Source organism: Rhinolophus sinicus, linkage group LG03 (genome assembly GCF_036562045.2).
Source record: "Rhinolophus sinicus isolate RSC01 linkage group LG03, ASM3656204v1, whole genome shotgun sequence".
Taxonomy (NCBI): domain Eukaryota; kingdom Metazoa; phylum Chordata; class Mammalia; order Chiroptera; family Rhinolophidae; genus Rhinolophus; species Rhinolophus sinicus.
In genome coordinates this window covers 97,658,210-97,780,105 of record NC_133753.1, presented here as the reverse complement: position 1 = coordinate 97,780,105, position 121,896 = coordinate 97,658,210, and the positions used below count along the sequence as shown (strand labels likewise).

General features: G+C 54.5%; 2 protein-coding genes and 1 long non-coding RNA gene across 4 annotated transcripts; 2 read left to right on the top strand and 1 right to left on the bottom strand.

Annotated features, from left to right (window-relative positions):
- Window positions 1-1,319: 1,319 nt before the first annotated feature.
- Window positions 1,320-15,040, top strand: CYP11A1 (cytochrome P450 family 11 subfamily A member 1). Its single transcript, XM_019735917.2, has 9 exons — window positions 1,320-1,643; window positions 6,091-6,246; window positions 8,144-8,343; window positions 9,348-9,551; window positions 10,301-10,458; window positions 13,104-13,270; window positions 13,566-13,644; window positions 14,146-14,343; window positions 14,729-15,040. Exons 1-9 carry the CDS (start codon window positions 1,375-1,377, stop codon window positions 14,858-14,860), a joined length of 1,563 nt encoding a protein of 520 aa, XP_019591476.2. The 5' UTR covers window positions 1,320-1,374; the 3' UTR covers window positions 14,861-15,040.
- Window positions 15,041-16,610: 1,570 nt separating this feature from the next.
- Window positions 16,611-67,565, bottom strand: CCDC33 (coiled-coil domain containing 33). 2 transcript variants are annotated; one of them, XM_074328270.1, is made up of 11 exons: window positions 67,457-67,565; window positions 55,317-55,511; window positions 21,640-21,805; window positions 21,299-21,387; window positions 20,948-21,079; window positions 20,763-20,853; window positions 19,608-19,774; window positions 19,136-19,234; window positions 18,491-18,577; window positions 17,594-17,707; window positions 16,611-16,799 (listed from the first exon to the last, which is right to left on the bottom strand). In XM_074328270.1, the coding sequence occupies exons 1-11, from the start codon at window positions 67,508-67,510 to the stop codon at window positions 16,692-16,694; spliced, it is 1,302 nt and encodes a 433-aa protein (XP_074184371.1). In that variant the 5' UTR covers window positions 67,511-67,565; the 3' UTR covers window positions 16,611-16,691. The 2 variants fall into 2 exon arrangements, with proteins under 2 accessions (XP_074184371.1, XP_074184372.1); XM_074328271.1 differs by lacking the exons at window positions 55,317-55,511; window positions 67,457-67,565 and adding an exon at window positions 36,051-36,195.
- LOC141570380 (uncharacterized) lies at window positions 40,531-42,942 on the top strand. The gene is made up of 2 exons (XR_012494384.1): window positions 40,531-40,709; window positions 42,469-42,942. It is a non-coding gene; the product is annotated as an uncharacterized LOC141570380 (long non-coding RNA).
- Window positions 67,566-121,896: the final 54,331 nt, after the last annotated feature.

Below are 121,896 nucleotides of genomic sequence, written 5' to 3'. Positions count from 1 at the left end.
GCAGCTTCTTTTATGCATTTGGAATTAAGGAAGGAAATAAGGAAGACCGTGTTTTCCCGAAAATAAAACCTAGCCGGACAATCAGCTCAATGCATCTTTTGGAGCAAAAATTAATATAAGACTCGGTATTGTATTATATTATATTATTATATTATAAAGACCGGGTATTATATTATATTATACCCGGTAATATATATATTACATTATATTATATTATATTATATTATATTATATTATATTATATTATACCTGGTCTTATATTATAGTAAAATAACACTGGATCTTATATTAATTTTTGCTCCAAAAGACGCATTAGAGCTGATGGTCCGGCTTGGTCCTATTTTCAGGGAAACCCAGGATTACATGGAGGTGGGAGAAAGGAAGGTGGGATTGGATTACAGGATAATTAACAACATTACGTGCTCTCTTCTGAAGAGGCATTTCAAAGGTATGTTAACCTATGAGATGCACAGAAACAATGCACAGGGCTTGCTTAAGGCAAAGATAAACCTTTTACTAAAGAAGTTATATGCCTGGGCCGTGACTACCTGCACGACCTGCCCAGCTAGGAAGTACAATCAGATCACCCTCCAGGTGACTGTCTGTAGAACCCCTTTTCTGCCACAATTTTGTATCTGGCTTCTTTCATTCGGCATTAAAGATTCAGGAGATTATAATTTTTCTTATTTGTCCTTTTCCTCAGCGCTCTACAATGAGTAAAATTAGTTTATTTTTATAATTAGTAGTATCTTTAAAAATAGTAATAGCAATACCTGCCAATTACAACATTTTCAGAAAATGGTATTTTTTTGACAAGCAGAAATCATTTATATATAATATATTATATCCTATATTACAAATATATATAATATGGTGCCTGCTTCCTCACCAGGGATGCTGGGAAAGCATATATCTGTATATATATGATATATATACGTATATAATGGAGTTGCAATGAAGATGTTTGCTGCCCCAAAGCTGAGTTGTCTCTAACCTTCTCTCAGGCTCCCCCATTATTACCCCCAACTCCAGGCTGTTGGAACACCCTGGTAGACGTCAGCAGGGGCCCCCAGCCGAGGAAAGGCACAAACCTGTATGATTTCTGTACCATTTCAAGGGCCTGTTGGGGCTGGCCCTGAGGACAGAGACAGAGGGATCTCCTTGTGTTTCTGCGAGCCTTGTGTTGCAGACTGAGCCTTGGTACCCCCTTCTGGGAGGGGCTGCGTGCAAGCAGGAGCCAACAGGAAGAGGAGGGCAGATGACTGCGTTGTCAGCTTCTCCCTTAACCTTGAGCTGGAGGTTATAAGCTGGGCCCCAGGGGACCAGGGCCAGAGTCCCAGCAGGTCCCGCTGCAGTGGGAGTTGTGGGGACAACATGCTGGCCAGGCCACTTCCTCTGCGCTCAGTCCTGGTCAAAGGCTGCCAACCCCTCTTGAGTGCCCCACAGGACAGCCCGGGGCATTCCAGGGTGCCCACTGGAAAGGGAGCCCGCATCTCCACTCGTGTGCCTCGCCCTATCAGTGAGATCCCCTCCCCTGGTGACAATGGCTGGCTAAATCTGTACCATTTCTGGAGGGAGAAGGGCTCACAGAATTTCCACTATCACCAAGTCCAGAACTTCCAGAAATATGGCCCTATTTACAGGTAAGCCTGGCGGAGGGTGGGGGTTGGTGGGATAGGGAGGTTGAGGGGCCTAGGCAGCCTTGCTGTGCTCTCCCCTCCCCAAATGGTCTGCTTGCCCATCGCAGGCTCTTGTCTGCCTTTTGACTTTATTTCTTCCATGCCTGGGGATGGTGGCAGGAGAAGGATGAGGCTTCCCAGACAGCGGGTTCAGTCCCCAGCTCCAAGGCCTCAACCCTTCCCAGGTCCTACACCCTTTGAAACTTTATGGGGGGGGGGGGAGCAACGGGGGGATGGTAAAGAACAAGCCCTGTTAACTGTCTCCCTATATCCATTACCCTTAGGACCCCTCGGGAGGTAAATTTTATCATCCCCATTGTCAAAAGGGACTGAAGCTCAGAGAGGTTAGGATTCTTGCCCTGGTCACCCAGCTAGATCCTTGTCCTGCTGGGATGCTGGCCTCGTCCCTCAGCCTTGTGCGGCTCTGGAGCAGCTGAGTTTGTCCCTTCCACTTGGCCTGGCTGGAGCCCCTCTTCTCCAAGCATCTGCCTTGCGTTCCTGCCAGGAGAAAGGGACTTTGGTCTTTAGGCCTCTGAGCTCTGCCACTCCTGGGGTGGGGGTGTTGGTGGCGGGGCACGGGTACAAGTATCTGAGGGCTGCCCCTGGTGGCAGGCTTTGTGTGTTCTGGTTTAGCAGTTTCCAAGGAAGGTCGCCTTCAGGCCACACCTGGGTTCTTTTCTGAGAGGTCAGCGGAGGGTGATGGGAGGTGGTGGAGGTGGTAGTTGCACATCAGGATGGACAGTGCATTTTCCTTTGAGTAAAATGGTAAGATGGGGAAAGGGCATCATAGGACATGTTGGGGCTGGCTGGCTGGGTTGGGGGCGGGCAGGAGGGCAGGTTTGGTTGTGTAAGGGTCAGGGGTCCAGTTGCTCATTTAATAGGGTCATGTCCTCCCTCTCCCACCACTCCTTTGGAAGTCTAAAGGGCCCTTTCCCCAGCTGGTTTGGAGGCAGGGAGGCCCCAGTCTGTGTCAGGCTTAGGAGAAGGTAGCTCCTGAGACTCTCTTCTCTCTTCTGTCCCGTAGGCCTGCCAGTGTCTCTCCCCATCCTCACTTCACGGTGATCTCCCGCTGTTCCCTACTTCCTATCCTCCAGCAGGAGCTCTTTATTTTATCAAACCCCTTTCTGGTTTCTGAATCACTTTCACCTGAGCCTTGCAGCATGCCCTTGAAGTTGGTGTTATAATCCCCATTTTACAGATGAGAAAACTGAGGCCCAGGGAGGACAACAGTCTTGCCAAAGGTCTCACAGCTCATCGGGGCAAAGCCAGGACTGGAACTCCAATTGTCTGACTTCCAGTTCAGCAAGGCGCCATTATATTTTAACGTACAGCCTGGAAATGATAAACTTCTGAATAAACATGAGGAATTTAGACTATAACTTTCATAGGTTTTTCTTAATACAAAGGCTGTTCCTGTTCATATTTATTGAAGAATTTGGAAAATATTGACAAACACAAATAATTGAAATCAGAATCTCAATTTTGATAATTTTTATGTACCATTAGGAAATATTATATATGCTGTTTGGTGTTGTCCCATAGAATATATCGAGGACTCTTTTCCTCTTTAATATGATTTTAAAAGGCAGCATCATAGGCATCGTATGAATAAGCCATATTAGCCAGTTTTTAAAGTGGGCACTTAGCCCACTCTGGGTTTTTCTGCTACTAGACATGATGACATGATAAATAAACCTCCTCATCCATCAGGCATCATTGCCCCACATCAGGCCATTGTCTGGGCTCGATTCCCAGAAGTGGAATTGATAATAACAGCAGTTCAAGGACTTTGCTGAACCAGGGTGGGGGTATGGAGCTAGTGCTGTGAGGACATGTGGTAGCTGGAAAAACACTGAGGGGATTTTCTGAGACTTGGGAAGGCAGGCTCAGGGTTCATAGATCAGCGGTTAAAGCGGTGCTCTCTTTCTCCCCCGTCTCCCCCGTCTCCCCGCCCTCCTCCCAGTTCTTTCCTCAGAGAGGGAAGCAGGGGAGGGAGGAAAGGGGAAGGGGGAAGGAGGAGGAAGAGGGAGGGAAGGAGGGAGGGAGAGAGAACTCAGCTCGTACTTGTATGTATTTCTAATATTTTGCCTTAAAGTGTATATTGAATTAACTTTCTTATGCAAAAGACATACATACATAAGTGAGAAGTGGGATTTCTGTGGTTTCCCAATTATTGTATTTTATTATTATTATTTTTTAAGATTTTTATTAAAAATATAGCAAACATACAATATTATATTAGTGTCAGATGTGCACCATAGTTATTCAACATTTACACACCTAAAGAAGTGATCACCAAGACAAGCCCAGCCACCATCTGACACCGTACCAGCTATCACAGTATTATTGACTATATTCTATGCTGTACTTTACATCCCCATGACTTATTTGTTTTATACCTGGAAATTTGGACCACTATTGCCCTTCACCTTCCCCCCCTTTTTAATTTTTCAATTACAGTTAACATTCAATATGATTTTATATTAACTTTAGGTGTACAGCATATGGTTAGACATTATATAATGCAAGAAGTGATCCCCCTGACTAGTCTAGTATCATAGTTATTACCACATTATTGACTATATTCCCTATGCTGTACTTTACATCCCCATGGCTATCCAACATTTGTATTTTAAAAGAGGCTGTTTGCAAAGTGTTTTGTGAGGTTTATCTTTGGACTGAAAAAGAGTCTATGGAAAGTAACCTCGCAGGGTGATCTGATTATAAATTCCTAACTGGGCAGGTCATGGCGGATAGCCCTGCTGCAGGCATATAACTTCTCGAATGAAAGGTTTTCGTTTTGTTTTGTTTTTTAAAGGAGGGCGCAGCTCACAGTGGCCCATGCGGGGATCAAACCGTCAAGCTTGGTGTTATTAGCACCACGCTCTAACCAACTGAGCTGACCGGCTGCCCTGAGTGAAAGGTTTTTGGGCAAACCCTGCCCAGTGTTTCTGTGCGTCTAGGGCAGCATACCTTGAAATGCCTCTTTCAGAGCCCACCTTCTAATGTGTGACCACCCTCAAGGGAGCACAATCTTAACAATCTTTAATACAACCCTCACCATGTAATCTTTCTTTCATTCCCTCCTTAATTTCAGATGCATAAAAGAAACTGCAAAACTGTCATCCTCTGGAATCATTTTAGATCTTGATTCCTGGTGATTGTCCTCAGTTTTAGCTAAAATAAACTCTTATAAAAATTTTCCACAAAACAAAAAAGGAAAGAAAAAAAAGATTGAAAAAAACTTTGGGCCAGCCTGGTGGCTCAGATGGAGTACCGTGCTCCTTATGCCTAGGTCGCCGGTTCGATTCCCATATGGGCCGGTGAGCTGCGCCTTCTACAGCTAAGATTGTGAACAACAGCTCTCCCTAGAGCTGGTCTGCCGTGAGCAGCTGGAAGTTGGCATGAGCTGCCATGAGCTGCTGTGTGCTGCTGTGGGCTACCGTGTGCGGGATGCTGTGTGCTGCCATGGGCTACCCTGTGCTGTCATGAGTGGTGAGTGGCCAGTGTGAGTGATCGGCAGCCAGTGTGAGTGGCCGGCAGCCGGCGAGAGGTGCCGTGAGCTGCTAACCGACCGACTACCTCAGCAGGGGGAGCGCAAGGCTCATAATACCAGCATGGGCTAGGGGAGCTGTGTCCTACACAACTAGGCTGAGAACAACGGCTTGAACCGGGGGGGGGGAGGGGGGTTGGAAGAAGGGGAAAAAAATTCTCTATAGGTTTGGATGTTTCTTACATTGACAATCTGTACCTGGGGCAATGTTGTTCTAATAGAGACAAAGTGCTTTGTTAGGCCTATGACTCTTGGAGGCAGGTTGGCCGTGCCCAGAATTTGAATTCTAGAGCCTGGACGGGATTGACTGGCCCGGTGTATGACCTGCCGAGCAAGCAGTCCAGGGTCACTCCAACAACGACATGAAGGAGCCATGTTTCTGAGCCATACGGTGGGTGAGAGAGTGCTGAGGGTGTGAACGCACAGGAAGAATGTGTATAGGACGAGCATGGGATGGAGGCCTTGATGGCCAGCGAGGCCGGGCTGGGAGCAGGCCAGGTCCTGGGGGACGTGCTGGGGGACAGCGGCAGCCAACGATAATATGAGGGGCATATAGCTGTCATGTATAGAATGCTTAACAGGAGCCATAGACATAGACGCCATATCATCCTATCCTCTGGCAACCCTGTGAGACAGGCACTGTATTTTTCTCCATTTTATAAAAGAGGAAACTGAGACTCAGAGGGGTGAGAACCAGCGAGAAGGTTATGGAAACGATCCACTTCCAGGGCAGTCGGCTCTGCATTCTCAGCCCTGAGGTGATTTACAAAGAAGCGGAGACCCCTGTCCTGATAGCACAAGATCTGTACTGCTCTCCTTGAATCCTTATGTCATAACCCTTTTCCTCCTCCCCTCCAGGGAGAAGCTTGGCAACATGGAATCAGTTTTTATCATTGACCCTGAAGATGTGGCCCTTCTCTTTAAGTTCGAGGGTTCCACACCAGAACGATATTGCATCCCACCCTGGGTCGCCTATCACCAGCATTACCAGAAACCCATTGGGGTCCTGTTCAAGTGAGTCCTCGGTCATTTCCCAGGGGCTGGAGGGAGATGATGGGCAGCTGTGGCAAGGGCAGAGGCTGGGTGAGCGGCTGGGGCATGCTTGCTCTGCCCTTTCTGGCTGGGGCTCTAGGCAAATCCCTGTCATCTTCCTGCCTCTATAAAAGAGAGAATGGTGATGGTTAACTATTATGGCAACCATCAGGGAAATGATCAGGCTGAAAGCTCAATGAGTAATTAAAGACCTTGAAAAGTTTTCATTGGTTCATTCATTAAGTCCCGTCTTATTGAGCACCTACTATGTGCCAGGCCTTCTGCCAGGCTCTGGGGGTTCAGTGACAAGTAGGGTAGGGCCTCGCTACTCTGAGTCCCTCATAGTCTGAAGGGGCAGTGAAACACATGACAAATCGGTATATTTAAGTGTAGTGGATATTGTTTTCCACCAAATTACTCATCACAAATTTAAAATGTGACCATATCAAATGTTGGTTAGGATGTGGAGCAACTAGAACTCTCATAGGTTGCTAGTGGGAGTGAAAACTGGGGCCACCACTTCGTAAAATGGTGGGATGTGACCTCCTGCAATTGGATACTCACATACCTATGATACAGCAGTTCTGCTCTCAGGGATATACTCCAGAGAACATTCCCCTGAGGAGGAAGTTACTAGAATGTTGGCAGCAGTGCCATTCATAAGCGCAAACCCCAGGAAAACACCTAAATGCCCAACAGGGGCGTGAATGCGTGAGTGGTGGCATATGTCACTCAGAATGAACAAATGCAGTGACCCCCAACAATACAGATGATACGTAGATAAAATTGAGTGAAAAAAGCAAACCCCCCAAGTCATGACAGCTTTTTTGTATGAAGTTGAAAATAAGCACACATTTTAAGAAAGTGCATTTTAGAAATAATATGTCAATCAGATGAAACTGTACACAAAAGCAAGCAAGAGAGTCAGGCTGGTGGTCCTTTCAGCCGGGGATAGGGATTCCAGGCAGGAATTCCTGCCCGTTCTCAGGAATGTTTTTCACTTTCTTGTTCCCGAATCCCGAGATATAAACTGTTTTCTGTTCTCCACAATGAATTGTTTCCACAAAGTGATGGCCGATACTACCAGCCACCTGGGTTCAAGGAGCCGATTTTCCTGATTTCTCGAACAACTTTTTTCAGGATTCGGGTATAGGAAAGCAAAAAAAATTCCTGAGAATGGGCAGGAAATTCCCGCCTGGCAACCCTAGCTGGGGAGGCCCACTTGGGCACACGTAAGTGACTGTCAAGGTCCTGGGTTTCCTGTTGGGCGGTGAGTTTATAATGTCATTCTTATAAGCAAACAAAGCCCCCAAAGCACAGAGGGTTTTGCAGGGATCTAGCTGTCAGATGTTTCCAGAGTGGGCCATACGCTGAAGTTTATCATGACTCCAATCCTGGGCACCTGAGATTCCTCACCACTGTGAATAATGGGACATTCTAGGGGTGCAATGGAGAGATTGGTCAATTGTGTCAGAGGAAGTGACATACTGGGGCCCTTGAATGGCAGAAGGTTTGTGTCCTGCAGGAGGAAGGAGAAGTGGCAGGGACGGCATGCCTGCAGCTGAGGTGAAGACTAGAGGGCTTGAAAGAGTCTTAAAGTCTCTAAGACTGAGTTCTGGGCTCGCAGCGGTGGGGGGTGATGGTGGCCAGGTTTTGTTCTCCTTCACCCGCTTTCTTCCTGTCTCCTCCCTCAGGCCCCGCAGAAGCAGGGCGCTGGTGCGAGGCAGAGGGTGTTGGGAGGAGGTGAGGGCAGGTGCTGGATGTGGGTGCTGGACTCTGAGCTGTGGCTCAGCCTCTGGGAGAAGCCCATCAGCCCCCTCTGTGTTTGTGAAGCCTGGGGTTTGTGACCGTGAGGGCCCAAGGGCCTGTGTTTCCTCAGGAAGTCGGAAGCCTGGAAGAAAGACCGACTGGCCCTGAACCAGGAGGTGATGGCTCCAGAAGCCATGAAGAACTTCATTCCCCTGCTGAACGTGGTGTCCCAGGACTTTGTCAGCCTCCTGCGCAGGCGCATCCAGCAGCAGGGCTCTGGAAAGTTCTCAGGGGACATCAGTGATGACCTGTTTCGCTTTGCCTTCGAGTGTAAGGGGCTTGCACCTCCCTGGCAGCAGTCTTTGGGGTGGGAAAACACAGTGTCCACTTTGAGACCCGGCATGGACTCTGAGGATGTGTTGGGATTGGCTTTGGGATGCGCTGCTGAACACACCCTCTGTCACAGCTAAGCAGGGGAGCTGCACACTCTTATCTGGCATTCACGCTATGGGGGCAAGGGTCTCCACAGTGTAGGTCCCCGTTGCCACTACCTTCCAAAGCCAGACCGTGGCTCAGCCCTCCATTCTGCAAATTGCTCCTGGGACATAGACCTTGGAGGTCTGGGAGGGGAAGGGAGGATTGGGTCATTGATCTGAATTCGGTGTTCAAGGGTGCAAAGGAGTCATTCGATGGGATATGGAGGTTGGGAGGTCCAGGCAGAGGGAACAGCACATGCAAAGGACCTATGTCTGCGTGGGGATCACATGACATCTGCAGGAGGTTTGGGATGCTCAGAGCTCAGTATGAAATCAACGTTCAAATTCCTGAGCCCAGAGGCAGAAATAACTTGGGGTTGTTATAACTTCTTAGGTCCGCCAGAGTGGGTCCCTTATGGCCAATTGACGGGGCTTTATGTCTCCCATTCTCCCATCTGGCCTGTTTCAGGGAGTATTTGGCCAATTCGCTCAATTATAGATGAGAAATCTCTCTTCCCAGAGGCTGCTTGGGGTGTTGTTGGAAGGGTGGGTGGGGAAATTTCATCCCAGCCTGGGCCTCTTCCAGCTCTGCTATAGACTGCTTCCCACCTAAGTGATGCCTTTCCAGGGCCTTCCACTTGCCCCTCTGAAGGACCTGAGTGGTTATCAGAAAGGCACTTTTTCTCTGCCCTGTAGTTGCAGCCCCATGGGCCTCAGGCCGCAGTTTCTTCCCTGAAGGAGGCTGAGGCCGGGTGCTGGAGCTCCCACGTCCTGGCAAGGGCGGTGCTGGGGCTCCTGGGACCTGCGGCTGCAGACGGCAGGCTTGGAAAGGGCTCCTCACACTGCTTATCCCTGCAGCCATCACGAACGTCATATTTGGGGAGCGCTTAGGGATGCTGGAGGAGGTAGTGGACCCTGAGGCCCAGCGGTTCATCGACGCTGTCTACCAGATGTTCCATACGAGCGTCCCCATGCTCATGCTGCCCCCAGACCTGTTCCGTCTGTTCAGGACCAAGATATGGCGGGAACATGCGGCTGCATGGGATGTGATTTTCAATAAAGGTGAGGATTCCTCTGGCTGTTCCTTGGGCAGCCCAGTCTGGGGGCCGGGAAAGCCCTGTCTGCCTCAGGGGGTGGGAAACCCAGGCGGGGGGCGAAGGGGGAGAGACAGAGAGCTGGAAGCCCCAGGCCTCGGCCTGCCTTTGTCTCCACATTATGTCAATGGGCAGTGAGTTGTCTTATAAGAAACCCACCCTATGGTGGGCAAGGATGGGCATCAGGAAGGCCCTGGAAGCCCTGGAAATGGTGGCTTGAGGCCAGCTGTTGGGGATGATTAGATTTTTATGGAGAAGAAGATTGAAGATGTCACCATTTTCTTCCAAGGAGCCCATGACCCCATCATGGGTTAAGGACTAGTGTTTCAGATCCGGCTCTGGTGACAGGTTGGGATTTGGGTGAGAGACATTAACCAAGTAAGGGAGAGAAGACTGACTGCAGTGTGGCAATGATGCCAGCCCCGGGGTCAGATCCTGCCTCTGCCCCTGACGCCCCCTGGCCTTAGGCAGGTCACTACCCTCTGTGGGCTTTTGTTTCCTTACCTGTAAAATGGAGATGCTATCGCTCACCCCACAGAGTCGTGGTCAAGAATTAAATGAAGAAACAGATAGGAAAGGCTTAGCAGGTAATACATGCTCAGTAAAATGGCAGCCTAGAAAGTGTAGGGCTTCAGAATCCCCAAGCTCTTGGTACTACCTCTTACCAAGTCTCCGGTCCTTCACTAATTTTTTTCTTTCCTCCTGCCTGCCCCACAGCTGAAAAATATACCCAGAACTTCTACTTGGACCTGAGGCAGAAAAGAGACTTCGACACATACCCGGGCATCCTCTACCGCCTCCTGGGAAATAACAAGCTGCTCTTCGAGGACGTCAAGGCCAATGTTACAGAGATGTTGGCAGGGGGCGTGGACACGGTGAGGTGGCCTCAGGGTGAGGTGGCACCCCGTCCCTTCCCGTGGCCCGGGCCCCTGCCGCACCAGCCAGGCTCATTGGAAGCCCTGCCCATGTGGGGTAGAGCTCCCTTTCTTGACCCCATTTCCTAAATACTCATCTCCTAGGCAGGTAGGGTCAAGTCAGTCGCCCGTGGAGCATGCTTGCGGTTGACCCATCATTTTTTCTTTGCCTACAAGAAGGGAGTGATGAGGCATAGGTGGCAAGCCCATGCAGTCTGTAGAGGACAAGTTCTCCAGTCACAGGTGGGGGACACAGCTCACTGGATTCAGGAGGGCAGGCAAAACCTCAGAAAAGCTGGGAGCCGGTGGAATCGCCCTGGGCTCTGCCTTGCACGGTCTTTTCTGCCTCTCCACAGGCAGCACGATACCACAGAGAATTCTTTCCTTGAACATCAAAACCTGTCTTCCTGTGTACCATCCCCTTCTCCAATATCTTAAACTTTCTCGGCTAATGTGGTAGGGAGCATTAATTATTTAGTGTTTATTGATGATTAGTTATGATTCAGGCACTGAGACCATAAAGATGAACACAATAGACTCCAAATGTTTCCAATGGCTCGGGGAGGTGGAGTATATTAGTTTGCTGAGGCTGCCAGAACAAAGCACCGCACATGAGGAGGCTTAAACAACAGGCATTTATTTTCTCACTGTTCTGGAGCTAGAAGTCCAAGATCAAGGTGTCAGCAGGGTTGGTTTCTTCTGAGGCCCCTCTCCTTGGCATGTAGATGCCATCTTCTCCCTGTGTCTTCACGTGGTCCTTCCTCCAAGTATGTGTGCATCCTAGTTTCCTCTTCTTATAAGGACACCAGTCCTATTAGATTAGGGCCACCTCATTTTACCTTCTTACCTCTTTAAACACGCTGTCTCCAAATAAAGTCACATTGTTAGGACTTCCACATATGAATTTGGGGGTGGGGACACAGGCCAGCCCTGACAAGGAGACAGTAGTGCACAGACGACACCACACCACGTGATGGGCTGGATGGGCAGGCCTATAACCCATGTAGCGGGTACTGATAATGCTGGCAAGAGGGGCGCGACCCCCATGGCCTGGGAGGTCAGGGAAAGTGCTCCATGGAAGAGCTCAAATTCAGCTCATGTCTTGAAGGCTGTGACCAGGAGGCGAGAGGAGGAAGAGCATTTCAGGACTAGGGAGAAGCCTGCGTCAGTACCTGGGGCGGACAACTATTTCCTAGGTACCTTAGTGTTGGGGTGCTGTAATGGAGGACTTTCAGTCCCTGTGACAGGCGGCAGGTGGAGCCTTTGAGAGTATTTTAAGACGAGATCTCAAAAAAAAAGAACAAAAGCAAAAGAAAACCCTCACCCACACCAAAACAGCTATTATTGTTAGGTAATATTTATTCAGCCTGTATTACTCATACGGCAGGCAGAGTCCTAAGCTTTGGACATGTATTAACTCATTTAGTATTCACAAACAAAACTCTGAGGCATGTTGCTATGATCCCCCTTTTTCAGACGAGAAAACTGGGGCACATAGTGGTTACATAACTTAGTTAAGGTCACACAGCTAGAAACTTCGTTGACTACCTTTGCACACAAGTATTTCCTGAGTAGCCACTCTGTGGGGCTTGGAGAAGTAGTATAGACTGGCTTCTTAGGTTGGGAAGGGAGTTCTAGGAAGAAGAAACAGCATGAGAAAGATTTCCGGGCTTCAGGAGCTGGTAGCTCAGTGCACCTAACGTATTAGGTGCATGGAGAGAGGCTGGGGGAGGGGCTCCGAGCGGCAAGCAGGAATTGGTCAGGCCAGAGCCGCTGGACTTGATCTGGGGGGTCCAGGGAGACAGGCAAGGATTTCAAACTAGGAAATGACTGGGTGGCACTTTTTCCATGATTGCTCCTTCTGGGAGGAGGAAGGAGGGTGTCCAAACCTCTTGGACAGAAATATGATCCCGGGTAAGATAACGCTCAACCTGCGTCCTAGCCCTGGGAGAGGGGGCTGCGCCAGCTGGGGGTCCCGCCCTGGGGGGACCTGGGACTGTGGGCTTGATGGGGTCACTTATACCCCAGGGAAGCGCTAACGGTCACAACCTCCAGCTAACACTGGGATTGACCGGTTCATCGCAGTCTATACCACAAGCTAAGTGTTACAGGGACAGGAGCCAGGTCTGGTTGTCCTGGTTTCAGTATCTGTGAGCTTTCCTTCCGCTTTGCTGCAATAGGTAAATGTGAAGGTTTGGGCAAGTTCTGTTGGGGCGAGGCCTGCCTGGTCAACTGGTATTTCAAAAGGAACGGCAGTCAGTCGGGACAGCTGTTAGACCTGGGCTTTGGCCTGTGCAGGCCCTGTAGTCCTCTGGAGGAAGGCATTGGCTGTGTGGGCGCCCTCTACTGGCTGGGGCCATGGTGGGATCTGGCGACAGGAGGGCCAAGTACAGAGAAAAGCGCTGCCCCAAACATTCCTGCCTGGGCGGGAGGAAGACTTCGTGGACATTTGCCTTTTGAGCTGGGCTTTGCTTTTGCGGATGATGGTCTCTGGACACTGGGACAGGGTGGGGAGAGGTTCTTGGAAATGAAAATTTAGCATTGGTCTGGGTGCCCCAGGAGTGACAGGCCCTCCTGGTCTTCTGTACCCCCACACTCCCTGCCAGACATCCATGACCCTGCAGTGGCACTTGTACGAGATGGCACGCAGCCTGAGGGTGCAGGAGATGCTGCGGGAGGAGGTCCTGGCTGCCCGGCGCCAGGCTGGGGAAGACATGGGCACGATGCTGCAGCTGGTACCACTACTGAAAGCTAGCATCAAGGAGACACTGAGGCAAGCCCACCCCCACCCACCCCCCAAATCCTGGGCAGGGCCCGTGTGGTACCTGGGCTGGTGGAGGAGACTAGCTGCAGGAAGTGAGAAGTCTGAGGGAGACAGGTGGGAGTGGGGAGGAAGAAATAGAGCCCAGGTCCTCCCTCCAGATATCCCCATCCTATCCCATCCACCTCCCCCACCCCCACCCCCACGCCCACCTGTGCTGCAGGGGGGGGGGCTGATATGCCATGCTGGGTGGGGGCTTTGTCCCCGACTCTGTGGGCATTAGATTCTGAATGCCTTCCTCTGGCAGACTCCACCCTATCTCCGTGACCCTGCAGAGATATGTGGCAAACAATTTGATTCTTCGAGATTACATGATTCCCGCCAAGGTAGGTACAGCAAGAGGGCTGCAGTTCCTGTCAGTCAGACAGAGGCGTGGGCAGGCCTGCAACTGCACGCAGAGGCCTCCGGACGGTGGCAATACGGGCTTCGTCCTGCCTCTTCCTGGAGCTGGTGGGTGGGCCCCTGGCAGCCGCAAAGTTTGAATGAAGGGCAGAGTGGTAGCACAGTGGGTGATTATCTCTGGACTGCTGCTCGAGCCCAGGGCTAGGAGGGACATCCCCCAGGCTGCTTGGGTCTCGGGGACTCTCGGGTGCTGAGGGAAGGGTAGGACAATCCCTTGGACCCTCCTTGGCCTAGTAGCTTCCGTCCTGCCAGTTGGAAGGGGATGCTCAGGGAGGGGTGGGGTCTTGTTCAAAGTCACACAGTGGGCAGCGTCCGTGCTGGACAGCTGGGCAGGCAGGCTGGGGAGCAGAAGTGGAGAAGCTGGGTTGTGTTCCCGGCTCTGAGGAGGTGAGGCCTCCTCAACTCTCTGTTCACCTTGTCTCCAGACATTGGTGCAGGTGTCTGTCTACGCCATGGGCCAGGACCCCACCTTCTTCCTCAATCCGGGTAAATTTGACCCTACCCGATGGCTGGGTAAAAACAAGGACCTCATCCACTTCCGGAACCTGGGCTTTGGCTGGGGTGTTAGGCAGTGCGTGGGCCGCCGGATCGCTGAGCTCGAGATGACCCTCTTCCTCATCCATGTGAGTCTGGCCCTGGTCTTAATAAAGGACCAGTCCTCCTACTCCCATCTCTGTCCAGAGCCCTCTCCCACAATTCCCTGCTGCTTCCCATTTTAGGCTAGTCCACTTGTAACCCATTGGTGCCCCGCCATCTGTTCCCCCACAGTGGTGATGAGATGGGGGTGGGGTGGGATAAGGTTTTGTGGAAGGTAAAGTGAAAGCCTGAATCAAGGAGGCAGCGGTAGTGGTGCTTCCAGCCACTGTGAGGGGTTAACTGGGAGCTGGCGTGGACACTTGGAGTTTCTCAAATCACATTCAACAGGCACTGCCTATAGGTGAATGAGCCTGGCCCGAGGAGATGGACCCTCCCCACCTCTCCCCTAAGCCCACCACCCCTCTTTTGCAGATTCTGGAGAATTTCAGAGTTGAAATCCAACATCTCAGTGACGTGGGCACAGCATTCAACCTCATTCTGATGCCCAACAAGCCCATCTTCTTCACCTTCCGGCCCTTCACCCAGGACCAGCCCCCAGTGTGATCAGAGAGGGTGGTGTGGGAGGATGGCCTGAGGGGTGTGGCCCATGGAGGTCCCTGCGTCCTCAGCCCTTGGTTCCCTACTCCTGTCCTTTCTGCCCCAGCTCAGCGGAAGCTCTCCTCTTTCACCTAACTCTTCCCCCTCTTCGCCTACCCCATAAAGGCAATAAAGGGCTGAACTATGTGAAGTGTTTCATTTCCACCTGGCCCCTAAGGTATCCATCGCTCCTGTGGAGATGCTCCCTGACTGGGTCAACAGCTGGATCTGAGCATGAATGGGGGACCTGAAGCAGCCACGCCTGAAGCCATTTCTGCTGAGATCCATACACCTACAGCAGCTCAGGAGCCAGCAGGATCAAAGCCCTCTGCTGCCTGGGGTTGGGGGTGAGGTAGAGCTGATGGAGGACTATTGCTGCTGTGCTGGAGACAGCAGACAGAGGGGCAGAGAGCCTGGTGGAGCTCTGCTGAGAGAACAGGGCAGCCTGAGAGGTGTGGGTCAATTATGGCTTCCGGCACATGCCCCCCTCTCAGGAATGAGGCTCGTGCAGGGTTCTGCTTAGCTGAACCCTGGGTGGGAGTTCCCAGTGGGGTCATGACTTCCTGCCAAGGTCCAGCCAGAGTCTTAGCATGGCCAGGGTTGAGGCCTGTGGGTGAGGGGCTGTTGTGAGGTGACTGACCCTGGGGACGAAAGGCCAGTATGCTTCTTCTACCTCACCTGACCCTTCTCTGGGCTTCCCTGGGCCTCAACTTCCTGTAGGGGGACATGCCAACTTGTCCAAGTTCTGGGCGGAAGGCAGCGTTTTTGGTCCATTATTTGAACTGCCCAACATTGGTCTCCATTTCGGTCCCTTCACCTGCTCTGAGTCCTGTGACTCCTGACCTGAGCAGGTGCCTGATCCTTCCTGGCCCTGGATGTCTGAGTCAGTCCCGCAGGCAGACAGCAGAGCTAGTCCCGCTCGGGACAGCAGCCCCGCTGGCCTGAAGTTTTCTACCAGGATGTGCAGGTCCTGAGTCCACTCTTGCAGCTTTCTGTTTTTCCCCATCACAATCCTCTTCCTCGTCTCTCTCCTTCCAGCTTCCTTTCTCTTCTGGCCTGAGTCATATTTTACTCAGAAATGTTAAAGCTGGAAAGGGACTTCCCATCAAAGACGGCAAGCTCTACGTGGGATAGATGGGGAAACAGAAGCCTAGAAAAGTTGCTGAGTCATCCGAGGTCACGCAGCTCGTAGCTAGAAGGCAGGGCTCCTGACTCAGTGGAGGACCCCTTACCCTAGTCCCATCTGCTTTCCTGCCACTGGCTCCACTGGGTACAGTGTGGCAGGCTCAGCCTAGCCCTGATTATTGGGGTATTTCATATTTAACATGCAACCAATCGCCACAGGCAGGCTTCAAGTCTTCTCCTTCCCAAGAAACAGATTAAACCAAACTTAAAAGAAGGGATTTCAGTTATGATAGATGTTTGGGGGCAGGTGGAAAGTCCCATCCTCCCTCCCATCTCCCAACAGAGTTGCCTTTGGTGATCTCACTTCTTCCAGAGGTCTGGAAGGAGCTTGTCACCCTGACTCCTGCTTTGGAAGGACTCTTCTCCCTAGCCTGCCAGGTCCACTATGGCTTTTGGCTCTCCAGAGATGGTAGATAGCTCCTAGAACAGGCTGTAGAGCTGCCGCAGAGGGCCAGGCCCAGAATGGGGTCTCAGAGGAGGAAGCTGGGCCCCCAGGGTGCCCTGCTCCAGGAAAGAGGCGAATGCTCGGTGATTTACAGCATTTCATGAAGTCATTTTTTAGGGGGTGGGGATGAGATGCCCCAGCACACAGAGGGGGAGGCTGCTCCAGTACTCAGGTCTGCTGGGAGTCTGAGGGCTTGTTGATCTTAGTCTCCGAGCTGGGCATCAGGGCGTCCAGCTTTGAGGGTCGCCCGTAGTCCTTGGAGTGGGTTGAGGGGTTCTGCATTGTGCAAAGCAAAATAAGGTGAGTCTACTCTTGCCCCCCAAGTTCAAATGCATGCTGCCTCGCAAGCCACGTCTCAGAGGGCCATGACTTCTCAAAGATTTCCAAACCCATTTAACCGCAGCAAATCATATCCAATTTCTCCCAAAGTCCCCAGGGTTTAGCAGGTGAGTTTGCAAAGGTAGCCCTGTGTTCCCTGTCAGCGCCCCCCTCTTTTTTGCCTGGAAGTGAGCTGAGTACTGATGGCTCTGGAGTAGGAGCAATCAGGGCTTTTGCTTTGGGGGCTGGGTGGCCTGGGCTGAGCTTGCGGGCAGTTGCAAGTAGGTCTATTTGTTTGTGGGAAGCTGGCAGTATTTCTCTCTGACAACATGCTCCCATCCCTGGCAGGTCTGCAGTGTTGCAGTTTCCCAAGAAAGGTATGCTCATGGGACAATCTTGGGCACTGTGGAGTTGGGTGGCGGCCACGCTACTCTGCCTCTCAGCAAATTCATTCCTAAAGTACAGCCAGTGCCAGAGCATTCAGGAAGTGCCTGCATGGGCAACACTTCATCCATAGCTGTGTGGGAGGGGGGAGTTGGGCAGGGTTTTCTATGCCCTTTAGACAAGTGGGGCACTGAGACAAGGCAAGGGCTTCTGTTGGTAACAGAGTAGAAGCTGAGCCCAGGTCCTCTGACTTCCAGCAGGGAAGAAGGTCTCCTTGGACAGTTTTTCTCAAGGCCCAGGGACTTGGGGTGGGGGCTGCCAGCTCTACCACCCAAACCCCAGGGAACTTGTCCAGAGAGATCACGCACAGGCAGGTTTGTGATGATGGAGTTTGAGGGGGGCTCCAACCCGTACTCTTGCTCCTGCAGCCGTGTGGCCATGTCCTGCTTCTCTCGTCCCCAGCGTCGAGCCGAGTCCTCCAACTGCCAACATGGAGAGGGACAGATGGGGAGACACCAGACAGCAGGGCCCATCCCTGAGCTCTGGGACAACCAAAGCTTCATCCTGCTCTCTGGGCAAAAAGCAAAACCCTGGACAATGAGAGCTGGCTGCCTTCCCAAGAGACCTCAGGGGAGGTAGAGGTGGGTAGAGACGGGCCAAGTGACAGCTCACTGAGACACAGATGGACCTTCTCTTAATTCCAACAACACACTGAGCCCTGACCCTGAGTCCACAGCGATCCTTGACTGTGGTCATAGACTGAGCCCCGATCCTGCTCACACTGAACCCCGACCCTGCTCACACACTGAGCCCCGATCCTGCTCACACTGAGCCCCGACCCTGCTCACACACTGAGCGCCGATCCTGCTCACACTGAGCGCCGATCCTGCTCACATTGAGCCCCGACCCTGCTCACACTGAGCCCCGACCCTGCTCACACTGAACCCCGATCCTGCTCACACTGAGCCCTGACCCTGCTCACACTGAGCCCCGACCCTGCTCACACTGAGCCCCGACCCTGCTCACACACTGAGCCCCGACCCTGCTCACACTGAACCCCGATCCTGCTCACACACTGAGCCCCGACCCTGCTCACACTGAGCCCCGACCCTGCTCACACACTGAGCCCCGACCCTGCTCACATGCTGAGCCCCGATCCTGCTCACATACTGAGCCCCGACCCTGCTCACACACTGAAACTCGACTTTGGTCATGGGCTGAGCCATGAACCTGCCCAGTCTGACCACTTCCTGTGCCTCACCTACCTGGCTTTCCAGGGACAGGATCCGGCTCTGAGCTCGTTCCAGCTTAGCCAGGAGGTTAAACTTGTCTGAAGTATTGGCAAGGAGATCCTGTGGGCAAAGCAGAAACTCACATATGGCTCCAGTTGTGTGCTGTGTCCTAGTGAACTCAGAAGGCCAGGAGCTGCTGAGGGAGGAAAAAGCCAGGTCTGAGTTCCAAACTCTGCTCCCAGTGCAGAGCCTGAGACCCAGGGCTGAACCCTCTTCCTGAAGTTCAGACCTGACATGGAATGTGCTTTTTTCCACAGTTGTTCTCCACAGATATGGGGTATATGAAGTTTTTGCACATGAATTTTAAATGTAAAATGCACAAGCAAGTGCCTGTTAGTACACAGAAAGGAGTCTTGAACTGGGAGACTTTTTGTAAAGTGAAGCAAGGGCTACCACGGTCCCGGCACTTTACCTGGATGTCCATGCATTAGGTGTGCTTTTAAACAGAACTCACCTCCGTTAAGTCCTTAGATGAACAGAAAAACTCTCCTGTGCCCTGGGCCACACCTCTTCTGTAATTCCAAACGTCCAGTCTTTGGGTTTGCATAAACCAGGGGCACCTGTGGCAGCCTCAGAAGTGGAGCAGGGCCAAGGCATGCCTGGGCCTGGGGTACCCACCTGTACAGGCGGGGTTTCTGTGCACCTGGAATGGCCTGGGCCATCTGTTTTTCGCAGCCTCTCTGCCAGCTCTCCTGCTCCCAACTCCCCGGGGTCCACCTGGGATGGGGGAAAAGGGCTCTCCAAGGCTGTACTAATCCCAGGAAATGCTCCAGACCAGAGTTCCTGAGAGGCTTGTGTGGAGTCCAAGTGTAGGCCAGCTAGGGGTCAGGGGTCAAGGACAAGTTAGGGGCTTGCTTTCTCCCAGGACACTAGATAAGGGTCAAGGTGAAGCTTTTAGACCCATGTGTGTTTCCCAGAAGAAAGAGCAAGGCCTGAGAGCTGGCACTCCAGCAGATGCCAGGCACGGTGGAGATGCTGAGAAGCCTGGCTCCTGGTCTTGGTCTTCAACTTGGATCGTGCTGAATAATGGCTGCGCACCTGGGGGCCTGTGTGGGCAGGGCCAGGCCACGCCTGTGCCAGCGGCTCTTACCGGCAGGGCCTGTTGCTGCAGAATGATGGGGGCCGACTGGTGGCGGCTCTTATCCAGCTCTGCCCGCAGCCTCGAGTTCTCTGTCAGCAGCACTGAGTAAAGGTCCATAGACTGGTTCTCTCCTGTAGGACCCGGAGGAAGGCCAGAGGCTGAGAGCACGGGGAAGGCTGCAGAATGGCCACAGATGTTTGTGAGATGGGCTCTCCTGCCTGCACATCCCTGGCCTGAGCTGCCCCAGCATTTTACTCCATTCCACCCCCACTCTGCTCCCAAACCTTCACTGGCCCCCCCACTGCCAGCGGGATCAGGGCCGCACAACTCAGGCCATCGTCCATGCTCTTTAGAATCTGACCTCAGTGCTCTCCTAACCGTCCCCTAGCCATTTGTCCTGGGTGTTGCAGCATCTCATCTCTCTCTTCCCTCCCTTCTCTGCTCTTGGCACGGTCACTCTGTGGGCTTTTGCCCTGGCTGGTTCTCCCCCCATCTTCAGGTTGCCTTCTTGTCTCTCAGCCTGCTCCTGGATGATCTCAGGGTTTCTGAAAGGTGGTCCCTACTTTCATTGTTTTCTAAAGGCCTTCAGAAACGCCCCGCCCACTCCCAGCCCACGCAGTGAAGGCTGAGTGCAGGTGGGCACGCAGGGGTCCCTGGTGAGGCTGCACAGATGGGCTCGGCGAAATCCTATGCCTGGGCCGGCCTGACGTGGTGTGACCTGGTTCTCTCCTGCTCGTGGCAGCCACCTCTGAATGGCAGCTCTAATATCAGTGGAGAAAACAAACCATTGATTTAACCAAAGTATTTTGTGTGTGTTTGTTTTGTAGAAGCCGACTCTTAAAGGTATAGGAGATGAGGAAATAATCTGAAGGGCCCTAGAGTTTAGAAGTTGGGAATTTCCCGGTAGCCCTTTCTGCTTGCTCTAGTCTGCAGGGCCTCTCCCATTATGGTCCTACCTCTTTCTAGTGTGGCTCATACACTGTCCTGTGTCCTGCGGGGGCCCCCTGGGAGGAGAAGGGAGCGCACAGGACCTCTGGAAGAGCTCAGAGCCTGAATGATAGAGGAGTACCACCCTCTGCCCCGACTGGAAGATGCTCCGGGAACTGGGAAGCTCCAGGAAGGCAGGACCTCGTGGAGGGGAAAAAAGCAGGGGAGCAACCTCACCCACACAGGGCTTTCCCTGCAGCCTGTTTAGCAGGGGCTCGTTCCTCTCCCGAAGCTTGTCCTCCAGCACCTGCTCCAGCTTCTCGATCACCTGGAGGGCAGAGCACAGAAGCTGGGCTGGGCTGGGGGCGCCACACCTCCCCTCTGTGGCTCGAGCCTGGCGGCCTGGCCCCTCTGGCCCCTGCCTTCTCCTGGTGCTGTACGGTCTCCTCCAGAGCCTTCATCTTCTGCAGCTTTTCCTGGTACTGCTTCAGCAGTGCAGCCCGTGGCTGCTGAGCCTGGTACAGGAGAAGCAGCTCCTTCTCTCGATCATTCTTCTGGTATGTGGGAGGGGGGAGGACAGGAGAGAGAGGGGGTACCGGGTGTTACTCTTGGCCTAGAGGGTCCTAGTTCTGCTGGGCTCCTCTGCTGAGTCCTGTGCAGCCCGCCCGTCCCCTCGAGGCCCCCTCCCTTCTGCTCCCTGACACTTCACACACCCGCCCCCTGGCTCCCTTCCCTCGGCTCCTGTGCCCACTGCCCCCCAAGCCCCAGCTCACTCGAATCAGCTCATTCTGCAGACGCTGCACCTTGTTCCTCAGTTGCTTCATGTCCAGCTCGCTCAGCAGCAGTTTCTGCTTCACGGACACTGGTGGGGAGCAGGGAGAGTGGGCTCAGGCAGGAGGCACCTCCCAGCTCACATCATACAGCTGGGGGATAGGGCAGGTGTGTCTCAGCCCTGGGACTTGAGACAGGACTGGATTCTCCGTTTCCCACTCTGGAGAGGCCCCGCCAGCTCCTACCAGGCTCTGTCCAGTAGCATGCCCATCTGGGAAAAGCTCCCTGCCACCCTGTGCCAAAACCCAGCGCCAGGGCTCCGGTGGCGCCTGTGCGCCCTCACCCGGCTTCTGCATGTCGTTGGCGGCGTCCTGCTCCTCGTCCAGCCCCTCCTGGGTCAGGTGGCTCATCAGCATGCGGTTCTCTGCCTCCAGGACGCTGGCCTGTTTCCGCAGCGACAGGATATCCTTGGCCATCTTCTGCATGGCTCGCCGGTAGTTGTTCATCTCCTGTGGATCCCAGCACTCAGAGTTGAGCCCCCAGGTCATAGCTGCACTCACACTGAGAAATCCATGGGACACCCCCAAAGGCCAGCGAACAGAATGAACCCTAAGCCATGCCCTCAAGTCTTAGCAGTTCCTCAGAAGGGTGGCTATGACTTAGTCTGCACCCCTCCTGGCCATGTGAGAGATGGCACACTAAGGTTCTCTGCCAGGGCCATGTTTTTTCCTCTCAAGCCAACTGGGGGGCTCAGGGCTCAGATACCAGCTGAGGAAGCCCGTGAGAGACAGAGACTTGAAAGGACCTGGAGCCAGGTTTCTAGGGCCACCTTTCTGCCTTTTCCTGCTCCTTCTGTACTTTTCTAATCCCTCTTCTTCCTCATGTCACTGAGAACCCGGGGAAGAACCTCTCAGAAACCCCACTGAATGGCACTTGGGAGCAAACCCCAGGGACCAGGTGCCCCCTTTCCCAACCAGCCCAGAGGGCAGGAAGGGACACAAAGTAGGCTGGAGAGAGCCAAATAAGGACCCAGGGTTGGGATCCAGCTACAAGATCTGGGGTGTGAGGTGGGCCAGGATGCCAGGCTCTGTCACTAGGTCAAGAGTAACAATAATCCTAGTACTTGGGGTTCACTGAGCATTTACTATGTTCCAGGTCAGGAGGGGGGCTTCCCTCATTTAGTCCTTATAACAAGCCTGTGAAGGCCGGTACTATTATCATCCTCATGTTACCAACAAGGAACCAAGGTGCAGAGAGGTGAGGAACTTGCTCAGTCACACAACGGAGTGGCAGAGCCAGGGTCTGAAAGCCAGGCCTGCTGGCGCTCGAGTCTGTTCCCAGGCACTGTGCCTTCCTGCCACGATGCCCCCGTATCTGGAAACATCACAATATGTTGAGACGTGATAAAACAGGCTACTAAAAAGAATTATCAATGGGATCTGAATCTGGGGGAAAAGTTCATGCTGTCCTCAGGTATGCATAGGGGCATTAACAGGCCACACGAGTATTTACATGCATTTGTTTCATAATCAGAAATTCCCTCCTGTTATTTAGGAAAAGTTTCGTAAAGGGAGTTTCTTAAATCTAAACAGCGCAAGCTATAAGAGGGGTCCAAAATGTGAAGGCAGAATAGTCCCTAGAGGGGGAGGAGGTGGGCGCTGGCTCGGGGAGGAGGGCAGTGAGGCCAGTGGGAGTGTGCTAAGCCCTGGTGCCTCGGCCTTCCTGAGGCTGTGGGGGCTTGCACGCGGGGTGGGGACTCCTAGGACAGCCAGGCTCCCAAGTCTCTGGAAGTAGAGCTCTGCCCCCAACTCCCACCTAGGCCTTATGCCGACTGGGGATGTGGCCTGGCTCCCAGCCACTGCCACCAACCTGCTGCAGGGTGGCCATTGGCTTTTGGGGGAGGGGCTCCCAGACAGCAGGAGTTCATCAGACCCCACTTGTCACCTGCTGCTGTCCAGCCTTCTGGCTGGACTCCCTGTAACCCGTCTGTCTCCCCAGCACCTGCCCTCGTCGAGTTCCAGGTCTTGGCTCCCCCAGATCTGCCCATCTGGTGTCCCCAGACAGCCCTGTTAACTAGGGGCCAGCCCAGACCACACACGCGCGCGCGCGCACACACACACACACACACACACAGAGCGTTTTGTGCTCAGGCCCCGGTCACAGCCCAGCTTGGCCACTGCCTTGCTGAGTGTGTGCAGACAGGCCCTTCCCTGTTCGGAGCCTCAGATTCCTCACATGGGATAAGCATGGGTTGTTGCGGGGCTCAGAGTCAGTGCGTGTGGTGGCTGGCTCAGGGCCCTGCCAGGGCAGCCATGGCCTGGAGGTAGCTGTTCTCATCCCACCCCATTTCTGTTCAGAGGCGGCTTTATCAGCAGGTCAGACCCCTTCCTCTTTCTCCTGGCTGCCATCACTCATCACTTAGGAGAACAGCTTGGATACTGGCTACTATTAAAGTTGAATGTCTGCAGAGCCTGAGTACATGCCCCATAAACACACAAGTGTGACTGCATCAAGAAGCAGAGGTTAGGACATTGCTATCAGCCTTATCTGTAAAAGTCCCAAGCTGGACACGACGCAAATGCCCATCACAGTAGAATGGTGAGGGTCTTACAATGGAATATGACACAGCAGCAAAAACAAGCCAACGCCAGCTCCATGGAGCCACAGGGGGAAGTTCTCCAACAGTTGGACACAAAATACCCACTCCACGATTCCATACAGATTTGGTTCAAAAATAGGCAAACTCAAGCAGTGAAGTTAGAAGTCATGTGGGGAGGGGGTGGGGGGAGGACCGAGAGGCACCAGCGAGCCGCAGGGGTGCTGGCTATGCCACGCCTTTGACCTTCCCTGAGCACTTACTGTGTGCTTTGTAATGACTCATCACAGGGAATACACTTAGGTTTTGTGCAATTGTCTGCATGTGCGCTGTACTTCACACGAACAAGTGAAAAACACAGAACGAATACAAAGTAAATGAAAGCTTGGCTCTAGTTTGGTTAAGTACACGGAGGCTTCACATTGCTCCCCTCCTGTGGGGACCCTCCCAGCTCCAGCAATAGTGGGTTCTTCCTGGCCCAGCTGTGGGTGATCCCGTGGGTCCTGCTCCTAGGCCCTCAGTGCACCCCTGCCTCCTGTGAGGCCTGGAGGGTCAGGCAGGTTCAGCTGGGCCTCACTGTAGGGCCCTCTGATCCTGGTCACGAGCTGACACGATGCCTCAGAACATCCTGTGAGATTCAGAGTGATTCAGTGAAGTAAGGTCACGCTGCCTGCAAACGGGGAGCTAACACTGGAACCCAGACTCGGCTCCCCAACTGCTCTGTGCACCTACTCGATTGAGGAAGGTTGGGGATCTTACCCAGATGGAAGAATGGCTTCACTTTGAGCTTAATCTGTCCACAGAAATGAAGGGGCTCTGATGGGGTGAGGCCAAAAAGGAACACCCACGGAGCCATAGATAGGGGAGTCACACCACTATATTCTCGCTGGCAGCTGGGTTGGAGACACAGGAAGCAGGAGCCACACTATCCACAACCTGCTGTCCACTTTGCCAACCAACCTCACTTGTTAGCTGCAATCCACCATGCTAATTGCAATCCGCTCTTGCTAGCTCAGTGTCGTGTGGGGCGGCCTGCGGGGTCTCTGCTCCCGCTCCCCACATAAGAACATAGGATATGGTAAGGCCAAAAAGGAACACCCACGGAGCCATAGGTAGGGGAGTCATACCACTATATTCTTGCTGGCGGCTGGGTTGGAGACACAGGAAGCAGTGGCCACACTGTTCGCAACCCTCAATGCACTGCTTGCAGGCTCAGCCGCTATCTTCTTGTTAACCCCCATTTTCTGCTAGTGTAGCCACGGCAGTTATATTAGTGGCCAATGGCTCACTGGTTACAGCTGACGGCCAACAAGCCACAGCTGATGGCCATCCAATCACAGCTGATGGCCGTCTACTACCTGAGCCAGCACCTTTCCACATGAGGCCGAGAGCCTGGAAACTGCACTCCTGGCTCTGTCCCCACAGTCCCTCTGATGTCCTGAGGCTTTATTCTGCCCTTTGTCCTTGAGGGCAAGGCTGCCTTGGGGTAGAGGTGGAAGGAGGGGCTCCCCTGTCTGCTCCTCAAGGAGCTAGACTTGCCCAGGCCTCCCTGTGTCAGGAGAGGTGAGTGTGTCGCCTCCTTTCACTGGTCCCGCTGCACCTGGCCCAGCACGATGAGAAAACAGCAGATTCCGATTTGAATAAACCAGCCTGATCCCATGGCTGGCTCACCAGCTTCTCCTTCAGGTGGGGCCTGTCCAAGGTAGGGGTGGGAGGAGAGGGGCCCTGGGCAAGGAAGAACACTGCGGTATGCTGGAGCTCATGTGTGTGTGGCTGGAAGGCTGAGATCTTCACGGCTATTGTTCAGAGTGAGCTCCTGAGGTTTGGACCAGATGCAAACTGAGTCCTGGGATGCAAGGCCTCTCACAAGCTGCCCCCCGCCCCATGCACACTAGCCCAGCCCTTCTCCTCCAGCACATACTCTTATTCCTCCCTTCACACCTCCACTCGTACTGAACTATCTGCAAAGAACCCTCCTCCCCCATTGCTACCGTCTAGCCTGTCATTTTATAGTCCACTGTAGGGACAGAGCCCCAGAAAGCAGTTTCCAGTCTCTCGGCCTCACATAGAAAGGTGCTGGCTCAGGTAGTAAATGGCCATCAACTGTGATTGCATGGCCATCAGCTGTGGCTAGTTGGCCGTCAGCTGTAACCAGTGAGCCATTGGCCACTAATATAACTGCTGTGGCTACGCTAGCAGAAAATGGGGGCTAGCAAGAGGATGGTGGCTGAGCTGGCAAGAGCGGATTGCAGTTAGGGTGGTTGGTTGCGGACAGTGTGGATTCAGCCTCCAGTGAGAATATAGTGGTATGACTCCCCTACCTATGGCTCCGTGGGTGTTCCTTTTTGGCCTCACCATGTGCTGCATTCTTACGTGGGGAGCGGGAGCAGAGACCCTGTAGGCCGCCTCGCACGACACCCACCCAGCAAGTTTTACTCCTATGAGGACTGATAGTGTGCGTGTGTCATGCGGGAGACCCTGCTCGCTGCGCCATTTGTCGTGCGGGGTGGCCTGCAGGGTCTCTGGTCCCGCTCCCCATACAAGAACGCAGGATATGGTGAGGCCAAAAAGGAACACCCACGGAGCCATAGGTAGGGGAGTCATACCACTATATTCTCTCTGGCGGCACTATACTCTCACTGGAGGCTGGATCCACACTTGCCAGCCCAGCCACCATCTTCTTGCTAGCCCCCATCTTCCTTCCCTCTCTCCCCCTGCTAGCATAGCCACAGCAGTTATATTGTGGCCAATGGCTCACTGGTTACAGCTGACGGCCAACTAGCCACAGCTGATGGCCATGCAATCACAGTTGGCCATTTACTACCTGAGCCAGCACCTGTCTATGTGAGGCCGAGAGCCTGGAAACTACTCTCTGGGGCTCCGCCCCCACAGCGTGTGTGTCTGTGTGCACATGTGCGCACACACACGGGCAAGGACGGGGTCCCTGGGAGAGAGGCTGTCAGCCCCCCAGCCTACCCCATGGGTCTGATCACCCCTTCTTCTCATTCAGGGCTCATCCTTTCTAGGATTCCATTGTTCTTCATCTCAGCAGTCCCAGGAGTGTGCAAAGCTCTGTTTTTAACACCCCCCTTTGACAGACAAAGAAAGCTGTGCCCAGATGAAGTGGTGCCTGCCTCAGCCTGATGGTCCCTGCTGGAGGAAGGATCATGGCTTCTTTCCCTCCGGGAGAGGACTCCACCCCTCGGAGATGAGGCCTACAGCCCTTCCCCGGGCCCCTAGCCACCCCCAGCCTGGCTGCTCTCTGAGCATGAGGTCTGCCCAGGGTCTGCCCAGAATGGAGAAAGACCCTTGCCCTGGCTTACCCCTCTCATTCTCTTCCCTGGCCACTGCCCTCTGTCCATGGGATTCAGAGAGGTGGCACCCTGGTGGGCCTGCCCTCCCTCCTCAGTTTTGCCCACCCCCACAGCTAAGTGGCAACCTTGGGCAGCACAGCTGGGCTGGGAGGCTGCAGCCTGACCTATCCCTGCAGCCTGGGCTGGGCCCCTGCTCAGGGACAGGGTCTGCGTCACAGCCCAGCCTTGAGAACACATAGGTCACCATGTGTCAGATTCCTGCTGTGATCCTGCTCCTCTGCCTGCTCTCTCCCTTCCCAGTTCCCAGCCTGTTTGGGCTAGCACATCCTCTTGCACACCTGTGCCTGACCCGGGGTGCCCACTGCACCCCCTCACCCCCTGACAGCCCACTAGAACCCCAGCTCTCAGGTGAGAAGCATCAGGGTCCCCAAGTTCAAATCAACCCCTGCCACTGAGTGTTGGCAGCTTTTGCTGCACCAACGCTTCCTCTCTGGCTCTGGAAGAGTGCCAGCTGTGCTTTGAGCCTCAGTATCCTCACCTGTGGGAGGGGAAGTCGTCCCACCTCAGGGCTGACTGTGGAGTGAGGGCATGTGAGGAGAGGCAGCTGGACCCTGGCGCACAGGGTGTCTGTAGACGAACTCAATGGTGAAAAGCTGAAAGCTTTTGCTCTGCGATCAGGAACAAGACAAGGATGTCGACTTTCACCACTTTTGTTCAACATGGTATTGGGAGGCCTGGCCCCCGCAGTCAGGCAAGGAAAAGAAATAAAAGGCATGAAGATTAGGAAGAAAGAAGTAAAACTGTCATTATTTGCAGATGGCGTGATACTCCGTAGAGAGAACCCTAAAGATTCCACCAAAAAAACTATGAGAACTAATAAATGAATTCAGTAAAGTAGCAAAATACAAAATTAATAGTCAGAAATAGGTTGCATTTTTATATACCAATAACAAACTATCAGAAAGAGAAATTAAGAAAACACTCCCATTTATAATTGCATCAAAAATAATAAAATGCCAGGAGGTAAAAAATCTGTACTTGGAAAACTATGACATTGAAGAAAGAAACTGAAGAAGATACAAATAAATGGAAGCATATACCGTGCTCATGGATAGGAATAATTAATATCATGAAAATGTCCATACTACCCAAAGCAATCTACAAATTTAATGCAACCCTTATCAAAATACAATGGCATTTTTCACAGAACTATAATAGAACAAATAGTCCTAAAATGTATATGGAACCACAGACCCAGAATAACCAAAACAGTCTTGAGAAAGAAAACAAAGTTGGAGGCATCACACTACCTGATATCCAACTATACTACAAGGCTATAGTAATCAAAACAGCATGATACTGGCATAAAAACAGACACAGAGGTCAGTGGAACACAATAGAGAGCCCAGAAACAATCCCATGCCTATGTGGTCAATTAATCTATGACAAAGGAGGAAAGAATATGCAATGGGGTAAAGACAGTCTCTTCAATAAATAATGCTGGGAAAACTGCACAGATATGTGCACAATAATGAAACTGAAACACTTTCTTACACCATATACAACAATAAACTCAAAATGGATTAAAGACCTGAAACCATAAAACTCCTAGAAGAAAACAAAGGCAGTAAACTTTGACATCTCTTTGAGTTTGTTTCTTTTGGATACATCTCCTCAGGCAAGGGAAACGAAAGAAAAATAAACAAGTGGGACATTAAATTAAAAATTTTCGCACAGCAAAGAAACCATCAATAAAACGAAAAGACAACCTACAGAACACAAGAAGATATTCTCTATTAATACATCCAATAAGGGGTTAATATCCAAAATACATAAGGAACTCATACAACAACAGCAGAAAAACAAACAATCTGGTTAAAAAATGGGCAGAGGACCTGAACAGATATTTCCCCAAAGAGGACATACAATGGCCAATAGACATATGAAAAGATGCTCAATGTCACTAATTATCAGGGAAATGCAAATCAAAACCACAATGAGATCACTTCACTCCCGTCAGAATGGCTATCATCAATAAATCAACAAATAAGGTTTGGCAGGATGTGGAGAAAAGGAAACCCTTGTGCACTATTGGTGGGATTGCAGATTGGTGCAGCCACTATGGAAAACAGTATGGAGATTCCTCAAAAACTTAAAAATGGTACTACCATGTGACCCAACAACTCCACTGCTGGGTATTTACCCCAAGAAATCCAAAATACTAATTTAAAAAGATATATGCACCCCTATGTTCACTGCAGCACTATTTACAATAGCCAAGATATGGAAGCAACCTAAGCGCCCATCGATGGATGAATGGATAAAGATGTAGTACTGATAATTAAGTTCTGACAATTAAGTTCGCGAACTCATCTTAGAAAAAGTGCTACATACCTCATTGCTGAATATCACCATGGTCACCTGCGAAGTACTGCCCTTGGGAAGCTATGCACTGACGCAACTGCCTAGTCCACCCTTCAAAGCCGTTTTGGAACTCTTTCTGGAATGGCCATCAGAGCTGTCATCGTATTACCCTTGATGTCCTGAATGTCATCAATGTCTTCCTTTGAATATTTCCTTTATCTTCAGGGAAAGAAAGAAGTCATTGGGGGCCAGATCAGGTGAGTAGGGAGGGTGTCCCTATACAGGTATGAGGTGTGTGAGCTGGTGCATTGTCGTGATGCAAGAGCCATAAATTGTTGGCGAAAAGTTCAGGTTGTCTAACTTTTTCATGCAGCCTTTTCAGCATTCCAAATAGTAAACTTGGTTAACTGTGTGTCCAGTTGGTGCAAATTCATAAAGAATAATCCCTCTGATATCAAAAAAGGTTAGCAACATCATTGCAACAAGTTGGTGAACTTAATTTTGTGTGTGTGTGTGTGTGTGTGTGTGTGTGTCTGTGTGATGGAATATTACTCAGCGATAAAGAATGAAATATTGCCATTTGTGACAACATGGCTAAACCTAGAGAGTATTGTGCTAAGTGAAATAAGTCAGACAGAAAAGGACAAATACCATATGACTTCACTCATATGTGAAATCTAAAAATAAACAAACAAAACAGAAACAAATTCATAGATACAGAGAATAAATTGATGGTTGCCAGATGGGAGGGGGTTGGGGGCCGGTGAAAAAAGTGAAGGGATTAAGAAGTATGAATTGCCAGTTACAAAAACAGTCACAGGAATATAAAGTACAGCACAGGGAATATAGTCAATAATATTATAATAACTATGTAGGTGTCAGATGGGTACTAGACTTATTGTGGTGATCACTTCGTAAGTTATAGACATGTCTAATCACTATATTGTACACTTATACAACATAATATCGGATGTCAACTGTAATTGAAAAACTGAAAAAAAAATTAAGACAAAAGGAGAGAAGGCTTAATAGCATTCAAATCTTGGGAGAGAGCCTCTGGGTGTGAGGAGGTGGCCCTGGTGACTTTGGCCAGTGCTCTGGATGCCAGGGTGCAGGAGAGAAAGGACTGAGGGGGACAGTGAGGTTGTGAAGGGGTAGAGGCAGCTGGGGACACAGGGTGGAGGAGAGGCGTGGGGGTGGGAGAGAGGATTTTCCAGGAGACTGGTGGGGAGGGGTGTATAGGGAGGGTGGGGCTGGAGCAGGGGGTGGGATGGGTGGGGAGGGGCTTCACTCTCCTAGAGAAAGGAAGGATGCCCTGGGCAGGTCTGGTCAGAGGCCGCGTGGGTGGTAGGGCTCCAGCGGGTGGAGTGGGTGGGAAGCGAGGCTGAGCCAGGGCAGCCGGTTTATTGGGCCTGATGCATGCCCTTCTGTCCTTTGCTGGGTCCCCAGGTTCCCAGTATAGGTTGCTGGTAGGCCCAGTCTACCTGCCATGTGGTTTGCCTTTATAGCCAGCAGAGGGCAGCTCCCTCCCACAGACGCTCCACCTTCAGCCTGTAGCAGGAATGAGACCGGACTTGGGAGCCTCACTGTTCTTGACAAGAGAGGGGGCATGAACAGGGGACTTGCTGTCCAGCCCTGGGCAAACGTATCTCCCCTCCAGATGGTCCAGCCTGCCTTCCTATACCTCCTGACCCCAAACTCCCAGCTCTGAGGTTCTGATGGGTCCCTTCTGTTGAGAACCACCTATGGAGTCCAGGGAGGTGCAGTGACTTGTCCGAGGTCACACAGCAAATCCTGAACCTCAACTAGGGCCTCTGCCATGAGCCGCTTGGTTGAACAGCCATCTCAAGGCACCGAAGTGATCTCATCTGAAGTGACACCTGCACAGCTTCAGACACTTGAGGCCTACCTTTGTGCACAAGGACAGTTGAGAGGGACTTGGATACAGTTTAGAGAATAACACACACACACACACACACACACACACACACACACACACACCAACACCTAAATCTTTGCAAATCAGACAAAATTCTTTGACCCACTTGGGAAGACATAGTGTGGACACCCAGCCCGGGTAGGGCTTGTAGGGTCCCTAATGACAGCAGGGGTCCCTTCCTTTACTGAATGCCCACTATTGGCCAGGCCCTTTGTCCACTTTGTCTCTAACCTGAGCGATGAGTCTGCAGGGAGGTCTTTTCATTCCCACGTCCCCAAGGAGGGAGCTGAGGCCCAGAGCGGAAGTGTTGGGTGATGTGTTTAAAGTCGCCCCACTGCCAGGGGCAGAGCTGTTGCACTTGGGTCTCTCAGGGCGTTGGTGAGGATATGTGCTGCTATCAGCCCACACACACAAGCCTGGGGGGTCTCGGAGCTACTGTCTCCAAGGAGACAGGGTGAGATGCTACCCTGCCCTCAACCATCTCCTTGCACCAGGGACTGGTGCCATTTCTGTGGGGGGAGAGGAGGTACTCACATCACACAGGTCCATCCCATACCCTTCAGGCAGGGAGGTGCTCTTAAGGCGCAGAGGGGCTGCCTTTCTGATCAGGAGTAGAAAGATCCCTGTCTCCCTGGGCCTGGCTAGGCCTGTTTCCTGGACCCCTACCCAAGGCAAAGAGGGGCCAGTTCTATTCAGGACACCCCTCTGCCCCTGAGAAGACTTCTAATAATGTAATGTATCCACCCTCCCCCAGGGATTTCTTCCACTCAGGGGGCATCTCCTGATTGCAGGAAGTGCCCAGGCCCCTCCCAGGGCGGGCAGGCCCCTCCCACTGTTCCTGGCTAACAGCTGAGATCTGTATAGCCTCCTCCTTTAAGCAGGCTTCCTGGCTCTCGGCCTCTCATATGGAGGGATTTCTTTGTGCTGCCTCAAAACACAGCCTTCCTCTCTGGGAGATAAGAAAAGATGACTGAAAAGCTCCACTGGGGTGGCCGGATGCTCAGTTGGTTAGAGCGCGAGCTTTGAACAACAGGGTTGCTGGTTCAATTCCCGCATGGGCCAGTGAGCTGCGCCCTCCACAGCTAGATTGAAGACAAAGAGCTGCCGCTGAGCCCCCAGAGGGGCGGCCGGATGGCTCAGTTGGTAAGACCACAGAGCTTTCAGCAACAAGGTTATCAGTTCAATTCCCACATGGGATGGTGGGCTGCGCCCCCTGCAACTAGATTGAAAATGGCAACTGGACTTGGAGCTGAGCTGCGCCCTCTACAACTAGATTGAAGGACAATGACTTGGAGCTGATGGACCCTGGAAAAACACACTGTCCTCTAATATTCCCCAATAAAATTTATAAAAAAAAAAAAAAAAAAAAAAAAGCCGCACTACTCTCTCACTGAGAGGTGACTGAGGGGTGGGAAGTGGGGTCTAATTCCCCTCGAGACTTCCAGAACGCAGTGTTGCCGTGTTTGGGGACTTCTGGGCCAGGTCATCAGAAGCCTTGCAGCTGCCGCCTTTCCTCCGGGAACACTTGCTGTTCCCCTGATACAAGTGCCCTACCCTGAGACTGCCATGCTGCGAGGAAGCCCAAAGCGACAGTGTGGGGGGCAGTCGTGTCCGCTGAGCCCCAGCGGCTCCAGCCCCCGCCAGGTGGGCCAGCCCAGCTGAAGACCCAGGCTCCAGCTGCGATGGAGACCAGACCTGCCTGCTGTGCCTCGGCTGAGCTCCTGATCCACAGAACTGCGAGCTAGAATAATCAATGAAAACACGATTACCAAGTCACACAGTTTCGGGGTGATTTGTTATGCTGCAGTAGACAACTGGAAGAGCCTCTCTGGCCTCCCAGAGCCCTTCAGTGGCTCCCACATGCCCTCATGATAAACTTGCAACTCTGAATTTCAAGGCAGTCCATCCCAGCAATAGACCCCCTTTCAGAAGTTAGCTCTGGTCACTCTGCTCAGGGGTCAGCCTGGGCCTCCTTCTATCTTCAGAGCCTCACCTATCTCTGCCAAGAAGCCATCCCTGACCTAGCCCAGCCCGGCACCCCCGTGCCAGCAGGGACACCTGCACACTTTCTTTCCCTCCAGCTCCCAGGACATCCTGACAGGAAGGAAGGGCTGCCCCTCCTCTCTGCAGCTTCTGGTTGCCTCCTGAGTTGAGGAAGTAGGGCCAACCACACTATTCCAGCAATGATCTTTCTCGTGCCAGATTTGCCATCATTTGAGTACAGGTCCCTCAGAATGTTCCAGAGACCCCTCGTGGCTAATCTAAGTTATCTAATACTGTTAACAGGAATTAACCACATTTCTTGAAAACAGAAATATTCAGTTTATGCAAAGTGGTGTGGCCTCCCCCAGTTCCCCAGATCTGATCTGAGCTCTGAGTAGGGGGCTGTGTCAAGGAGGGGAAGCCTGGGAGGGGAAGGAGGTTGTGCTAAAGATCTGGTGAAAGAGAACGGGTACTTCCTGGGGGGAGGGCTCACGATAGCTAATAGCCCTTTGCTCCCAGGTACACCCAGCCTGACAGCTCTGCATCCATGGCCCCTCTGCCCTTGGCCATTGCCCACCCAGCCCAGCTCCCTTCCAGCCTGCCTGGGACAGTGTGACAACAGAACCTCTCGGTCGTGAGAACAACCCTTGTCCTTTTCCTCACACATGTTTCTCTCTCTCTCTCTCTCTCTCTCTCTCTCTCTCTCTCTCTCTCTCTCGTTCTCTCTCATTCGCTCTTGCTCTCTCTCTCTTTCTCCCTCCCTCCCTCTCTGTCTCAGTCTTTCTCTTCCTCATCACCACCAGAGGGCAGGCCAGGGAGGCCTGTGAGCACCACTGCCAGGGGGTGTGTGAGGCCCGGGGCTGGCCGTCCAGAGGTCAGGTAATAAGGACAGGGCATGTCGGAGCAAGAGAGGTTACACTGCAGGACACACTGCAGGCCTGGGCACGGCAGAGGACGGGCAGAGGACGGGCGGTCTCTGTGGTGGGAGCCTGGAGGAACTGTGATGCTGGAGGGTCACTTTATCACCAGCCATGGCTCTGAAGCCAGGCCCAAGAGCCCTGCTTCTGCCCTGAAGGCAGTCCAGAGCCACAGAGGTCCTAGAGCCAGGGCCCGGCTCACCCCACCCCTGCTCCAGGGTCCCCCTGGATGTCATTTGAGCCTACCAACCACAAGCAAATCTGTGCAAATTGCTATTTAAAGCAGTCTTCCTGAGGGGGAGGCAGTTGCTTTGGTTCAGCCCAAGGTTATAGCAAAGAAACAAAAGGAGTGAATTTCCCTTTCTTCTGTTCTTTCTTTCCTTTCCTGCTGCAGCAGAAAAGGTGCCTAGCAAGCTTTTGTACTTAGCCTGGTGAACATGAATGTAAAGCGCCAAGGGGTAGTGAGACCTTGGCCACTGACCCCAGTGCCGGCCTTAATTGGACCCTGCAGGAGCCAGGACTGCTAATTAGGCTATGCCTGGACAATGGGGCTGGGGGTGGGGCTGGCTTGGGGGAGGCGCTTCCCGGAAGATATTCTGTCTTGCCATTCCGTTCTCCTTCCAGAACCCTGCTGGACCTTCAAGGCTCCACTCTGGGCCCTCCTCCTCCAGGAAGACCCCCTGGGCCACCCCAAGCCCAGCCATCAGTCCCTCCTCCTCGGGTTTGTGGCTCAGTGTCCTGCCTCTCCTGGATTCAACTTGGAACTGGCCCTTGCCCCAGCTCAAGGAAGTATAGGCCAGTCACTCGGGACTGGTGAGGGGACAGACCCCAGCCCTGCTTACTCTCCCATAAAGAACATTTCCCCCACTGGTCACTTCCTGCCAGAGCTGCCCGGTTAGAGCTTTGCTGCTCTGAATGTCCCTGTGAGGTGTCCAGCCCTGGTTGGAGTCCAGAACCTTGGTTCTAATCCAGCCTCTGCTGACATGGGCTGTGAGACCCTAAGCAAGGCCCTTGCCCACTCTTTGCTTCTTCATCTGCAAGCTGGGGTGCTGATCTCTGTTGGGGTGTCCTCTGGGGTTCTTGCCACAGTGGAAAAGCAAATACTTTGGCAATTGGGGTTTGAATGAGAAGGTTGTTGTCACTAAGCCAGGCACTGCCAGCCCTCTGGCCTGGGTGTGATGTACCTGCCCTAGGATGCCGCCATCTGCCTCATCCCCCCTCCCTCCAGTTCTGTGTGAGCCTGCACTGCCATCAAGCCCTTCCAGCCTGAGTCCCCAGGCTAGCCCAGGCACAGCCCCTTTCTGGAATATAGAGCTGGACCTCTAAGAGGTTAGAGCCGGGCCTGGGTTATCAGGAGACAAGGGCCACTTTCAGGGATTTTCCCAGAAGCCCTTCTCTCTTCCCTTCTGGGTGCCCGGGTGTGGGCTTGGGGGGTCCGGGCAGGGGCTGCAAGTGCCACAGAAGGTTCCTGTGACCATGGGCACCTGGGGCCAATGGCCACAGGCCTGATCTTCTTGTCCTTCTCTCCACCTTGCTCTGGGAACACCTCTACTGGTTGCCAGGCAACACACCCGCACACACCTGCCTGCTAGGTGAGCAAACCCATCATTCCAGAACCGGTGGGTGTGGGGGCAGACTTACGGAGCAGCTGTCAAGGGAGCCTGGGGCAGCACTGGGGGCTGGAGGGGTTGGGGCATCTGGCTCCCCCATTCTTTCTGTTAGCAGTCCTGTTCCCCAGGATGGCTCTCCAGAGACTGTTGCTACAACAAGTACCTGCCTGGTGACGGAGCCCAGCCCTGAGCTCGAAGCAGGCAGGCCCATGGGAACACTTCCTCTTTGTAGGGGGGGAGGGGGGTTGGGGGGGATGTATGGGCGGGGGTGGCTGAAATCAGGCTGCACTCATTTCTTGGCCAGGGAACTCTAAGGAGATGCAGGGCCTGAGAGGGCTATGCCCTGCGGGGCTGTGGCCTTCTGTCCCCTCCCACACCCGCCTCAGTCAGCACCCTTCCTCTCTTGCCCTGCCCTCTAGCTGCACGTCAGGCTCCCCTCAGTCCCCTTCCATCTCCACTTTCTGTGCCCCTTGTCACCCCTCCTCCCCCTCTGCCTTGCCCTTCCCCCTCCCCCTCAGTTACCCCTTATTTCTGCCCCTCACTGTCCCCTTCCTCTTCTCCTCCATCACCCCTTGCCCCTCAGCAATGCCCCTTCAGCAGCCTGGCTCCTCCCACCCCTGCCCCGGGTGGATGCTTTCCTGATGGTCTGAATGAATTCCTTTCCCTTTAGTTCAGTGCAGACATGGGTGGATGTTTTTCAAAGGAACTCACTGGGAAGCAAAGGGAAAACAAACCCAAACAAGGCAGCCCACCACCTAGAAACGGCCCTGGTCACTAAGGCGGGTCCATCTGCTTTAACTGTTGTCATGCAGGGAGTCACACAGGGTCTCAGTTCCCGCTCCCCACATAAGAATGCAGGATATGGTGAGGCCAAAAAGGAACACCCACAGAGCCTTAAGTAGGGAGTCATATCACTATAGTCTCCCTGGCGGCTGGGTTGGAGACACAGGAGGCAGGAGCCACAGAATCCGCAGTCCACACTCTGCCACACTCCGCTGTGCTAACTGCAATCCGCTCTTGCTAGCTCAGCCACCATCTTCTTGCTAGCCCCCATTTTCTGCTAGCGTAGCCACAGCGGTTATATTAGTGGCCAATGGCTCACTGGTTACAGCTGACGGCCATCCAATCACAGTTGATGGCCATTTACTACCCGAGTGAGCACCTTTCCACATGAATGGCGAGAGCCTGGAAACTGTACTCCTGGCTCTGTCCCCACAACTGTCCTGGGCCTGGTACACAGAGACCGCCTCCTAGGGCATGGAGGGGTCTGTCTGTCTTTTTCTCAACTAAGTCTGTCCCAGGCAAGCTTGGCCCCAAAGCCTTTCCTGATGGGCACCCCCATCGGCACTGAGAAAGGTGCCTGCACAGAGCTGGGACTCTATAAATAGTTGTTCACCTGTTTAATGAACAGGTGGATGAATGTTGGGGGTCTCTAATGGCAAAATAATAATAATCCCTGATTGACTGGTCAGTTCCAGGACAGACAGCTTGACCTGTTTCAAAAGCTCCACCCCTAAGGCACGCCTTGCTCTGTCTGGTGGACGCTAGCTCAGGACTCTGCATGGGGGGGGGGGCTCTGGCCTCTGTCAGTGTTGCAGGGGAGCCCTTACTCTTCTCATTTGCAGCTCTAATATTTCACTGAATTCACTTTGAGACCTAGGAGAGCTCACTTTTTCTGACTGGGGTTTCTTCCTCTGTGTAATAAGGATGGGGCAGGGGAGCTGGACAGGACTAACCCCACATTGCTCCCTGGCTCACATTTGAGCTGGCCAGGAGCTGGGGACAGGCAGTGGGCCGGGAGTTTGCTCAGTGTTGGCTGTGAGTCCTTGCTCTCCTGCTAACTGTCTGTGTGACCGTGGACAGAGCAGTCACTGGTCTCTCTGGGCCTCAGTGTCCTGGCCTGTAAGATGGAGAGCATGACCACGCTCATATCCCAGAGCTGTTGGGGTGTAATGAGATTGTTGGTATAAAGCTCCAAGCAGAATGCCTGGCATGTGAGTGGCTCTGGAAATGTTACTCCCTCCTCTGTGTGACTCATGGGGGCGCTGGAGGGTCTAACATTCCTCTAGGGAAATGAACATGAGACTCGTGATAGAGATGCCTTCCTCTCTGCATGGCACCAGTCCCCTAGATGGCATCCCAGATGTGGGCCTTCCTGATCCTGCCCCTCAGCTTCCCCATCGGGGAAATGGGCTCCGCCTTCTGCTGTGTGTGCCCCTCCCATCCCAAGACCCTGGGCCAGAAGCCTGGGATACAGGCACAGCCAGACTGGTGCCCCTCCCAGCCCGGTCTTCCGCCGCCCTTGCTGACAGGGGCCCCGCGCTCCTGCGCCCGCTGCACTGCCAATCGATGGAGTCTGCTCCCATCCTCGGGCGTGCCATGAATTTTTCATCAAAGGCCTGTAGACTTTGGGAAACGTACAATTAGAAGCCCCATCAATAATGCACCACGCGGAGCCACCGTCTGTGCTCAGCCAGGCCCCAGACGTGGCTGTCTTCCAGCCCTGCTCTGGCGGGAGGCAGGAGGGGCACCAAGTGGGCTCCTTCGGGGTCCTCACTGTACGTAGAGTAAGTGGGGGACACTGAGAGGGGAGGGAAACCTACCCGAGGAGTTGAGCCTGCTCCTTGAAGCCCTAGGGGGACCTGCGGGGTCTCCCGTGCTTTATCTATAAAATGGTGCTAAGGAGCCCCCACCTCTTTAAGTGTGGTGAGACATAGCAGAGAGCTGCTACGTGGGAAGCAGGGTTCTTTGTGGGGCTGGGGGCAGTCCTTCTTCCATGGGGTCCCGGGAAGCAAGGTGAGCACTGGGCTGGGGTGGGGAGGACGAGGAAGGGAGCACAGAGATGCCTGGTGGCATTGGGGGGCTTTATTAACCGAGCTTGGTGGTCAAGGTCCCCTGAGGCCCGACCCTATCACCCTCCAGTCTCAGCACAGCTCCCCTCTACATGTGTCCACTTGCTGCAGCCTCACAGCTTCGGGGAAGGACACAGGTTCTCTGTCCTTTCTCTGACGGAGGTGCCCTTGCCCTGTGTCTGCTGACACATTCTCTAGATCAGGGGTGTCCAAACTGCAGCCCGCGGGCAAACTGCAGCCCGCAATCCATTGTTTATTGGCCCGCAGCAAATTCCGAAAATATATTTAGTTTACTTAAATAAACCAGGTGAGGCAATACGTACTTCATCTCGAGTGAGTGGCCCGGCTGTTTGTGTATTTTACCGCATATGGCCCTTGGTGAAAACCATTGAAAAAAGTCTGGACACCCCTGCTCTAGAGAATGGATCAAAAGCTGTTCCCACCTAACAAAACCTTTTCCCACCTTCCTTGGCTAGAAGGCATCGCTACTTCCTTTTCTGAATTTCTAGAGCCTGAACCTGGCAGGTAGTAACCACAAGTGCTCACCACAGCGAGTAATGTTCTAAATACGTTACATGGATCAATCTAACCTCATCCCCCCAGTAACTGAACAAGGCAGGTCATTCTACAGAGGGGAAGAGTGAGGCAAGAAGAGCTCAGGGATTTTGTCCCAGCATGGGAGCTGCTTCCAGAGTCTGCACTGTTAACCACCTCTCCAGACCCTGGCGCTGGCTCTCCTGTCCTCAGTGGGCCTTAAGAGTCCACAGGAACAGGGCTCATACTCCCCACTTCCTCACTCACTAGGGCTGAAGTCTCCCCCCTGCAGGCCTGGGGCTCCCCTGCCACCAGTTCAGGGAAACGCAGGCTGCTAATATCCATGGCTGTCTGCCCTCCCACCCCTCAGGCTCCAGGTCTGGCTCCTGCGTACTGAGGCTGTTCCTCCCTGCAGTACAGCCAGGGAGGAGAAGAGGGGACCGGGGCTCAGGTGCTTTGTACCATTGCTTCTGTCTTTGGGTCCTGTCTAGCTGTGGGCCTCTGCTCTAGCCTATGAGAGGGCTCGTGGGCACCCAGGGTTCTGTGTCCCTGTTCATGAGTCTGTCATGGAGGGGCACCTGGAGGCCTGGCATTTGCCAAGGAGGCACAGGCTTCTAACTCTCTCCTGGTAGAAATGCCACCAGGGGGCCATGACCTATGCCCTCCCCTCTCCCCTCCCTGGCCAAAGCCCAGGCTGGTGCCCCTGCAGGCACATGTTGGGGTTATCTGCAGCAGAGGGCTCCAACAACTCCAGCAGGCTCCCACAGGGCACTGGCATGGGCCCCGGGGTGGGGAGCAGTTGGGGGGTTGTGGGCAGGAAGCTGGGTGCCTCCCCACTTGTACACTGCCTTTGGCCCTAATGCATTCACTGTCTGCCCCTAAGACCTCCGTGACCCAACCATTGGGCAGCCAGGGTGGCAGGAGGAGCATCGCCTTCCATCTATGGGGCATGGTGAGCACTGCCTTTCCCCTAACCCGGGCGGAGGGCTCTAGGCTCCATCCAGCGCAGCGTACTCTCTCTGGCAGTCACACTTGCCCACGCCCTGTACTGTCAGCTGGGGAAACAGATGAAACAAGGCTTAGTCTCTGTCCCTGAGGAGCTTGTATTCTAGTGGATATGGCAGCGAGCACAGTACAGCCCTCAGCCAGCCCCCTCAACGCAATGGGGTGCAGGCAGGGGTGTAAGGAAGGGCATCTCAGAGCCGAAATGGGATTTGAAGAGTGAATAGGAGTTTGTCAGGTGATGAAAGCATGAGGAAGGGGTGCATTCCTGGCAGAGGGAACAGGAAGAGCAAAGGTGTGAGGTAAGCAGCAGCCTGGCCCAGTGGCACAGTGGGGAAGTGGATACAGGATGTGTGGTGAGGAGGGGTGGAGGGAGATGAGGCTGGCATGGCTGCAGGGCAGTCCCTGGGCCTTGAATGCCAGGCCAAGGCCCAGTGAGGAGCCTGTTATAGTCAGGTGAAGTGCGCTGAGCTGGAGCCACATGCTGGCACCAAGTATGACTCTGAAGGCCCTCCCAGGGTAAGGCCTGTTGCCTTGTAAACACGCCCTGCTTTGCAGGACACCAGAGCCCAGAGGGGGCAGGAGGTTGCCCCGCTCCCACAGCATCTTTGTGGCAGAGCCAGCTCAGATTCACACCCTGCAAGGCCATGAAAGCCAGACCGTCTGGGGAATCTGTGCTGAGGGTGGCAACACAGTATGTCAGAGCTGGAAGGGGCAGAGAACTTCTGGAAGGAAGAGTGGTCCCCAGTGGGGTAGGTTGGGATATTAACCTCCAGGAACCTTGGATGGGGAGACAGCCACGGGCAGCGACTTCAGGATGCTGTCCTTTCTCAGTTCTTAGGTAGGCCACCTGCCCTGGCGTCCTGGAGCCACCAAGCCATTCCCACCCCTCCCTGGGGGGTGGTCTGAGTCTAGATCCCTGTGTCACCCATTATGCACATTGTGGGAGGGAAACAGACCTGGCAGTGGCTTCTCATCCCCCTCCGACCTTGTGACTGTATGATGTCACCTGTTCTTGGAGGAGGAGCCAGAGTTGGGACTGGAAACGGAGCCCTGCCTCTCAGCCCCCAGGGGTGGGCAGCCAGCCCTCCAGGGGATGGCTTAGTGTGGGACTGGGGGGCTTCCTCTGGGGGGCTGAGGCTGGGGTCAGGCTCAGAGGGGGCCTGTGTGTCTCTCCAGGGTGCAGGGCCGGGGTGGGGGGAGGGAGATGAAGGAAGAGGAAGACTCGGCTCCATCTTCAGGAGTCCTAGACCGAGGGAGGAGCCCCAGTCTGAGAGGGGAGACATGGTTCTGTTCTGGGAGCTCTGGGTTGAGGGGGGTGCCATGTCCCTGCTCTGGAGAACAGCTGAAGAGGAGGCAGGGCCCACACACTTTCGATAAGGACACATGAAAAGAACAGATGGTGACAAGTGCAAATTAATTGAGCGAAACCTGTGTACATAGGCGCTGTGAACAGGCGGGCTGACAGGCCAGGGAGGGGTTGGTAGGGGCAGGACAGGGAGCAGGAGAAGCTGTAACGAGCACTTATCGATGTCTCGCTGGATCTGCAGCCCCGAGCACAGTTATTGACAAAGCCTGTCTATAAATCTCCCGGCCATGTCTCCAGAAACCTTAATTACGGGGCCTCATTACCCTTCACACCTCTAGGCACAGGGGACCAGCCTGAACCAGAGCGGCTGCTGACACTGCGGCTGGCCTGTGACAGTCAGGCACAGCCCCTGCAGAAAGATGTCCAGCTGGGATGCCTGGGTACAGGACAATTTAGGGTCCTGTACCCCCCGGAGTGAGGCTGGATGGAGGCTCAGCCTCCAGGCCAACGATGGGCATGGGGGTAGAAGGGATTTAGGAGGCAGGGAGCTCAGGGTTTACATTCGTTTGGCAGTTACTTGTGACTGACGAGCGCTTTGCCTCTCTGAGCCTCAGTTTCATCATCTGTACAGTGGGGAGAGGGTGGTGGTGAAGATTAAGTGGGCAAAGTCTGTCTAGGGTTGAGCACAGCGCCTGACACTGGTGCGTGTGTAACACATGCCCCTTCTCTCTCCTCTGTCACTCTGCCTGAAGCTGGTGAGAGAGAAAAAAGGTGGTCGGGTACTGGCCTGCACGCACAGCTAGACCTTGTTGTTCTTCTGTGGAACATTCCTTCACAGCATCCCACAAGTCCTCTCTCTGACTATGATGGAGCCAGACAAAAACAAGACCCCTCCGTCATAAGGTCTGAACACAGATGAAACATGAATGTTATCCAAACCACAAAAACAACCGCATAGCCACCTTCCCTGAACGCCTGCTCTGCTTTACCAAGGAAGTTTCAGCCACGTCTCATTCCTCCTGCCTTCTGGATAAGAATCATTACAACTCCCCGCCACAGAATTATCATGCGTCCCGAGAGCGTACAACCAGAGCAAAGCCCTGTGTCCTTGAACTCTCCTCAGCCGAATCCTCTCTGTCCTTTCCCACACACTCACTCCCATGCCCCCACTTCCCATCGTGGGCAGCCCCTTGGCTGCAGTGAGTTAATAAACCCAACTTGCTTCAGTTGCAGGTGTGTTCAACTGGTTGGCTTTGGCTGAAGGGAACTGCAATTCTGTGAGAGCATCCTCTCTCAGAGTCGTGTGCTCTCCAGGCCTGAATTCCAGGCTCTCCTTTCCTCCTCCCAATTGCGTTACTTCTGTGAAGGTGTGGGAAACTGCTTCCTATTCATTGTCCCCTCCCCAGGCCAGAAGAAAACCACCCTCAAGCAGGCCCATTGCATGGAGAGGTCCTGGGGACTGCTAAGTCTCTGGTATAGGGGCAGGAGCCCCAGGCTGGACATCTGGGCCTCTTGGAAGATCCAGGGCAGCATAGAAGATGGGGGTGGGCCTGGGGTCATGGGGGAGCTAAAGGTGGGGCCTCCCTTCCCTCTGCCCACGGCTCATCTTAGCCTCTGGAAAGGCAGCCCTGGGAGGGCCAATGGAGCGGGTGAGGTCTTCTGCTCCAAATGCCCCGTCCTGGTGGAAACTTGGGGATGGGCATGTGAAGGCTGCCACCCCTGGGAACTCACCTACCTAGTCTCTGCCTCTTAGGCCCTATCTAGAGTCTTTTTTAGGGGCCGTTATATCCTCTGCCCCATCCTCAGTGGACCCTTCCTGGCTGGTTCACCCCTCTTGCCTCCATCCCAGGCCAGTACATTCTCCCCACTCCATTTCTGCTGGGCTCCAGGTTCATCCCAGAGCTGTGTAAAGTGCATGCGCTTTCGGACTCCGATGCAATGCTTCTGGAAATCCATGTGTCTCACTTTGCCTTTGGAGGCCTGAGTCTCATGAGAGTTGGTGCCTACAGAGCCCCTTCTCACCTGGCTTGTCACCACGCTCTTTTGGCCATTTTTCCCTTTACAACTCGCCCTCCCCCAGGAATCCTCCTGGGCCCAGGCCCTTATAGACGCCAGCAGCAATGAGGGAGGGGGCTTTATGGGGGTGCTCTGTTGTCTTGGGGCGCCCTCCCTGCCCAGGCCCTCAGTATGCCCATGCCCTGCCAACCTCAGGGTCAGTGTCATAATGCAAATGCTGAGTAGCAGAGCTTTTGCACCAAGTCCATCTCCAGTCCTGCCTCAGGGGCAGCCTCCCACCTTTAAGATGCAGGCCCGAGGCCCCTCCTGCTGAGATGGCAGTGGACTCCCGGTGGGGCAGGAGCCTTGGGGGACTTGTGATGCATTAGGCAGAGACCCACACAGAGTGGAGGAATGATTCCCCGAGGTAGTGGCTGATGGTTGTCTGATCTGAGGGTCTTGGAGGGGCTGAGAGAGATCAAACTGGTCTCTAAGCCCATCATCCACCCCCACTCCCCCACACTGTCCTCCTCACCCCTGCTGTGAGTGACAAGGCGCGGAAGCTCTTCCTGGCTCACAGAGCACTCTCTGGGCACCTGGGGAATTTTGCAGCCAGCCTGCTGGGTAAGGGTTCCCATTATCCCCATTTCACAGCTGAGGTTCCTGTAGGTGTTGGCCGGGAGCTGAGCGGGAAGCAAACGTCCCCTCTCTGATGCACATCCGTCATCTCCTCAGGCCATGTGGTTGCTTAGGAAGGGGCATCTTCTGCTTTCTTTGGACTCATTCACTGAGCACCTACTGTGTGGGGGGTACCTGGGCTGGGGTGGGGAAGGGGTATAAGAGCAGAGGAGCAAAGGCTGGGAGCTGGGAGTACCACCAGGGTTGGGTATGCGTAGAAAATTCTGGATTGGCCACAGGCTTCAGATGTCACAGGGGCCATCAGGCCGAGGGGCTCATGGTACAGGTGAGGGAGCCACAGAAGAGTCCAGAGCAGGGGCAATGCACCTGACAGCTGTGTCGTAGGGTGGAGGGGGTCAGGTGGGCAGGAGGGCCCCATCTGGACTGTCAGCCCCTGGACCCTGAGAGAGCCCCTCTGGCTCATCATGGGAGCTCCCCACCCACAGAAAGGAGAAGGTGGGAGGAAGGGGCCTAAGTCTGGGCCTCCACAAGATTCTGCCCCGCAGGTGAAGCAAGGCTCTGAGTGGCCTCCCACGCAGCCAGAGGAGGGAGGGTGGGATGGCTCCAGCTTCCTACCCTAGTCCTGGGAGCGGGGCTAGCCGCCAGGCCCTTGCCCCTGCTGGCCCTTCCAAATCCCTGCCCAGGGTCCACCATGCTGAGGTGCATTTGCATATCTGAGAGTAAAAATAATTCTGAGCAGAAGCCTAGCCCATCAGGGCTGCAAAGACCCCTTTTGTCTGTTTGAGTAAGAGCTGGCTAAAGGCTGAAGGATAATTAGTCCCCCATGGGCTACGCTGCCCCCCTCCTTAAAGATTTAAAGGCACAGCCACCCTACTCAACCCGCTTCTCCTCAGTGCCTATGGTTCCCACTCATTCCCAGCCCCTCTCCTGCAGCCACCCCCACACACCCACCCATCCTCTGTCCTGGGGGCGTGGAGGAGGAGACGTCAGCCTCTGGCAGGAGCCGATGAATGGGCATTTTATCTGATTAAACTGGGAGTGAACTGGCCTGTCTCTATTATCTTTGGACCTGATTGGGTATTTAATACCAAATGTAGTGTGTGTGTGTGTGTGTGTTTGCCATTTGCGTGCACAAACATTTGCACACGGGCTAAGCTTTTCTAGTCCATGTCAGGAGGAAATTGGATTGTACTGAAAAGCATTTAATCTAAGCTCAGGAGTCCACACTAATAGAGTTACTGAACTGGGGGAGGGAGGGTTCTGCCCTTAGCCCTGGACAAGCAGAGTCCCTGCCCTGGCCCACGGTGCTAGAAGGTCCTGTTCTCACCCTCCTAGGGCCGAAACCCTCCCCATGGGCTGAGGATGTGGTGGGCCAAGGGGACGTGCCTAGCCAGGTCCGAGCACCCTTCCACACCACAGCCCTGCTACCTGGGCCCCTGGAACTCCCTCCTGCTTCCAGAACCTGTCCTCCTGAAGGTGAAGGTGTACTCTCATGTACCTTATGTGAAAGGTCTCCATGGTCATTGGGTCATTAGGGTGTGGGACTGAAACTGAGCCAGGTGAGGAGGGGACAGGTGGGGACTAGGGGTAGGGGCTAGGATCTGCTCTTCTCATGTTGCCAGGGTCCGATGTGAACTCTGATAATTCTCTGGGGGAAGGTGTGTTTGTCAAGGTGGGAGAATAGACCATATTTAACAGTTTGTTAGCTACAGCTTGATTTATAATTTTTCATTATTTGGAGATTAGGCATTTGGTGTGTAGGTCTCCGCGTGAACTCTCAAAGGTTTGGGGTGGGCCTAGGAGGGGGACCTGCAGTCACAGAGCCCTGTTTTTATGTTTACTAGGAAACTGAGGCAGCTCCCCCCACCCAGATGGGTGGGGAAGACGGTGAGTCAAGCTCACCAGGCTCATGGCTCATGAGTCACAAGGTGTGGCCAGAGCAGCTGCAGGGGCGGGCCCTGGGCTGGAGACTCCAGACCTGCGTTGGACCAGGGCCCTCTCTGTTTGTCTTGCCCCATGGCCCGGGGGGGCTACTGTGCTACCAGCAGTTTCCCTACCTGTAAAATGGGGGACAATTGTGCATGCTTCGTCAGACTGGTGCAGGGATGAAATGAGACTATGATTACAGTTCTGGGAGCAGAGAAGGAGCTCAATAAAGATTGATGGATATAATTAGTGTTATTAAAAGGAGGGCTAAGCTGATAGTTTGCAGAAGGGCGTAAGCCCCATTTCCCAGGTTAGTGGTCTCTCCCAGTCACCCCTGGTTCTGCAGACCCTCACCGATCGATGACTCAAGCCCTCAGCAATTTATGGCCTCATCATCCTGGCTTTATTTACTGGGAGAGCTGCACTCCGGCCCGCCCACCCACTGTTTAATCAAGGAACTGCGATGGACAGTGTATGTGCAGCACGACATCTTGGTAAGGAGCAGAACCCGGAGGCTGTCCCGCCTCGTTTGCCAGGATGAAAGAGAAAATCATCAAGACCAGGCGCCTCACTGCACGGAGCGGGAGACTGAGGCCCAGGGTGGGTGTAGGGGGCAGCCTGGTGCCCCTCCAATCCCGTGCTCTCTCAGCTATTACCTTCCTCTTCTCTGGGGCGGGGGAGGGGCTCTGTTCCAGTGGCCCTCTCATCCACATCTCTTCTGAACCCCATCTTTTGGGGGCTTGGAGGTAGGCCAATCCACAGTCACACTCACCTCAGTGCTCTCCTCCATATTCCTAGGACTTTCTCATCCCTCTCTGGAAGTAGGCATTCTCCCCATTTTACAGATAAAGAAACTGAGGGTCAGAGAGAGAGTGGTTCACCTGAGGGCCCCAGAGTACCTCTCAGTGGGAGAGAGATATGGAGACACACACACGTAATCTTCACTCAACAGACTCCTCCAGCAGGATCAAGGTCATCTACCTTTAATTCTGTTCTACCAGTAAGTGAAAGATCTATCATGGTTTTTATACTAATAACCATTGATGATAGTGACATCTGTGGACCACCCCCTGGCATTCTCTATAAAGTGCTGCTCTGCCTGGGGTGGGGGGGTAGGGTTAGGTAACTATCCTACTATCCTGCGTGTTTCCACAATCCCCAGAGCAGACAGCACCCCGGTCATGAACACACACTTCTCTGTGATGCCTGATGTGTCTTTTCCGCTGAACTGAGCTTCCTGAGTGTAGAGACCTTTGCAGGGGGGTTATCTTTATGTTACTATCACTTTGCTTTGGAGAAGGGGGAGGCCTGGGCAAGTCGTGCTGCTTCTCTCTCTCCCTCAGTCTAAAAGGGAGCCTCCTGCAAAGTGAAAAGCCCTTCACAGTTTCCAAGGCACTGCCATCCACTTGCTTTAATCCTCAAGAGTCAGGTAGGGGAGAGTATTCCCTCCACTTAACAGATGAGATAGACTCAGCGAAGGGGAGTGATTTATCTAAGGTCACACAGCTCTTGAGTGGTGGAGATGGGACTCAACCCTGCTATGAGTAGAAATGAGTACAGGTGTCTGAAGGGGGAGACAACAGGGCTTGGCACATAGTAGATTCTCAAAAAGCTCGTCAAGTGAATGAGTGAGTGATGGAGTACATGTGCCAGGCTGCCTGGGCTCCGCGGGGGTGGGAAGCACTTGACATTTTTGTTCCCCAGGCCCACTTGGTTCCTCAAACACTGCTCATACATGGGCAGAGCTTTTCCACCTTCCCAGCCTTTGGGGCTGGCGGCCCTTGCTCACCAGCCTCTCCAGGCCGTCTCCCTTTCCTTGGCCTCTGCAGGCTCCTGGCCAGTTAGGCTGGAGCTTTCTCCATGGACGTGTGCCTCCCCTCTCCATCTCTACCCCCTAATGTCTGTGGGGCCCAGGACAAGAGCAAAAATGGAGGCTCCCAGCATGTGCCCTCACCAACAGCCATCCCCTGGGCCTCGGGTGCAACGCCCTGAAAGTATTTGACGCTTGGGAGGATGGAGTTCAGTGGGGCGTCTACACAGTCCTCAGAAGCAGGCTCAGGCCTATTTGGGCAGGGAATTCTGGGGTCTTGGATACCCGGAGAGTGGTCTAGAATTGTAGAGTTGGGGCTCTGGGGCACTTTTACCTGGCCCCGTGGCCCTCTGCTCTGTGGGGAGACATGAGGCTGGAGGATGCCCAGAAAGGGCCCTCTAAATCATCTAAGGATGGCCCCTCCCATCTGTCTAATACCTGGTTCCATGGGGCCCTTTCCTGGGTCACTTGTGTCTCTGGGCAAGTCAGTCAGGAAGACATGTCCCCCTCCAGTGGCCGGTGGCTTTCCCTAGCTGGGCAACACCAGGCTCCCCACCAGCTCCATGGACTGGCTGGGGTGGGGTGGCATGGGGGTGAGGAGCCCCCAGGCAGTGTGTGTGGAGCATGGGAGGGGCTGGCCTGCAGGGGGCTTGGCTCAGCCGCTCACACATACCAAGAGACAATAAATCGACAAACACTTAATCTCTTTGCAAATTGAAACGGAGCCGTAAATATCTGCTATACCCCAGCAGCTGAGTTATGAGTCTCGTTTATTAATCTCTTTAGTCCCAGGTGATGGATGGAGGAGGAGAACGGCCCACCAGGGAGACTCCAGGGATGGGGGGAAGGAGGGAGGAGAAATGGGTCAAGGGTCTGAGAACAGCCCTCTGGAGAAGGGGTCAGAGGGGGGAGGTGGGGATGTGGCTTCCTCCCTTTTATTCTCAGTCTGAAAGGGCCCCCTGAGCACAGCGACTATTAATAAGCGTCCTGCAAAGTAGACAGCCCCTCACAGTTTCCAAGGCACTGCCATCCACTCATTGTTCACCCTCCCCACAGCCTGGAGAGGTGGGCATGGGAGAGTATTCCCTCCACTTTTCAGTAAGGAGATAGTCCCAGAGAGGGGGATTGGTTTATCCAAGGTCACACAGCTCTTGAGTGGTAGAGATGGGCTCAAACCTGCTAGAGCCACACGGAGGAGAGGTGGGGGGATGAGGGGTTTGCAGGGGAGATAACAGGGACACATGTAGCATGAATTCTTATTTCTTCCTTTCCACCTTTCTCCTTTTCCTCCCTCCTCCCTTCCTTCCTCAAATGCTTGGGAAATGTTCTCTCTCTTTCTGTCTGGAGGACCTGCAGGAGAAGGAGGACAGAGATGGGAGAGGAAGAGGAGGGGAGCTGGTGAAGGTTGATAGCAGAGCCCAGGATCTGTGACTATTGCCACCTCACAAGATTTATTTTTAGAACGCCCCCCCTTCCCCAGTGCCAGCTTGCAGGGCTTACAACTTAGGGGCACCAGTGCAGGGGAGGAGCCGGGGAGAGCCAAGAGCCCTCCTGCCTGCAGGAGCGGGGCCTGGGAGGGGCAGGAGTTTGATACGGTGCTCCTGTGTGATGAACACATGCTCTTACGGGGGCCTTGCAGCCAGGTGGACAGGACAGGGTGTTGTAGAGGTGACCGGGAGAAAGACTGACCTGGCAAAGTGGGGCCACGAGGCCGACAGAGACAGAACTGTTGGAGCAGGAGGGATGGGGTGACTGTGGCGTTTTGGGAACTCATCTGGTGGTTTGTGTAGGTGGCCTGCAGGGGACGCTGACTCAGGGGCATCTGACTGGCGGCTGTTGAGGCGGGTACCAGATGGTTGTGCTTTCTTTGTCCCTGTCTCATTCTGTTTCTCCTGTATTTTCTCTGCCTCTCCAAAGGCTCTGGGTCCCCGGCTGGGGCTCAGGCTCTCAGGACCCGAGTGGTCTGCCTCCCAGGTCGGGCTCAGTGGCGCTCACTCTGCCTTGTGGGAGCCAACCTCAGGCTCCTGGGCTTGTGATTCTGTGACCCTGGGCTGATGGTCCTGCTATTAGTTGCCACTGATGTGTTGCCCATACTCAGGTGGCTACTGCCGGTGCTGCCCGAGGCTCCTGCTTAGACTCATTACCTGCCACCAGGTGGTGCCAAGGGAACTGAGGCCAGGTCTAAGCCTCGGCCTCACCAGTCTGCAGACCTCATCTTGGGCAGGGGGGCCAGGGGCTGGGACCAAGGCTCCAGTCACAGCTCAGGAGCCCCAGGGGACTGCGGAACATGTGCTCCAACCTTCTCCGCAGATATAGGAAGGAACTAGGGTCTAGGATGGGGAAGGGAGTTCAAGGTCACTTCAAGGAGCTGGTAGGGGCACTGAGTGCAGGGGACAGTGTGGAGCTGGGCTGGTGGGCGAGGGTACATGCCCCGTCTGTGGGTGCAGCAAGGGGCAGGGGAGAGCCACGCCATGTAGGGCGACACCTGTCCCAATTTACCTGCGACTATCTTGGTTTTAGCACCACTAAACCTCTCAGTTCTGGGCAAACAAGGATGGCTGGTCATCCTAGAGCCATGCCAGGCAGACACAGAGAGGCAGGCAGGGCAGGGTAACATCCTGTACCTGTATTACTGATGGACGAATCACGGCTCAGGAACACAAAATGCTCCAGGCCACCCTGGGAAGGTGTGGCAGAGCCAGTCCCTCTTCACCTGCCTGGGAGGGAAGTGGGGCCTGGGCTAGGAGGCTTGCCCTTCTGGGGCCCAGAACCCACTTACCCTGCTCTGTGACCTGCGAGGAGCCTTCCTTCCTCTCCTAACCCATGCCATGAGGCCCCTTTTCTTAGGGAAATGGTGTCCAGAGGGGCTAAAATCAACTTACCACCCTTAGGAGCAGGTTAAATGGAGGGGGGCGGGGGGCTAGGGAAATGGACACAAAGAAGCGGGGAACTAAGGGATCACCCTGGGGTTGGCAGACTCAAGAAAGGAAGAGAAACAAAAGCAATGTGCTCTGTGGGGTCCAGGATGGGGAGAGATGGAGGGAGGGGGAAAGGCTTTCAAAGAGAGAATGAAAGAAATGAGTTATTCCAGTATGGTGAGGTTGGAGAAACTCCACTGAATCTTTAAACAACCCTTGTCAATTATTCATCTGCTGGTGTGAAGGCCCTCTGGTCTGCCACAAATCTCTGAGCAGCGGAGAGGAGGGAGGGAAACAGAGAGCGGAGGGGCAGAGCCTGTGCTGGAATTTCTGCACTGGAAACAACACTGAACACACACTTCTTAAAGAGCAACTGAGTACCTCTGCCTCTATCCAAAGCATAGCCTGCCTCCTCCACGAAGCCTTCCTTGCTCCACTCTCTCTTTACCGAGGGCTCACCAGGTAGGGCTTACCAGGTATGCCCAGCAATGCTTAAGATACTTCAGAAGATACATTGTCTCAGCCACGGCCCCTTGTCATTCATCCCTCACCAAATATTTACTGTGCTCTGCTCTGTGTCACACTGTTTCCCCAGGTTTGGCTCACTCCTGCTGGCTGGGGAAATTCCAAGGGCTCGAGGCCTTGGCCTCTTCCTTCCCTCAGCCCTCGCCTGTCCTCGCTCCTTGCACAGCTGGACAGAGTTGGTCGCCTGGCAGGGGTGGGAGTTCCAAGTTTTTGGGCTGGTTGGAGGCTTGCTGATGTGGCTGCTGGGGCCAGGGGAGTCGGGCGCATGGTGGGTGTTTCGTAAGCCTTGTGAGTACAGAGCTGGGCCTGTCTGCACACAGCACGGAGCTCGCATCTTACCTGCTGTCCCCTGGGGCCAGGGATATACTGCTGGGCTCAGCATGAGGTGGGCAGGGGGGTCTAGGTGTGAAGGAGATACTTGCAAGTTGTTAATGTCGGGAGAGCTGTCATGTTCAGGATGACTCTACCCCACTCAAAGCCCGCCTCTTTCAAAAGACTTCCGGGGCTGCTCAGAAGGGAGCTGAAGGCTTCACTAGCTCTGCCCAGGCCCTACACTTAACTCAGGATCATACCCACAGGATCCTGACCCCAGAGGTCCACTCAGGACAGGAACATTGCACCACACGGACAGCATGGCACTTGAAAGGCCTGTGTCAAAACCAAGTGTCCCGAGATGGAAAAATTGCCTGGATTGCAACCTGGGAAGAAAGATGGATCCTAGGGCACAGTAGGGGGAGGGGCGGCCCGGAAGGGCTTGATGGGACTGTGGGTGTGGGACTGCAGGCCAGGCACCAGGGAGCCTGCATGGCAACCTCCCTGAAGAGAGGGTACAGACCTGTGTGCCCTCCACTCCCTTCTCCATTCCCAAGGCGCCCCTTTCTCCAGAAAAATGTTCAATTTCCCATTAAGCAGAGTAGGCTCTGGAGGGAATGAGACGCAAAATTGTTTGTTGGGCTCTGGGGAATATGCTAAAACACTAGACATAGACAAACGCACTCTGGGAGACAGGGGACGCCGAGGCTCCGCGCCTGCACAGAGCGGCCGAACGCCCAGGGAGGCGGTTTCATCCTGTGCTCACCACGCTGCCACGTCGCTGGGGCCCATGGCTACACCCCAGTCTCCGGCCGGTGACTCCCTGACTGCCCGTCAGGAGTCCCGCACCTTACGACCATGCTGCTGCCACCAGGTCTGTTCTCGTGCTGGTCTGGTAGCTGAGACTCTGACTGTCTTACCCATGGTTGTGCCCAGGGCTGTGCATGTGCGAGCACATGGCATGGATCTATTGCTAAGCAACTGCACTCCACTGCTCCCTGTCTGCAAGCTCTTGCTGGTCACTGTGTCTCCTGATTGCCTGAGCTCGTCCGCTGCCATGTAATTTTGCTCTGTTGCTATGGAACAGAGACCCATTGCTGCATGGCTACTCGTGATTGTCACGGACCTGTACACCATTGCCACCCACCCAGGTTCTAGTGCTTGTGACTGGGCTCTACTGGCCACATGAATGTTTGTCTAGGTCCTACCTTTGTCCTTCCAGGCTCTGGCTAGGAAGTAGGATCTGGAGCTGGGTCTCCAGGACCCAGTGAGGGCAAGGAGTTAGGGGGAGAGAGGCCTGGGTGCCTAGCCCTGGATCCACTGGGTCCCTCAGACACTCACGGAGTCTTCGGGGCAGTGGGCCTGCCCCTCCCCCTTTCCCAGCCCAGCCTGTCCCAGGCCCCTATCCTGTTCCCTCCTATTCCTGACTCTTGACACCATTTCATTGTTTCTTGGGCTGTGGGGGCGTGTGCTGAAAGCCCCACGCCTGCCTCAGTCCTCCAACCCCTCATTCCTCTACAGCCATCTGGGACGCACTGGGCTTTACGCCAGGCAACACAGGTGAGCAGGCTCAGGGAGGCTTGAGCAGGGCCGTGCCACCTCCGGGCTTGCTCATTGCCGTCTTTGTACAGTTAGAAGCTCAGACTAGATGATTCGAAGTTCTTTCTGCTGTACTTCCTGTCTACCAGGGGGTCTATCACCTGGCCCGATAAGCATTTACCTACATCCGTGTTGGGCCAGGTCTGAGCGGGGCCCTGGAGTCCAGAGATGAGGAAGCCAGTGTCCTCTTAGTTCAAGGGCTGATGGTGGTGGCTGAGTGGACCTGACCCCGCAGCAAACCAGGGAGAAGAGCCAGTGCTTGTGGTCTTGCCAGGTCCTCCGCAAGGGGGAGGGTGGGGGGAGTAGCCCACTGATGGGCCTGCTGGGGAGTGCTCAGAGGGCGTGCTGGAGTTAGCTCTGCATTGGACCCACGCACATCTCTGACAGCCTGTGGGTGTCGGGCGGCGCTGAGCTCCTTGCCCGCACTCAGAGCCTCACAGAATCCCGTCTGAATGCCAATGGGCCACTTATTTCTCCTTGCCTCTGTCACTCACAATGGTTACTCAACCTCTCACTTCAAAACTGTGCTTTCTTGTGGCTAACCTTGACTCCTCAAGCTGCAGTCTCATCCCACCTCTCATGGTTGAACTCTTAAGAGAAGATCAAGACTAACTACAGGTGGGGCAGCCGGATGGCTCAGGTGGTTAGAGCGCGAGCTCTCAGCAACAAGGTTGCTGGTTCAATTCCCGCATGGGATAGTGGGCTGCGCCCCCTGCGACTAAAGGTTGAAAACGGCGGCTGGATGTGGAGCAAAGCTGCGCCCTCCACAACTAGATTGAAGGACAACGACTTGGAGCTGATGGGCCCTGGAGAAACACACTGTTTCCCAATAAAATTTTAAAAAGTAAAAAAGACTAACTGCAGGCATTTTTTCATTTTTCACGCTTTTCAAAGTCTCCAGACACAGAGTCTGAATCTTTGTTTCCAACCCAACTGACGCCTGAGCTGGGAGGTCACGTCTGAGGGCTGCTTTCCCCAAAGGCACAGGTGAGAGGAGGGGTGTAGAGGTGGCCTTTGAGAGCTCAGGGCTGGGCAGGGAGCATCCTGGCCACACCCAGCAGATAGCAACCCTTCCTACTCATCTGATGGGATGGATTCTAGGAAGGTGCAGAAATGCCAGGGGAAGATGCAGAGGCTGTCGGTGGAGAGGGGCGTGTCCCGAGAGGAGAGAGCCCCGGGCTTCCTCATGGGCCCATGGCCTCGGCTGGGGCCGTTTCTCAGAATCTTCCAGAGCAGCGTTCCCCATGGGAACCGCTATGGAAGAAGGGAGGGCACCACACTTGAGTTCAGCCGTGGTTGCTGGGTGGTACCTGTTAGGGACTTTGCCTGGGCCGTCTTTTTGGCAGCCTTCACTTGAGCTCTGTGTCAAGGGACAGGGACTCAACACTGGCCCCTCCCAAATTAAGGCTCCACCTTGGCCACCTTGGCCTCCCCTTGCCCAGCATCTGGCCAGTTCCCATGATCAAAAACACAGAGTCTGACCAAAGACGCTGTCCTCTTTTCTTTGAGGCTCAATTTCCTTTTTCAGAAGCTCAGACTCATCTCTCTGGGTGGCTTCCAATACGCAGTGCTCCTGAGCAAGGTCTGGGTGGGTGACTACTTAAGCGGGTACAACCAGGTCCTGCGAGCGTTGCAGGCTTTGATGTGAAAGCCATCATACAGAAGTTCCAGTCAGAAGGTAGAGAAACCCGGTCAAATGAAGAACCCACCCCTTCCACAAGTTTGGCTTTGGGGTAACTCACATGCAGAGCGTGCCCAAGGGGAGGTCTACTTGCCACCTGAGGCGTCACCAGGCCCCCAGAGGGCAGTCAGCCGCTGATGTGGCACCTGTCGCGGCTCCAGCCCCCCCGCCCCCACCCAGGGGGAAGACACTCACCATTTCACGGGACATCAGTGGCCTCTGAGGCTCTTCCTCTGCTCCCTGAGAGGGGGACGTGCTGGAGTCCATCGTGGAGCTGACTGTGGCCTTGGACCAGGACTCACGGATGGAACCCAGCTTCTCATCTAAGATCTTGGGGTCCAGGATGGGCAGCACCTTGCTGCTGTTTGGGGTTAAGAAGTTTTCTGGTCTCTGGGAAGAGAAGATGCGGAGAAATGCTCTGTGCCTCTCTCTACAAGTGCACCTTCCACACTCCGTGCTTCTCCTCGTGGCTCAGGACGCCCTGCACGTCTGGCCCGTCTGCCGCCTGCCACCTGGCCTCCTGCTCACTGGGCCCTGACCACTCTGTCCTGACGTTCCTCTCACAGCCACGTCTTTCATGCCTCAAGGCCTTTGCATCTGCTGTTCTCTCTACCCGGAGAGCCTCACGGTCTTTACGTAGCTGTTCCCTTCTCTTCACTCAGGTTTCAGCACAAATGTGGTTTTCTCAGAGAGGCCCTGCCCTTTGAGATAGAGGCCCATCCTATTGAAAGTGACCCCTGCTCCAATATACTCTCTATTCACATACCTTTTTACGGTGTTCATAGTACTTCCTGTACTAGAAAATTCTTTCCAACAATGTGTTCACTTGTTTACTATCTGCCTCATTCCTCCAATCCCCACAGAATGTAAGTTACATGGAAGCAAGGACCTTGTTTATCCTTCATTGTAGATGCTCAATAAATATTTGTTGAAAGAATAAACTGTACCATCTATGACTTCCACACTCCGTGCAGTCACAACAGCTTCTGAAACCTCCACACGCCTGTGACGCCCTTTGCTGCGTAGGCTTATTTTCCATTCCATCTCCTCTGTCACTTTCTCCTCTTATCACCCATTAAACAGAGCACAGCGCTCCTCTCTTCTCTCTGATAATCCTCCTTCTCCCTCCATGTCCCTTTCCCTCGTCTCTTCTTCCCCTCCTGGCACAACTATCGCTCTCATCTCTGCTTATCTAGAAATCGACCCCACTCAAATACAGCCCCTCCAGGAAGGCTAATGGCTCTGCGCACACTTGCTTGAAGCTTTCCGGTGTTCTTTCAGCCCAGCGGCTGGCTCTCTCCGCTCACACTGGTCTCTAATTCCAGGACTGTTTGCCAGTTTTGTTTTGCTAACAACACTTTCAGTTCCTTGGACTCAGGCACATGTCTTATGCTCCCCGTGGGCAGAGGTTACTTTAAAGCTCTGTTGGAAATCCACGGTAAGCCCTAGAAAGTGCTCATCATTTGAGGAATTATGCAGTATCACATTTGTAGGGACCTCAAAGGTGACCCACTTCCACCCTCCATCAGCTGACGGAATTCGGTCTTGGCCACTCAGCAGACATTTATGCCATTGTCTAGACTGTTGTGTTAGAAACAAACAGAACAACGGACACAGTACCAACCAGAACAGATGTGTTCAGTGCTAGAGGTGCCCGAATGTCTGACCTGTAATCAACAGGTGGGAAGGAATGCAGCTGGGTCCCTCTTTAAGTGGATACTCTGTGTGAAGACACACACATATGAACCAGATAAGTTGGGACAATGACCTTTCATTTTACCACTGGGATCCTTTAAATGATTCCTCTTTGCCCTTTAAAAATCACATATGGTGTGCAGAAATTCATTAACACGAAGGCTTTTCAGGCTCGTGTCAGTAGAGTAAGGGATAGTCAGTTGCACGAGTACAGAGGTACCCAGTCTGGCCTGGGGCTCATTTTACAGCCTCCCCCCACCTCCGGTCAAATAAGTACAAGGATAGATAATTCCAAAGAGAAAGCAGCTATGTGAAGACTCTTGGGATGGGAAGAGGGAAGCATTGGACAGCCCTGAGGCTGATTACAGCACCTACTGTACTTCGTAATCAAGATTTTGGGCCTGTTTTGTCCCTGGGCACTAGGCCTGGCTGTCTCTCTCACCTGCTCTTCTCAGTAGCTATGGTTCAGGGAGGGCAAGAGTCACTTGGAGGCTACCCACTGAACACCCCCGGCGCCTCTATGTAGCACCTGAGTCAGTAGGTTTGGGGGTTTGGGGTTTTCTGTGTGTTTTATGTAGGAAAAAGCACCACATCTCTCTCGGTCAGAACAGCTGAACACCGGACTGGCTGCAGAGGGAGAACAACAGAATGCATACTGGATGGATGGAAGGACAGATGGATGGATGGACGGACTGACGGATAGATGGATGGATGGATGGATGCAGGAGAGAATGAAAGAAAGAGTAACCAGCCAGGGCAAAGACTAACTCCCCATTGATGATGTGGCCCCTGGGGCTGGGGTGAGATGCTGAATCAGGACCTGTAATGACATTTCTCCTCATTTCTAGGCAGAAAGCCAATGTTGATGCCCTGGATTTCATAGACTGCCATCTAATCCAGTTAGAGGAGGAAGTCGGAGTAATGAAATCAAGGGGCAGGCCTCCAGAGGTGCCTCAGCACTTCTGAAAGCAGGGACACATGGCTGAGGAAGTCCCCTCTCCCACAGCCTGTCTCCTTGCTATCCACCCTCTGTGGCCCCAGCACCAGCTCAGTGACCCAGAGCTGACATTTACAGGGACAGAGTGGAGCTGAGCACTCACCTGATAATTTTATGTGGATTCTGAAATTTATTGTGTATAATTCATTTAATTTCATCACAAAGGTAAAATAAAAAGGAGACTGACCCCTCCGTCCAGCCCTGGCTGTGCTTTCACCCCATCAGCCTAGGGTGTTCTGAGAAGGAAGAAAGGAAAGGCAGACCATCTATGGGCTGCCTGTCCCCTGTTCCTGAACCCCACCCCCGTCAGACTCAGTGGTTCTGCTCTACTCTGCCCTTTCTGTGGGTGGCCTTGACCTGTATCTGCTCCCACAGCTATTTCATGCCAGCACCTCCCCATCCAACACCAACCCTGCAGGTCTCCTGCCAACATTTCCAATTAATTTTGCCAAGATTTACCTTGGCCTGGGGGTTGGGAGCAAGGTGGATGGGTGACTTTTGTAGAAAAGTCTTTAGAGCTGCACACAGCACAGGCCCCGCAGGGAAGGCCAGAGGCAGCTGCTCGTCCACGTGCCTCACTTTAGGCAAGAGCCTAAATTCTCCCTAATAGTCCCCTTTCTTTAGGGCCGACATTACCTCTTCAGGTTCCTTAGCTTCAACTTGCCCACGATTTGGGGATTGCGCTCCTCATGAAGAAGGAGTTTGTCTAAGACCACAGGGAAGGGCCATGCAGCTGGAAGTGGAGGATGGGGCCCAATGCTACAGTGGGGATGGAGTGGAGAGAGAGTGGAGCCTTGCCAGCCTTGCATGGCTCTTCCCGTGTCCTCCAGGTGGGGGCTGCTGGCTCACCCCACAAGCCTGCCTACTTGTTTTTCTATTTGGCAGGCCCTGCCCCGCCTGCTGAGGCAGCTTGGGGCTGACAAGTGGCCCCTTGCTCTGTGGCTCCAGGGCTGCAGCACGTCCTGCTTCATTAGGGCTGTAATTGGACACCTACTTTGAAAGCACAAAGTGATGCACAGACATGCACTGGCTCAGACTCGGAGCACAGCCCGCTGCTGCTTGCCTGCCACAGCTGCCCCACACCACAAGTGACGGACGTGGTGGGGAGAAGACACCCCTTCCTCCTGTCTCTCAGCCCTCACTGTTGCCTGCAGGAGGGTCTGTTGAGACAGACCAGACCAATAGTATCACAAGCTCAAGGCTTCTTGGGTCATCTGTTTCCCTTCCACCGCTAACATCTTCTGCTTCCCTCCTGCCCATTCCATTCCCCAGGTCCCTGATCATGCAAAATGCAGCAGTTCCAGCCTGCTCTGGCAATTACAGACTAGCCAGGTTGCAGCTGCTGTCCTTGGTGCTGAAAGTGCCCACCTTCCGGCCTCCCTGCCTCTCGCCCCGCCCTGAGCCTTCCCGCTGGAGCGCACATGCTCTTAATTCAATTAGCTGGCCCTGAACCCTCCCCAGGGAGCCTGGAGCGGAAACTGACAAATTCTGTTTAACAAAGACATTTGTCCCCCGCCCCACCGGCTTTGGGCTCTGCCCGCCTGTATCCTGCTCATTAGGTATCTAACAAAGTGCATCCCAAGAAATCTGCTTCCAATCGCTAGTAATTCAGGAGGCCTGATGCAATTTTCTCCCTGATAAGGGTGTCTCGCCCGCTGGCAAGCACCGTAATGAGCCCTGTGCAGCGGCTCCCGATCAGTCACTGCTTTGTCATTTCCTGTGGCCACAGTTGCAGGTTCTTATCTCTTCAGCTGAAGGCGAGTCTCAGACAACAGGCCCCTCCAAGAGGGCGTGCTGCCTTCCTGCATACTGCAAGCCTCGTTGGTGGCATCCTGTGCCGTCCTGCAGCTGCGGCAAGTCTGTCTGCCAGCCAAGAAGGGCCCCAATGTTAATCCTCACTGGGGCCATGATTCTTTCTCCAGCAAATGGTGTCAGAGGGTTAATCTAAAAGTAAGTTGTGGGGTCAGGGGAGGGGAGCCAGTGAGAGGATTTTTAAAAATTCGGGCAGGGATTTTAGAACTAGAGCCCTGTCTGTGGTTCAGTGGATAGGTTGTGGGCTCACTTTTGTAAGTCTGAAACCTGGTCTTTCTACATTTATTTTTTCCTTTGCATTCCTCCTGTTCACATCTGGAGAGACCTTTCCAACATATAGGTCAGATCATATCCTACTGCTGCTCTAAGACCTTCCTTAGCTTCTCATCTCTTTGTGACAAAGTCTAAACTCCGTCATCCAGGCCCTCCAAAATCCTGGCCCCATCTACCTCTCCAGTGTCACTGCCCACAGCAGCTTCCCTATGTCCTATGTACTCAGACACTGTCATGCCTCCATGGCTTTGCCCTTGTGGTTCCTTCTGCCTGAAGCAACCTTGCCTTGCCAATTTCCATGCCACTCTTTGAGGCAGAGCTCACCAAGTTTCTCTGTGACTCTTCCCCTAACCTTTGGATGTTCAATGCACCTACCTCAGCACCTACCTTAGCAAGACGGGCGATCCCTAACCTTACATCTACATCTAGTTTGGCTGAAGGGAGGTCTAGGCTATGGCAGTCTGGCTCTGATGTGGGGAGAAACCCAAGAGCACCCCCATTTCTGAGAAGATTGGTGTGGAAGCTTTCGCCCTGTCTCTCTTCCTCTCCTCCTCCTTCTTCAATCCACCAATTATGCATTTGGTTCATGGGAGAGCAGAGCAGGCCAGTTTCCTTAGCCAGCCCTACGTTCTGACTCAGTACACTCCATCTGTGGCTGGGAGTCACAGGCTCTATTCTCAAAGCAACACAGGATCTGTGCTTGGTGAGGTATTGGCAAGAAGCCGGCAGTGTGGCTCTTGGTGCAACCCTGTCCACCCTGGGAGCTCACAGGCCAGGAAGCAGGGCTTCGCTTTCTTCATCTCCTTTCCAGCCCCCAGGGTATACTTGGGACTTTAGCAAGTTGAGTCTCTGGAGAGATGATTGTCTCTTCTCCATTCCTTGAAAAACTGCTGTGAAGTCAGGGTGCTACTGGTGACGCTTATCTTCAGCACTTGACAAGCCTTCCTTATGGATGTGAGTCTGGTGGAGCAGCTGTCGTGAGGGGTGGGCACCAAGTGACGCGTCAGCGGGCTCTACGTTCCCCTCCCCAGAGAGCCCTGTCCTCATCCCTGAAGAGTCCAGCACACTTGTCAGCAGCCTGGGTGACCAAGCACTTCCTGCACTGGGTGTCGGCCAGACACAGCCGGGCACTTACACATGCTCCTTCACTCAACTTTCACTATGTTCCTGGCTGTAGGGGTCACAACCCCCTCCCATAGATGAGGAACGTGAAACTCAGAGTGGCTACGATGAAGTGGGAGATCCAGGATTCAAACCCAGACCTAAGGATGGACACTTTTTAGAGTATATCACAGCACTGGACGTGTCCTGACCCCCTCCACAGATGAGCTGGAGGTTGGGGTGAGGATGGAAGTGGGACTGTGAACGTGATACGTGACAAAATCTGGGTCTAGAATGATCGCAAGCCCAGATGATGGGCTGAGATGAAGAAGGTGAAACATCACAGGGAAGAGAAACCCTGCCTCAGTTCAAAATAGAGCAGCAGAAGTTCAAGGTGAAGACGTACTGCCTGATAAAGGCTCACGGGCCAGACTGGACTCACAGGCTCTAAATGAACCCCTATAGCCTTGGTTAGTGATAAAATAAAGCAAATGATAGATTTTGGCTACACCAAAGGAGAGAATGTGTTTGGAGAAAGGGGGTGATGGTCCTATTCTATCCTCTAATTTTGATCCAGCCCCTCAGTTTTGGGGGTACACTGTAAGAGGAATCTTGTCAAGAGGAGACATGCAGGAAGATGAGCAGCAGAAACCAAGTGTGACAAAAGGCAGTCAGGGAAGGAGCATTGGTCAGGCGGGAGACGACATCGCAAGTCTGCAGACATCCGCAGGGCTCGTGTGGCCGTGGGAGCTGACTTCTCTGCAGCTGGCCTCAGGAATGAGAAGGCAGGGCCTGGGGAGGGCCTGGAGACAGGCAAAAGGGAGACCTTGACGTAGGCGCTGACAGAGGCTGGAGAGGGCTTCCTGGGAGGTGATGAGCCGGCACAAGAAGTTAGCCAATAGCCTAGAGAAGCCTGTGTGTTAGAGCGAGGGTCAAACTCCCTCCCTGAGTGGGGAGAATGGGGGGAACTGTATGAAAAGCAAGAGGCTGTGGGGGAGCAATATTTATCCCCAAGGCATGAAACACACTACTGGGAAGGGTTCACCATTGTGAAAAGCAGGCAAGAGCCTTTTGTGGTGGGACGGGGAGCCCCACCCCAACGCTGGGTATCGCATCTGTGAGCCAAGGGCCAGGCTGGTCCTGGAAAAGCACAGGCTCTCACCCATGAGTCCCCAGCTTCCTTGGGGTTGGATTGGGCCTAGCGTCTGAGCAGGTGGGGGAAAGGGTACCTGTGAGCTGGGGAGGGCTAGGCCTGTTCCTGCCACCTGCCATCTGGCCTGGGAGAGTGAGAGGACAGGGATGGTAGGGTTTGGTGGTAGAAGCAAAAACAGGCCAGGGGTATTGTAAGGTTGTGGGAGGGGAAAGGGTCTCTCTCTGGATCCGTCATTGTCCTTATGGTAGTTGCTTCATAGCTGGAGTCTTGGGGGTGGGGACAGAACCTTCCATAGGATAGAACCAGCCAAGGAGGCTGCTGTGCCATCCTAGACCCTCGGCTTTCCTGGCAGCTGTGCTTGTGAGGAAATGGAGGCCGGCTGGTGTTGGGGCTTCTCTGAGGACCAGCCTATGGCTGTCATGTGTGCCTTTCAGAGAAATTCCTAAAAATTATCAAAAGCCAGCAGCCTATCCCCTGCCCTCCCATCCACATTTTCTAAACAGCCACTTGTCCCCACTCTGGGTGGGGCTCCAGAGAGAGTTTTGTAACTGGTTTGAATTAAAACACCTGGGCAGCCTTTTGCCTGGCACAGAAGACCCATGCGTCCCTTTCAGTGAGGGGAACAGGGAGGAAGAGGGTCAGACGGACTTGGGAGCTGCTCCTTCCCCCATCCAGCAAGTGCCACGTCCTCCTTTCCTCAAATGCACCCTCCCTGTGCCTACATCCAAGGAAGCCAGTGGATTTCACGTCCTGCCAGCATCTCTCAGGGCTATGGGATGAGGGTGGCCAGCCATCTGAGAGGTCCTACCTCTTCCTGGTGCTCTGGCACCTGCCTAGGCGAGACTCTGGAGCCCACCCCAGCCCTGCGGGGCTGTGCTGCTGACCACCCACGTGACTGTGGACTTGACCCCCCTCACGGGAAGCCGGGACCTAACAAGGAGCGCCTACTATGTGCGCCAGGCTCCGGTCCTGGGTTGGCCTAGGAGACCTGGTTTGTATGGGCCTCACTTCAAAGAGGCTGTTTGCCAGCTGGAGGGCACCCAGGATGCTGCAGTATCTTGAAACCAGTTCATTAAAAGAGAAGGCTTCTTAGCCTGGAGAAGCGGAGACTCCCAGGGGACCAGATCACACTCTTCAAAGAGAGGAGGCCAACATCAGAGGGGGAGTGGAGGAGACCAAAGGTTTATTCGTGTCTGTGTCTGTGGAGTAGCCACAGGCTCGGGGATTCTTAGAGCCTAAGCATGTCCAAGGTCAAGCCCCACAGAATGTGCAATAAGGGGACGTTTTCTATGTGTCTGTGTGTAGTTACACGCGTGCTCATCAGCACACACAGTCCAGCTTAGTGGGTCACCAGCTGCAGCAGGGGCCATAGAGAAGCCCCGCCAGAGGGAAGAGCTTCATTCATCACCAACAGGACCCGCTTCATGCACAATATCGTCAACCAGGAGACCAGCCTTTTTGCCATTCACTGAGACTGCAGGCTTTGTTGGCTAGTCTGCCTGCCAGCATGCTGGTCGCCTGACCATGTGCCAGAGTCTCCAGAACCGGCACAGGAAGCTTGCTGGGGTTGCACTGTAGCCCCAGAGGGCAGAGCCAGGAGCCTGGGGCAGAGGGAGGGCTCTGGGAGGCAGAGCAGGTTCAACGTCAGTGAGGGTTTCTGTCCCTTGCAGCCACTGCGGCGTGGGATGCGTTGCTTCTAGAGGCGGCGAGCGCCCTATCACGGCCGAGCATGAGGAGAGGCTGGCCGCCCACAGTGGACATCGTCAAAGAGAGTCCTATCCAGGGTGGGCTGCTGAGACACCGCTGGGGTCTCCAGCTGTTTGGGAATGCCACAGCACTCTTGTTCCTAGAGCGCTGCGTGATGTGGAAGCAGTGGGCATGGGGAGCCTGTTCACCAAAGTGTCAATTAACCAGGATGGCCTGTCCTGTGGAGGTTCACTGGAAACGAGGCTTCCCTCAAGTGGGAGGGACCCACGTAGGGCACGTGTATAATTTCTCTGGAGGTATTTCCTCTCTGTAGCACATCTGACTATGAGCGAGAAGCTGCCCTGAGACGGAACTGTTAGCCACACGGACGAGGGGTCCCCAAAGGCCCATCATCGCACCCCTGCAGCTGGAGTGTCCACAGGGCACTCTAAGGCCTCCAGACTTCAGGTGTGGCTCATAGAACTTTGAACAGCGTTTGATTTAAATGATGGGAAAACTGATGGTTGTGGTCCCACAGGCTGGAAAGCAAAGATGAAGGCCAGGTACCTTCCACCATGAACTTGCGGGCGATACCTTAGGTGGAACAATCAGATGGAAGGAACCTGGTCTTTTTGTCACAGCAAAATCCACAGAGCCTGTCTGAGCGTTCTGTCATGTCACCTTGTTTGGTTTCATCAGGCCTCTTCTCAGGAGCTGACATCTGCTCATGAACTGATTTGCTCATTGTCTGGTCCACACTCCTTGCTCTCTAAGAATGCAAGCTTTATGAAGGCAGGGCCTTTTTCTCGTCTTCTTCAATGTAAGATCCCTGAAACCAGGACGTATCTGCTACAAAGCAGGCGCTTAGCAACTGTTTGCAGTTGCATGGAGAACATTGGTGGTAGGCCTGTGAAGGCGAGGGTGAGGCACACGGAGCCTGGGATGGGTCTTCAGACGGAGCTGCAATACTATGTGGCCTGTTCCTTAGTTCTCAACACTGTCCCTCCAACCCAGAGGGAGGAGGGCACCAAAAGGGTTCAGACGCTAGCAGAGAGCCATGCCCAAGCCTGATGAGGGTGAATTCAAGGCAGATGGGTTCCACGGCTGCCAGTCCCCCCCCCCCCCCCCCCCCCGTCCTCATTGCAATCCACAAGGGCAACCAAAATTCTAGTCCTCGTTAAATATATGCAGAGAGAAAGAATGAATGGGTTGGTGTTATGGGTGCAAGAACCTTACGCCAAACCTTCCACCTACACTAGCACTTCACCCCTAGGTTCCTAGATTAGACTTCAAGATTCTAGAATCAAAGTGAGTTGGGACCAATTCTCAGATAGGTTTACCAATAAATCAGTTAGCCACAAAGAGATTTAGCTTCTGTGTGTGCCAATGTGGGCATGAAAATGTTTGTACATCAGTTTGCATATGTGCGGGAGCCTGTATATATACATTAGGTGTGTGCACCGTTGCAAAGGGGTGTGTGTGTGCGTGTGTACGTTAGTGCACATGTGACTGTCCACGTGTGGTATTCAGATGCCATTGTGTGAGGGAGTGTGTATGTGTAGAGCTGTGTGTATGAATTCTTGGCTGCTGCAGAATCTGAATTTCCTCTAGTAATATTTTCCTGGTACACACCCAATCTCGGTCTTCTTTCTTTTCCTTTCTTCTCAGAAATCCATTACTGAAAGGTTTTTACCCGCCTCCAGGGGGAGGGGATTGGGGGAAGGGGAAGCTAAAATCACAAGGCCCAGATCAAAACACTCAGCAGCTCAATGAATTCACAGCGTTTTCCCGCATGACTTGGAGGGATAATTTAGTGAGGTCGCCAGCTGGAAGGAAAGGGATTAATTCTGCACTTAGCACAGCTCGTGTGAATAATTCATCACTGAGACCTTTGTGCCCAGCCCCTGGGCAACTGGGAAATTGTCCTGCCCACCTGCCTGTTGCCTGCCTGGGTCCCCCAGTGCCCTGACCAGGGGCACTTGATGCTCCTCTCGGTCCTCAGAACACATGTGTTCCAGTGAAGGGGCAGGAGCAAAGGGAGGTAAGGAAGCCAGGAGGGGCCAGCGGCCTGGCAGACTCTAGGTCCTGAGAAGAGGGCGTAAAGCGTTGAGTCCAATCTGGGACATTTTTCTCCAACGACTTTCCTTTCCTTTTGGGGGTATTTTGCTGCTTCTGTGTCCTCTCTTCTCAGTACCTTCTTGGCCCTTCACCTGGTTTGGTGGTGGGGGGATGTCAGGTTATCTAACAAACTCTCTCACCAGGAATCAGAGGAAGCTCTACAAGGCAATGCAGGATATCACACAGTGGGGCACGCTACTGGGAAGTCTCGGGCACACACCAGAGGCCTTGTGGCGAGACACTGGCTCGCTGGCACCTTCCCAGATAGACACCTCTTCGCCCACACCATGGGATCCCCTGTGTTCTTCATGCATAAGGTCACAGGGCCACGTATTACCCCAGAACTGTGGCTAGTTTTCCTGGCAGGAGAAGCTGGAAGCAGTGGGCTGCCCTGCTCACCAGCCTGCCATCATTTCCTGGACTCATGGTCCTAAACTGCCCACATCCCAGCTTCACACCTCCTGTCCCAGCACCACAAGAAGACACTGGAAAAACTCCAGCAGGTGCCTGCCAGGTGTGCTGGGGCCAAATGACCAGGCTCCAGTCTGGCCTCAGAGCCCAGGTATAGCTGGCTGTAAGAAGAGACCCCATCCCTCAGGCAGGGCTCTGGTATCTTTCCACTTGGATCAACCCAGCTGTGGCAGGCAGCATTCCAACCATGCGCCCCCAAGAGCCCACATCGAATCCCTGGCACCTGTGGGCATGCTGAGCTGTCACTCCTGTGCTGGTCATACGGCACAGTGGACCTTAGGATGGGGACATTATCAGAGTGGGTCTGACCTAATTACACGAGACCTTTAAAACAGAGTGTTTTCTCTGGCTGCTGACAGTGGAGGAAGTCAGAGTTTGGAAGTGCAAGGGGGATTTGACGTGCCTGTGGCTTGAAGGTGGGAGAGGCCATTGTGAGAAGGAAGGTGGGTATCTTCAGGAGCTGAGAGGGGCCCCGGCCAGGAAACAGCGACCTCAGGCCTACAACTACTGGGAACTGGATTCTGATGACAACGTAAATGAGCCTAGAAGCTCACTCTTCCTAGAGCTTCCAGAAAGGAACGTGGCCCTGACGACACCCGGATTTCAGCCATGCTCTGTAGGACTGCCTACTGGTTTGAGCTCATAAATCGGTGTTGTTTTAAGCTGCTAAGTTTGTGGTAGTTTGCTATGCAGCAACAGAAGCTGATTGCCTAGTTCACCCTCGTAGAACCTCGATCCCAGTGGGCCAGGCTTGGCATGGGCCGGGTTAGAGGTTCACTCCCAGATCTGGGTGGCCCTCTGCTCCAACTCTGCTGTTTCTAATCTCACTCTCTCTTTCTGGTTTTCTGGAGCCTCAAGTCACCCTCAGACATTTCCATGCAAAGCAGCAGTTCCCTCCTCCCAGAAGCCCCTGAGCCCAGCCCTGAATAAGGCCGGCAACTGTGAAGGAGGTTGGAACCCACTGAGAGTCTATAGGAGGTGGCACATGGTTTCCAGGCCCTGACTTTCCCCTGATCTGCACAACCTTACCTCAGAGGAAAGCAGCTGAAAGGAGAGATCCACCGTGGGGGCCTCACCATTCATGGTTTTCAGCTTGGTGTCCTGGGGAGAGAAGAAGGGAGAAGACCATGGTGTCTTGCGCAGCTTCTGCCTCTGCTCTGCCCACTGTCCTGGATTCCCCGCAAGGTGCCTGCTGAGGGCTGTGCCCCTAGAGTGGGAGGGAGGCGGACACTGCTCTGCTGCTGCTCACCACCACCTCTGCACCGCCCTTCCCACCTCCAGTGGAGGTGACTGTCACCTCCAGACTTGCCTCCTGCAGAGTGGGGAAGTTCCCATTTGCTGAGGTCTATTCGGACCATATGGCCAGAAGTGGTATTTAGGGAAAAGGTGGCGTAGACATAGACAATGATAATACTATATTAATTCTCATTGAGAACTTACTCTGTTCTAAGTGCTTTACAGGTATTTACCCCCCAAATCTCACAGCAACCCTATGAGAAAAGTACTGTTACTATGAACCCATTTTATAGACAAGGAAGCTGAGGCACTAAGACTTTACATAATTTTCCCATGGTCATGTAAGCTGGTAAGTGGTGGAACCAGAATTTGAACCCAGAGAGTCTGGCTCTGGAGCCCAGGCTCTTGACTCTTATTAAACAGAGAGATGGTGCACAACCATGTGCCCATTTTAGAGATGGGTGCTCTGAGGGTCAGAGAGGTCAAGTAACTTGCCTCACCTTTTACAGCGAGGACTAGGGCAAGTGAGGACTTAAACTAAGGTCTGGCTGGCAAAAGGCCTGAGCTCTTGCTTCTATCCCAGGGGGCCTCCCTGCGCCTCTCCCCAAGTTGGTCTGGGGCAAGGCTGACTTTTGGTGTTTGGGGGAACTCCTGACCCCCGACAGAGGTCAGCTTCCATGGTGGGAGGCCCTACTGGAAGCTGCTGGAGAGGCCACAGCCACCTGTGTTGGTGAGGCGCAGTGGGCCCTGGTGGGCCTGCCGTGGGCCCGGCCCAGGGGGGGACTCACGGTGATGGGGAGCCTCTCCACGCGCAGCCCGTTTAGGCCTTTCCCTGTCAGCATCTTGCGGTACAGACGGCTCATCAGTGGCAACACGGAGATGCCCAGGGGCTTGCGGAGGGCCCCCAACTCGCCGCCTTTCACTGTGGGGGAAGGACCGCTGAGGCTCCCAGCAAAGCCGCCCCCCAGGCTCCTCAGATCCCAGCAGCCGAGGCCCATGGGCCCATGCTTTGGTCCTTAGCCCCGAGTCCTCCCAGCCCTCACCACCCACCTGCTCCTGGGCCTCGGTCTTTGCTCGCACAGTACCTCCTCGTTCTCCGCTCTCCAGGGCTCGTTAAGTTCAAGGGCAGCTCTAACCATACTCCCGTTCTGGGTTTCTACATGGATGTCCCTTGTCCCTGCAGCCCTATAGTGTGGACCTGAGACTGCATCAGCTCATCTCTGACTACTGTCCGCTCCCAGGCTGTGAGCCCTGAGGGCCCCGCCCAGAGCAATAAAAGCACATGGATCCAGGACGGAAACCGGGCTGCCCTGTGGACAAGGAGGGCAGCCTGGTGCCCCCACCTGTCTGTATACACTGGGAGATGGTCCTGGAACCCAGACCCCTTAGCCATCCCCCCAGGGCAGAGACAGCTGGCCTGAACACGCTGACACACATGTCCTGGTGCCTGGCTGCCCTGGCCTGGCACCAGGAGACCTACTCGAAGCTGAGGCGTAGTACTCCAGCACCAGTGCGCTGTCATCTGAGAAGCTGGTGGCTCCATCTCGGCCTTGGAAGAGGAAGGACTGATTCCACAGGGGCAGCTCTGGGGGTCCCCCAGGCTTGGACAGCTGGAAGGAGAAGGTGGGAGTAGGTGGCGGGGCCACAGTTTCTCCCAAAGCAAGCGATGTCTGGACATTGGGTTATGTGTATGTCTATATATGTCACAGATGTTTGTCCTAATTATAAAAGCAACACACACTTAATGAATAAATTTGGGAAATACAGAAAAATAGAAAGATGGGGAAAAAAACCCTAAATTCCTATACTAAAGACAATTGTTCATGACAGTACGGTTCTTTCTAGTTCTTTCCTATGCCTATTTTACATATAATTGTCATCCTAACATGCTCCCTCTTTCATTTACCGTGAAAACCTAAGCATATGCACAGTGAGAAGTAACAATCGTTACTGAGAATTGCAGTAGCTGGCTAGTCTACCATGTGCAAGTGCCCTGGTTTCTGCCTTCCTATTTTTTCCTATAACAGCACGACATTGAACGTTCTTTGACACATATCTCTGTACCTCAGATGATTTCCTTAGTCCCCAAATGGAAATGCTGAGTTAAAGGAAAGACATATTTTAAGGCACTGGATTCATTTTCCTGAAGAGCTGCATCAGCGTCCACACCCACGGCTGGTGGTGTCATGGATGCCAAATTAGACATGACCTCTACCCTAGTCCCCAGCCCCTCTCTGCCCCACACAGGTTCCCCAGCCCCTCGCAGAGGCCATGACAGGTCTTCCACAGGCAGCAGGGGACTTGATGGCACGCTACGCCAGTAGCTGGAGCACCACGTGGGTACTATTTAAACAATGAAACAAGACAGCATTGGCTATAGCCCCCAACTAAGGGGCTACATGAGACATTCCATGGGTGGTCAGAAAAGCCATCCTATAGGAAAATGGACCAAAGGAAGGCTCTGAAGGAAGAGCCTTGGCAGGGTAAAAAAGGGAGGGAGGTCTTCTGGGTGGGAAACAGTCCAAGCACAGATGTAGAAGTGGCACCAAGCATGGCACGGGCAGAGAATGCCTGGGACAAGAGGGACCCCAGGTGGAGGCGGCCCATCTCTGCAAAGGCAGGGAGGCAGGGAGTGGGACATGGGGCGTCAGTCTGTAACCCCAGCAGGCCATCCTGCACATCCCAGCACAGGGAGGGGCCTGGGGTCATTGGCGCAGGCTCTGTGAGCGGCTGCCTTGCCTCTGCTCCCAGCCAGGGGCTGTCAGCAACTGTGGCAGTCACTCGCACCCCCAACTCCCCTGTGGGAATCAGTCATCACTTGAAAGGTCAGCACAAATGCACCACTGGCTCCAGGAGCTATCGATGCAGGATCTTGACAAATCAGCATGGGGCCACTCCCCCCACGGTGGCAGGGTCCTGAAGCCTGTCACACTAATGTGCCTGCTCTGGCTCCCTGAGGCAGTCTGAGGCTCAGCTGTGTCTGCCCCTGTCCCTGCCCCTGGGGACACAGGGTGCAGTCACTTTGGGGCCTGAACACAGGGACAGTGACTAGGGTAGGGGGAGCGCCCCTGAGAGCAGGCTATGGTAGCAGCTCAGGGACAGCCACTTGGCCATCAGGCCAGGCCAGAGAAGCTGTATCTGGGTTCTGTGGTATTTGGGGGTGGCCCTTCAGGATCGATCCACAAACCATGCCCATCCCAGAGCCACCCCATTCTCCTTGGTGCCAGAGGGGCATCCACATAGCCTGGACCACCTGCCAGGCTCTGGGGAACTCAAGGACCTGTGTCTCAGTCCGCTGCTGCCCCGTCCCTTGCTCCCACCCTGAGAGGGGTATTTAATGAATGCTGGCTGTCCTCTCTAGGATCTATCCACGTGTCTCACTGAAGTCTCCAAGAAATGGTGTCTACCTGCCCAGTACGGATAGCTCCTTCCCTGGACGGTTTCCCAGGATGAGTCCCCAGAAAAGATCCCTTCAGACCTAGAATTGGAGAGGGAGGGTCTCTTGCGCATGTGTGGTGGGCAGAGGGAGTGGAGCACGGCATCGAGGAAGGACTTCGGGTTAAACCACCTTCAGGGTCCGATGCCAAGGCCGTGGTGAAGGTGCTTGGTGGCAGGTGTATGTGGGGGTGGGGCAGCGTGAGGCGGAAGCCATCACCCACAGATGCTAATAGGAAAGGCCATGGGCTTGTGGAATTAAGGAATGAGATTAACCTTCAGCTGTGATCTTCAGCAAAGCCATTAACCCCCAGCCACTGAGGCAGACCTGCCTTCCCTGGGGACAGTCTTCATTACATGGCCCATGGTCCCTCCTTCCCTTTCCTGGGGCCCATCACACCTACACCCACACCCACGGCTGCCTGCTCTGCCCAGGTATGTGGCTGCCATCCTGGGAAGAGTAGCTGCCAACAGCTGATGCTGGGTGGGGCATCGAGGGACTACAATGCCTTGGCTCAGGGCCCAGGTCTGCCTCCACCTTGCTGTGTGACCTTCGGCAAGTCCCTTCCCCTCTCTGGAACCTGGTGTTGTTCACTGTCCAATGTCTGATACTCCATGCCTTGAAAGACTGTTGTGAAGGTTGAAGGAGATAATAGATATTTTGCTGTGAAATTGAACTCTGCAAATATTGACTGGAGGCTTCTCCAGGCTAGATGCCTCAGGGGTGCTACAGGGCATATGGGGGAGCTCGAGCCAGAGCCTGCTCCCCTCTGGAGCTCATCATCTTCCAAGGGGATAGGACACACACACATACCCCTAAGATCCATGCAGATGCCTAAGCAAGTTGTGGGAGCTAGGATGTCACGGGAGAGAGCTATGACTTCTGACCGGGGAAAGAGAGGACCTCAGCCCATGTGGTAGGTTTAGTGGGGGAAAGGCTGTCCCAGGCTGAGAGCAAGCAGAGACAAAGACTGGGAGGAGAGCAGGGACAGCATAGCTGGTACACAGAATAGCCAGTCACCCAGTGGGGCTAGAGAATGCCTGTGAGAACTGGAACAGCAAGCCAGGAGGCTGGAGAGAATGAGTCCTGTGTTCCTGGCTGAGAGTGAGGGCTTTGTCCTGTCAGTGACAGGGACAGGGGACCAGGAGAAGGGCAGAGCCCTGGGTAGAGGGTCATTGTAGCTGCTTCTCACCACTAATGGGAGGGGCCCAAGTGGAGGCTGCAGCAATGGTCCAGGCAGGAGAAGACCCGACCAGCACTGGGATGGGGTCTGTGGGTTGGAAAGAGGCCCCATGGGAGCTTGGGTACAAATTGGCCGAGAGTGCTGGTCATTGACACCTTTTCTCACCACTGCTGGTTTCGTTGGCCCCAGGTCTGCCTCAACTCTGGAGGAGGCCAGGCTAACAGGAGCAGCCCGTTGGCAATGTCCTGCCTGCTTCAAAGGTGTTGGGTTCAGGGTGGGTGGAAATACTAAGGCTCACCCCGTGCTGGGTCCAGAAGGCTGGACCAGGTCACGCCCACCGATCCCCTAACTCATCAGGGCTCGGGTTATGCTATCATCACCGGGCTCTAAGAGGGGCAACTCTGAAAGGGGCAGAATCCATTTAGCTTCCACCCTGGGCTCGGTTGCTTTGCACGGGTGAGCCCTTTAGATTCACCTAACAGCCCAGCTAGGTAGGAATCAGTAGGTCTGGAGAAATTGAGCAGCTTGCCACAGGTCACCCAGTTAGTAAGTCACAGAGCTGCGGTCAAACCCAGGCCTCCCAGCCTCAAACCGCTGCCCACGGTGCTTTGGCACCGTGGGCAGCTGGTGAGAAATCACAGCATTCCAAGATATCAGAGAAGCAGGTCCTAGAATTACCTAGTCCAATCCCCACCCCCAACTATAGCGATGAGGGGACTGAAGCTCAGAGCAGAGGTGGGGCAGGGGTCTGTGTGAGCTCTGAGCCCAGGCTTCTGACTGGTGCCCCTTCCAGGTGGGGCTCTGCCCACCTCCCCTCCACCTTGTACCACAGAAGCCTGTCCCTGCCGCTCACTGCTGGCACCTGGGCACCTCTGTGCTGGCTGCCAGTGGACTCTCAACTCGTCCCAACTGCCATGGTGCCAAGTGACTTTCAACAAGTGTCCTGCCATCGCTGGGTCTCTGGCCTTGAGTCCCACACATGCAAGAGGGTCTGAGGGCAAGTGTGTGTAGGGAGGGGCACCCCCACCCCCACACTAGTTAGGCAGTAAAGGCAGCCAGAGAGGCCTGGGGGTGGGGAGGGGCTCACTCATTAAAGCAGCCAGCAACTCCCGTCCCTCGGGACTGCCTGCTGATTGGTTCATAATTTTCTGGGCAAATGCAGGGCCATGTGTAAGATGACTCTGGGGAAATCAGGGCAAGGATTGGTTTGGGTTTGAAGCCTCTGTCCCCAGGGCTCCCCTTCGTCCCACCCCTCCCTGCGACCATCACTCTTGTCTGGGTCTGAACCTTCTTCAAAAGTCTTTGCCTTTAAATGAAGGTTGGGGCTCCAGAGGGGTGCCTCCTTCTATATTTGCCATGCTGGACATGAACACTGGTGGTCAGACAACAGGAAGGACTCCCAGGCGCCCCGTCTCCTTTAAGGCCCCTAGGAATGCTGGGACCATCGTTGGGCAAGCTCGCACTGAAATGCAGACTGTGGGAAAAGATGAGCAAGCCACTCACAGGGACCGGCCACAGCCTGCACCCCTCCCCCACATACTCAGGCACACTGGCCCCTCTGCAGCCCTGAGGGCTTCCCCACCTTCACACCTGCACAAACCCTCCCCCACTTTTCGTGGGGCCCGAGTGGTGTGGGCAAGGAGGGCAGGGAGGGCAGAGGATGGACGAGGGAGAGACTAGAAATCTGCCCTCGCCAGTCCTGTGCCCTAATTACCTTCACATCCCTCTCTCCTCTGATTAAAAACGTTGTGTGTGGTAAAATATACATAACATAAAATGTACTGTTTTAACCATTTTTAAGTTACAATTTGGTAGCATGAAGTACATTTCCAATGTGTGTAACCATCACCACCATCAAGTTCAACACCCCAGACAGAAACTCTGCCTATTAAGTAACAGCTCCCCACCCTGCCCTCCCCACAGCCCCTGGCAGCCGCCGTTCTTTCTGTCTTTCTGACTGCCTATTCTTGGTACTGCATATGAGTGGAATCATACAACATTTGTCCTTTTCTGTCTTCTCTCCTCTGATTTTTACAGCTCTGACGGTCCCTCCTACTCATTAGATTATACGTGACCTTGTGTTGACCTTGAACTTTCCATGTGTGACTCTTCACCCGAGCTCCGCATGGGCAGCTTTCCCCCAGCACAGACTCAAGGCCCTAGGTCCGTGGCGGGATGCAGTGAACTTTTACTCAACAGTCAGGTGAAGGGTGACTGGCTGGGTCGGTAAATTACGAGAAGTGTGAAGCAGTGAGAGAGGGCAGGAGAGAAGGAGCCGTACCTGAGGGCACCCGTGCTGGTTGGCCCGGGGTACATCAAAGTTCATCATGGAGGGGGCAGGGAAGGAGAGTGGGGTGATGGGTAGCCCCAAGGAGGCCGGGTCACGGTTCATCCTGGGGAGGAAAGGAGACAGGGCTCAGGACACGAGTGCTTGGGTGGCCAGCACTCAACGCTGTGCCCAAGCCTGGGAGCCAAGGGCTCCCAAGGGGACTCTGGATTGATGTGAAGGAGGAGAGTGCAGTGACCCTACTAGTTCAGCCCCGGATGAGGGAATGGACCTGGGTCCTTCTGATCACTAGCCAGAGCTTTGGGGAAGCTCCTCTTGGTCAGGAGATTGGCTGCAGCTCCCAGGTGCCTCCCCCACAACTCACTGTGGCCTTGGCCACATTCCAATGCCTCAGCTGCCTTGCCTCACCTTTGGAAGACCTTGCCAGAAGGACCCACTCTAACGGTGGGAATCCCCGTCTAGGCTTGGGTGGCATGGAAGCTGCAGGAATGGGATTCAGGGTGCGTGTGTGTGCATGCGTGCGCGTGTGTGTGTGTGCGCGTGCATGTGTCCTGAGCTCACAGGAGGGCTGGGAGCAAGCACATCAGTAATCTTCTTTCCTCCAACCAGCAAGGGGGGCTCATAGGTCATCAGACAGGTGAATCAAGGGGTCCTCCTGGGCCATCAGAGTCAGTGGAGGTGACAGAGGCAGATAGCTGACCCCAGGAGATGGTGCCGTCACAGAGGGCACATGTTCAGGGGGAACTCCCCACACTGCAGCCTCCAGGGTCTGAACTAGCCTGAATCCCCTGCTGAGGACTGTGAATCCACCAAACCTAAGAAGAGGTCTGGGGGTGCTGGGGCCAGGGAGACCTCTAGGAGGGCAAGGGAAGAGACCCCCAAGGCAAGGTTCAAGGTCATAAAGTTCTGAGATGGCCCTTAGGCTGCCTCCTTTGGGGACAACCAACGGCTGGTGAACTCAAGTGGGAGGGGGACTGTGGGTGTGGTGGGTGTGAGATGGGGAGGTCGGTTAGGAGGGCTGAGGGTCCCCTCTCCTCCTCCACACACTGGCCCCCCAAGCCTGCTCTCAGGAAGGGTCTGAGCTGCCCCTTTCCAGGGGTTGTGGGCAGCTTGTGGGGACCTCAGTCCCACTGGGGAGGCTGAAGGGCCTTGTGGGGAGGGCAGGTGTCTAGCCTCACCCCCTCCGTCCTCTGCCCTCCCCTCCCACCTTGCCCACACCACCTGGGCCGTGCTCACCTAAACTCCTTGTAGTTGGGAACCACTCTGGCAATGACCACCATGGGGCTGGGGCTGTTGACCAGGGGATCGTTGACTCCCCGGAGAAAGACCTGGGGGAGAGAGAAGGCAAGTGAGTCCCGAGTGGCTTTGGGCCCGCTCAGGGACATGGCTGGCCAGCCTCCCTGCCATCTTTCTTTTGTTCCAACAGTGGACTCATTCCTGCCTCCACACGTCTGCACCTGCTCCTGCCTCACAAGGGTCTTTCTCTGCTCAAGGCTGCCCTCTTTCAGGCTCTGTGCAAGGCACTGGGCAGGCAAGGGGAGAAGACACAGATTCTGCCCCACGTCCCCCCACTGCCAGGCCAAGCAGCTCCTGACTTGGCTCCAGATCCTCACCCCTTGTGCCCCAATGGCTCCCATTCTCCCCTGAATACTTACCCAGCTCCCCTCAGCTGAGATTCCTGTGGTTCTTTTATTTCTCTGACCCCTCACTGGCCTCTGCTTCTACTCCTACCCCCAACCTATCCCCTTTCCCAGGCAATTTGATACATGCCAGCAAAAACTGCCTTCTTAAGAATGAATTGGACCATGTCATTCCCTTGCTTGAGACCCTGCAATGACCGCTGCCCACCCCCACTGCCCTTAGAAAGAACTCCATGTTTCCTACCCCGATAGCCAAGGCCTGCATGTGTTGCCTTTCTGTTCCGTGGTCCACATCTCCTGCCAGCCCCCAGCCCTCCTCCTTTTGCCCCAGCCTCTTTTGTGTCACCCTTCAACGTGCCCCACTTGTTGCTGCCTCAGGGCCTTTGCACGTGCAGCTCCGTCTGCCTAGGCTCCCCGCCCCCACCCCAGCCCCACCAACTCAGTGGCTGGCTCTTTCTCTTCCTTTAGAGCTTAAATGTCACCACTCTTCTGTGACCACTCTACTAAAGTAGCCCACCTCATTCTCTTAGCCCTAGTGCATAGCCTCTTCCATAGCACTCATCGCAGCTTGTGTTTATTCTAATTTCTGTCTTGTTTATTTTCTGTCCTTTTGACTAGAACCCAGGCTGCACAGGGGCAGGGACCATTCCCTGCTGTATTCCTAGGTTTTAGCAAAGGCATGTGGCAGGAGCCCCATGTGTGTCTGGGATAAGTGAGTGCCCCTAGTAGAGGAGAAAAGGCGAGGAGGAGAGGGGAGGGAGGGGCTGACTATTTTTGAGGGTGGGAAAGACAGAAGCACAGAGAAGGGGAGGAGACTGGAGTGGCCTCATGGAGGGGCTGGGGGTGAGGGGGTGGGGATCCCAGTCACAGGTGCTGATGGCAGAAAGCCGGCTGGCCACTCTGAGGAGCCACGCCTCAGGCCACGCCTCAGGCCACGCCCCAGGCCACGCCTCAGGCATATGTCAGGATGGGCAGAGGCTCCTGCCAGATCCACACCAGCTCAGCCACTCCTTCCAGCTGGGTCACTATGAAACCGTGGCCAGTCCCTGCTCTGCTTTGGGCCTCAGTTTCCCAACTTGTACCCTGAGGGATTGACTGTACTCTCCCTGGTCCTTCTAACTCTGACCTTCAATAGGAGGAGAGGGCCTAGGAGTCGGGCTTATTCTGGATCTCTCTTCCCTTTCTCCTCCCCGCCCCAACCCCTAGCGCCCTCTGCTAAGCCCCAGGCCAGGACCCAGCTCAGCTGGCTGCCAGCTAAGGCCTCATAGGTGTGAGCTGACAAGGGCTTAAATAGCGATCAGGGCCTTTCAGCTGCCACTGGGGCCTCTGGAGACTGAACCCCTTCACCAAATTCAAAGGACAGAATCGTTGGTGATGGTGTGTCAAGCTTTGGATGGGGGTGGGGGTCTGGGCCTGAGGGATTTCACTGGAACACTGTCAGGCTCTATTTCTCACATGTGTAAGAGCTGAGAGGGGGCCGGAGAAGTGTGTGTGGGGGACTAATTTACAACTGTTCTGTGCCCAATGGTCAGGTGTGAATGAGACAGCTGCCCAAGCACACCTGCTCCTGACAGCCCGGTGAGAAATTGGAGCGATTTCTTCTCCCTCTGTGCTGTCTGGTCTGCCATCAGGAGCAGGCAGACAGGGCAGTGGGCAGGGTGCTGGGCAGCCGAGGGGCCCACACGCTACAGGCTGTGTATGGGGCAGGTCTGCAGTGGGCCCCTGCGGGCCACGGTGTTCCAGGAGTGGGCACTGCTCCTGGCCATCCTCAGAAGGGGTGGGGTGGGGGCAGAGGGCACCTACAGGTCTGACACATGCTGGCTTCCATGGGGTGGCTGTGGAGAAGCAGATGCGTGGGTCAGGGGCTCAGGGCTCCCATACCAGACCCCCCACGGGTCTTGGTGTCCCCAGCTGGAAAATGGGACTGAAAAACACTTCTTGCCCTGCCAGCTCATGGTTCTATGGGGTGAATGCGATCAGCCATGCTGGGGCATGGGAAGCCTGAAGCTTGGCCCCCCCGACCCCACCCTGATCCTCCGCAGGCCATGCTGGATTAGTCATTCCTAGGCAGTTTGAAGGCTGGGGGAAGGAAGGGCGAGGGGCTAGGTCCCCGGACTAGTCTTCCTGAAGCACCACTGTCCTCCTGAGACTGTGAAAGCCCTCGGGGCAGAAGGTAATGTTAGGGTGTGTGTGGAAGCCGGGCCGGCCCTGGTCTGGCTAATGGAAGAGGTTCCGCAAATAGGTGTAGAAAGAGTGAATGAATTGATGGATGAACGAATGAATGAATGAAGTAGAACTAATTAGAAGACCAGCTAAACCTCTTCAGAAACAGCACTAAGGAAGGGTGGGTCGGCTCTAAAATTTTCACTTTGGGATGTAGGCCCTAGGTCAGGGGTCACTACTTCAGGAGGGACAGAATAGGAGAGAAGCAGCCAGGGAATGTGGGCCAAGGTTGGGGGTGGGGGGGTGCTTTTCCTCCCCCCATGACAGACATAGGGCTTTGGGAGCCTCCTGTCCTGGCAGCACTGCTGGCATGGTGTGAGGAGCAGAGCAAGGGAAGATGAGGTTAGGGCAGGGCTCCATGCCTGAAAATTGCTACAAAATGTAGGCACCACTTACCATCATCGCCCTCCCATCATCCCTGCCGTCCCAGGGCTGTTCCTCACAAACCACTTCAGCTAGTTTGAAAAGCCGCATTGCTTTCTCCCTTCTTGGTTTCTGCCCCACACACCCCTGCCCCAAAAGGGCAGATCCTGAGGCCTGGGAAAGCTTGGCACCTTCCCCCCACCCTCACCAGGGTCCCCATCCGGCACCTCCAGAGCCGTGTGGTTGCAGCCAATATAGCGGGGAATGAAGCTGCCCTTCCGGACGACTGTGGCGTACAGTTGGGTCTTGGCAGTGGCTTCATTGGCGTTCCCAGACTGGGTGGGCTGGAGACAGGGTGGGGGAAGAGGACACACAAAAAAGGGGATGACTAAGGGGCAGACCCTGGCCATCAATCCAGCTCTCATCAGACGACCACTGGCATTGCACCGAGGTGCCGAGCTGATAATTAAAGCTCATGGTCCCTGCGAGCCCTTCCAAGGAGATCAATATAATAAATCTTCCCTTTTCTATTTGAATATCATCACCCTCACAAGGACCACTGCCTGCCTGCTCTCTGTGTGAAGATGCGATAACAAGGCCTGGACAGAGAGGCAGGAGGCCTGGGCGATGCCCCCACAACTGCAGCGGAAGTGCTGAGTCCCCAGGTGGGTCACTAATCTCTGGGCTTCGCTTCCCTGCCTTCCCCTGGTGCCCGGTCCTTGGAAAGGTGCAGACCCCTGAGGCCACAGTTGAGGAGTCGCTTGGAAAAGAGGTCAGCACTGGGGCCTGGGCAAAGGAGGAATGAGGGAACTAGGCTGCACTGAGCACCTACTACATGCTTTATGCCTGTCATTGAACTTAATCCTCCAAAGGGTCATACTAAGAGGTATATTGTCTTAGTTTTGCTGAGGAGAAATGGAGGCCTGGGGCTTAAGCTGCTGCCTATGGGTATGTAGCCAGCAAGCAGCAGACCTGGGATAGAAACCCAGACAATCCAGCTTCACATTGTTCTTTAAGGTACTGTAGAGGCCTGAGTGCACACTGGAAGGAAGGAAATGATGCTTCTGCTCATCTCTGGCCTAGTGCCTAGCACACAGTAGGTGCTTAACAAGTACTTGAGCAGTCAGAGAGTGAATTCTCCTCTCCACCAATCAGCGCTGGGCAGAGGGGGCGGGCAGGGGAGCTGGCTTGGGAGATTCAGACCACAGATTGAGGGCCCTGAGCCCACTAGATGGGTGCATTCCAGGGAACACTTTCTCTCCCAAATACCCCACCTGTCCTGGGGCTTCGTCCTGCCAAGGTAGCATGTGGAGGCAGCACAGAGAGAACTGTGCCAAGCTTGGGAGATGGTGTGGCCTGGGTTCACCCTCGACTCTGCTCCTCACTTGCTCTGTGACCCAGGAGGAGAGGATTGCACTCTCCTGAGCCCCAGTCCTCTGTATGCAAAGTATAACTCACCTTGAGGATTAGAGATGGTGTGTCTAGTGTCTAATCTAACCTGGAACATAGCAGGTATTCCATGAATACTGTATTGGCTTGATTTTTAGATAAATTCCCACCCTTCCAACATACTTGTACATAAAATCAGAATACATCTTTAGTTGGTGTATTCATTTAATGTGGTAGATGTTCTATGCCAGTTGGGCTGTTTGATAGAGATGAATTTGGAGAATTCCAAATTCTTATGGAAATCATTCCTGTCTACCTGCCAAGAGCTGTGTTTCCTGAGACCCATGGTCCTAGACTTGTCATAGTGCAGGATGGGCATGGATGCCTAGGGAATAGCTGGGGGCCCTCCTGCTGCCTCTGCCAGGCCTGTGTGGGCCCAGAGCCCAGGGCTCTGACTCACCATCACCAGCTCAAAGTGATAGGGGTGGAAGACACGCAGGAACTTGGTGGGGATTTGGTATGACAACAACTCCTCTTTCTTTTTGTGGTCCATCACTTTGAGGATCACATCTGGGGAGAGAAAAAGTGAGCACAGGGTCAGGACTGGGCTCAGCTGACCACCACCCCTCCAACCGAAGTGAGACATTGCTGAGAGTGGGGGAGCAGGGGCCACAGGGAGGAATCCATACGCGTGCACACAGGTACCACACACACAGGCACATTTCACAAGCCCTGTCTGAGCCCTGGCACAGGACAGGCTGTGTGCCAGGTGCTGCTAGGACCCAAAGATGCATTGTCTCCCGTGGTCTAGAAACTCCCTTCCCAGGGATAGACACGCAGAACTGGGCCACACCCTCCATGGCAACAGACACACATGTGCATGCACAGAGACACACAAGCAAGCAGGAATAGTTTCCCTTCCCAGGAATAAAGCTCCTTCCTTTGGTTACAAATGCTCTCACAGCTCCTCAGGCAGGAATCATCTCTCACATGTTGCAGATAGGGAAACTCAGTAAGGAAACTCATGTTGCTCAGTAAGGAAAAGAGATCTGCTCAACAAATCTTTCAACACAGGGTGGCAGATGGCTCAGTTGGTTAGAGTGCAAACTTTTAACAACAAGGTTGCCAGTTTGACTCCTGCATGGGATGGTGGGCTGCGCCCCCTGCAACTAAAGATTGAAAACGGCGACTGGAATTGGAGCTGAGCTGCGCCCTCCACAACTAGATTGAAGGACAATGACTTAACTTGGAGCTGATGGGCCCTGGAAAAACACACTGTTCCCCAACATTTTCCAATTTTAAAAAAAAGAAATCTTTCAATGCAAATACCAATAAAAGTCTACTCCAAGTAAATGCAAACACTGAAAATAATGCACCAGTTAGAAAACTCTCTCCACAGAGACATTTTATCATCAAATGCATGAACTTTGGGATAAATTCTGAGGAGAACACCAATGACCTGGAAATAATCATGGCAGTACTACTTAGTGAGCACCTACTAGGTGCCAGGCACAGGGATGCGTGTTCCTGAGCCATGATTCTAACAAATCCCCACCTTAAGTAGGAATCACTACTCTGTTTTTAAAATGTGGACACTGGGGCTCGTAGAGGTTATATAACTTGATCAACATCACACACACAGAGGTTGGACTGGTGACTCTTGAGCCATCTTTCACTCTCCAAGTCTATGATTTGATAAGGAAGAGGACACGGGGAAGGAGGAAAGGAGGAGAAGGGTGGAGGAATGAGGTACAAGGAGATAAAAGAGAGATCTAGAAGCGAATGGGAAAGAAAGGATTGAGGTAGACAGATATACCTGAGGGAGACTCTTGGGTAGCCTCTTGCTCTCTGCCTGCCTTCCTGCGACAATGGCATTTCAGCACCAGGGACAGCTGCTGGCTCTGTGGGCTGAGCAGGCTAGGAGCCCAGCGCTGCTGGGTCATTTGGATGAGGGGATGGAGGAGGAAGCTGAAGGTTTTGCTGACTACTCTTGCTTTCTTCCTCCTCCTCCTCACAGCTACTCTGGACACATAGAGGGTAAGGCACTTGCTAAAGTCCCTCAAAGCTGGCCATATGGGATCCGTGCTCAAAGGAAAAATGGACACCAAAAGGATTTGAGGCTGCCTTGAAGAAAGTAGAGTAAGGCAAAGGAGTTGAAGTCAGGAGACCTGGATTCTAGTACCACCACACCAAGTTGCTCTGTGACATTTAGCCAGTCACTTAACCTCTCTGAGCTTCCTGTTCCTGCTCTGCAAAATGTTAAAACTTTAGAAAAGAAAAAACCCTGTCCCTCTCTTAATCTTGTGGTAAGGAGGGGAATGTGTTTTCAAGCTATAAAATTCTAAGCAAATGCTTTTCGTAGCTGTCACTATTTTTCTCCTCATTATCCATCTGTAGAGCTCCAAATACTCACCCAGCCCTGAGCAGACTGAAGAGCCTCAGCCGGGGGATTCCATGCTCCCAGCTGAAGCTACAACAGTAGCTATGGAGGCCACTGACTCCCCAAATCCAGTTGGAATTTGCTGAGGCCAAATAAGGGTGAATGTCCTGCCTTCCTCCCCACTACCCCCAATATCTGGAGCTCTGTGTGGGCAGCCAGCAGATGAGCTGTAATTGGGGGGAATGGACAGCCATCCCTCCATGTTCCTGTCTCCATGCTACAGACACGCTTCATCAGCTCCTTCTCTGGGCGCTGTGCCCCTCAGCCTCCCACTGGTTCCTTTGTGTGGCCAACAAGCCCTTTGTGCCGCCTGCCTATTTTGGCCCAACCACAGGGTCTGCAACTCCCCCTTGCTTTTCATTAACACATCCTTGAGCTACCTCCTGCCCTTCCCCCACCTCTTGGCCTGGTCCCCGTCTCCCCCACCCCCCACTGCAGATGTCACCACAGCAACCAGTTTCAACCAGGTTCCAACAAGCATCCAGCTACTTCGATCTGCAAAGCAGCTCTTGCCAATATTCCCTGCCTGCCCGAGAGGCTCCCTCCTACAGTGAGTCCCGCTCCCTGCTCTGCTGCACAGATGGGCTCAAGGCCACTGGCTCATCCCCTGTAGAGCCCAGGGCAGGATTCCAGCCCAGGTTCACTCACCACAACCCTGCACTTCCCACCAGCCACATAGATGCATGCACACACACACACACACACACACACACACACACACACACGACACAGACATGCCTGCCTACAGGCAGTACCTAGCACATACTCACACACACAAACCAGCATCATGCAGACATTCACAAAGACAGGCACACATGTGCCTTTGCATGAAATCCTAGATCAACTTTTCCTCCTCTTTCACATTCTCTCATATCCTCCCAACAGCCCCACCCATCCCTTTATGGCAGAAAAAATATCCTCTGGCTTGACCCAGAACTAGCCTCTTTTCCTTTTATTGACGTCCCTCCTCCCCCTTTTCCTCTCTCCCCTTCCACTGTGTTCAGCCACTGGCTTTCTGCTCTTTGTGAGGTGGACAAGGGATTCTAAGTCCCTGGTGAGGTTTCAAAGGGAGAAGTAAGTCCCGTCCTCTGAGGGAGGGACCACCTGCGAGATGGGAGCCTGAGGTTCTTCTGACCAGAGAAGATCAGACGTCATGGCCCCTGCGGGGCTGCGCTGCCAGTGCCCCTGCCAGTGCCCTCGGCAGCCCTGCCCTCAGCCAGCCAGTCCTCCCGCGTGTCCGCCTCCACTCCCGCCTCGGAGGCCTCACTGTGGAAAACACAAGTGCGCACACGTGTGCGTGTGCACTGATGCCTTAACTCGCCTGCAGTTAGAATTTGCCAAGACATGTGGGCTGGAGGACCGCCAGGGGTGCAGGAGTGAGACCCATGAGACAGCTTCTATGAGAGTGGACCCCAACCCCTGGAAGCACAGGGATGCTACTGTGTGACAGTGGGCAGTGCCCAGGGAGGATGAGGCAGAACAAGAAGCCATGCTAGGAAAGCAGCTAGGATGCTGGCCCTGCAGTGAGCGCATGTAATGCTGAGTCCTCTGTCCTTCACTTAATGATGACTTGACCTTGAGATAGTTAGTTAAGTTTCCTGAACCTCAACATTCTCACCTAAGCATTGGGCAGGGTGACTCCTCCGAGCGACTCGTGGGGGCTTGCCAGGAAGCTATCATGTGCCGTTTCGGTGAGAGATGTGGTAATAACCACCATGAAAATAATAACAACGGTCATAAAGAAGATAAGCTTTCATCATCTGGAAAATTCATTTATGTAGAACAACTCATTTTTCGCGCAGGCTGGTGAAATGAGGCATGACAGCATTATGATTTTTTTTCTTTAAAGTGCTTTTAACTGAGCCCAAGGAGGTGTTCAGGTGGCACCCAGCTGAGCTGCGAGGGACCCTGCTCCTGCCTTACAGCCCCTCCCCCACACACAGGCCCACCTAGCCCCCGCCTCACCTTCTTGCCCCACATCCTCAGCTTGGATCTCCACTTTGACCGTGTCCCCCCAGATGGGGGCTTTGGTGGGCTCCGTGCTCACAGATGTGACTGCCTTGGAGTTCTGCTCCTTCGCTTCTTCAGAGGTGGTTTTCCTGGGGAAGGGAGGGGCAGGCTGACTCAGAGGGAGGGTGTCCTTCCTGCTGCTCACCCCTCCTGGACTCCACCATCTATGAATCTGAGCGGAGTGGACAGAGAATGAAAGCTCCCTCCCAGGCAGACACCCATGTCACCCCAGACCAGGGGACACCAGGTCTGTCTCTGAGGCTGCCCTGCCTGCTCGGGTGAACACACCGTCTTGCTGGCCACTGCTGAGGCCCTCACAGCACTCGGGCACCAGAGTGCAGGGTGGGGGTGGGAGTGGGGGAGATGCCTTGTGGGGCTAATTGCTGCCCCTGCTAGCACAGGGCTCCCAGCAGGCGCCTACATACGTAGACTTGCGTCTCTTGACCTTTTTCTCTAGGCCTGTTTGGTGGGCAGGGCGGCTGTGTGGTGCTGCTTGCCTGGCCTTCCCTTTGCCCTTCGCTTCCCTCGCCTTCTGGGCCAGATTCCCCAGGCTCAGCTGGGCTCCCACAGCTCTGAACCCTTTCAGTGGAAGACACTCATGCTCCTGCCTTCTGGAGCACCCACTGTGTGCAGGGCCCTGGGCTGGGCAGCCGGAGCTCGGCACGGGGCCGGCCAGGGTGAGGGCTCTGAGGCCGTCAAACACTCCCAGGTGGTGCAGTGCCAAGATGCCCAAGGTAAGACGGAAGCCGGGGCGCTCTGCACCCCAGGGCATCACACAGGTCCCGGGGTAAGTGTCCCTGAGATCCTGAAGCACCAAGCAGCTCAGTGAGAGCACTTCTCCTGTTGACGCGGTTTTTATGTTGGGGCTACAGATGGTGCTGCTCCACTAAGTGCAGCCACCACAGGGAAGGGAACGCTGGAGAGCCTCACACGCACTCGCACTCGTGCACAAACTACCTCAGGGTCAAAGCAGCCCTGGCCCCACCTCACAGGCCCCCACAGGGAGTGTGGGGGAGGTGAGTCCAGCCAGAAGCTGAGAGCCCATCTGCGCCCTGTGTTAGCAACACCAGCCTGCGGTCTTCCCCAGCCGGCTTGTTCCTCTCCTGCAGGAAGCCCTCTGGGCCCCTGGCCCGTACTGCTCCCTTGGTCCTCTGGACTTGAGTGACACAGTGACCTGGCTCTTCGGTCCCCACTGGTCACAGCCCCACTCCTGTGGATAACCATTCTTGTGGGAGTCTGTCTCTAAGCTCCAGGGGTCAGCTGAGGGTTACTTATTCCGCTTTGACGGAGAGGCAGCGTGGCACGGTAAGGACAACAGGGTCCCTGATTCAGACCATCCGGGTTCCAAATCCCAGCTCTGTACCTTACTGGCTGTGTGACTCTGGGCCAAGCATGCACCCTGCTGTGCCTGACTTCCTTCATCTGTGAAATGGGGATGACACAGGGCTGTTGAGGGTATGAAGAGAACGACTATGTGTAAAGTACCTGCCACATTGTTCAACACCACGACAGTGTTATTATTAATAATAGCCCCTGGTCTGCTGTGACCCCAACTCTGATATACAAGTGGGGGTCACTGGCTGCTGTGAAGTCCTAGAAAGGGCACAGGCTTCGGCTGCACCCAGAACTGGGTTTGGAGCCCAGGTACGCCCTAGCTGGGGCGCCTCCCTCCTCTCTAAGGGGTGCCGCTCCTCCCTCCGAGGGTGACACGCGGTGACACTCCTGCACGCAGAAGGGCCGGGTCATGCTATTCCTTCATTTGTGATATAAAACAACCTGGGTGTTTCTCACAGGGACCGGAGGGCCATGAAGGGGAGAAAGCGAAGCACCGAGGGAGGGCTGAGATGAGAGGGTGGTCTCCCCAAGAGCTGGAGCCCCCTCAGACTCAGGGCCCACCCAGATGCATCGCTGCCCCACCCTGCACAGGGAGCTGCCCGGCTGGAGAGAAGGCATCAAAGCCGGTGGGCACAGCTCAGCCGCCTCACCGCACAGGTCCTTCCTTTGGTTCTATGACCTCTGCTGGCTGAAGGGTGCAATCCGCACCCCGCCTCCTGCGGCTCTGTGCCCTGGTTCTCCCTGCCAACAGCTGCCCCCAAGTCAGAGCCTCAGCTCTCAGCAGCCAGTCACCCCTGATTTCGCCTGCTCTGTGCATTCCCACAGGTGTTCACCTCCACTCCAGGGGGAGGTTCCAGGGAGGTAAGAGGAAGTCAGTCCTCTACGCCCCAAACATCAAAGCTGCTCCTGCACCACTCGTAGTATTTGGCACCCCCAGGGGCCTCCCAATGAGCCAAGAAGACAGAACCAAGGCTGAGTGCGGGCCTTGCGTCACAAGCAGTACAGTGACAGAATCAGCTTGCCCCCCCGTCACCCACACTTGCCTGTCTTCCACCCTCCTGGTATCTTTGGCCTCTTGCCCCCTCCCCTTCTCTCCACAAACTGCTGGATGTCTGGCAGGAGGAATTCTAGGTGGAGAGAGACAGGAAGGACCCTGGGCAAGGCCAAGGGCGCCTACTACCAGTGCTGACTTAGCTCAGGCATGGGAAGAGTTAAGCAAGCATCTCTCTTTTCCCTCAAACACAGGGGAGAAATGTCAGGGCTAGGGGAGTGGGCATGAGGCCCCAGGGGAAGGCGGGAGCTTTTAGCAGGTGGAGGGAGGCTGTCAGGGTAATGGCTTTTCCTGGCACAGCTGACTCCTCTGGGCCTTGATGCTATTCTAGAAACTGCAGGGCTACAGGGGCCTCTGATTCCATAGAGAATTAGAAAAAGGGACCGGCTCACTCCCTGCTCCCAGCCCCCACTCAGCTGGGCACATGGGGGGCTGGGTTCTAAGACCCTCAGGCCCCTGAGGGAGCGAGGTCTCCCAGTGCAGTGTCAGAGCCCAGGGGGCTCTCCAGGACCCATTTGCACACAGCCGTCTGGAGACTGAGAACCTCCCTCCTGTCCCCGGACCCCAGGGTGCAATTGCTGTCCTGGGCCTCAGACTTAATTCAGCCATGTTGGGGAGGGCAGACACTTCAAGATAGAACTGGAGTTGGGTTCAGAGGTACAATGCAGTAGTCATGGGTCGCAGGCTCCTGGGAAATGTGCCCACCTCCAGCCTGGCCCAACCCCAGGGCGCATGTGCCTGAGAAATGCCAGCCAGTGGCCCTGTGGGGGCCAGGCCCATCACAGCTGTGAGAGGGAGGGAAGGAGAAGGACTCTGCTTTCCTTCTGTGAGGCCCTAACTAAGGCAAGTGCATGGTCTAGTTCCCAGGGGCTGTGCTGTGGGCGGAAGTGAGTGGGGGGAGAGTTCAGGACATGGATGGAGTGTGCCCAAGCTCCAGAGCACCCCAACCTTGCACTGACCTCTGAACGCCCTCCAGGGCACACACCTCAGGGGCAGAACCTGTGTGCCACTGTCCCTGCCTCTGGAAGTCTCCCCTGAACAGCCCCTCTCTTTGATGCCCCTCCTTCAACACCAGCACATGTGAGTGCATGTGTGTGTGTGTGTGTGTGTGTGTGTGTGTGTGTGCGCGCAGGCATGCTGGGGCGCCCACGCGTGCACACACACACACACACACGCACACACACACACACAGAGGCTGCACCAGAAAGCTCTGTGTGCCCCACTGTACCCGATCTCCATCCCTCACCCCCAGCTGCCAGCCTACAAGCTACCTCTGAGGTCTCTAAGCTCAGCTCCCGCAGCTGCCCAGCCTGTCCGCTTGGGCTCCCACCTCCTCAAAGCCTCAGAACACGAACAGTTATCAAGCTCTGGCCCCGTCCTGGAGAGGGCTTTGGAAGCTCAGCATGCAGGCCATGGGGCTTGTCCTGAGTGCCAATCCCAGGGCAGCTCCCGGGGCACCGAGGAACATGGGAGAGCCCCAGTTCAGCTCTGTTCTGGCTGCGGGGTCCTGGCTGGGCAGTCCCCCGAGTCCTGAAGCTCCTGGGATGGAGGTGGATGGGCAGACTGAGAAAGGGAGGCTGGGCAGAACTTTTAGATGGGTGGGTGGTAAAATGAGAGGTCTTGAGACCCTTTGACCTCATCCGCCATAGCCCTATTTCTCGCTAACCTGGGAAACTTGGGAGATGGGGAAACAGGTTCAGATTAAGTTTGCTCCAGGCTAGATGCCAGGTGTGCCGTGATGGGCCTCATTTCTGTCCTGAGAAGGCAGGGCTAGTCCCCTCTACCTGCACCCTCCGTGCCCACCTCCGCATCAGGACGGCCAGCCTCCTCCAGCCTCCTGAAGGCCAAGAGGCAACCAGACCCCAGACCGCAGGCCTACCTCCATCCCTGGAAGGCACAGAAAAAACCAGTGACTGCTCCTCGGCCCAGGAGCCCAACATCATGCAGCAGGGACAGAATGGGAGAGTCGGCCTCGGCAGGGGTGGTCACCTAAATAGGACGAGCAAAGCCTGGTTCTTGTGTTTCTGACCCTCCCTCCACTGGACCTGGAAGGGAAGGTTTCCTGGAGGAGGCAGGGCTTGAATAGATGGACATTCCCAAGTAGAAGATACCATGTTTCCCTGAAAATAAGACCTAGCCAATCAATGAGTCTTTTGGAACAAAAATTAATATAACACCCAGTATTATTTTACTAATATAATATTAGACTAATTACTAATATAATATAAGACTGGGTCTTATATTAATTTTTGCTCCGAAAGACGCCTTAGAGCTGATTGTCCAGCTAGGCCTTATTTTCGGCGAAACACTGTAGAGCCTGAGGCTGGGAGAGGCCGTGAGCTGGCTCGTGGGCAGGTCTGGGGAGAGAGGTTGTCTGGCTGATCCAGGTCTGTGGTTGGGAACATGGGATTGGGGGTCAGAGAGGGAGAGAGCAAGGCTTGTGGTCCTCTCCGACCTTGCTCTCTCTCCAGCCCCCTTCTGTCCACGCCCATGTGCGGTGTCCTCCGAGGCCAGACAGTCAGGAGGGAAAACCACTGGGCCTCACAACGTCTGGCCCTGGCCAACAGGAGCCACTCAGAGGAGGAGGCAGATAGTACCTGGTCTGAAGCCCCCTTCTCTCCCTCTCCCACTTTACCAGACAACAGCACATCAATGACACCCCCACTCCATGCCTGCCCCTCCCCCCGCCCCCAGTGCAACTGGTCCTTATGGGTTTTGTGCTTTTCGGAGGTTCCCACTTAAGGCATGAACAGAGCTGTTATTCTCAGCAAAGCGATGGGCTCTCATCCTGGGTTTCATTTATTAATTGGACTCTAATGAACCATTGCTAACTGCCAATGGAGCTACACCATGACAGGTGGACCTCGATTTAAAGAATGACTGACTGGAGCAAGGGGGGCTATAAACTGGAGACCAGCCAACTCCCCACCCACAGGGGCGTGTCTCTCCCTGCACTTTCCTGCAGGGAGTGGGGACTGCTCTGGAAGTCAGAAATGGCACATCCCAAAGACCTCTGAGCTGAGCACTCTGCCAAAGGGAAATGTCTTTCTATAAAACAAGATTGCTGCTTCCCACCTGCCCCCACACACTTTATCCGAAATAGCCCCGCTGATATCAGGCAAACCCTCATGGGCAACGCACACTCCCCATGGCAGCTCCCAGGGAACGGCAGGGGTATTCTTTCCTTCTGACCCAGGGGGAAACCACAGCCCACAGAGCTGTAAACAGTGCAAACTCAGGCTCCAGCCCTGGTCTGAGGGGCACTGTCACGCCCTCTTCTCTCCTGGCGGGGATTTCCTCGCTCAGAGAAATTGTTTTTCTCTGTTGAGGCAGGAGACAGGCAAAGCGAAGAAGGACCCCTGCCTGCACCATCTGCCAGCCAGCCTTTGGGGAGTCCAGCAGTCGTCTGCCCCGTGGCCAGCTGGGTGAGCGGCCCTGGGGGCCGTCTTCTTAGGAGAGGGGGAGCCAGCTGTCAGCCAGCACAGCAGCTCCAGGGGATGGAATGACAGTCTCCTTGGCAAGGTACTGGCCTGGGTGCGACAGCCCTGGAAGATCTCGCCATGACTTGGGATCGTTCTCAATGGGTCGCTCTGATCATCCACTCTTCTGAGGATCCCCTTTCTCATGGGTGCAGCCTCAGAGCAGGAGAAATGTGGGCAGACGTATGGGTGAACTTCCTAACCTCCCAAGAATCACCCGAGTCACTCTGATTCTGGTTCCTGGACTTGCTTGCATGGTGTTTAGCTGAAGATCTGAAGTCTGGGGTATCTTAGACTCCTGCCCCCTTTGCCAAAGACCAGCTTCCTGAGGGGTCCTGCTACCCAAGTACAGGACCCCGCTAACTACCATCCACCTTGGGAGATTGTGGGCAAAGGATGAGTGAGGGAGATTTATCTGTTTACTCGCCACTACCACCAACCCCAACTAGACTGAGCTCCTTGAGAACAGGGACCAGCCTTGACACTGGTGGATCTGTTCCCAGCTCCCAGTCTGGGCACAGGGGGACCCAGCAAGTGTTTGTGAATGAAGGAAGGGGTGACAGACCCTTGGAAAGTCCCATGGAGACAGGTAGCCCCTCTGCTCCAGCTCTGCTAGGCCTGCCCCGGCCCAGAATGCTGGGCCCTGCTGTACACCGCCCTAGAAGCAGCTCTTGGGCTGGGAGGGGGCTCCAGGTACCCTCCAAAAGAAAAGAAGGGGTACCTCTCAGACACGTATAGAGGACATGCAGCACTGGCCCCTGGGAGAAGAGAACAGTTAGCGAAACCGGAGGGGGAGGTTGAGTCTGAGTGGGTTGGGGGCTCAGGGGGTAGGTGATGAAGAGAGGTCCAGAGAGCCTAACTGAGCAGAGGTGATTGGTCTTCCTGTAAAAGCTGGCCAGTTTCACACCGTTGTTTGGATTTCCAGCCTCTCTTGAAAATTTGAGAGAGCTGACAACCTAAGACTGCATTATTCCAAGGCAGAAATGGGTATGGGGTGGCTCGGGGCTGCTCCTTAGAATGACCTGTGTGCTCTCGAGTTTGCCACAGTCCCTTCTCCTCTGCTGCGTCACACACCTGGCTGGCTGCCACATTTCTGCAACTGGCTTGAGCCCAGAAGGCACGGACTTTGCCATCCTTGGTGCCATTCCTTCTGATAGAAGCTCACTATGTGTGTAGGGACCACAGGTGACAGAAACGGGGAGACCACAAGCAGGAGGAGCTGAGCTGGGACCCAGGTCCCAGCTCCCTGCCTGGTGGCCTCCCCCACTCTTCCACAGATGCTGGACCGTGTAGCACTTGACCCTGAAGCCCGTGCGGGCCAGGCAAGGGCAGAGGGAAGCCAGACACCACAACTCCTGGCTGCCCAGGTGTCCTGGGGGGCAGGAGGAGCCCTGCTGGCAGCTTTGCCCTCACTCAGAAATAGGCAGCAGCCTGCGCAGAAGGCCCCCCCTGGCCTGCCTCTCTGCCTGAGGTCTCCCCAGGCGTACTTGCTTCTCTGGGAAAGCACTGCCTTCTGGGGCTGCTTCTCCAGGAGCAGTGCCCCTGGGGAGACCTCATGCTTTTTGGGTCTGAACAAGTGCTTCAGGCATGAGAAGACCTCAGGGGCCCTGGGCAACGGTGATAGGGGAACATCTGGAAAGAATCCTTGTGGCTTCAGTCTGCCTGGGGGGTCACAGGCCAACTATCCTTAACCACTGACACCAGCTGTGTTTACAACTGTGAGATGTAGGGATGTTCTCACCGAACAGCAATTCTGAGGCTCTGAGACTTGAGACGTCACGAGAGCAGGTGTGGGTAGGTCAGGCCACAGTGTGGGCTGGGGAACTTGTGGTGGGGATAAGACCCCGGGTCCCCAGGTCCTACCAGAGCCGTCTCCCCTCCCACATGCTTTTTCCCACAGGCATTTTGCTGGGAGGGAAGGAGCCTTGACCTCTGGCCTGATGAGGATGGTCGTCTTCACATGCTCCACTCCCCCTGGACAGCCATGTGACCTCAAAACAGTCCCTTCCCTGTCCTGGGCCTTGGCCTCCTGGCCTATCACGTGGAGCCAAAGCCACCTGCCTCCCGGGCCTGCTGGGTGAGTGTCAGAGTGTGGAGAACCAAGCTTCACGTGAGTGCGGCTGCTTTATTCCTGGGACTATCCCATGATCACGGTCACGGTCACTGAGCCCATCCCTCTGGCTGCTGGCACCACTCTGGGGTCACCTGTGTGCCGTGCCAGGCCTCCACCCACACCACCCAAATCCCTGCCCTCTGGAGCCCTTTGCCAAGGCCATAGCCAGACAGGGGAAGGTGTGGGCAGTCCACACCTGGGAGAGCTCTGCAGGCTGGTCACTAGATCTGCTCTGGAAAGCTGGCTTAGGGTCCTGATGCCCACAGTCCGCTTCCGAGAGGGCAACTGACGCACGAGGATTAAGGCGGGATGAGGTGGAAAGAACTCGGATTTGGGAATCCTGGATCCCGGCTTGGGAACTTACTAGTTCTGGGACTTTGGCCAAGTCCCAAAAATGCTCTGAGCCTCAATAACCTCGTCTGTAAAATGAGGATAGTACTTTACCTAGCTCACAGGACCAAGCAATGATTAAATTATGTGATACACACACACACACACCACATACACACTTAGCACATTTGCCATGTGTATGGTAGGCACTGGATAACTATAACCTTCTTTAACCTTCCTTCTTCGTCTTTTACCAGGGCCTTAGACAATTGTCCCACTTCCAATAACTTCTTCAATTAATCACCAGGGTCAGGGCTCAGTCTGTGACCAAGGTCAGTCTCAGTTCTGTGGCCAGAGCTCAATCTGTGATCAGGGTCAGAACTCAGGGTGTGATCGAGGTCAGTCTCAGTCTGGGGCCAGGGTCAGGGCTCTTATGCTTATCCAAGAAAACCAAAGACTTCTGAGTATGACTAAATGGCCTTGCTCTGTACCCTGCCCCTCCCACCAGGGCCTGGGCCAAGCTTGCTCCATGTACACAGAAGAAGCAGCCCTCTTGCTCTCAGCATTGGCTATATCCCTGCTCATTAGCTCTGGGCAGCAAGCAGTCAGAGAAGCAGCTGCCAACTGGTAGCTCAGCCATCAGCTTTTGGCTAATGGTCAGAACCCCACAGGCCATCTCCTGGCTGGCCCCTTCCCCACACACTGCCCACTGGGCACCCCCACCTGTCAGGGCCACTGCCTTCCTGGTCCCTGCCGTGCTCTGATTGGCAGGTCTCTCTGTGCCAGGCTGGGAGGCAGGTGCTGGGCACTGCTCAGGCCCCAGGGCCTTGAGCCAGGCACACAGACCAGTCAGGGAAGAACCTGGGCCTGGGCACTGGCCCAGCAGACCTGGGTGTAGAATCTATCTTGGGTGGTACAGCTGAGGCTCTTATTGCTTCTAAAGAACTGAGACTGTTTCCCAGGCCAGAGCACAAACACAGCAAGCTTGGAGCAGCATGGAGGCCAAAGCATACATCCTGGCCATGGGAAGACGGAGACTCAGATGGGGCAGGGATGGGCCTGAGGTCACACAGGGAGTCGGGGGCTGTGGCCAGACTCTGGGCTTTCCTGATTCCATCTGGCTTCTCTCCACTGCCCTGTGGCTTTCTTCTGATAGGTCTCACGGGCCCCGCTGTGAGAACTGCTAAGGCTATCCCTCACCCCGCCCCCGGCCCCTGCGTCATGATTTACCTGGTGGCATCTCTCCCTGTCTGGCTCCACCATCTCTGCAGCCCTTTGAAGCAGGTTCCCAGGTAAAGTATTCAGGCATTGAGAGGTGAAGTAACTTTCCCAAAGTCACAAAGTAAGCTAGAAATGGGGCGGATTCGTTCATTCATTCATCCATTTATTCATGCATTCAATCATTACTTATTGGCAGCGTCTTACATTCCAGAGACTGTGTTGAAAAGCAGGGATTGGATGGTGAGCAAAAGATACCTGGTGGTTGTTCATGACACTCGTGGGGCACAGTGGAGGGCGCACTGAAGAAGAGGAAACCAGGAATTCCATAAGAGCACATAAAGCATGTGACGCTGCAGCTGCGACACTGGAGGAGCACATGCCCCACAGTGGGAAGCGTGTCATGGAGGAGGAGTTAGCCTGGGCTAGGAGGTCTCGGAGGGTTTCCTTGAGGAGGTGATGACTGAGCTGAGATCCAAAGAGGGGAGGGAGAGTGTGCAAAGGCCTGGAGTGGGACGGAACAGGGTCTGTTCAGAGAATAGAGAGCTGTCCGCTGTGGCTGGAGCAAAGAGAAGGGGTCGTGTTGCCAGGGAGCTGGAGGGGCCAGCAAAGACCCAGCTGTGCTGGGCCTGGAATCCTCTTTATTCTGGGAGCAATGAGAACCCATTGGACGGTTCAAAGAATCGGTTCCTTTGGCAATATGGTACCATGGTGTTAAACGGTAGCCTGATTTTGAAGGGGGTTTGAAGACGGGCAAGATCAGAGGTACCAAGAGCAGAAGCATAAGGTGGTGGAGCTGGTGGAGAGAAGCAGCCAAACCCAAGACAGGAGAGAAATTGACATGACTTGGTGATGGATTGAATGGGGGTGAAAGGATGTGATCACTGATGCCAGGATGGGCATGAGCTCATGTGGAGAGTATGGAGAAAGAACAACCGAGGGTCGAAACTTGGACAAGCCAACATTTAATGCCAGGTGGAAGAGATAAAGGGGTGCCCAGGGAGGAAAATAAGAGAGGGGGGCATTTGGAAGCCAGGAAAAGAAAGGGCTTCAAATAGAATGAGTGGTCATGAGGGGCGGAGAGATTGAAAATGAGATGACTGTTGGATGTAGGGCCAGGCAAGGCGATCGCTGGTGACTTTAAAGCTATTTCGGTGGAGAGGTGGGTCAGATTGGAAGCAGGTCAGTGGCTCAGATGCAAAGAGACAGAAGCACAAGATGAGCCAAATGGACGTGTTGGCCTGGGGTGGTGGCCACTGGAGGATGCACCCTGTTACTAGACTGGCTCAAGGCTGGAGCCTGGATGGGCTGAAGGGGTCACACTCCAAACTAGGGAGGCCCCATCTTTGCACCTGAACCCTCTCTAGCTCCCCACTAATGGGCTCAGTGAGTGAATGGCTTCAGGGCACTCTCTGGTGCTTCAACCCCCGCTCCCCACCACCATGGGTCTGTCTGCTGGGGATGCAACAAACCCAGAGAGGAGGGCAGAGCTGGCAGACGCAGGAATCCCCAGGGTCCCACCTCCAATCAGAGGTGAAACACCGTGGGATGGCAGAGAGCAGGAAACTAGGCCAGGAGACCAAGCTGAGTGAAGCAGAAAACACAGGCAACAGAAAGAGGAGAAAAAATATTTTGAAAGAATATGACATTATATACTCATATATTTAATACATATTATTTAATGTACTATTTAATAGTATTTAATGTACATAACATATATGTAATATTGATTTTAAGCATCAAAATATTCATGGTGAGAAAAAGAAAAACTTTCGTGGACTTCTTATGCCCATTGTGTGCCTCCTTACTGTGCATTTGGAATCAGACTTACGGGGACATCATGTTCTTCCCAGGGCTTAGGGCTTCAGAGAGCGGTGGTCCTCCCTCTGGGGTTCCTGCCTGGGGCTGGGGGCTCGCACTAAAAGCCCCTTTCAGGTCCCACCAGCTGGGCCTGCCTTTGCAGAAGCTCTCCCTTCTGCTTTCATTTGCATCTCATTAGCACCACCTTGGGCTGGTGGCAGCTCAGCCTCCTGGAGCCTGGAACGCCGGCTGCAGCCTCGCCCAGGCCCCGCTCCCTGCCTCCTCCCTAGGTGGAGATGGGTGCGGCGATGAGCTCCCCCCGCCCCCACACCCTTCGCCCGGGCTCGGGCCGGCTTGGCTCCAACTGAGCGTTCCCATGGCAACCGGGTGATGGCGCAGGTCGCGATGCCTGCCGAGGAGCAGCGCGGGGCCCCTAGTTCCCCGCCCGCCGCCAGGCTGGATTGGTGATAGGCAGGGCCTCAATCTCCCGAGATGATGGGCGATAATTGGTTTATGGAAATAGCTGAGCCGGGAAGGCGAGCTCCCTGACAAGCCGGCTCTCCGCCACCTGTCCTTCTTCACTGCAGAAATGGAGCTGGGGGAGGGTAGGACCCGCGAGCTGGGCGAGTGGAAATGGCGCTTTGGACACAAGCAAGTGTTTCACCTGTTGGTCTCCAGCATACCGTCTATCCTCGTTTCACTCTGTGGGGGTTCAGGGGTTGTTGTCATAGTAACCTGGTGTTCCTCGGGCCCTAAGTCTGTGCTCAGGCCTATGCTGGGAGCACTGCAGGGGGAAATGGAGATGAGACCTGGACCTGTACTGGGGAGCCCCATTTTGGGGGACAGAGGAGCAGCACATAATTTATATGAAGTGCATCTGACCAGTGTAGCCACTGCTGCTGGCCTCCAGAGGGGGAAGGGCTCAACTCTGGTGGCTGCCTGGAGGAGGGGGCAGGATGAAGGGCTTTGAAGGTGGGATTTCAGCAACTGTTGGGGAGAGGGCTGGGTGCGGCAGGCACTCCCCAAAAGAAAATGTGGGGAAAAGCCTGGAGGCAGGCACTGTATGATGCTGTTATTGGTGGAGGAGGGGGGTATAAGGAAGTGGGGGGGGCTGGTGGGTCCCACTGTCCACAGAAGGGGCTAAGGGAGGACAAGCTTATGGGAGGGGCCACTGCACAGGGCTTTATAATCAAGATCGAGCGGATGTCCAACATCCACGTGGAAGGTTGGCCGGATGGAGACTGCTGCCCTTTGATGCCTTTCTGGGAGAAGTGAAGTCTGTGACGCAGTCAGCAGACGTGGCCTGGCTGGCCCCACTCGGATACCAGGCTGACTGCAGCTAGCTGGAGGGGGGACGTGGGGTACATTCAAGGACCAGAACTAGGGAAGCCGCCATGATAGACAGGACTGGAGCAGTGGTGGGGGCCAAAGAGGAGCATGGCCGTGAGCACCTTACCCCAGGACTGTGCATGGTGGGATGAGACCCCCCACACCCAGGCTAGACGCAGCAGGCCCCAGGTCTTCTCCTTCCTTTGACAACCCCCAGACAGGCCTCCCCAGGCACTCTGCCTCCTGAGGCCAGGCTGTGGCCAAGCCCTGCCCAGAGGGCACTGGATTCAAGGAGTGGTCTTCCTTCTTTCCCCAGCCCTGGTGAGCAGCTTCCACACAGCAGGAGGGTGCCAGGCCTCGCATTCGCAGATCCCTCAGCCCCGTGTGATTCACGCTTGGCTTTCCCCCTGGGTATCAAGGCCCAGCCCCGAACCTTTGGGTGCTGATATTCCAAACATCCATACTTTGGTTTCTGCTCCAGCTGACACCAGCCCCCACCCCACTCTCAGCCAGCTACTTACACTACCACGTAGGGCCATGGCTCAGAGCCATCCTTGCAGGCAGGGAGGTTGGTGGCCCCATGGAGAGTGACAACGATGGTCTCCTTATTAGAGGGAGACAGGTGGCTCATGATAGATTCTGCGTTCTGGGAGGTGTTCAGGGGGTCCTCTGGGCCTTCAGCGACCTGTGGCAAGAGCAGGGGCTAAGTGGCCTCTTCTGGTGTGGTTCCCTCCCAACTGCCTCCGAATAACTCGAATCCTCTCATAACGGTACTTCCTCTCCAAGTGTTTCCCTCTGTCAGGCCCCAACCCAGTCTGGAACTACAGGTCCCAAAGGTGCAGTCACTGTCGGCCCCATTTTCTCCTGACCTCTATCCCACACCCCACATCTTTCCTAGTCTCTCTCATGCCTCTCCCCTCATCCTGGATCCATCACTTCCTGCAGAACGAGCCAGGCTCCCTCACCATTCAAGTCCAGTCCCACCGTTAAGCCTTTACTTTCGCAGGTACCCTTGCCTGTGATTCCCAACTCTTGTCCGCTTTTGAGGCCCTAGCAATTGGCCTTCTTTTGCTCTCCTGTGACCTCACCCTAGGTCCGCCGTGCACACCACTTTACAGTTTACGAAGCTTATCCAGGGAGTCACCAGTGCATTAATGGAGATAAATGAATATGTCTGTTCCAGATGCCTCATCCATGTTCTACCCAGAGAACCCTGCAGGCCAGGAAGGAGGAGAGAGAGGTGCCTGCCCACACATGGGGCCTCCTAGGCTGGTTGGCCCAAGCAGACTCACGTGCAGGGCTTCAACAACTCAATAATTTGGGGATTCGTGGCCCAAAGGGCCATGGTGATGAGAGTTGCTGAGAGGAGACAGAAGCCATTGCTGGGGCAGTCAGGGAAAGCAGCTGGGAGGAGGAGGCCTTAAAGGGTTGGGAGAACATGCGTGGGTGGAGCAGGGAGGACAGGCTGGAAAGCAGAACTGGAATGGAGACGCAGAGTGGAAAGGGGCGGGAGTTCCCAGAGGCCGAGGGCAGGCCCAGGCTGTCTCTAGAGGCAGTGGGGAGTCAGTAGGGTGGTAGAGATGGACATTGTGGTGAGTAAAACACTGGGGTGGGGAGTGTGTGGACATGGGGCTGCTGTGACTTGGGGTGTCCTGGTCCTGCCTCTGCACTGGCTAGCTGACTAGCACTCAGTGCCTGGAATGACATTGACAGTTGACCCAGATTAACCTGGCAGGAGGCCACCCCCACGCTTTGTCCTTCCGGCTGACTGACACTTGCTGATGTGAGGGGCAACAGAGGGGCCCTCCTGGCCCTGGGAGGGGAGCAGTGGACCTTTCAGGTTGGAGATGGGGCCCTGAGGGAGCCACTGGGGGCTGACCGTCTTCTCTGCAAAGCTCAGCCTGTCAGACTCTGCATTCTAGGCCAGGCCCTGGTAAGGGTGGGCGGTCCTTAGAGCGGGAAGGGTCCATGGGGACCATTGAGAACGATGTCCTATTGTGCAGAGGGGAGACCAAGGCCCAGAGAGGAGTGAGGACAGGGTCCTGGCAGGCTATGGACTGGTGGTAACCGCAGCAGGCTAGGTCCCCGGCTCAATCCTGATGAGTGTCAGGAGAGCTGGAGTTCAACCTGAAGCCAGTCGTGCCCTGAGAGTCATTTTCCCCCAGGGGACGAGGAGGGCTTGGACCATTCTGTCTGGAACCCTCCCTGCTGCTGTGTGACAGCGCAGGTTCCCCACACACTGTCTGCTCCCACCTTGAGCCTGGGGGTCGTAGCACAGTGGCTCCTGGCTCCTGGCAGCCTCCAAGCAGAGGGAAAGGGAAGGGCTGCTATTTCATTCAGTTCTCATGACAGTGGTGTGGGGTGACCATAGATATGAGCCCCATGTAACTCTAATCCATCAGCATGTCCTGCCAGCCCTGCCTTCAAACCACGTCTAGAATCTGACCCTTGTTCACCGTCTCTAAGCACGAGCGTCCGAGACACCAGATTTCTGCACTTGATTCCTAATTGCTTTCCTATTTCCCTCTGGCTCTCCATCCACCCTGCCCTACCTCATGGAGCGGCGGGAGTGAACCTTTATAAATTTCAAGCATACCATATTACTCTGCTCAAATCCTGCAGCAGCTCCTCATTTCACTCAGAGCCTCACAATGCTGTAACGACCAGCCTGCTCTGGCCCAGGAAACTGACCTCACCTCATCCCTAGGCCCCTTGCTCACTCCCCAGCCACCCGGGCCTCCGAGCGGTGTCTCCCACGCACCAGGCTGGCTCCCGCCTGGCAGCCTGTGCCTTCCGCCTGGCCTGCTCTCCCTGCATGTACCTCCCTGTGGCTTGCCCCCTGCCTTCCTGCAGGTCCCACTCATTATCAGAAAGGCCTTCCTGGTACAAGCTGTGGTTCTTGTCTAACAAAGTGACTAATTAGGAGGTGAGAACCCAGGCCCAGCGCCAGAAGTGCCAGCACTACAGAGACTCCTCTCCTTCTTCTGACTGAGCAGCCCCCCACACCTCAGGACCCTGTCACCATCTACAGAGGGGATGAGTTACCCCGCCCCCTCTCCCCTATTCCTCTGCCAGGCCAGGGTGGGAGGAGGGGGAGGCAGGTCAGCAGAAGGAACCCCTGCCAGGTGTCAGGAGGAAGGCGGGGAAAGGAGCCACAGAGCCACCTCCACCCCTCATAGTAGAGATGCTGCCTTTTCAATGTCCCACCCTCACTGCATACCCCACAGCCCACCCTACTCCCCAGCACGTTTGGTCTCCTTGTTTGGTGGTGTGGGAGCAAGAATAGCAGCCTGGGGGTCCAAGACCTAGATTCCAGCCCAGCTCTGCCCCCAACTCCCTGTGTGTCCTCTCTGAGCCTTCATTTTCCTGCCTGGTCAAGGGGGGGATATCTGGAATGGTGTACAGTCAGACTTCCCAGTAATTGGCCTAAGGTTCCTGCAGTGAAGTCAGAGGAGTTGACTAATGTCCCTCCTATGCCCAGATTCCCAGGAGGTAGTGGGCCCAGCTGCCGCATTGCTGTGAGGGAACAGGGCCTGTCACGAGCCCCTAGAGCCCCAGAAGTGAGGGCCCAGCACACAGCAGTTTGCCCAAGAGCTCTCACAGACTCCCTGGCAGCGCTGGAGCCCTGCCAGGCATTTTGCGGACCAGACCATAGTTGTGCCCCCTCTCTGTCCTTTACCTCCTCTGCCTCCTCTGTGCCTCCCCTGTGGGCAGCTTTCCAGGAAATAAAGCTTGCAGGGATATTGGAGAGAACTGCTTGTGCTCCACTCTGGGCATGAGGCCAGGTGCCAGGCTGGCGATTCCTGGTGTGGTCTGAAGGCATGTGCCCGCTGGGCAGGCTGGGCCCTGGGACCAAGTGGGAGGCCAGGAGGGGCTTTGGTGGACCAACCTTTCTGCCTTCCCCTCTTTCCTGCATAACTTGCCCCAATGACTGATCAGCTTCCTGGATGGAATCTGCAGGCTTCCCTCAGAGACACGCCTGTATCAGTTCCAATGTCCTCACTCCACCCCACCCTCCCCGGCCTGCGTTGGAGAAATCATCAGGGAATAGAAAATGCATGTGCTGGGTTACATGTGGGGGAGAAAACTGTGGGTGATGGCAAAACTCCCCTAAGTCCGAGGCCCCAGAGACCCATCTGTGGGGCTGAGATGAACCCTGGATGGCGGCGGGAGTTCATGTTCCTGAATACACTTCCTGCCAGCCAGCAACAGAGCTGAGTACTCACTCACCATTGGCTTATTTCCGTTCATCAGCCCACCCAGCACTGCTGGGGTGCAGACTTTGGTGGGCAATGTTTGCAGGTAGGGGTCTGGCCGGCCCCCAAAGCAGCTCTCTCAGCTCCTATGCTGGGGCCTGGCACGTGGCGGGCTCAGTCGTTGCTAAGTCCAGTGTCTTTACCCTCTGACAGTTGGCCTTGCCCTCAATAAGCCAGGATTAGCCAGCAGATGTCCCGAGGGACCTGGGCTGCCTATCACTTAGGGTGTTTCGGGATGTATGTGCTGGGGGAGAGGACAAGGTGGGGGTGAGAGATCTGACCAGCAGTGAAAGAGTAAATGGCCCATTACTTCAGCTCCCAGGGCTGGGGCTTAAACTTGTTCTGGTGGCAGGAGGGATGGAGGACACAGACTCCACCACTCCCTCAAGACCCCGTCCCCTGCCCCCTGCTGCCCCAGAAATCTGGGAAGCCATGGAAAGCAAGAAAGCCCAGTTCCACCTCCAGAAGCACCAGAGGAAGGGCCCCGGGCTATGAGGCAGGCCCCTGATCAATCACTTGGGCAAGTTGTTAGACTCAGGCGGCCTCAGTTTCCCAGCTGCATCACAAGGGCTTTGAGTTAAAAATGGTCCCTCATGTTCCTTCTAGTTTCAGCTTCTAAATTTGCCTGGGACACCCTTTTGTAGGTGAGGAAACAGGCTCAGGGACAACCTCTTGCACTTGCCCCAGGGCACACAGCCTAGCTGGTGGGGCAGAGCTGGAAGGGGACCAGGATCCATCTGCCTCCACTCTGCTCTCCCAGCCTCCTTTGGATGTGACCTGCTTTCCCGGGGCCACAATGTTACGCCTTCAGGCTCATAACCCAAGCAGCCAGAACTCAGGTACCAGCGAGGAGTTGGGGCGTTTGAAGCAGGAGATGCTTTTCAAAAGATTACACAAAAGTCACAAATCATAACGAGAAAGACTTACAGATTGGATAACTAAAAAAATCTCTACCCACTTCTACAATGGTCCAAAATTCACTACAATACAAAGACAAACAGGAGAAAATACTTGCAATCTATATAAATGGATGAATATCGCTGTGTGTGTACAAAGAGCACTGAAATCTATAAACATCACCACAAGAAAGAGATGTGAGTGGAGGATTCTCCAAAGAAGAAACAGGAACGTGTAATACAATATACACATTATAAACATAAGTTTTCTGTTTCCCGGAGCTATGAATCAAATAAATCGGACTCCTCCTCAGGGCTCCCACACGCACTCCCGGGATCCCCCCAACCAGCTTGGGGGGCAGGTGGCAATAAGCTTCAGGAGCCAGCTGGCAGATTAGGGCCCCCCAGTCAGGCCAGCCTGGTACCTGGTCCCCAGTGTGTGACTTACCAGAAGAAGGCTTAACGGGGGAGAGTGTAATCAGGGGGAGGAGCCCACAGACACCCAAGTCAAGGGTAATATAGTGAAACCCACATTGGGGCCTGGTACCCTTAGCTATTTGGTTTATTTGACCTATGAGTATAACTGCAAAGAGGCTGTTCCCAAGTCAGCAAGTAGCTGTGTGTCCTTGGTCTTAGCTGTTTTGCCATCCTTGTTGGTAAGTGGCCCAGTCGAGGGCATGGGTTCAACTTTGCCAGTTAGCAGAAGGTAGGGGACCCCTGGCGTGGAACTGTTTGCCTTTAATTGCACTGATATTCTAGTCCACGCAAGGTTGTTCTGTGCCCACAGCTATTTATTAAGCACCTACTATGTGTCAGGCACTATTCTGAGTGCTGGAGATATGGCAGTGATGAAAACAGACAAAAATCCCTTCTTTCCAGGCACTGGAGCCCATGTGGCTGGGGCAGAAGCTGGGCCAGGGCTGGAGGGTGTGGGGTAGTGGGGTGTGGCACTGCCAGGGCAGAAGCCCGGGAAACTCCTAGAAGACCTTGGAGGGTGATGGTGAGCCATCTCCGTGGGCTCTCTCAGCCTCTATGACCCCAGCAACAAGAAGGCAGAAACTCCTTTCCAGGCTGTGGGGATGTGACACCAAGTTCAAGCTATACCCCTCTCTGGGTCACGGGGAGACTGGCAGAAATCACCAGGTCAAGGTAGTCGGAGTTGATAACACCTGCGAGCCCATGTAGTCCAAGTGTATAGGACACCTAACTTGGAAGAGACACACAGATCACCTCAGTCCCCATTTCACAGCTGTGGAAACTGAGCCAGAGAAGGAAAGCTTTGTCATGCATTGGGGGCAATCATACATGGACTCGGAAGGAGAGATGAATCCATGCAGTGCACGGCCCGTGCCCCCACGCCTCACCTTCTTCTGTTTCCGGCCCATCCTCCTGGGGGCGCAGTGTTTGGTCTTGTCTAACACTCTCGGGGACCAGTACCTTGTACTGGTGGGGAATTAGGCATCAGTCCTGTCCAGACAGCTGGCCTGGGCGCCCTGGAGTCTTTGGGGTGGTGAAGAGTGTGACGTCAGTGTGGTCTCAGGGGTGCCATACACCGGCTCTGGGACCTGAACAGGGTAAAGGGAAGGTGGGGTAGGTGGAGGCAGGGGAGCGTTCTCAGCAGCCAGACATTCTGTGAGTGAAGATGCCCTGGGGAATCTAGGCCAAGGCCAACTGGGCAATTGGCTCCTGGCACCCCCAGGGAGGGAAAGACAGGGTGGTCCTCTCTCTGCCCAGAGCTGGAAAAGCAGGGAGCTTTTCCAGCCAGTTGGGTTACCTGGGCAACACTGTGTGATGTCACAGGGCAAGGCAGAGGTCACACAGACACCTGTCCAGGTGCAGGGGGGAATCAGGAGCCCTTCTCCCTGCTCCTGGAGCTGTGTCCTGACTGCTCTCCAGAACTCAGTGCTTACCCTTCCTGCCCCTGGTGCCCCAAGCTGCCCATCCACCAAGGTTTGCTAATGCCCTGTGCCCAGCCCCCTGCTGGTCACACCGCAGGAAAGGGGGAGACGCTGCCTGCAAGGAAGTTACAACTTGGTTGGTAAAATAGCTGTTTCTCTTCAGGAATCTGAGCTGCCTGCCTCTTTGGGTGCCTAGAGCCTTTTGTTTGTTTAATAACAAAAAAACACAACGTTCAAGAGAACGGTTTTCTCTTGGAGTGTGGGTGGGAAGATGGGGGAGAGAATGGAGAATAAGCAGATCTGTTGTTGTAATGTTGTCTCTTAGATTGGGTGGTCAGTTAACTGTTGAAAATAAGTTATAAATAACTAAAGAGGGCCACTTATTGTTCAACAGTGGTTTAGGGTGTGGACCAAAGATTATGACTGATCCAATTCTGAGCTCCACAAGCAACTGTTACAAAGATACCTCTTTTTACTGAGCACTCAACTATATGCTGGCACAGTTCTAAGTGCTTGACGTGTGGTGAGATGGCGGCATGTGGAGTGACTGGCCCCTGGCCTGGGGTGGGGTCTGTTCCGTGGGGGGCGAGGTTTGAACTGGGTCTCAAAGAAGGTGTCTGGGAGAGGCCTGTGGCCTGACTCATTCTTCTGCCGGCTGTTTTAGACTCCATGTTGAGGGTTCTTCCCATCTTCCTTGGTTTGGGGACAAAGAGCAGGCCCACCCCGGCAGCAGGAGGCAGGAGGCCTCCCAGCTTCTCCCTCCGCTTCTCCACTCCAGAGACAGAGAAGCAGGGAGGACGTAGCCCCCCCAATGTAGAGACAGAAACACTTAGGCCTCACCTTTGATTAGAACCAAAGGACCAGCCGAGGTCACCCAGATGGTTGGGGATGGAAGCCGAGAGGCACTTCCGGTTTTCTCCCTTTCTACGCCTGCCAACGATGGTTCCCCTGGCTCCTGGGCCAACACGGTCACAACCCAGGATGCACAGAGAGTCTCTGTGGACCCTTTTCCAGTCCCGCCAGACTGCCTCCCCCTTCCTTTGTCTGGAAGGCTGTGGCAGCAGGTTGGGGCTGGGGTGGCAGGGTGGGGTGACCGGCGCTGCCCCAGTGCCTGCAGGGGCCATTCATAGCCAGTTCAGGGCCATGCAGCAGGGCTGGGAGAGGCCAGCAGGGCACGTAGGGAGCCAACTTTAAGAAGGCACCACTCTCAGGGCTATGCCAGTGCACCTGCCACCATGCCTCCTTAAATTCTGTTCCCTAGCCACTTTGCATGCCTCACTGCGGCTCCTGCCCTGCCTGCAGCTCCTCCCAGTGCCTAAGCAGCCTCTCTCTAGAGCCATCCCTGGGCTCTGGGCTCTCACCCGCTGCCCTACTTAGTATCTGAGCTTTCTGCTGCTGCAGCCCCCAGCCTATGGGCCTTCCCGCCTGGGAGGAAGATAATGCAATTGGGAGATGGTTCCATGCAGTCTGGCTCCAGAGCTCTAGCAAGCCCTGCATACTCAGCAGCCATAGGAAGGAGGACCTTCCTACCACCTCACTCACTGGCTACCCGGCTCCCTGGACCATGGGCCCCTAGGACATTCGCTCCTGGGCTGTATTATCCTTCCCCCAGAACTGCTTTCTCTTCACTAGTGGGGGGCTGGCAGCCTAGGGGCTGGGTGTGGCTTTCCTACTTAACACCCCAGCTACTCTACCTGCCGCCCAGCTATTCTATCTGCCTCATTCTCCGCTCTGCCTCCCTCAGCCAAGGGAAATGAGCCTGCTCCCCAAATGTCCAGAGGAAATTTCTGCTCCCCTGCCCAGGGGCCAACCCAAAGCTTTGATGACTCAGGGAGATCCCGATGTGAGGGGAAGCAAGTAATGATTGTCGTCCCAGCTAATAGGTAACCCTGCCCCTCCCCTCGCCCCTCCCCAAGGAGAGAGCACTTGGAGCCGCATCATTTGGTGGGGCCAGGGGTTAAACACAGTCATTAGAGAGCACACAGCTGTGGGAAGGCCCTGGAGAGAGGCTGCTTAGGCGCTGGGCAGGAGCCGCAGTGAGGCAGGCAAGGTGGCTAGGGTACAGAATTTAAGGAGGCGTGGTGGCAGGTGCACTGGCATAGCCCTGAGAGCGGTGTCTTCTTAAAGTTGGCTCCCTATGTGCCCTGCTGGCCTCTCCCAGCTCTGCCTGGATCTGAGGCAGGGAGGGGTCCTGTTTCCTCGCTGGCTTTGCACTGGGCTTGCTGGGCAGACCTGTGGTTCACAGTTGTGCATTCTCCCTCACACCGCACCCGAGGGCCTAGCTTCTGAGGAGGCAGCCCTTTGGCCTAACTATCCCTGCAGTGAGTCCCAGGGAAGTGTGTCTCCCTGAGCTCACAAACCCGGCCTTCCTTGCCCCTTGGTCCTGTCTCACAACCTATGAGCACGCCCCACTACCCCTCCCCCACTCTTACACACATACACACACACACACACACACACACACACACACACCATCACTTTCTCTCCATTTCTTTTGGGCAGCTGAATTGGGAAAGGGAAGGGATGGATGAGGAGGGAAACTTAGTGTGATTTTGTAACAGATGTGTTCTTGGTTCAGAATCCTACCCCTCCCTGAGCTTTGATCTCCTCCCTTATACAGTGGGGAGATCAATGCTACTCTGAGGACCGAATGAGAAAAGGCAGGAAAAGCACTTAGCACTCACTAATATTCAGTTACATACTCGCTCTTTTTCCTGCTAAGCAACCTTGGACTTGGCAGGTTCTCCTCAGCAGAAATGGGCCCAAGAAGCAAGAACATGTGCTGCGTGCAGCCTGCACTTCTCCACCCAGCACCTGAGCCTTCAGACCACCCTTGATATCCCAGCCCCTCTTCCTCTCTTCCCCAGACCCACTCGGTCCCCAGCTTCCGGGCCCATCCGACAGCCACACTTTTCTCCAGGTGGCTGGCTCGCCCGAAAGGTCTCCTCCTTTCCTATCTAAATCCAGTTTGCACTTAGGGTCCAGCTCAAGGCACTCCATCTGGAAGCCTTCCTGACCCACCCTTTGTCTCCGGTACTGAGTAGTGCTCTTTGCCAGTGGTGACACCTGCTGAGTTCACTCCCAGTAGGGGACAAACCTGAGGTGGGCTGGGACCTGGCCAAGTCCCTGCCCCTCTCTGGTTTTTGACAGTTGCCAACTGAGGCAGTTCTCTTGGGGGCAGGGGTTCTATGCTCCCAATGCCACTCCCCCTCAGTCCCAGTGGTGTATAGAGCAGGGATGTGCTTGTTGGCTGAAGGATGGCAGACTGCAGGAAGGTCCCCAATTCTGACAGTGGTGAATGCACAGCCTGCATGGCTAGAACCTTTGGGGCTGCCGTGACCTCACATCAGCTGTGAGGCTCCACCTGGAAGTTTCTGCAGAGAGATCTGGGGAGCTGGTTCTGCCTCATGCTTTAAATATGGCTCTCACTGGGTCCCCCAGGGGTCAGCTCACACCCTACTCCTTAAGGTACTGGGTTGTGTTTGAGCTGAAGTCACTGCAGCCAGAGCTGGAGGGGGAAGGAGAGGGGACCGCTAAGCCCCTGTGTGTGGATCTGCCCCTCCCACCCGTCCTTCCGGTCCTGAGTCCCTCCCACATCAAAACAGCAGCCAAGGACTGACTGACTGCTTCCCTGAGAGAGTTCTAACTGGAAAGCAATGAGTGTGGCTGCAGGGTTCAGCTGAGTCTCCTCTCCTCTCCCCAGGTGCTGGGTGTCTCCCATTTGTACCACAGATCATTCTCCTTCTCCACCCTGCCCTGGGCCCCAGGAGGCGGACTATACGCCTACATCAGCGGGTTCTGGTTGGGTTGGGTTCAAAGAGGGCTGCACGGATCTAGGAGGCTCCCTCCTAGCTGCTTCTCGGGGATGGCTGGTCCCTCTACCCAAGGCCACCCTGCCCGGCCGGCAGCACTCTCCATGCAATTGCCCCTTGGGTGGTGGTCATCGCTCCTCCTCCTGCCTGTTCAGGGTGGTGAGGGCTCCTCTCCCGAGCCCCCAGGGCACAGCACTCTCCCCCTGGTTTTTTCTAAGCTTCCCCATCAACTTTGCAAAGAGTCCCTTTATTACACTCCCCTCAGATGACCCAATTTGAATGCTTTTTTCTGCCTACCAGGGCCCTGACTGATGAAACTGCTGTCTGAACCCCTCTGTGGGCCTGAGCTCTCACCTGATGTCCTGTATGCCACACCACCACCACCGCCACCAGCACCTTCACGCCCCGCTAACATTTAGTGAGCACTTACTATGTGCCACGTGCCGCACCCAAAGTTTACCTGCACTGTCTCGTTTAACCCTCACGTGCTCCCCGGGAGCTGTTGTTTCTCCACGTTAAGATGAGGAAACAGACGCTCTGAGCAATGAAGGGACCTGCCCGAGCTTTGAAGCTTGGGATTTGAATCCAGGTCTGCTGGCTCCAAAGCCTGTGATCACAGCCACCAAAGTATATTTCCTTTTCCTTTAATTCCAGGGGAAGGAGTCGCATCTTTCCTTCCTTTACTCCTGAAACTGGGGCAGCATGGAGAAAGGTCAAGTCCAGAGATGCAAACACCTGGCCTTTTGAATGAGGCTCTGTGACAGTGCAACCCACAGACACTGGAGTCAACAAAGAGGGAGGGGGAGCCTCCTGGAGGTGCCGCTGGCCCAGGTGGGCCAGGCTCCTGTAACCCAGGCAGAGCTGGTGTCAGGAAGAGGCCGTTCTATCCTGCACACACGGGTGGCTGGTGGTTTGGTGGAGTCAAGGCACCCCGGGGCTATGACTGGGATCACCAATGAGAGCTTGCTCCCAGTCCCACCAAGCCCCTGTATACAGACTACCTGCAGGTTGAGTGGGCCATGGAGGGGTACAGGGGGTGCTGGGGGCTGCCCTTCTGACCTTCCTCTGGTCCCTTATTGTGCAGAGGTGACCTGCTCAGCTACTGGGCTACATGCATGTGCCTCCATGTTTTGTCATGTGTACTTGATAGTCCGATCTTGTCGCTGTGCCTAGTTCTTGTGGGCTCTCCTGGGACGGACCAGCCTGGCCCAGTACCACTATGTTGGGTAGCAAAAAGGCATGACCTCTTGAGATGCCCCAGGCCCCACAGCAAGCATCTGAGCAAGTCCTTTGACCCTTCGGGGTTCAACTCCTCATCTGCAAAGCAGAGAGGATGGTCCCACCCGCAGGGGCATGGGGTCAGGTGAGAGAACAAGTAGCCGGCTCGTGGCAGGTGGCACAGAAACAAACTCCCCACGTTTATGTCAGTTTGTGCCAATCTGGAGCCACTATGGCCCAGTTTTGCAATGGGAGACTTGGGTGACTATTAATGGATGTACTGTTCTCCTCGTTAGCTGACAGCGTGTCCATTTATTTGCTCAGCAGTCACGTTCACTGGTCGCCATGTGGAAGGAGTTGTCTCAGTGTTTGGTAACCAGACCTCTCGTTTGCAGCCGCCAGGGCCCGTCATCCTGTCATGAATCACTTTGCTAAAGATGCAACGTGGCTTTTGGGCGTTTTTCTTTTGGAAAATCCATAACTAATTAACAAGGGACTGAATAAAGGGGTCAGCAATGAAAGCCCCCTGTCATCCTTTCCATGGGGGGTGGTGGAAGCAGGACCCTGCCAAGGTCCACTCGGTGCATAGAGGTCTGGTCAGGCAGTAGGCTCACCAGTTCCCTCGCCCTGACTCTTCCAACTCGCAAATCTGACTGAGTTGCTCCTCTGCTGCAATAAACACTTCAGTGGGCCCCACTGCTCTCAGGAGAGATGCTAATGCTCTCAGAAGATTCCTGCAGGCCTCAAGTCTGCTCACCCAGGCCCTCTAGCCTCATCGTCACAGCTGATCCCTGCCTCACACCCACCATCCAGCCACGTGCCACGCCTGCCGTCACCTGAATGGGTCTGGTCTCTCGAGCCTCTGGCCTTCATATATGCTGTTCCCTCTGCCTGGACTGGCCTTCTCCCTCTGCCAACCTGAATAATTCATGGTGTTTCAGGACACAAATGGAACAACTGGCAAATCTTCCCTTAGACCTCCCCCTGCTGCCCTCACCCCACCCAGGAGCATCAGATCCATAGCACCTAGGCCTCCCCTGGCCCTGGCTCATGACCCATTACTGACTTTTCTGGGCGAGGGTCTGTCTCCTCTGAGGGCAGGGTCTGTGCCTGGTGATGCCCTGTTCCCAGGGCCCAGGCTATTGCCTGGCGCAGAGTTGGTGCCAGGTGGGTGCTCGTTGAATGAGTGAGTATGACATTAGCATTGGATGCCTTTCTCCCTGCCAGTTCCCCAGATGCCCCCACTTCAGCCTGATGTCTGCTCCCCAAATAGCCTTCTCTCCTCCAGAGTCCAAGCCTTCAGGTGCCGTCTCCCCCCACTAGGGCGTGAAGAGTTGGTGTGTGAACCACATGATAGAAGCTTACAAGGAACACTTGTTATGTGCCAGGTATTACTGTATGCATTTTACATGTTAACTCAATCCTCACAACTACATATGACGTAGGCGCCACTGTATTCCCCGTTTTACAGATGAGAAAACAGAGGCAGAACCAGGAGCAGAAGAACCAAGCTTTGGACCCACGCCACACAGCTGCAGAGCCTGCGTTTGTAATCACAGCCCTCTCCCTTACTGCGGTTTCTTATGGGGAGTTCGGGGGTGGGAGAGACAGCCCAGAGCACCCCATTCCCCAGACAAGGGCCTCCAGGCAGGCTCTGCAGCTGGGAAGAGCCAGCAGCTCTGAGGAGCTCCAGTTACAGGAAACTGCTTACTCAGGCCTGGGATCGGTGGATCCCCTCCCTTTCAGATTCCCGGCTCAGCTAGGCTCCTCGCCCACACCGCCCACCTCTCCACCAGAGAGCAGAGCCTCTGGCCCTAATCTCATTTGAGGCCATGAAATCACATTTGCAATGTATTAATGCAGCATGGAGCTGGCCTGGCGCTGCCTGTCTCCTGGAGGAGAGGAGCCTAGAAAGCAATCTCACCCGGAGATGTCTCCCGGAACACCCGCCCGACAAAAAGCAATTATGCTTTAAGAGGAAGATGAAAATAATATCCCCCCCACCAGGCCCCCCCCCAAGGGCTTAGCTCCACTGGGCCCCCACTCCCTCCCAACAGGCTTCCTGCTGAGGTGACTGTTGGGGACAGGCTTTGCCCTCTCTCTACAATGGGCTTTGCAGGTTCCCACTTTGTCAGCCTAGCTCAGAGCAGCCTGGGCAAATGGGATGGCGGAGGGCCCAGAGCTGTGGAGCTGGCACCGACCCTCTACTCCCTTGGCATCCCCCGCACCTCCCATCCCACAGAAATGCTCTCTCCAGATCATCCTTCCGTCTTGCTTGCCATTCCCTCACACACACACACCCATTTCTGCTTCCACATCATTGTCACACTGTCCTCGCCACCTGCAAACCACTCTGCTCAATCTCTACTGGAACCTCACCCATTCCTTTAAGTGGGGACCTGATGTCTGCCCTGACATTTGTGAGGTGGGTTTTAATGAACCAAGCAATTCCTGAGCGTCTTGCTAAGCTGAGCCTCACACTCTCCCTGTTGGTAGCTACTACTCTGCCCATCGTACAGATGAGGAACTTGAGGCCCAGGGAGGTAAGTGATTTGCTCCAAGTCAGATAGCTCGTATATAACTATGAAATGGAATCCTAAACCAAGGTCTTTTGAACTGGTTTTCCTGTAGCTAACTGAGTCCGTGGTGACGCAGCTCATGCCCATCACACCTCCCGTCCTCACAGTCAGCTTGGAAAGTCATCGTCTTCCAACTCCTCCTACTTCCTCTCCCCTCCCAGCGTGGCAGCTCCCCAAGGGCTGGGGATACAGCTACCTTGTTTAGTGCTGGGGGAGTGGATGGATGGATGGACAGATGACCGCCCTGGGCCAAGAGAGGTTGGACCATTGGACCCCAAGGCAGGTCGTCCAATCCAGATCAAGGACGGATATCCCCCTTCATCCTCCATCTATCCTGAGAAAGGGGCTGACCCCTGTGGGCCTCAGCTGCTCCTGAGCCCAGGGACTCTGCAGAACCAGCCCCAGCACCCAGGCTGGGTGTCTCGGCTGACTGCTGACAGGCCAACCTCTCACCAGGGCCAGAGCTGGCCACTGGGTGCTGTCAGCCTTCATTCCCTGTTGCCCTCCCCTATCTGCTCTTAGAGTTTTATTAAAGATCAATTATTAAAGATTGGTTTTGCATAGGGTTCTAATTTCATCTCATACATCACACATGCCACGTCCCCAAAGCCTCTTTTTCTTCTGGTAAAGGGTGCTCTTGCAGGGGGCTGTACAGGGATGAAATCAGAAGGGTCCCAAGGAGGTGCCGACCTGTGTGTGGGAGGATGTGCGCCCCCTGTGTGTCCATCGGTGAGCCCGTGTGATGAGGTGGGGGACCTCTGCAGGAGCAGGATGTGGTGGGTGTGGGTACATCGCACGCGTGTCCGTGTGTTTCTGCACTTCTGTCAGGGTGACCGTGTTCTGCAGTACCCCTTGGGGCTCATCAACCTTCCAGTGGAGTATGTGAGGAAGAAAACGGAGACGATGACGAGGCCGTGGAAACTGGGACCTCCCACCGCCCCCCTCCTCCTTTCACCGGGAGGCTAATTTCTGGAGATGAGAAGGCCACCACAGTTCCCTTCCCTGAAGCCTTTCAGCTGCTCAACTGGGGCTGGGCTTGGACTGGCTGGGAGGACCACAGATGCGAGAGCCTTTTCCTCCTCATCCTCCTCACCCCCCCGCCCCCCCCCCACACACACACGGCCTCCAGGAGGTGTGAGTGGGGGAAGGGCAGCAGGGCCATCTGCTGTGTTCAGTTACAACAATCTGCTAATGGAGCCTCTTCCCAGAGTAGCACCCGGGCTGAGCCAGCCTCCTCCACCTGAAACCTGGCACCAGAGCCCCAGGAACAGTGGGGCTCACAAGGTCCCAATAGCTCTCCCCTGGGAGGCCGGCTGAGTAAGAAGGAGCAGCACTATTTTCTAGATTCAGACACTGAGGCCCAGACCCACCTGCTTTGCCCAGTGTAGACATCCTGACTCATTACTAGAATGGCAAGCACTTATTACATGCTTCCTCTAGGGCAGGGCTAACCCTACGCCCGCTCATTTCATCTTCCTAGCAGCAGAAGACACAACTTGCTCTCCCCCATTGTACAGATGGGGAAATGGAGGCTGAGGGAACTTATGTAAACTGCACAAGGGCACATAGCTACTAAATAAATGCCAGAGACCGATCTGAACCCAGGTCCACCTGACCCCAGGGCACCTGCCTCTCACTGTAAGCTGGCTGATCCCCAAAGCTCTCCTATACCCCACTGGCTGAGCTCCAGGCACCGACCCTGCTAGGATTGCAAAGGCATCTGTTGATGACTTGGAAATAAGGCAGGGTGGGGGGTGAAGGGACAGGCTTGGGCAAGGACGGAAATATGGGATCCCCCACTTAGGTACTTTCAGGTCTTACTCCCTAGTCCAGGGACCTCTGAGGTCTCCTGCAGAGGCCCCTGCAGGCAGAGAGTCTGTCAGTGCCACCGAGGAGGCAGAAGGCACAGTAGGAGGCCTGCAGGGTAATTGGGCACCTTTAGCGCTGGCCTTGATCTTCCTGTGATGGCAGGCCCTATCTCCCACCCCACCCTCCCTGGGGCCAGCACCAGCCAGCCCCCCCTCAGCCCTCTGCAGCCCTCCCTGCATGGGTGACAGCCTCTCTGGACTGCCTTGACAGTGCTTTTGTTCCCCTGAAATAAAAGAAAATCGAGCTACAAAGGGAAACCTCAGGTAGCTTTTAACAGGGCTCAGCTGCCTGGGGCAGAGTGTGTTTAAGCTGGAGGCAGTTGTCACGGGAGCAGAAGGGGGAGCTGCCCGCTGCAGTCCCCCCCCTCCCCGCCACCCGCGTGATTGAGTTTACTCAAGGAAAAGGCTCTTCCAAATAGCGGCAAAGAAGAAAATCAATGAAAATTGATAGAGAAATGTAAAGCAGCTGTCCCTCGCACGCACACGTGAGAGTGTATGTGTGATATTTTGTTGGGCACAGCAAAAGCATGCTGCCTGGACCCAGGCTGACCCACTCAGGGCTGAGGCGAGGAGGGTGGGGGAGGGAGGGGGCTGGGAGTCACTCCCTGGCACGTGGTAGTGGGGGGCGGTTGCTGGTGGCTGGGGGAGGGGCAGCAACCTAGTCTCTCTCTCTCAGTTAAGAGAGAGATTAATACATTCAATCCACTCAGGGTAATTGAGGGAACAATTGGAGTGTTTTTCTAAAGCCCATAAAACTGCCTCATTGGAAGGGAGGAGCTGACCTGTTCATCTCCTCTGTATCTGACACAGGAAGGTAGGAGGAGGGGTCCCAAAGCAGAGGGACTGAGGCATCAGCCTGGGAGGGGGCTAGCAATCCGGGCCCACCCTGTTCTCACCTTTCCCGCCTCTCACCACTTAGTTGGTAGCAGTCCAAGCACTGCCTCCAGAGTCTCTGTTTCCCCACCTGTGAAATGGGCCAGGGACATTCCCCTCTACCAGGGATCTATGGAAGCTGGGGGCAACACAAGACAGGGAGCCACCAACCCACCCAGAAGTCAGGCACTGAGCAAAGAGGTGCCCAGATGCCCAGCTCCCCACCCCCACCCTGAGGTGAACCAGACAGTCAAGTTAATGAAATCCACACTGTGTGCCTTTCCCTGCGCACACCCTTCCAGTCTCCAGGGCACCAGAAATTGTGTATATAATAGGAAGCAATAAAAGGCACAATGATTTTAAAAAGCAGAGCAAGGAGAGGAGGAGACGGAAGACCTGCAGCCTTGGGCCTCAGGCAGAATGATGCCTAGGGCTGGGAGAGAGCAGACCTGAGCTCCAGCCAGAATTGGAACCGAAGAGAATCAGAGAAGAGGGTGGGAGAGGGAGAGAGGGAGAAGGAGAGGGAGGAGGACGGAGGGAACAAAGGGAGAGAGACTCAGAGACAAAGGTTTAGGGACAGAGGGTGAGGGGTGTTAGGCAAGCCACTGACTGCTCCATTCCCCTCCACTTCCCCTTAATGAAAACCCCCAGCCTGTTGGTGCCAAAGCCACAATCAGAATTCACAGGCTGCACTTAGCGTTTGGTGATTGCTTTATTAGCTTTTTCTTCTCTTTCTTTTTTTCCCTTCCAGGGTAAAAACACACACACACACACACACACACACACACACACACACACACACAAAAACGTGTTTTAAATTGAAAGAATAATAATAATAATTTAAAAAACAACCCAACCTTGAAAGCGTCATTTAAAAGGCTCCTGGGGAACGGAATCATTTCCAAGAAACAAAAGTGCGATTGTTTGGAGGAGGTAAATGCTGGGAGGGGATGGGGGAGGGGCCCACTGTACCCCTTTTCCTCTCTCTCCTGCTCCTCTCTGTGTGGGAGGAAGGTTCAGGGCCAGGACTAGGGTGAAAGAGCCCCCAGGGTGGCCCCCAGAGCTACAAGCAGGGAATTTTAAAGATCATCTTTCCAGAAATTTCATCACTGGGATTTTCCAGCTCAAAAGTTTCCCTCTGAAATAGCTCTCTGCCTGTGGGAGCTTGTCGTTAAACCTTCGGGATCACTTAGAGAGGTGAGTTAGGTGCTACAAGGGATGTAGCTCCAGGCCCAGGGCTGTTGTGGCCTCCTTCTGCCCCCCGCCCTCCTGCAGTGGCAGTCACCCCAATTGGCCCAGGAGCCAGACTGGTCAGCACCTTGCTGCTTCCCTCACCCTCTGGGACCCACTCTGTCCAGCACTGGACAGGCCACCCTTATTCTGGCCAGATAAACTCCCTCTTTCCTGGGAAGGAGGGCCTCAGGGGTGCTGGGTGGGGCAGCCATGTGGTCTCAAACCTGCCAGAAGCTGAAGGAGGCAGCATTAGGGCACAGGATGAGTCTTGTGGAGCTCTGCAGGGAAAGGAAGTTGCTGTGTACCCTGTGCAGCTGGCAGGAAACTGGGAGCTGGTTCCCCCCATGCAGGGTAAGCTGCCCTCTGCAGCCCCTGCAGCATGCCCAGTCCCCCATTCATGGGAGATATGCCCTTCACCAGCTGCCCTCCACGCCGCAACACACACACACACACACACACACACACACACACACACACACACACACACGAGGAAACTTGGGAACTGGAGAAGGGAAGGGAAGGTGTTCCCTGTCCGTACATTGTTAGCCCAGGGGAATCCATCATCCTGGAGAGCGGGGTCTCCAGGATGCAGGGAAGGCTGGATGCAGGAAAGGCTATGACCAGCATTGGAGTGGCCGTTTACGGCTCTGTAACCTGTGGGCCATGGCTAAGAAGCAACGTGATTCAGATTCAAAGTCAGTCACCGAAGCTCCCACTGAGCCCTGCCTTCTGCTCCCTCCTCATTCTGGTTCACTGCATTCCTAATCCCCCTGCCCCTGCCCCCTGCTCCACCCTTACCCCATCTCTCAGCCCATGACCATCAGCAGTTCTGGTTTAACACAATGACACACAAGTTGAAGAACAACTTGTGAGCTTACTGTAATGTTCTAAACTGGAGATTCAATGGTTGAACTGTCTGGTCCAGACAGGACAGGCTAGTTTGGAAGGGACAAAATCAGTTCAGGGACGGCTTCCTGGAGAAGGTGGCCTTGAGCCTATTCATTTGCATCTGGAACCTGCAGTCCACTCCTGGCCTTGAACTGACTATGGCTGAAGTTGGGCTCCACTCAAGAATTCTCCGTCCTCCTCTCCACCCTTCCTCCTCAATGCCTTTTCCTCCCCCCCCCCCCCCCAGCTCCCTTTCTCCTCCTCCTCAGTTGAGCACTAAAGAGGACTGGCTTAAGTCCTTTCCTCCTGGGCTTCATTTTCCCATCTGCAAAGAGGAGAGGGAGGATGGTTTCAAGGGTCCCTGTTCTAGGCCACATCCACTTTCCCAGGCAGCTGGCCCGAAGGATGGCCTGTGTCCCTCCTCCCACTGAGAACCAGGTCTTGGTCTTGCTGCCACCTGCAAGTCACAGCCCCAGAAAGACAGCCGCCTTCCTCAGGTGGAACCAGGGGATGAGTCCACCTGAACTGAAAGAAGCAACTTCTCTCTTCTCTGAAGGACCCCTCCCTCTCCATTGTCTGCCCCCCACCAGCTGCCTGGCCCTGTTATCATGGTTGTGATTGCTGACCACCCCCACCCTCCCAGGAGGGAAGAGATTTTTCTCTCCCTTAAAGCCATTTTCTTGTCTTGCTAGGAGCAGATATCTGACACTTTAAGAGGGAGAATGGCAGGGAAATGATGGCATTAAGTAACAGAAATTAGAGCTGCCTGGGATGGTTCAGCCATCTCGTGCCCCCTCCTCCCTCAGTCCCACCCCTCCCTCACTTGCGCACACAAAGCCACAGCCTTCAAAGCACTGTCCCACATGGCCCCAGGCCAGGGCATGCTGAGACCTGGAGAGCAGGCAACTGCCTCTCCCTGAGCTCTGAGCCTCTTGCGTATCTAGTCCTGTGACAAGCGCTAGGAGAGACCCAGGGCTCAGGGAGCTTACAGTCTGAAGGAACAGAATGGCATGAAGGAACCCAGGTCTCATGCAGCTCACTCAGCAGCTCACCACTGTACCCAGCAGAGAGTAGGGCATATACCGGTAGTTGGTCGTTGATTGACTGACGAATGAATGAATGAACAGAGGCCAAAATGGTCCATGTAACAGGCTGAGACCTGGGCAAGAGCAGCTGATCCCTGGGTCCCTGGTCCATCCTTCCAGTTCTCTTGGCACATGCTGCCAGACCACTCTGTCTCAACCACAGCTCAGATCCTGTTTTTCTCCTGCACAAACACCTCCGGTGGTCCCCCCATTGCCTCCTGAATTGAATATCTACCTTGCTCTTTTGCCACTGTACCCTGATTCCCTCCACTTTTTCCCACCTACCCTCCCTCTCCCAGCCTAACTTAGCTTACCACCCCGGGCTCCACTTCAGCCCCAGACCACTGAGCTGCTGGGAGACAGACACTGCAGAACAGCCAGCCTCCATTGGCTGGAAAATTTTGGTTCCAACCTCAGCTCCTTCTCCTGCTGCCAGCCAAACCCTTCCCTTCTCCTCAACCAGCCTATTCTGGTCTCTGCTCCTGGACTACTCTCCCCAAAGCCCAGAATTGCCATCCCAAATGGGATCTGACAAAGTTGGCACTTAAATGTTTGATGGATGAATCAATGGATAAGTGAGCAAATGAATGAATGAATGAATGATTTATCTCAAATGATATCTCTTTTGAGAAGCCTTCCCTATGTTCCAAAATCAGATATGCACATCCCCCCATCAGAGCTCTCCTAGCACATGCCTTATAGGAACATATGACACCCAAATTCTGACTGTCTTCAAGCCAGGTGGCACCTGAGCCCCGAGACTGGCCTAGCTTTGGATTCCATGAGCTGTGGTGCACTAAGGTCCCCAGGAAATGGTAGCATTAAATGGAATCAAGCGTCCTTGGGGATAATCCTCAGTTTCTCCACCTCTAAAATGGGCTGTTACTTGCCCCCACCTGTACTGTCTCTGAGGCCCACCAGACATACGCCTGGCTGCAGAACGCAACCACATTGGGAATCCCTCCTGCAGCCTGGACAAGAATCAGACTCCCTCACCTGGGCCTGAGGCCGCCAGGGTCCTGGTTCAGGGCCGAGTCCCTCATGATCGTGGTGAGACCTAGATGGGCTTGAGGGTGGGCACACAGAGGCTTCCATCTTGGGGCTACTCAGGGCTTCCCTCAAAACCTGATGAGAATGTATGCGATCGAGCTGGGGACACTCACCTACTGGGCAAGAGAAACACCAGCCAGCGGTGTCCTTGCTCTTCTCTTTGGGGCCTCTGCTCCATTTTCTGTCTCCCCCTTCAGACTGGGACTCCCTGTCTCCATCCTCAGACTGCAGGTTCTCCAGAATTGACAGAGGCAACGTTGAGGAGTTCTGCTGCTCTGCTCAGTGAGGGATCAGGGACCGTCAAGCTTCTCAGAGATACTGGGTCTCCTAACTGGGGCGTCGTCAGTGATGCCAGATCCTGAGCTGGGGCCCAGGGAACACCTGGCCTGGGCAGCTGGGGCTCTGGGCTCGGTGACATCGGTTCTGACTGGCTGGCCCCCAGAGGGCAGTTGGACAGCAGAGGCTGAGGGGCCCGGTACACACAGAAAGTTACACTGTAGGCCAATCCCCACAGTGGCGGGCAGCGGGGCCCGCGCTGGCCCTGAGCAGAGCCAGTTTGCCGCAGTAGCGGTATAGGTCCTCACGCAGCCTCGTGGAGAGGTTCCTGGGGAGCTGGTCTGGGTGCGGGTAGATGGGGAAGATGGCCTTGCCCACCTGCCGGGCCACCTGGCCCGAGGCCCCGCCCAGCCTCAGCTCCTCCACCCGCAGCTGGCGTCCTGCCCACGGTCGTTCTTGCAGAAACCCGGGTGGGGAACATGGGGCTCAGGGATGCCTCAGGGGTCTCCCAGCCTGAGGACAAACAGGAGCCTCAGGAAACTTGGGTACCCACCCAGACTTTGAGTTGAAGCTAAGATTCCGTGTGGGTGACCTCCTCTCAGGACCTGCCCATGGCCCCTTTCTTTACTGAAGGCCAGTCCAAGCCCATGGGGGCCGGGTGGGGAGGGGATGGCTCCTAGCCTGTGAGATGGTCCTGGGTCCTACCACCACCCTGGGGGAAGACAGCAACCTGCTTCTGATTGCTGGCCACCTGAAGGCCTGGGACCTGGTTTTCCCATTCCCTCTCATCCCTCCTCCTCCAGGAAGCCTGACTAGATGGACTCACAGTCAGGACATGGATCTTCCGCTCTTTCCAGATTACTTAGCGATCCTCTGTTTGGGATTCCTGCCTTTCCACCCAATCTGGAAACTTCCTGAAGGCAGGGCCCTGGTCTCCACCTCTCTGTCCACTCCCATACCCACCGTCCAGTGATGCTTATGGCCGGCACTCAGGATGCTGGCTCTCATGTCACTCACTGTGCCATCCACTGCCAGAACTGGCCCCAAACCTGCTGTGTGCTCAGCTCTTGTAAATTCACAAAGCCATTTCCCATTAGTCCTTTCATCTCCTCCTCACCTGACCCTGTGTGACCAGCATTAGTGTCCCCATGTCACATTGAAAGACGCAGGGGCTCACAGAGGGCCAGTATTTACCTCAGGTCCTGCAGGCAGAGCTTCAGGATTCTGCAGAGAGCTCTGACCGTGACCCTCACAGTTCCCCTGAGGCTCCCTGGGGTCACTGACAGGGGCTGGGGGAGGAGTTGCAGGATCTATCCCCCAATCCTCACCCTTACTTCATACCTTTGGGCAAAGTAAAGACAAACTTGTTCCTGGTGAGGGTGAGTCTCTGGCCAGGATGCTGCTGCTCAATGACATCAGTGACAGCAGAGCAGGCAGGGAGGGGGTCTCCATCGTTCACCTGCAACTGTACCCCAGCCCCAGAGCTGGCCTGCAAGGGGTTCTCAGCTGACAGCCACAGGGCATCTCTGCCCTCCTAATTGAACCCCATGCTCAAGACCTGGAACTCCGGGTCCAGGCTCTTCTCCTCGGCCTTCAGCCCCTGGCTCGGCAGGAATGCAGAGACCCAGGGTTCAGGCCCCCTGAAAGCCATGGCCACGTCAGGGACGGACCCCCAGACTGAGCACTGCCTCCATCTGGCCTCAGTCCCGCCTGGGCCCAGCTTGAAAGTCTGCATGCTGGACATTCACCCCACCCCTCTCTGTTGTTTTGGGGAGAAACCAGGTAACAAGCCAGGAAGCTGGGCCTGTCCCAGGTAACAAAGGCAGCCATCAATCCCTCCCTTTTAGCGTTTATTCATTTAACAAATATTTATTGAGCATCTACTGTGTGCCAGGCACAATTTTAGGCATTTGGAATACAGCAGTGAACCAAACAAAGATTTCTGCTCTCCTGAAGCTTATCTTCTAGTGGGGGATGGACATGGAGACAGACAAAAATAAACATAGAAAATAAGTAAATTCTATTGTCTGCTAGAAGATGATAAATTCTACAGGAAAAGTTAGAGCAGGGTCGGGACAAGGAGTACTGGTGTCAGGAGCGCTTGGGTATGTGGTCATGAGGACTTCCTGTTTCAGAGAGCCTGACTCCACATGCCTATTCATTCCCAAGAGTTCTTGACTTACAGGGAAAGGGCTTCCTTGGGAGCATGCCCTTAGCACCTCCTTTGGAACCAATTTACCTTCTTAATAAAAAGTCACAATATGAGGCACAGCTTCACTTTACAGAGACTCCAGAGCTTCTCACACCAGAGTCAAGTTTGAACTGATCCTTCCTGATCTGGGGTCTTTCTGATACCAAATGGGAGAGGGGAATTCTGGACACTCCTCTGTAACAACTGTCTCTACCATCACCATCACCATCACCAACACTGCTATCACCACCACTATCACTACCATCACCACCACCATCACCATCACCACCACTACCACCATCATCACCATCACCAGCATCACCTTCACCACAACCACCACTACCATCACTAGCATTGCTTCCATCATCATCATTCTCATCATTAACCAATAAATCATCATTATTTACAATGCTCTTCATTGAGCAGCAATGGGTACCAGGCATCCTGCATGGCTTTGTGAGGTAGATATAATTATCCCCATTTT

Coding starts and splice junctions, on each gene's coding strand:
- CYP11A1 (XM_019735917.2), top strand. CDS start 1,375: ATGCTGGCCAGGCCACTTCCTCTGCGCTCAGTCCTGGTCAAAGGCTGC. Junction 6,247..8,143: donor CCCATTGGGGTCCTGTTCAA/GTGAGTCCTCGG, acceptor GTGTTTCCTCAG/GAAGTCGGAAGCCTGGAAGA. Junction 9,552..10,300: donor GGATGTGATTTTCAATAAAG/GTGAGGATTCCT, acceptor CCTGCCCCACAG/CTGAAAAATATACCCAGAAC.
- CCDC33 (XM_074328270.1), bottom strand. CDS start 67,510: ATGAATGGTGAGGCCCCCACGGTGGATCTCTCCTTTCAGCTGCTTTCC. Junction 21,806..55,316: donor CACTGATGTCCCGTGAAATG/GTGAGTGTCTTC, acceptor TGGGATCCACAG/GAGATGAACAACTACCGGCG. Junction 18,578..19,135: donor CAGAAACCCCGCCTGTACAG/GTGGGTACCCCA, acceptor CTTTGCCCACAG/GATCTCCTTGCCAATACTTC.